The sequence below is a fragment of the Mustela nigripes genome, chromosome 15 (assembly GCF_022355385.1).
Source record: "Mustela nigripes isolate SB6536 chromosome 15, MUSNIG.SB6536, whole genome shotgun sequence".
In the NCBI taxonomy this organism is placed as follows: domain Eukaryota; kingdom Metazoa; phylum Chordata; class Mammalia; order Carnivora; family Mustelidae; genus Mustela; species Mustela nigripes.
The window spans coordinates 79,553,461-79,697,639 of record NC_081571.1 but is presented as its reverse complement, the minus strand read 5'-3'; the positions used below and the strand labels follow the sequence as shown (position 1 = coordinate 79,697,639).

At 44.5% G+C, this 144,179-nt stretch overlaps 2 protein-coding genes across 2 annotated transcripts; both read left to right on the top strand.

The window, feature by feature from the left end:
• The first annotated feature begins 23,678 nt into the window (after positions 1–23,678).
• On the top strand, positions 23,679–49,275 carry ARGLU1 (arginine and glutamate rich 1). The gene is made up of 4 exons (XM_059378177.1): positions 23,679–24,264; positions 32,179–32,404; positions 34,696–34,779; positions 48,409–49,275. The coding sequence occupies exons 1-4, from the start codon at positions 23,918–23,920 to the stop codon at positions 48,571–48,573; spliced, it is 822 nt and encodes a 273-aa protein (XP_059234160.1). The 5' UTR covers positions 23,679–23,917; the 3' UTR covers positions 48,574–49,275.
• Positions 49,276–56,634: 7,359 nt separating this feature from the next.
• Positions 56,635–98,782, top strand: EFNB2 (ephrin B2). Its single transcript, XM_059377555.1, has 5 exons — positions 56,635–56,956; positions 78,819–79,102; positions 94,311–94,403; positions 95,137–95,250; positions 96,663–98,782. The coding sequence occupies exons 1-5, from the start codon at positions 56,835–56,837 to the stop codon at positions 97,049–97,051; spliced, it is 1,002 nt and encodes a 333-aa protein (XP_059233538.1). The 5' UTR covers positions 56,635–56,834; the 3' UTR covers positions 97,052–98,782.
• Positions 98,783–144,179: the final 45,397 nt, after the last annotated feature.

Sequence of the window (144,179 nt, the reverse complement as noted above, 5' to 3'; positions counted from 1 at the left end):
TGACGTCCTGCCGGGCCTTCATGCAGTGCACTCTCTCTTCCCAGAGCTGCGGGAGCTGCTCCACACACGGATCTGATCCTGCCGCCCTCACTCGAAACCCTGCAGTGGTCCCCACCGCTCGTGGGTGGCAGACCCTCCACAGCCCGCCCGCCGTGTCTGCTTCATGTCACACCTGTCCCTTCACTCCGTGGGCATGCGAGCTTCCTCTCGGCTTTGCTCAAGAAACCACATACTCTTCCCTCCGAAACACCCTTACACCTGCGCACGTTGCTCCGGTGACGCCTGCCTCCATCTCTTGCAAAGGATGAAAGAGAAGTTAACGAGAAGCGGAAGTGACATTGGGACAAGTCATGTATGTCTAATTGGGCTCCAGAAGTCATGGGGAGAGAGAGAGTGAGGGACAAGAATATTTGGAGACATATTTCCTGAGAACTTTCCATGAAGACATCTCCTCCCCCGCCTCTACGCACATACACACACGTACCCAATACATACAAACCCCATAAATAAAAAGAAACCCATACCTGGACACGTTATAGAAAAAAAACGAAGAACAACAATAGCAAAGAGAAAAATATGTTAAAAAAAAAAAAAAAGAGGAACTGGAAGAAAAAAGACAGATTATCTTTAACAAAGTGGCAGTGGCAGTTTCAGAGGATTCCTCAAAAGCAACAAGGGAGGCCAGAGGACAGAAAGTGGCACCATCACCCCTACACACACAGAAGTCGTAGACCAGTGGAAGCATCTTGGAAGAACAAGGGAGACGGTGAAAACATTTTCGAGGACCGGGAAGCTGCCCCTGGCATCCTAAAGGCAGAAAAGGTGATCCGGATGGAAGGTTCAAGAGGAAAGAAAACATCAGGAGCAAAACGGTTAGCACAGAGCTGGCAATGTGGGGGACAGCAGTGGCGCCGCTGGAAAGAGATGGAATCCGCTGTGTCTTCTTGCTGTTGGGCTGTAGGAGGAAGCTGTTGATTAATGTTAGACTCTGACAATATAAGCATGTGACTGGACTTTTAAAATTCCAATCTTTGCATTTCAGCTGGACCACCTGCCTCCCCTACATTCGATTGCTAAATTAAAGCTTAGCTGGGAAACGCAAAATTGTGAAACACGAAAGGAACTGTGGAAGATATTTATGACCTGAAAATAAGCAACCTTTTTTTTTTAAACAAGACACAAAGACCGTTTATCGTAAAATACAAGATTGATAAATTGGACCATATTAAAATTGAAGACATTTGTTCATAAAAAGATGCCATAAAGAAAGTAAAAATGTAAAACATACAGTGGCTGAAGGTATATGTACAATACATATAATATCGTGGATATTACAGGATAAAAAGACTCCCACCATTCAACAGGAAAAGACAACCAAAAAAATGTAAACAAGGAATTTTACAAAAGAACAAACTCAATAATCATTTGAAATGTTTATAAATTTTATTGACATTTGAAATGTCAATAAACATTTGAAAAGACGAATAACCTTATTAGCAATATGGGAAGTGCAAATCAGGGCCGTAATGACCCAGCATTCCATATCCAACAGCTGGAGGAGGGAGAAGTCTGATGATACTAAGGTTGTCAAGAGCACAGAACAGGGGAAATTCTCCTGGAGTGTTTTGGGTAATGGACTCTGTAGTGTAAGGACCTATTTAGCCAGAGCGACTCCATCTTGGTTAAAAGCCATTTTGTTGTTTGTGCAGTAAAACTTAAACTGGCCCTGCCCCTCCCCACCCCGAGAAACTTACTTAGAAGCAAGTCTGGGAAACCACTAAAATATGGTCGGTCAGTTCCTGATAACAGAGCCCAGAATACAAGGACGAGTCAGGCCAGGTGGAGACATTCAATCAGTAAAAGTACACATACTGTCTCCCTAAACACCAAAGAATGTAAACTCCACCTTGTGGGCGCCAAACTTGAGCGCCAATTCTGACCAGAGTAATAGGTTAGTTCAAACAGCTACTATAGGGTAAATTGTAATTCAACTGGCCACCTGCATATGACCTAACATGACTATGCAACTTTCTCTGTGTATTACAATGTCATTGGTCACCTATGTGTGGCCAGGCTTTTGCTCTATAAAAGGTAATCTGTAGGATGGGGAGGGGTCACTCTCTTCAGAGGTGGCCCTGACCAATCAGTCTGACTTCTAATGCTTAGCATAGAATAGAGCTTTGCATAACTTTCACCTTGTCTCAGTGTTGTTCCCCTGGCCGACCAGTCTAACTTCTAATACTTACCATAAAATAAAGCTTTAAGTAACTTTCACTTTGTCTCAGTCTCGTTTCATTTAATAATGGACCTAACATGTAGAACTACCTTCAGGAAAAGCTGGCAGTATCTAGTTAGCCGAGGAATGGAGAAGCTTATTACCCACCACTTAAATTCCTAGAGAACCTCTTACAGTAAGTTACATACAATAATATTCACAGCAGCATGTTTTGTATTAACAATAAAATAGGGAAAAACTGGAAACAACACACATATCTTTCAACTGCACAAAAGATAAATCGCTTGACTATATTCATGTAATGCCGTACTAGACGTGGAACACAATTCAGCTACCCACATCAACACAATAGAAATTCAATAATGTTGAGAAAAAAAATTCTCCCCAAAAAACAAAAAAAGAAAACTAGTTTAAGATGTATACAATATATGTCCTATAAACCAGACGAAGTAGAAAATGGAGTGTAGGGGGACACACAACGTGGGGAAAACTGTAAAGAAAATGGTTATCACAAAGTCTAGAAAAAGTGGTTCTTTCCATGGGGGCAAGGATTATATGACTCAGGAACACAATACGGGGATCAGCTAAGTTGAATAGTTACAGAAGCACATGTAGAGTTTTTCAGAAAGTTTTGCTATGAGACAGTAGAGAAATGGTGTTGTAGCTAGACAAGTATGGTAGGTCCTTGAAGATTGTATTTAATTATCTGAGATTTTAAAGATTTTACTTATTTATTTAAGAGAGAGACAGAGCACATGCACAGAAGTAGGGCTGGAGGGGTCAGAGGGAGAAGGAGAAGCAGACTCCCCACTGAGCAGGGAGCCCGGCGTGAGACCCGATCTCGGGTCCCTGGGATCATAACCCGAGCTGAAGACAGAGGCTTAACCGACTGAGCTACCCTGGTGCTGAAGGTGGAAAGCAGACAGCCTGCTCAGGTGCCCGCGGGAATAAGCCCGCAGAGCAGAAGCTCTGGACGGTGCGTAGCAGAGGCGGACGAGCTCGGAAGTACAAGCCTCCAGCAGGTGGGTGGCCAGGCAGGGTGGCCGGGAAGGGGAGGAGCTTGCCCTTGAAGAAGGCGCTGCCGTCTTGCTCTTACAACAGGTGGGAGGGCCTGACAGGTGTGGGGCTTTGAAAGGAGAGAAAGAAAGGAAGGGAAGATGAGGCGCTGTCCATCGAACTTCTTGGAAGTCCAGGCTGGAGGCTAAAAGGGAAGCAAGCGGAGAGGAGAGGATATAAGATTTCGAGAAGAGCTGAGACAGTGGGAAACCTTTTTGAGAGCGTAGCAGAAGCACGAGGGAGTGTTGAGTGCCCACACAGGGCCTGGGGTCATGAATGTTCCCTGAAAACCCCTGGTGTGTGATTTTCCCAGTCACTGGTAACCTGTGGCAGGTGGAGCTGCAGAAGAGCTGGAGGGCTGGGTCTGTGGCGTAGGCAGGGTCAAGCTCAGGCTCTTCATTTTGTAGCGTTTCCCAAAGTCTCCGCTCATGCATTCGTCTGTTACTGTTCCTTGAGAGCCCAGCTACCAGGGAGCCCCAATCTCCCCAGTGCCCTTGAAGGTCCTTAGGATGCTTTCTACGCCTAGCATTGTGTCACTCACCAAGGTGTGAGGGTTTCACTTAACATCTCATATTAAGTTACTGAACATTAAGAAGAAAAAAAAAGCATTCGCTCTCACTCGTCACCAAAAACATACAGATCAATGGAAAAGGGAAAACAGTGTTTGGCAACCAATTAGAAAACATGCAACAGATAATGCCCGGTGTGGTTAGGAATCAAATGAAACAAACACCACTCACAGCAGACACATTACACACACTATACACACAACACACAATAGATACAACACACACACCATACACACACCACTCACAACAGACATGGTACACACAACACACACCACACACAGAACACATACTACACGACATACACACCACACACACAACACACAATAGACACAATACGCATACCACACATACCACACACAACATAACACACACAACCCACTCACCCCACACATAATACACACACACAAATATACCACAACACATATACCACATAAAACACACAGCAAACATAAGATATATCCTAAGTACACATAATAGACACAACACATGCAACATATACACAGCCTACATACACACAATACATATAACTGCACAGCACACACTCGCATACACCACACCCCATACCACACATACAAAACACACACACATCACACACAGCACAAATCATAGGCATAAAGTAAAAGTAAACACCTAATTCTCTGATCCAAAGTAAGTTATATTCCAGACAAATTACATTTGGTTGGAATATAACTTAATTTATTCATGTTTCTGTCATAAGATATTTGTCTTCATCTGTCACGTCCCCTCCCCCAAGTCTCTGCTGGGCTGGACGTCCTGCAGAGTCTGTGACAAGGGAAGAAACCAGCGGAGTGACTGAGCTCACTGTCAGCCCTTCCTGCCCGACCTGTCTCATCTGCTGTCACACCTGCCACCTCCATTGGTTCGCTTCTTCTGAGGTCCCCTTCTTGAAATACGAAGATTCCTGATTCTGCCTTTCTCCTAACTCATCCAGTTACCATTTGGCATGGATTGTCTCACTTCGAAAAATGCGTTTATCACTCACCTGATATTGTCCCTTCTCCTAGTCTTTTTTGTTTTTGTATTTATTCTTTATACCTTTGCATTAAAATGACTTTGTTGTCATTCTCTTGGCGTTTAGGTGGGTGGGGTTGGTAATGACCTACTCTGACTCCTCTGAACTTGAACAAAGTCTCTAAAATAAAGTTCAAATGTGGAAATGACAAAGGGGTCTAGGTAACAGTAATGAGGAAACCTATTCCTTCTCATCTGAATAAACTTTTGCCTTTATTCCAACCTCTAAGTTTTTCCCAATAAACGCACACAAAAGCATTGACTTGCGCTGCTGAGCTTCTGAGACCAACCAAGGAGAACCACATTTCAAATAAAATGATCTCAGACTCTTGGCAGTAGGAGTGCCCAGCATGATATACAGTCTGTTTAGGCAGAAATAATAATAACTTTCCACACAGATATAAATTGACTCTAAGCATGCATGACTTTGCATTTTAATCCCGTCACTATTGGGCGGAACCAACTTTTATTAGACAAACTTAAGCAGTGGAAAGAAAAGTCGGTTATTTAAAAATGAGCTGGAGTCCCTACTCCTCCAAACAAATAAGAAAATCATAGACTTAAATTTCTGATAGCATCTGGTTTTGCCGCAGCCGTCGGACACCGTGCAGGTGAATCTCTAAAGCAGTATTTCCTGCAGATGAATCTCGAAAGCGACACTTTCTGCCATATGCCAGGCTTTCCAAGGGTGAAGTGACTGTTGGCTTTCCCAAGCTGCTGAGGCTACCACTCCAACTCAGCAATTTCACGCCTTTCTCCCCGACCCACTACCCTCCGCTCCCTCTGCAAACACACACCCATTCAGCAATACCAGAAAGATGGTGTGGTGAGCCCATGTCATAGGTTTTAGTGGTGCTGCTGATAGGAAATGCAAAGGCCTTTTTAAAAAAGCAGAATTGGTGTGAGAAGGGGTAGAGAGTTTCCAGGAAGTTGGAGAGAACAACAACAACAACAACAAACCTTCAGTTTCTTGTTCTGTTTTCTTTGAAAGATGATGGACTTAGGGGCACCTGGGTGGCTCAGTCAGTTAAGTGTCTGCCTTCAGCTCAGGTCAGGATCCCAGGGATCTCATGATCCTGAGTCCCAGGTCTGCTCAGTGGGGAGTCTGCTTCTTCCTCTCCCTCTCCCCCTGCCTTCCCCCCACCGGCTTGTGCTCTCTCTCTCTCTCTCAAATAAATCAATAAAATCTTAAAAAAATAAAAAGATGATGGACTTAAATAAGGACTCTGGGCTTCTTCAGCTCTCTAGCCCCATCGTGGACTCTGTGAGCAGAATGACTGAGGTCAGGAGCCTTGTCCTTCTTGTCATTGCTTCGTCTGCAGAACCCAGGATGCGTTTTGGTTGGGTGAATAAATAGAACCAGTAAAGGGAAAATAGCTCAGTAATAAGCCTGTATATATACTCTGAAATATTATGTAACACTAAAAAAATGACTTAAATCTATATGCACTGACAGGCAGAAACTCTAAGACATATGGTTAAGGCAAAAAGTTGAAGAAAAAATATATTGGATAAATATAAGAAGAATTCTAGAGGCTTGTCTACCAGATGTAATAGATGTTATCTCTGGAAACAGAAAGGCCAAGGAGACCAAGTTTCAGCCATATTATTGGAATATTTTTAATAAGAGTGCCTTCACAAATTACTTGGGTAGATAAAAAAATAAAGCAAATGATCCAGTTGCCAACTGATATTTTTGGTTTAGTACTTGTGTAGTAAGCTTCCACATTTTTATTCATCTTTTTAATTTCCTCTTTGCTTTTCATTTTTCTTACTTTACACTTTAAAAATTAATTTTTAGTAATTCCCATTTGCCCTTGATAACATATTTTTACTGTAACATGTAACATGCCTATTTTTTTGCTTTGATCTCGTGTAATAAACACACGCTTAACAAAAATTGAACTATGCTATTTTCAATCTGCATACTTTTTAATTACATATTAGATTTTTCCATGTAAGTATCATAGTTTTATGTCAGGATTCATAATGACTTTATCCTATTCCTTTGCACAGATGTATTAAATTCCTACAGTGCCCTATTTTTAGATATTTATATTGTATTCTAATTTTAAAAATAGCAATTTTAAGAAATATAAGTTTGGATTTGATTAGTTTATGTTTTTTAAAAAGCTATAGTAGTGCCAGTTACTATCCAGAAAAGTTGCACTAATTTAAATTTGTAGTATCCAGGAATTCACGTTCCCCTTTCAATACGAGGAAATTAATTTAGGATTTAAACAAAAATCTTTGTTATATGGTAAGAGGGAAATAGAATCATGTTGTTTTAATGTATCATTCTTTAACTATAAGTAAAAAAAAATGTTAATATTTGTCTAATTCTTTAGAGAAGTACCTGTTCATGGGTATTCATTTTACCTACTGGGTTTTCATTTTTCCTATTGATTTATAAGCTCTCTTTATATACTAAGGTTATTAGGTCTTCGCAACATATACCTAAATCTTTTTTACCAAGTTATATAACGTTAAACACTATCTCCAATTTTTTTTGTCATAAGAAGCTTTAAGTTCTTATTTATTAAAATTAAGTAATATGTTCCCTTATTGGTTTTTCCTTAGGATTATGTTTAAACAATCACCCAGGATACACATGTAAGAAAATATAATTTCTCAAAGCACTGGCATAGTTTTGATTTTTAATCAAAATTTATACTTTAAATACTTAAAGTATAATTTTAAAAAATACACCAGGGTGCAAAAAACATAAAAACATAAATTTAAAACAAATTAAAAACTTTAAATCTCCTGGAATCACTTGCTTACTTACTTACTTACTTAATTTATATGCCTACCGGTAGGAAATGATATTTATTTTTTCCTATGTGGTTAATTATCCTGATACCAGTAAATAAATGTCATTTACTTGTCTACTGTTTTGTGATACCATTTTCAGTATATGCTAATTTTTTTTCATAAACCTGAGTTCATTTCTGAATGCTCCTTCCATCCTTCCTTTCTTCCTTTATTCACTCAACCAATTTTTATTGAAGAAATATTGTGTTCTAGGCACACGTGATTCAGCAGCACTGAATGAAATGGATGAGACCCCGGCCTTCTCTGATTTCTGTTCAACAAGCATCACAGGCAATGAACAAATGGGGATAAACAGGAAGAGGAGAAACAAAGCCAAGTAATGCAGTAGAGCAACGGTGTGGACAGGAAAACAGCTATTTTAGCAAAAGTGATCAGAACAGGCCTCTGTGAAGAATGATAACTGAGCAGACGCCTGAAAGAAGCAAAAGGAACATGAAAAATGCAAGGGAGTCCCCCATGTAGTAGAGAAAAAAAAAACCGTGAAAGTCTGGGGGCAGAGGAACGGCAAGTGCAAAGACACTGGGGCAGGATCAGGTTTGGTATGGGGGGGGGGCAGGAGCAAAAAGGCTAAAACTGCTAGATGGAAATCACTGAGCAGAAGTTCAGAGATTTACATGAGGGTCTTTGCAGGCTGTGGGATGAAGAGTCTGTTGCTATGGACTGTGGTTGGATTTCCATGGCTGAAAAGAGTACCCTCGTGGAGCACTCCCTGGAGGTCAGGCGTGCAGGAACAGGGCTGGGAGGCCAGTTAGGAAGCACCTGGGGTCATTCAAGAGGGACAGAGGCAGCAGTTCTGAGGACAGTTGGGAGTGATCAAACTCAAACGTAGTTACGTTCAAGCTTATGGGACTGGGGGATTTGCTAGATGTAAAAGAAGGGCATTTGGATACCGTAACTCAGGTGCTGAAGACGGAGCTACATCAAAGTTCCAGGGAGGAACATCCAGAGCTTTGTGTTACATATGCTAGGGTTGAAATTCTTTCTCCCTGTCAAGTGGTGGCGTAGAGCAGGTGGTAGGACCTCCCTCAGGAGGAACGTTCCAGCTGGAAATACAAGTCTGGGAGGGTCAGTAGCATTCCAGAGTCTGCAGGGATCCAGGGTCTCCTGAACACAAAGTGTAAACGTGAGGCTCAGAGGGCTGGGGAGGGAAGGAGAACACAGAGGAACAGCCAGTGCGGGAGGCCAGGGGATGGCTCCCTGAAGCCCAGAAAGGAAAGTGCTTTACGAAGGAGGGGAGATCTGCTCCTTGCAAGCTGCTGAGGAGTGAAATGGGCACTGCAAAAGGACGCTTGGGTTTGGTCATTGGCATGGCCAGAGTTGCTGCAGTGGAGGAACGGGGCTCCCAGCTGGAGAGAGCAGGCGTGAAGACACAGACAAAGGGAAGATAGAAACAGGCATCTGGAGGGGTGCATAGTCATGGAGCTTTGTTTTGTTTTGTTTTGCTTTTTTAATGGGAGCTAACTCATCATTTTTGTACATTCATGAACTAACTCAGGAGAAAGAAGAAGTTAGCCATGCAGATGAGAGGGGCAAAGGCAGGAACAAGGGAGGGTGGGAGGGGGGGGTCTGTACCCATCACGGGGTTGAGCTGTGTTCAGGGCAAGGACGTTCCTTTCCTTTCTGTTCTATCCCATTTATCTGTGGCTCAAACACTGGCCTAAACTCACTTAGTTCCATAAATCTGTGGAACATTTTAATGTCTGATAAAGCAGGAGAAATCTTGTTAACACTATTTTTAGTCCTCATTTAAAAAATTAACATATGTATTTCCAACTGACCTGTTTTTTCTTTTATTTTTACTTGTATCAAATTCTTTTCACATGAAGTGATCATACATTCATATGGTCCAAAATTCTGAAGTTACAAGAGGCATAGAAATGAAAAAACTCTCCCTTTTGTCAGTGTCTCCCTAATATGCATTTCCCCCCACCTGGAGGCCCACAATGTCACCATCTCTTGAATATTACATCAGAAATATTTTATGCCTGCACACACACTTATATTCCTTCTTTCTCTTTCCTTATTATATAATCAGTGACACAGAGGTCTGCCTGTTGCTTTCTTTACTTAATATAGACCAGAGATTATTTAATGCCAGTAACTAAGGAACATTCTCATTCTTAAAAAAAGAATTCTAAAGAAAAAGTCTTATGAGTAAATGGAGAAAGATTCCCTAAGAGAAACAAAGGACCATAAGTAAGAAATGGCATGATTAAATAAACAAACAAACAAATAAGTAAATGGGAAAATCAAACAGAAATGAACATCAATTAGAAGGTCAACAAACGGGACGCCTGGGTGGCTCAGTAGGTTAAAGCCTCTGCCTTCTGCTCAGGTCATGATTCCAGGGTTCTGGGATCGAGCCCCGCATCGGGCTCTCTGCTCAGCGGGGAGCCTGCTTCCTCCTCTCTCTCTGCCTGCCTCTCTGCATACTTGTGATCTCTGTCTGTCAAATAAATAAATAAAATCTTAAAAAAAAATAAAGGTGAACAAAGGATACGAGATACTCAATAAAAACGGAGAGGAACAGGAGGTAGAAATGAGGAAAGTGAAGAACGGACATTGGAAGTTTAGAAACATCAGAGAGAAGATAAAAGAGATGGAAGACTACAGCAGAAAACAACGTCTGCGTGGCTAGACTCTCCCTATTTGTAATGACAGTAATCATAGTCACAGTAAAATGGGACATATATTTAAATACATAATTTAAAAAATTTCCTGATGTAAAAGAATGTATGATTTTAAATACCAAAAGCCCACACTGTGTCTGAGAAACTGATGAGAATCTTCAAGGAACATGTGCATCCTAGTGAGGTTACTCAGCCGTGAAGATAAAGACAGACAGCTTTGGGAGGGTGGGCAAAAGGATCGTCTGGCTTCTGGTTATTTCACGACAATGACCGACTCTGAGGACAATGTGGCAGTAACTCTGAAGACAATGAAGCACGAAGGAGAAGATTAAAAACAGTAACAAGAACAAAAAAAGCGCAGGACACAAGGATTTTATTTCCAACCAGGCTGTCCTTCAAACACAGGCGACAGGCACCTTTGAAGTTGCCCACATTCAGAGACCGTGACTCCCAGGAGACATTCCCGAGGAACTCTCTGAGGAGGAATTTCAGTTCACCGGAAGCACTGCTTCGGGACTGGTTCTGAAGGGGGTGATAAAGGGTGAGGAGAGCAACGTGCAAGCCACACGTGCTGATGTGGAGGTCACTCGACCAAGGGCCACGTGGGGGATGAGAATGGGAGGGACAGGCAATGCCTTGGTGGTGCCTGGGGTCTGCAGGAGCAGAGTCTACTGCTCAAATGTAAATACCAAAAAATATGTAATGACTAACAAAATCAGGCTATAGACGAAAAGAGGGAGGGGGGGATTCAAATGTCATCGATGCCGTCTGAAAAATGGGAGGACCAAAAGTGTGGGTAATATTATATTTATACAAGGGTTAAGCGTCTGACTCTTGGTTTCGGCTGGGGTCATGATCTCAGGGTCCTGGGATGGAGCCCTGCATAGAGCCCCACCTCTGGGGACAGGGGTCAATACTCAGCAGGGAGTTCCCTTAAAGATTCTCTCTTTCTGCCCCTTCCCGCTCTCAAATAATAAATCTTTCAAAAAAATATATTTGTACAAGTAGCCAATAAAATGAGACTAGATACCTTAAATATAAAGACTCTATACCAAAAGCAAAGAAAACAAACCATATAGAGTCTTTTTTTTTTAAAAAAGCCCTAGAAACTGAAATATAACTTAAAATAATGGGACAGCACTAATACCAAATGTATGTGTTAATTGTTAATGAAAATAGGATTAAATCGCTTACTAAAAGCGAAAGATCTTCAGGTTTTATCACAAAGCAAAATCCGACTCAACACTGTGCATGAGAGACATACCCCATAAAGGTGATTCAGTTCAGTTAAAGAGATGAGCAAAGTACAGCCAAGTATATACACATAAAAAGAAAACTGTGCTCCTGATGGGAAGTCAGGCAGGTTGGAATTCTGCCCCCAAATCATCAGAAATGACAAGAAGAGCACTTTGTAATGAACTAAATACCCAGCAGCAACATTCACAGAGAAAAGGTAGGAGACCGAAGGGGAAACAGACACGATCCACCAGCAGAGAGAGATTTTAATTCAACTATAAATGTGTGTCAGATTCACAAGACAATAGGCACCAATAATCAAGACCCAATATATCAGTAAACTGGGGGGAAATATTTTCAGTTATGTCTGAAACAAAGGACTGAGCTTCCTGATATGAAAGAATTCTGAGAAATTGAGGGAAAAAACAAAAAATTTTAAAAGTGGGGGAAAAAAAAAAACATGCGAAGGATGTGGACTGCTCACAGCAACACCAGTGCCAATAACCCTTATGCATATGAAATGCCCAACCTCAGCCATGAGAAGAAAACTAGTTCTACAAATTACACTGAGATGCACAATTTCTCACCAAACAGGAAGTAGCTTCTCAACTTTCAAAATATACTGTGCGGGAAAGTGATTCTCTTACAGAGCTGGTGGGACAATCACAATGCTCCCGGTGGAGGCAGCCACGCTGGCAAATCCGGAAGCATTTCTGTCATGTCCGTGGAGTGTGATCAGGAGGCCCCCACATTCACGGGTGCAGCAGGAACTGCCTTGACAGAAAGAAAACCAGGAAGGATGTGCTGTTAGTGTGATGAAATTCAGCGAATAAAAATATAGGTCATCCCATTAAATCTGAATCTCAAATAAACAATGCATTATTTTAGTATACGGATGTCCCCTACAATAAGGAGGTCCCCTGCAGTAATTGTGACAGACTCCCAGTACCACTGGTTAGAAGTCTGTGGCAAGGCACTTGACACAGGACTTTGGTTAGTCAGGATAGGCCTGCCCTCCCACCCCTGTCCGCTTTTGGGGTTGATAACCACACCAACTGTACTTTGGGGTCTCTGGTGGAGTGGAGGTCCCCACGGTGAGGGGTGGGCCTGAGCAAAGCCACCCCTCAGGAAGCACTGAGGCTGGGCCTGCTGTGAGTACAGACAGCCAGTGAGACCAAGAAGTAGCCTCGGGCACTTGCGATACATGGTGGCCATGTCTGCTGGTAACCATCATAGGAAGGAGAGTTGAAGGACTGAGATCAGACACGTTTCTGCTTCGTGATAGCTTCCTCTCAGATAAACATCAGCCGCACAATTCAAACGAGAACCTCTAAGGTTTTGGCTGGTAAGATGACAAAATGAAAAAAATCAGAGCTCTGCGTGGAGCTCTGCAGTGGACCTCCTGTGGCCTCTTCTTCTGCGGTTAAGGAACATGAGTGCCAGGCAGGGTAGGTGTTTTGCTCAACTCAGACAGAAACTGCTGAATGCCCGTAGCTCAATGCCTCCCCATCGTGCTTGCATGCCGTGTGAAACATTTATTATTCGTAAAAGGTGTTGGGATGGTTTGTACACACACCTGCACACATCTCAGACTCTTGTCAAGAGGTGGAGTCTAGACTCCTCACCTTACTTACATCTGAGTTGACCTTAGTGACTCCCTTGTAAGCAATAGCATGGAGCAGAAGTGAGCAACATGGCTTCACCGGTGAGCAACACAGGTGAGAAAAGGCTGACTGGCTTCTGCTACCTTCATTCTTGGGTTGCTGACCTTGGAGCACTGAGCTACCACGAGGCCGCCATGTTGTGAGGAAGCCCAGACCACAGGAGGAGGCCACGTGTAGGTAAGACAGCTGACCACCTCCAAGGAGCACCAGCATTGATGTTTTCTTCCTACTGCTAACAATTATTAGATGGGAAGTGAAGAAGAAAAACTCATTCCTGGTCTCGCTTACTGTCACTTGAGGCCAATGAAAGCCAAAATACTGTTTTTGCTTTGGGAAGATAATGAAATAAAACCAGGTTTTGAATTTTAACTTTTGGTAGCATAGAGCCTTCGGGAAACAAATAGAAGGCAATTCCAGGAGGTTGGTCTTTTTTAAAGGCCAGGAGATTTTCAGATGATAAACACTTGATTAGCAACCCAATTCCCAAGCAAATACCCAGGCAATTAATCACAGGTAGACAAGATTTTTCCTGCAGAGAAAATTTTGTTGTTGTTGGAAAATACAGCTTTGCTTTGAAATGTCTTTGAAAAGAAAAACAAACCAGGGGCTTCTTTGCTCTAAAGTCCAATATGGCCGATTTAGTTTCATTATGTAAACACGCTTACTTTTTCCTGATTCTCACAAGCAAAATAAACAGTGAAGTGGGGCAAGGCCCTGAGTGGGTCTGAAGTTTTCTCAGCAGCCCCTGAACCTGCCTGATGACAATCCATCCAGAAACATGGAAAACCAAAGAACTGTATTCAATGTTTCTACCACTCTGGCAAACTACCTCAGCTTGGAAGCTTAAGATCACAGAATGTTATTTGCTCACAGTTTTGGAGACTAGCATCCCCAGTGGAGGTGTAGGCAGAGCCATATTCTCCTGGAAGTCTCAAGCAGAGAAGCCTCCCGTCTTTCTAGCTTCTGGTTGTGTCTGTCTGGCAATACTCTGCATCCCTTGAGACGTGGTAGCCTTACTTCTCTCTCTGCCTCTCTCTTCACATGGCTCCTTCTTTGTGCATGTGTCTGTGTTTCCTTCCCATTGCTTATTAGGACACTCATCAGATTGCATTTAGGGCCTCTACTCCATGATGACCCCGTCTTAACCTGATTGTATCTATAAAGATCCTATTTCCAAATAAGGTCACATTGGTGGGTCCCAGAGCTCAGGACTTGAACACATGTTTTTGGGAAACGCCGTTCAAATCATAGCAGTGTCCTAAACAAAGATCTAAATAGAGGGCTGCAGCTGTGGGAATGGCAGGATAATTAACTGCAAGACATTCCATGGCTAGAACTTGGATTCAAATCCTGACCAACCAAGAATCTGTGTGATAGCTATGTATCCCCACAGTCTCAGAGGACTTATATGCAAGTGGGGATTAACTGAGACAGCTGTGGTCCCAGACCAGCAACCTAGGCATCACCTCGTGAGAAATGCCAAAGTCAAATCCCAGCCTAGACCAACTGAGCTGGAGTTTGCATTTAAACCAAATCTCTAGGTGACTCAGAAGCACAGTGAAGTTTGAGGAGCACTTAACACAGTCCTTGGGATGTAATAGCTTGCCAATAAATGCTACCCCAACCCCAAAACACTATAAAAGCACTTCAATAAAACAGTTGAATTAAAAAACAAGAGGTGCATAGGGGAAGGAAGAGAAAAATGAAACAAGATGAAATCAGAGAGGGAGACAACTATAAGAGACTTTTAATCATAGGAATCAAACTGAGGGCTGCTGGAGGGGAGCGGTGAGGGGAGATGGGGTAACTGGGTGATGGACCTTAGGGAGGGCATGTGATATAATGGGCACTGGGTGTTGTGTAAGACTGATGCATCATTGAACTCTACCTCTGAAACTAATACTATAATATATGCAAATTAATTGAATTTAAATTAAAAATAACAAAAATATTAAAATTAATTGAATTAATATTTAATTTAGTAACTGTGGACTAAAATATTAAAAGAGAGAGAGAGAAAGGACAAGGGTAGGCCATTTTTAAACTGCCCAAAAAGAAATTGGTTGACTAGCAATAATAGGCTGGTAGTGAGATACTATTAGGACTCTGAAAATTTCAAAAAGTATATATTTTTTTAATTTAAGAAAATATTGGTCACACTAAATGGGAAAATGGAATCCAGAAAAGGGCGAGGGTTCACATTTTTCAGACTGTGTTATCTGAGGGGTGCCCAGGTGGCTCAGTCAGTTAAGCATCTGTGTTTAGCTCAAGTCATGATCCGAGAGTCCTGGGATCAAGCTCTGTGTTAGTCTTCCTGCTCAGTGGGGAGTCCACTTCCTTTCCCTCTACTCCTTCCCCTGCTTGCACATGCTCTTTCTCTTGTGTAAATAGAATCTTTAAAAAAACACTGTGTATCTGAATGAAATAGTTAATTTGGAGATTACTGGTGTATAATTTTTGTTAGAATTTTGAAAATTATTTAACTGTATAAACATCCACCTCCCCCCACCAAAGTTTGGAAGTCATGTCTCTCCCTCAGAACAACAAAGAAGCTGAACAAACAGAAAATCAATGACTTTTCTTATATTTACCAAAGAAATGAGGTCATGACATAAACCAGCACCCTGAAAACTGGAGAGACAGGTGAATGCAGAGACCACAGACCAGCTGATCTAAAGCAGAAGCTGCTGGAGTCAGAACAGGCAGGAACACATATGTGCTTCAGAAATTGCTGGAAACTGAGGGTGGACTAACTTACAAGTTAAAAGATCCTGGAGGGCCAGTTTAAGCAGGGATCCCCCACATTTTCACAGAGTTTTACTTCTGCACCCCCAAGTGGGTTCTAATGGTGAAGACAGGAGAAACCCCCCTTCATGTCTGGTTGTGTGTGGAGCAGGGGAGTAGCCATTCTGAAATAGCCCACAATAAATGCCTACCTATCAAGAGAAAAGACTTCCCTAGAGCATTCTTGGAGAAAGGAATGTTAGCCAATTCCAGCCAGCCCCCTCTAGCCTCCCCATCTCACCTCAGGGGAAGGAAAATTAGCTGAGAAACTCTTATGAAGGTCACAGACTCAGCAAAACAGTGAGACCTAATTATAGGATTATACAATGATTCCCCTCCCCACCCCCTTAGCACCAAATCAATAAGCTCCCCGTATAATAACAGGGTGTTACAGCTAAATGAACTCTAAGGCTGGCTCTACCTAAGGAGGAGGTCTTAGGGAAACCCAAATACAATGGAGAGACAAAAACCAGGACACTAGAGAAAACCGAAGTCTCTGATAACCTAGAGCCACAGTAAACACAGCCTGATTCCTAGCCAGATAAAAATAAACTTCACATCAAAGGCCTATCTATTCAATTCCTATTACCCAATACATCACATCTAGTTTTTAACAAAAAGTTACAAGTCCTTCCAAAAGGCAAGGAAAAACCAAAATCTGAAGAGACAAAGCAAACTTCAGAACCAGACCCAGATATGGCAGAGATCTGGCGATGATCAGATTGAGGATTTAAAATAATCATAAATGAAGAAGCTAAACACACTAAGAAGAGTAGATAACGTGCAGAAACTGACAGGTAATGTAAGCAGAGAGATGGAGACTCAAACTCAAAGGTAATCATAGAAATCAAAATTCTAACCAATGAAAAATGCTTTTAATAGGCCCATTAGTAGACTGGACACAGATGAATAAAGAATCAGTGAGCTTGAAGACATGTCAATAGAACTTCCCATTGAAATGCAAAGAGAAAAAAGAACGGAAAAAAAATTGAACAAAATATCCAAGAACTGTGGGACAATTACAAAAGGTATAACATAAGCTAATGAGAAATCCAGAAAAAAGAAGTGAGATAAAGAAACAGAAGAAATATTTGAAATAATATAGGCTGACAATTTTCCAATATTATTGACAGAAATTAAACCATGGATTCTAGAAGTTCAAAAAAAAAAAAAAAAAAAACCAACAACCCCAAAAAGAAGGATGATAAATACCAAATAGTCTATACCTAGGCATATTGTACTGAAACTGCAGAAAACCAAAGACAAAGACAAAATCTAGAAAGAAGCCCATTGGAGAAAAAGACATCTCATATATAGAGAAACAAGGACAAGCATTATATCAGACTTCTCATCAAATACCATATAAGAGAGTGGAAAGAAATACTCAGATTTTTAAAAGCAACAAAACAAAATGAAACAAAAACACCAACTCAGAATTTTGTTCCCAACAAAATTATCCTTCAAAGGTAAAGGAGAAATAAAGACTTTCTCAGATAAAACCTGAAGGTTTTTGTCATCGGTAGAACTGCACTGCAAGAAATGTGAACGTTTCTTCAAAGAGAAGGAAATAGATAAAGGAGTCAGAAATTCAGATCTATGTAAAGAAAGAAGGACTCCAAGAAGGAATAAAGGAAGACTCTGAGGAAGCTCTTACTGCCAATAGCCACTGAATTTGAACTGAACCCCATGCTCCTGGAAAACAGCAAAGAATAAGAGATATCCCACCCAGATTTTACCTCCTGGGAAATGGCATATTGCAAAAAAACAACAAACAAACAAAAATAACAACAAAAAACAAAACAAAAAACAACAAAAATAACGTCCTCCACATATGACTTAGAGAAGACTCACAACAACCCCTCTCCCCACCTTAATTATCTAGGACAAGACCAGACATAGACCCTCCAAATTCCCATTCTTTGCCTCATAAATGATCTGACCTGTTTTTTCTTCACTGATCAATGGGAGCAAAATGCTTGTTCATCATCCTTTGGTCCACCCTCAGCCTGAGCCAGATGGCAACCCCTTCTGAGACTAGGTTGACCTCAGACTAAAATATTTTCTAATGCACAATCCAATCAAGCTCCCGTTTAACCCACTCCCCACAAAACAACATCCTTCAATGCTTGTTTATCCCTCTTTATCAAAGAAACCCCTATTTGCCTAACTCTGGAGACACCTGCAGATGTTATGGTCATGACATTCTCCCCATCTCCATCTCCCCCTATTGCAATAGGCTTCATCCCCCACATGCCACACCCCACCCCTTGCAGTAATTATTTTGAGTAAAGTCTCTCCTTTTTAAGTTCAGACTTGTTTCTTTTATGACATGGAATTTGGTCTCTGCTCTGCTTTGGCTCCATGTTAGAGCTTGTCAATCTCACGCTCTCATCTCTCAGAGATGGGATCTAGTCACTATCCAGTCTGGGCAAATTTCTGGAGGGGCTTTCTTGGCCCTTCTGTGCTCACAACACCAAGAATTTTTATGGCGTTCCTCTTCAGGCATTTGAGCAGAAAGGCAATCTCTGCATCTGTTTCTGTCTGTATGCGTTCTCTTAGTCTGAAGGTTTTTTTTCTTTCTTTCTGAATAAAAAATTCCCTATCTGTTTCTTAGGCAAACATTGGTTTTTTTGTTGTTTTTTGTTTTTTTGTTTTTCATAGAGGTGCACTTACAATTTTACAATTAAGTTTGTCTAGCATAGGGCCTCCTGACAAGACTTTTAGGTGGAGAATTAGAGTAACATTTGTCTAAGGGAAAAAAAAAAAAAAGATGGTATGTTTTGTATAGAACAGAACATTTTTAATTGAATCAGAATAGTTGTTGGAAGTTACAGTTTTGCTGATTTTATTAACCGAACTGGGATTAAATCAGTTTACTCTATATTCAAAGTATGTAACATTCTGTAATTTTCAATTGTCAAAAGCAGTTTAAAAAGAAGCCATGTTTTAGGGCTGCTAGGAGAAATCAGACAATGCATCCCACGATTATTTACTCATTCAGATTAATTTGTTAAATGCCTCTCCTGTGAAAGTCCCATGGCATGATGGGAAAACAGCAGCAAACAAATCATACGTGGTCCTTCCACCTTGAGAAGCTTGCTAAACAACTCTTCTTCTTTTTTAATTACAAATATGTATAGTTCTGTTAAGAAGAACTAACCTGCTAAGGGGTAAACAGTTGAGGGGGGCAGGGAGGGAGGAGTATGGCTGGGGTGTCAGCTCACGGCAAAGTTAGGCAGAAGATCTTCTAAGAAACAACAACAAAAACTAATTGGTTGTTACGTGACCTATGGGGAGATTCGCACCTGGTGCCCGTGACTCTGCCTATACTTGGAAATGTAGGTATGACTCTATAAGCAATTCACACAGTATTTTGCACAAACTACATACTCAATATTCACGACCAGAATAAATGCGGCTTCATCAACATGTTACAGGACACACCTTAAGATTTTGAAAAGCTGGCAAAAGGAGTTGAGGATTACTAATCTAAGAATTAGGATGAAAGATATATGTAGGCAGCTCTTTGGCATTTTTTTTTTTATATTAGGAGACTGTGCTTCAGAATGATCTGCTTCTAAAGGATCTGTTATTTACATTTGGCTATCGTGATTACTCAAAAATGAAGAGAGGGAAGGATTGGAGGAGGCGGGAAATTTAAACAGAAGCTGCAAGCTAAACAAATAAAACCAAAATCACAAAGTAAAATGCACTCAAATCCTCATTATTCAACACGTTTTCAGTGTACATTACCAAGGTTAGCATACTAATCTAGGGGTGTCAGTGAACACAAAGCAGCAAAGGGCTCTAGAATTCAGATTCCAGTGGTAAAGGGAATCCATAAACAAGTAAATAAATAACGAAACAAGGTAGTTCAGGGAGTGTGAATGCTGAGACTTTAATGATCATATCATAAAGCAGGGGCATGAAATATGTATGCTCCTCCCCCATGCTTTCCCTGCACCCTCAGAGAAAACCCCTAGTAATTTGGCTGGGGGGCAGGGGGCTTGATGCACTTTTTTTTTTTTTTTTTTTTTGGTAGGTCCCCCCGGCCCAGGGGCAACAAAAAGACATCGTTTGAGTGAGATATATATCATCTTTTAAAGTTCCATAAATCAGTAGCATTGTCAACAATAGCCAAACTATTGAGAGAGACCAAAAGTCCATCAACTGATGAATGGATAAAGAAGATATGGTAATTACATATACTGTGAACTATTACTCAGCCATCAAAAAGAATGAATCTGACCCTTTGCAACAACATAGATGGAGCTAGTGTATTATGCTAAGTGAAATACGTCAGTCAGAGAAAGACAAATGCCATATGATCTCAATCATGGGCAATTCAAGAACACAGATGAACATATGGCAAGAGGGAAAAGAGAAAAAGGACGGAGAGAAACAAGCTATAACTGACTCTTAATTATAGAGAATAAACTGAGGGTTGATTAAGGGAGGTGGGAGGGGGATAGGCTGGATGGGTAATGGGGATGAGGGAGGGCACTTGCTATTATGAGCACTGGGTGTTGTCTACAAGTGATGAATCACTGAATTCTACTCCTGAAACCAATATTGCGCTGTATGTTAACTAACAAAAGTTGAGTTTAAAAAAGTTCTAAAAATGATCTTTAAGCCAACCCCAGAATACATGTCATCTAAATAGATAGTGTGCTTTGCAAGCAATCAGACTAAATCTCCAGACCACTCCTCCAATTCTACATCCTTTTATGTAAGATGGAGGTATCATTCACACATAGAAATATAAACACAGAGACCTATTTTGATAAACAAAAATGAGATTGCAACCTGCACATCCTTCTACAACTTTCCTTTTTCACCTACTGGCTGTAATTATACTATGAACACACTTGCAAATCAGTCCATATAAATCTGTACTGTACTACATTTGTGGATGTATGGCAGATTTCTCATCCTTCCACGTTTCTTTGCAATTGTCTGACATCCAAACAATGCCCCAATGAAAATACTTACCCAACAGTATGTCATACATATTGTGTTATTGTATCTGTGAGACAAATTCTTGGGAGTTGGGACTGCCAGCTTATGGGATGTAAAAGCTTAAAATGCTGATAGGCGTGGTTAAATCAACCCTTTGTCACACTACTTTATTAGTAATTTTTAAAAATAATTGCCAGTCTTAAAGAAAAACATACATACACATAAATAATTGTTATTTAAATTTGCATTCGCTTGGTTTTTAGTGAAGTTTAGATTCTTTTATCAGTTTTTTTTTTAATTGGTTGTATTTCCTTTGTGAATTTCAGGTATACATTCTTTGGTCATTTTTCTATTGAGTTGTCTTTCTCTTATTATTAGGAACTCTTTTTAAAAAACTCTTTATATAGTAGAGATATTAATGCTTTGCTTGGTAAATATTACAAATACATTCTCCTAAAGTCTCAAATTTTATTTATATGGACAAATACATTAACCTATTCATTTACACCAGTGTTTATCAAACTGTTGCTGGTAGAGTACCTACTGGAGAATCATGTGGCGGGCTTGTTAAAAATGGAGATTCGAGGGCCCAATCACTGTATGAGAAGTTTGGGGATAATACACAGAATTTTGTGTGTCTTATCAAATCTCCAAGTTGTATATCCACTGCTCCTTTGCCTTATTTTTATGTCTTTCATGTTTATTAAAAAAAGCATATGCTTTTGAACACATTTAGATTTGAATCCATCTTAAATTTACCTTTGCTCATGTTAGGATGCAAACTTTTTAAATTAACTGCATTTTATTTTTAATCTCTTTAATTATAACAACAGTATTTAATAAACCATTTTTTTTCCACTAAAGAATATTCTTTATCATTTAGAGTTTCTCACATTCCTGTAGCTTTCAAAAGAAACATGTCTCATTTCTTTTTAAAATATTGTATATTTATAAAGAATTCATAGCATGTAGAAAGACAGTAAAGAGTTTTGTTTTTTTTTTTTAAATCCAACCTGTAGTAGGTTGACTAGTGTCCCCCAAAATTCATGTCCACCTTGGACATGTGGTCTTATTTGGAAACAGGGTGTTTGCAGATAATTAAGTTAAGATGAGGTCCTATTGGGTTAGGTTGGGTCCTAATTCAATAATTAGTGTCCTTGTAGGAGAACAGACACACAGTCAATGCTCTGTGATGACCGTGACAGAGACTGGAGGCAACCACCGTTTGAGAAGCATGAACAGATCCGCCTTAAAAGACCTTAAAAGAACCAAGCTTGCCCACATCTGGATTCAGGACTTCTGGACCCCATAAGTGAGTAAGTTTTTCTTCTTTTATGCCACCAGTTCATGGCGCTCCAGGAAACCAATGTATCAACGAATCAGGAATAACTATCTCTAACATTAGATGGGCATCCCACAGGGTGTGTGTGTATAAATATCAGACTGACAAAAATGATTCACGTTGTCATGGGGACAGTGCTATACAATCTGCATAATTAAGTTTGTTTTTGTTTTTGTTTTTCCTTGAATGTACCCGAAGAAAACTGCTAGATCCGTCCTCCTGTTCCTCTGTTTTCCTACTGCCGTGTCAGCAGCTTGGTGCTCAGTTTTTGTAAGGCAAATGCTTACGACCCTTTTCTGAAGGATCTCCGGGTAACTCACGGCCATGCCATCTTCGCTACAAACTTTCAAATCACGGAGCTGGTTGCAACACACCCTCGAGAACCGGGGCTCCGGGGGCCGGCGCCGAGGCTGGGACTGAAGCGCAGATCCAAGCACGCGGGCGCAGTTCTCTTTCACTCAGCAACGGCCGCGGGTTGCCCCGCGAGGAGCCTGCGCGGTCAGCGCTCCCTCCGGTACCTCGCACTTTCGGCGGCCACCGTGGATAAAGCCCTCTTTACGCGTTCATTCTGCACGGGCTGTTCGTTCGGACGCGGCGCCGGTTTTCGGGGCTCCGCGTCCTCTCGGGCCGGCCAGGTCTCCTCGTCCGCGGCCCGGCGGTGCGGTCGGCGCAGCACGCAGGGCCCGGAGCCCGCGGCGAGGACCGCGCGGTCGCCCCGGCATGTGCCCCGCGCTGCCCCACAGACACGCAGCCCCGCGGCCACCTGCTAGCGGCGCGACGCGGGCCACTAGCTTCTTCCCCGGCGCGACCTCGGCGTCCCCACCCCTCAAACGAGAAGGGCGCAGCGCTCAGTAACCGCCAAGCCTTCAGGGCAAGCCCAGGCCCGCGGAGGCCGGGACGGAGCGTCGGCTTCCCCTCGGCGCCGACGTCATCTCGGCGACGTCATCTCGGCCTGCGGCGCGCTCGTCTTCACGGCGCTCGTGAGGAAGCCGAGCGCCCCGAAGCCAGGCAGCCGCTCAGGGTCAATCTGACGCCATCTGGGGCTGCGTGACACAAATCCACCCCCTAGAAAATAATGCAGTCAGCCATTTCCCGCTGAAGCACCATTTCATTCCCACCAAAACGGGACGGGCTCATTCTCACGGCGTCGGCATCTCACCGGAAAGCAGACGTGCTCTGAAGCTGAGGTGCGGGACTCCGGCTCCCGACCGCCCGGCTGGCGAGGGCTGGCGGAAGGAGCCGAGTGCGCTCGGAAGCGCTCGCTCGGCCTTCGGCGACCATCGTGAGGGGGCGGGGCTCGCGTAGCGGCGCGTTCCGCGCGGGGCATTGTGGGGAGGGCGGCCGGTGCTGCCGCGGCTGCCATCTTTGCAACTCCTGGCGTTGCGGCCTTGTCGTTGGAGGCGGCCTTGGTGGCGGCCGTCGACCTAAGCGAGCGGTATAAAGTGAGCTGGCTGACCGCTCTCCTTCCCCCGGTCTCGACAGCACGGCCAGCCGGCGTCCGGAGGCGGGAGCGAGGGCGGTGGGACGCGTGCGGGACCCGAGGCCAGCGGTTAGTCACAGCGTCGCCCGGAAGGATGGGCCGGTCTCGGAGCCGGAGCTCGTCCCGCTCCAAACACACCAAGAGCAGCAAACACAACAAGAAGCGGAGCCGCTCGCGGTCGCGGTCCCGGGACAAGGAGCGCGTGCGGAAGCGCTCCAAATCCCGGGAGAGCAAGCGAAACCGGCGGCGGGAGTCGCGGTCCCGCTCGCGCTCCACCAACACGGCCGTGTCCCGGCGCGAGCGGGACCGGGAGCGCGCCTCGTCCCCGCCCGACCGCATCGACATCTTCGGGCGCACGGTGAGCAAGCGCAGCAGCCTGGACGAGAAGCAGAAGCGGGAGGAGGAGGAGAAGAAAGCGGAGTTCGAGCGGCAGCGAAAAATGTGAGCGCCCGCGGGGGGAGGGGCGGGGCGGCCGGGGGGGGGGGCGGCGGGCGGCGGGGTCGCAGGAACCCGCCGGGAGGGTGCCCCGCGGCCGGGCGGGAGGCCGCGGGCAGCTCGGGCCCACGAGGCGGCCGGGGAGGAGCACCGTGGGGCTTGCGCAGGGCAGGCTCGGAGCGGGGAACGCGATTTTGGCGCGAGAGGAGCCGAGTGCCGGAAGCAGGGGTGGAGCCGGGAGTGCGGTGCGAGCGCGGCTCGGGCCGGGGAGGGCGGGGGTGCGCGCCTGGGGCGGCGTGCGGAGCCCCGCGGCCGGCCGGTGCGGCGCCGGCAGGAGTGCGCCCGCGGGAGCAGGTCGCCGCCGGCCCCGGCGGTCCCGCACCGAAGCCTCCGTTTGGGACCCGGCTTGCGCGGGAATAGGGCGCCAGGGCTCCCGCAGGACACCCCCAGATGCCTTTTCCGTTAGTGCGCTCCTTTTGTTAAAGGTGGTCGCGCCTGCGTTTCTTTTTTTTTCTTCGAACCTGCTGGGTGTTTGTCATTTTGTGAGCTGCAGAAACAAAATGCACACACTCGAGACACAAGTACCATGAGTTTCCGCACTTGAATGCACCTGCTTAACCACCGTCCCAATCGGAACTCACTCGCGTCCTTACACTTCTTATTTACGTTGCTTTATAATCCTCTGCGGCAGACTTCAGTGCAATCCTGCTGTTCGTTTTCCTTCTTAGTATACTTTTATTTAAAAGGCACTTGCGTATTTGCTTTTACTTTCACATTGCTCACATATAGAACTTAATTTAGGGAAGATCAGCGTCACGGTAAGGTTCCCAGCTTGAAATATAGTTTGGGTAAAAGTATTTTTGAAAGAGTCCTCTCGGGTATTTTTAGACCCCAGAGTAGGTGCAAATAATTCCAAACTGATCTTTTGGTTTTAAAATGCGGCGTTTTGTTTTGGCTTAAGACCATGGTCCTTTGATTCTCTGGGTATTCATTTCCCAAAGTTAGTTTGCAGACTTTCCCTCTTTAACCAACCGTCTTCTTCAGTTCTTGAATTCATGTGTAGAAAAGTGCACATGAAGCAGGAAAGTTAACTGAATTTAGGATTTTCCTGGGACAGATACATGTGTACTGAGTTGTCTAGGGATTTTAAATATTAAAAAAAAAATTTTTTTTAAGATTTTATTTATTTATTTGACAGGCAGGGATCCCAAGTAGACGGAGAGGCAGGCAGAGAGAGAGGGAAGCAGGCTCCCCGCTGAACAGAGAGCCCTATGCGGGGCTCGATCCCAGGACCCTGGGATCAAGACCTGAGCCTAAGGCAGAGGCTTTAACCCACTGAGCCACCCAGGCGCCCCTAGGGATTTTAAAATTTTATATGTTTGGGTTTGTATTATGTAAATTTTCCAGCAGTGTTTCTTTCTTTTCTTTTTCTTTTTCTTTTCTTTTTTTTTTTTTTTTTTTTTTAAGATTTTATTTATTTGTCAGAAAGAGAGAAAGCACACAGGCAGGCAGAGAGGCAGGCTCCCCACAGAGCAAGGAGCCCAATTTGCGACTCATTCCCAGGACCCCGGGATCATGACCTGAGCTGAAGGCAGCGGTTTAACCCACTGAGCCACCCAGGCGTCCCCAGCAGAGGGTTTCTGAGAAGCAAAGTTAAGAGGCATAGGACTGGAACACTAATAATACTACAGAGGAAGCAGTACCAGGAGAGTTATTTTGCTGCATACCTTTTTCTCTTTACGTAGAACTGTTGATATATGTATCTGTATATGAAAACCAAATACAAGTAATTGTTTCACAACCTTGATTGTATAGAATCCAGGTTTTTTGGTCTGGAACAAGATCCTTCGCTGTAAAAATGCAGCTCTCAAATGTCAGCAGATGAACATCTGAAAGATTACTGAAGACATCTCTGAGATAATTTTTCCATTTGAAAACAGATGTCCAAAGAGAAATGATTTGCCATTCACTAGAAAGCTAAGACTTGTGGGAAAAATGAAAGAAACCTGGTATGCAAAGAATAATTAGAAGTGTTTAGCAAGCTATACATGAATAGTAGAGACAAAATACAGGGATTACATGAGAAAATTGGGCAGCTGTATAGTTCCAAGTTGACAGAAGGAACGAACTGCCATTAGCATTTATGAAGGGAGGAGAGCTAGCAGACATCTATACTCTGAATTCCTCTGCGCCATGCAGCAGGTACTCCTTAATTTGGTGTAATGTCTTGGAAATAACAGAGGGAACAATGGGAAGACCTAGGTTTTGGAGCCATGAAAATGGGCATAAGTAGTTGTAGGTCTACAAGTCTCTGTAGATTAGCTCATGATTCAGCTAACAATTTATTGAGTATTTAATAAGTGCCAGATACTATCCTAGGTGTTGTTAATATAAAGATAATTGATCCCTGTCCAAAAAGCTTTAATGATTTAGAAGTAGCTACATTATAATACAGTGTGGTAAATTCAGTGATCATCATGTGATCATAAAAAGAGAGATGATGGATAGGTAGGCACCTTCTAAGCATGGTGGGTGGTAGATGAAGAGAAAATAAGAGAGACTGTCAGGCGAGGCACAGGAAGGTTCCTGTGGGCCAAAGTGGAGTCCCCTCCACTCATGGTTGAGTGAAGGAGGGGAGAGAGGGGAATGGCCCTAAAGAGCGGTTGAACAGTGAACGTTGAGTGGAGCAAGGTGTGTAAGGACTAAAATCATGGAGTGACTGGGGAGGTACATAGTGGCTGGGAATTACGAGAAGTGTCTTGTGTGCCTAATATTAAGGAGCTTGGATTTCATCCTAGAAACCTGAAAAGTTTTCAGGAGGTGAACAGTGTGGGCTTTTTTTTCTCCCCCAAAAACCTGCACGAAATGCTGTAGGATTGATAACTAGTTGCAGTAAAGCCACATAGATGTAGTGAGGTGGTGGTTATTGGAATGGAAAAGAGGGACAGAGTTAAGAAACACTTAGTGCAAATAAAACTGGATTGGAACATACGGGAAATAAAACATGAATGTTGGCTCTCATGTTTCTATTGTGGCTGTTGCACCTCAGCTACCAAATGTCTAAGTAACTGTGTGGCAGACAGTTAAAATGTCAGAAACCTGGTGGATGGAAGACAAGGAAAAATCAAGGGGAGCTTCCATTTGTCACTTGCACCGTGGGCTCTTACATCTGGATATGGTGAGGTTATCTCTGGTTGATACGGGAGACTGAGGCCTGGGAGAAATGTTGGGGAGGAGATGAAATGACCCAGGAAGAGCATGGAGGCAAAAGAGCAGCTGGTTCAGAGGACTGAAAGAACCTTAGGGAATGTTTGTTGGAGGAAGACAAGTGCTTCCTGGAAGCAGAGAAGGGATGTCAGGAGAATGCACCGTGTCCGTGTGCTTGAAGCGATGCAGTGTTAGATGAGAGACCGCCAGACAGCAAAATTAGATTATTCTGTTGGGCTTAACCAATTAGAAAGTTTGGTAATACTGGAAACCAAATTGCTTTGCTCTTTATAGTCGTGAGACCTTGAATAAATCATCTGTGAACTTGATTTCTTTTTCCTGAAACAGAGATACAGGTCTTGCTTATTATGAAGATCAGAAAAATACTGCATTTGCAGTATTGACGTACTTGGCGTACAGTGGGTATCAGTAAATAATGTTGGGTCATAAAATTTATGTACATGGAACCAAATCGAGCCTGGTAAATTTAGGAAGTTATGAGTTACATTAATACTGTAAAAGGTAGACCTTAAGCATTAAACCTTTTTTTCCTCATTTTTGAATAGCTAATTCACATGTTTCAAAATTGAGTTCAAAAGTTCTACCTCTCTCCTGTGTACCAGCCATTTCTTATGTATTCTTTTGAGATGCTTTATGAGTGTTGTATTAACTGTGCATGTTGAAAAACACGGGTGGCTGTAAATGACTTGGAGCAAATCAGTAAATGTTAATGGTATAATAATTTACTGTAGCCTGTGCTAATCTATGTTTGATTATGCTTAATGTTCAACTGCATGACAGATTAAGAGCCTTCTAAATTAAAGTATCTAAACTGAACTGGGATCTATACGAGTGATTCTCAGAATACTTGAAGAGCTCATCTTGAGAGCAAAGAGCAGCTTTTATGTGCAAATTCAGTATGTGGAACTGTGCCTTTTGGGGAAGTTAGGGCTCTAAGACAAAGTATTAGGGCATAAGATCTAGTTGATGTTGATAAAAAAAATTTTAAACAACCAATTTGGTAGTTACATCTTCCCGTATGCTTTTGCCTTTCACTTTTGTCCTGGAGAAACAGTGTAGGGTAGTGTGGTGCTTGAGATGATGAGCTTTAGAGTCCACCTAGGTTGGGAGTCATCTCAGCAAAATGCTGTGAGCTGGAGCCCAGCTAAGAAATTGTTCTTTGCCTGAGGAACCATCAGAGATGTAATCGATGACATGGTGTATAAAGCTGTTGGCACAGTATTTGGTCCCATGTCAATACCGAATTACTGCTGTTTGCTGATGTTATGAGCACTTCCTAGAAGTAAGCTCCTAGGGTTGAGTCTGTGTTGAAAAATATTTCTATGTATATTATATTTAAAATAATAATATGGCCAGTTGCTGTATACAAAGTCATACTCCGTACTGTATTGCCTGGCCCTTGCTGTTTTAATAGTTGACATTTTAAATTGGTTGTGACTGGTGTGTTTAAATTTCTGAAAGCATGGAGAAAATGGGTGCCTAATGTTTTATATACTAGTTCCATTGAAAACGGAAGCTTCATCAGTGGTACAAATTCTTAGTCGGGGAATGTATTCAGCAGAGGAGCCTGAGGAAAAGCTTAGGGACCCTAACCATCAAGAGAGTGACAGACAGTTCCTGTGAGGAAGGTTCGCAGCAGCGGGTGGGCAGTGACACTAAATGATACTCTGTGAAGTACTTATGAACAAGTGTTTTTTTCCAAGAAAGCTTCAGGATCTCTTATGAGAATGAGTCTCAGAGCTACTTTATCATTGATTATGATAATACATTTTTCATCAGTAATGACAGGCTCATTTTTAATTCAGTTATACATTTTTTGTTTGTTTGTTTTTTTACTTAAGGGAGGGGAGAGGGGAATTGAAGCAATACTTTTCAGGGCAGAAACTGAAAAATTTCTGTAAAAAAATTTTTTTCTGATTACTGAAATGGTAATTTTAACTATACTGAGAATAACAGCAACAACAGAAAATCCCATTCTTGATAAACTTGCAGGGGAGCAGTTTTGCTGTGGCGCCCTGACCTTGCCTGTCTCCACGTGGAACCCAGCAGAAGGGCTTAATTACAGTCATGGTGGTATGTCCTGTGGTTCCTCTAGGAAGAAAGGGAGATAAGCAGCCTGGTGAGAAACTCCACTGGGCCATTTCTCATCCTCCCCGTCTCCTTGGAGGTTGGGACTTTCCCCTTGCCCTCCCTCAGGCTATAAAACTCCTGCGCTGTCCTTAGATGGACTCCTTAGCAGCAGAGCTCCCCACTGCTCCCCACTTTTGTGGTCATCTGGCCCCTCGGGTTTGGTGTCCATGAGTGGGACCAGAGAGCGAGCTCACACCGTGCTGATCTGACTTTTGCAGTAAGTAATAAACTGAATTAATTTATTTAGTCTTTTTTCTCCTTACTGACCAACTCTGGAAATGTGGCCCCATTAGCCGTTGTGCTACTGCTGTTACCTAGGGACTGCTTGAAAAACGCTGAATATGTATCAAGTGTCTTCCATCTTTACCAAATTCCTAAGTTGTTTGGCAGTTTTTCTGATGATAATCTAACCTAAAGCCTTCTCCGCTCTTCGCTCTCCTTTTACCTTATATTGAAAGTTTTAGTTGAAACTGTTTGACATTGTCCTTAAGAGTTGAATTGTACCATTTTTGACATTTTAAAATAAAATTTCTTCTTAGGCTTCTTTACATTTACTAATACCATAAGAACCGACTAGCAAAGAAAGTATGTTTGTGGGAGTCCTATATACATCTAAAACTTTGTATTATGTGAACTTAGAGATATATACAAAAGTAGAGAGAATATTATAACCCCAATGTGCCCATCATTCCTGTTCAGCAATTATCAGGTTTACTTATTTCAGCTCATATTTCTCTCTTTGGATGAAGTAGAGAAGCCAGAATCTTTATATTTGAAATGTAGTTTAATTTCTTCTGAAATCACTGCCTCATTTCCTTTAGATATTTCTAGCAATTCATTTTAGTGTTGGGAGTAGCTAGCTTTCTCTTTTATTGAGCTGCTATAAATAAAGGCTCCTTGAAACTACCTTAAACTGTATTTTTTTGGAAGTTCAAAAGGAAAAGGAGCATAGTTACATATTAGGCTTTCGTATCTTTTTAGATAAAAATCAGTAATTTAGTGTTGGGAGGAAATATTTAAGAAACAAGCAACAGAGTCTTCAGAATGGGTATTGCATATATCTACAACCTAAAATTGTATTCTTTCAAGTAGCTACTATCTCCTTGACAGAAAAACAGATTATAAATGCAGGAACTGAAATGAATTACAATGTTAGAGATAACACTGGTATTAATATGGTATCACTGAGAATAAGTTAACAGAAGTTGAGAATGAAAGCACTTGAATCAAATTGGCATCAACCCCCCAAAATAGAGTTTAGTTGAAGTGGATTTGGGTGTTTAAAGGTCACTTAGATGCTATAAAGTCTTTACTAAACACGTAAATTGAATGACTGGCTCATACATATTTATGAGTCATCAAAAGATACAAAGGTTACAGTTGTATTTAATTTTGTGGGTTGTGAGAAAGTTGAAAGCATTACTAATAACAAATTGTCTTCTTGGGATTTAGATATACTTCCAGAGCCTCTGAATTTATTAATTTAACACAAATTATTGTCTCATCTAGTGCAGTTTAATAGAAAATACAATGTGAGCTACATCTGTAATTTAAGAATTTCCAGTAGCCACATTAAAAAGAAACCAGTGAAATTAATTTTAATATATTCTCAGTTTTTAAGATGTTGTTATTTTAACATGTAACCAAATACAAATAGCTATTAGATTTCTTATACATTTTCTTCATACTGATCTTCAGTTCAGACTAAGCACATGTGACCAAGGAGCTATCATATTGGGTATCAGTGGTATAAAATGTGCATGGTTTACACTGTAGTGCCTTGGTAAATGTCAGTATTTTCAGTGCAGAATTTCGTTTTGAGTAATTAAGTTGTTTTCATAATCTCTAAATGTGATTAAAATAATTAAAACAGTATCATGCTTCATTGAACTTTTTATTAGAACTGACAATGTATTTTCACCCACTTTCCCATCTCTTGAAGAGCTTTTAATTGAAAAATCAATTAACCAAAGAAAGAAAAGGTACAGTAAAAGGTGTTTAGGTTCAGGACCTGAATTAAGTTGGCCTGTATTTTCAGTAAAAGTTAACACTACATTGCCTTAGCAGTCCGAATCTTTTTTAGTCTGTATTTATTTTGATTTTGCTAGTGGAAGTGGGGGAGAGGGGTGAACTTTGTCTGAATAGCTTGCTACATAGTACTTTCTTTTGATTTCTGTAGCTTAACCCTTAGACTGAGTGCATTGGCAAATGAGCAAGTCTGTACACTTAACAACAGCTTGTCTTTTCATTATGAAGTTGATACCAAAAAAGTAGATTCTTGTTTCAGATTTACTGTAAGTTTCTAAATGAAAACTAATGAACTAAGCTCCTTTTATATACATACCAGTCATTTTGTACTTAGAAAGTGATAGAAAACAGAAATACTTCATACTTACTTGAATTTCTATATCCCTTAATTTGGGTATCTTCTATTTCCTTGAATGTTGCATGAAAATGAATTATAAAATTTTAAAATTAGGCTTTGTGTTTGACAGATTTATATCTTGTTTTGTTAGGTTTACTTATATTATCTGAGTCATTGTTTTTTCCTTTGTTTGCCAGTCGGCAGCAGGAAATAGAAGAAAAACTCATCGAGGAAGAAACAGCACGAAGAGTGGAAGAATTAGTGGCAAAAAGGGTAGAGGAAGAATTGGAGAAAAGGAAGGATGAAATTGAGCGAGAAGTGCTCCGAAGGGTGGAGGAAGCCAAGCGCATCATGGAAAAGCAGTTGCTCGAAGAACTCGAGCGACAGAGACAAGCTGAGCTTGCAGCCCAAAAAGCCAGAGAGGTAACGCTCGGTCGTTTGGAAAGTAGAGACAGTCCATGGCAAAACTTTCAGTGTTGGGTGTGCCTCCTGCTCAGTTCAGAAAGAGATGGAATACAGACTAATTCCTTTCTCATCTAAACTTAACATTGCTGCGAAAGTTAATTTTTTAGCCTTATTCAGAAGTGCTGACTGATATTTAAAAGTTATTTTCATAAAACATATTCAAGGATACTTTTTGATTTAATGAAACTGACTTACATATTTGAGAAGTGTTTGAAACTTTTGCCATGGCTGCAGGACTTACATTCTTTTTTGGGAGGGCGGAGGGAGACAGGGAGCGGTAAAGGGAAAAGGTGAAAATCCGCCTGTGGATGTGTATTCTTCTTCTCTGTGTATCATTCTTACTGCCTAGACTGTGAGAGGCGGTTTGCCTTCAGTCAGATTACAGAGAGCAGGGCCCGACATTGAGTGACAGCACCTGCTTTTGATGCATAGGTTTTCTTGCTCTTCTTTTTGTCCTTTTACCCCTCACCCCCTACCCTAAATCCTGCTTCAACACAATGGACTAATTCTAGCACTCTGATCATAAGGCCCTCCATTTTCCTAATGTGTTTCAAAGAATCTTTTTAGGAAAAATGTCCAGATTATTCATCCACTTTTTTAGTATCTACTAACAACTCCTTTTTTTCTCTAGAGAGTTATGAAGGAACAGGTTGTCCTTGTCTGGAGTCAAGCTAAACACACGATTTGTTTTATCAGCAGCTGGAGCAGAAGTTGAAAATGTCTTTCTGTGAGACAGTAATTTGCTACTGAAGCTTTATGGCTTATTTGCACTTATTACTCCAGGTTCCTAAAACTTGTTGAAAGTCACTGAAACACTTAAGGCAAATTACTTCACGGCCCTGAGTGTCCCTTGACGTAGTTTGCATAATGAATATGAATTCCATTGGTGTATGCCATAGAAAATCCTGTAGTTCTCTTTTCTTGAACTTAAATGTTCGACTCAGAATATGTGTCTCCTATCATTGTTAATCTTGGCCTTATGGTGGACAAGTTGGCATCGTATTAAATCTCTCTTATTTTCCAGTAAGCTTAGCTTTTCAAATGCATTTTCCCTTGTGCTGTCTTTAAGTAGATACATGTGTCTGTATTTGGTAGCTATCACAGACTGCAATTGAATGTATGAAATTTTATTTATATCAGTGCTTTTGATAATGAAGATAATTTTGGAGTAATGGTGCTATCTTGTAGCGAGTTATTAATCATAGGAAGATTTTTTTCTCTTCGTTTGCTTTTTGTTTCATATTAACAATTTTTTTTTTAACACGGACACAACCCTCTGACAGTCTTTCCAAATATTAAAATCATTTGAATATGTATGCTGTGATCTGAGCACTGCCCAAACCATCAAGCAATCTTCATATAGTTTGCATTATAAAATCTCATTAAATTCTCCAATAAAAAATAAATTACAGAATTTTATTTCCGGACCATGCACCCCCTGGATTCCTGAATCTCAGTTCAGACTGTAGATGACAAGATAAGCTGCCTTTAGAAATTGTCAACATCTGAATGTTAAGTCCATTTTCCCCATGGAAGAGCCCTTAGTTCCATGAAGTATGGATTACCATTTGTATTTTTCACTAACAGTAAATGTATTTTTCTTATTAATTGTTTGCCTTAGGAATGATGAATTACATTTTTTGTTCCTTCTTACCATAAACATCTGCATTCCTCAGCTCAGCCTTCCTTGTATGTTGTTTCTTTATAAATGGTTGAGCTGCTGATGCAGGTATTGCCAAGCTAACAGTACAAATCATTTTAAAGAGGAAGCTGGCGCGTATGGCAGCCGAGGAGCACACTCTGCAGGACACTGGACAAGACAGTAAATATTCAACTTTTAATGCTGATTAAAGGAGTATAGGTAAAGAATACGTAGGTATACATAATTGGTGAGACAAATATTCACTTTATTTATATTTTATATATTATTTTTTTAATTTGGTAAATACTATCCAGTTTTGTAGTTGTCCTTGTTGATTTGTGTGATATTAAAGTATTAGTAATAATTGCCAGGAAACTGTCATTAGGGAGGGTTTAGTCGGTTGCTGTTTGGACTGGGAGGGATGATTTAAATTTCGTGCTAGCAACAAATTTTAGTGGCTGCACAGTTTATCATTTGTCAGACAGAAGGTAGCTATATAGCTACCCTCTAAGTCAGATCAAAAAAGTTCAGAGGAAGATTAGTAAATATTTATCAGTAAAAATAAACATTTTGTTTTTCTAACATCTTAACATGTCCTCCCCTTTAGGAGGAAGAACGTGCAAAACGTGAGGAGCTAGAGCGAATACTGGAAGAGAATAATCGAAAAATTGCAGAAGCACAAGCCAAACTGGTATGTATGAAGCATACGTGAAAAGTATTTTATATTTGCTTTATTTTTTCAGATTTTATGGGATGATTTGTGCTCTATGACTGACATATTTCTTGGAGTTTTCAGGGCCCTTTTCAGGGATTTGAGGCAAGAGCCGGAATGGTTGACTAGATTTTATTAAGTGTCTTCCAGAGGAATCTTAACTGCGGCTATCCAGAAATTCTATATATGGAGAAAATTCTAAGATTTGCAGTGGTTTAAGACCGGTTTTCTGGGAGATTTGGACTAACCCCACTCCAAAGTTTTTCTTTTACATTTACGCCTAAACAATAACAGCAAAGGTTTTGGAAGTATTTAAACTAAAATGCAGCATTTCACTTCACATTAGTTACCCTGTTTACTAGGTAAAGTAGGTAGCATATGTTTGGTAGTAAGTGTATCAGACTAATAAGCTCTTTTCCTATTCCAAGTTACAACCTAGCAAGGAATATGGAGACTGAAGTAATTATAACCTGGGAATATAAAAGGTGATTCAGAGCAATTTAAACATTTTAATAAAGAAGCCAATATAAGAATATTGAGGTAGTTTTTTAAAAAATAGAAAAAGAACTAATCTGTTTTTTTCCTCTCAGTTCTGTTTTTTAGTGCTTTCTGAGTTTTTGGTTTGTTTCTTTGTTTTTAGCACAGACTAGTATTTGAAGTGGAGTGAAAAAGTAGAACAAAAATTTTGATGTCCTAGGTTTTTCCATTTAAGAGTATATACTTTGAAGCAGTCTCTGTATGATAAAGTAAGCTAGAATTAAAGGACTGTGGATATAAGGAAGCCAAAAAACAAAAGGAGAATGGGCTTTGGAAGGAAAAATTTCTTTTTCCCTTGAAGGTAGCATATAGGAATTCTCTTTCACAGTAAGAATGTAAGTCAGAGATGGAAGGAATCTTAGGGTGAATAGGGGATGAGTGCTGTCGAGTGCCCAGGACTAGAGACATGGCCCAGGAGGTAGTCTTGGTTCTAGACATCTTCAGAAGTTTTGTCTAGTTAGAAATGTGTTGAGACTAGTACAGTTGTAAGAGACACTTGCTGCCAAGTCATACTGTTGACTTGGAGGGTGGGGAGCAAGTTGTAAGCACCAGGTGGATGATTTAGAGAAAAAGAAATTCTAGGGACTGTTGATAAAGGCACTGAAAAGGATCGGAGTTGGGCTAAGTCATTAATTGACACTGAATCCCAAGGAGAGTAGGGGTGAAGGAGAAGGACCATAAGTAATGTGTCCTATAGTTGATACGGTAACTTTTTACATAACCTTAAAACTATGGAGCAATTAATTCTAAAGCATGAGGTTTTAAAAGATAGCATACCCCAGAGAAAAGCCAGTACTGGAAATACCCGAAGCAACTTAGCATGATGACACTATGGATTCTTCGCTAATACTGCTGTCCTGGCTGTTAAAAAGGCTGGCATGAAAATACCTTAAAACCTCTTAAGGTAGCAAAAGCCCTGTGAATGGTGATGCACTGTGAATGGATGAGGAGTAATTATAAGATATATCACTACATGATCATCAGTTAGTCTGTGATCATACCTTTTTTAGTAATGCTGTATGAGAAGAAAAGCTCAGTGTCGGTAGGAAGGAAGGAAGGTGGAAAGAAGGAACCTTAATTTGAGTTTGGAAGGTTGAACTTGAAAGGTAAATACAGAGTGGTTTTTAAGGCACGGATATTTCCAGAAAGGAGGAACAGTATAGTTGGTATTTAACATGGTGAATCAGAATTGCCAAGCAGGTGGAACAGAATTCCCGTTAAGAGTGTGATAAAAAATTCGTTAGCCTGGTGAGTTCAGTTTTTGGGTCTCCTGGAATGCCAGTGACCTACAGAGCAGAGCTCCTCAACTTGTTAGGTCCTGCCGAGAGATCCCTTCTGATCTGGGCTGTGTGGTGCCTAGGGGAACTTGGTTGGGCTCTTTATGTTCCTTTTGGCAGCTTTCTTTGTTTACCGACATGGATCTTAAAATTAAAAATATGACTTCTGTATGTCATTACTGGGAAAAGATTAGCAAGCTTACTCTAGAGCAGTGCTTCTTCGCAAGTGGTAGTAATTGGCCAATTTTTGTTCTTGTCTTTTAATCCTAATTTGTCTCAGACCTCTACTTTGCAAAATATAATTAAGATAAGTTACTAGAAAAATGAGGTCAAGTGGCTATAAAAGCTTCTTAAACACTTCTGGTTTCTACATATCTTGTTATAGATCCATTATAGTTTGCAGACTGTTGCTGATTCATGAGCTGTACTTAGACTAGTGGTTTTTCTAGAACATTTGAGCTTGATAGAATAGGTTATATAGTGACATTATTTTGACTGCATGTTATCCGTAGACTTTAGTGAAAAGATATCTTGGAGAAACGAAGTTTGAATTTGAGAATATTTGGTAAGGATTTGGACAGAACTCATATATTTCCTATATATTATAAAGTTGAAGTTTAAGAAATTATTGTCCACGTTGGACAAAATTAATTTTTACTTGGTTCTGTTGGCAGTGAGTCATAGGCTTGCAGGGAAAGTGGAGCATCCTTTGTGTTGGAGAAGACCAGGAAATGTTGCTGCATAAAGATGCCAGGCACATATGGAGATTTCTTTAGTTTTTGTTCATTCCTTATCCTCTCGATTTTGAGCAAGTTTGTTTTTATCTTTTTACCAATTTATTAGGAAATATCACATGGTCTATATTGAATGTTCCATTAGAAGAGTAGGTATTTAAGAAAGGAAGGAGAGTGTGCTAGTGTTGTAGGTAGCATGGGACTTGTCCTGGTTATGTCAGTAGTGCTCGTTTATCTTGTCGCACCAGCAGTTCCGTTTGCTTTGTGACGTCATAAATATGCTAGAAATGTGGACCGCTGCATTGTATGAGGAGAAGAAAGTGATGCATTCTTACTTCTAGAGGGCGAGGGAGAAAGAGGCAGTGGTCAAGCTTAACTATTCACATAATCTGTACTGAGAAGTTACTGTGTCTGAAAAGCGATTTGGAAATAAAAATGGACAAGAACTTAAGTTCTCTTGAAGTATTTACTGTATTAATGGTGGAGTCAGGGACAGTCCCAGGAAAAGTTAAAAGTAATAGGAAAGTATTTGGTAGTGGGATGTGTGGTAATTGGCGTAACTGCCTCAGGGTGGCCTGGGAACCTCCTGGAAAAAACCCCATGAGCCCAACCTCAGTGGCCTGTGAGGAATTGAATTTACAGTGGGTGCAGGAGTGTGAGGAAATGAAGCCTGGCAGAGGCCTTTTGGGGATTTTGTGGAATTAAAGGCAAGAGTGTGTGGGCTCTCCGAGGATGGTGGGCTAGGCGCAGTAATAGCTATGGTGGTAAACCAAATTTCTGTGTAGTAAGAAGTTTGTGGGATAAGTAATGGTAGACGCTGTCTGAAAGTAGATTAAAGACAGGTTGGAAAAGATAGTACCCTGGGGGAGATTTCTTAAACAACATAACCATGAAAGAATAATGCAACAATTTCTTACACGTCAGTAAAGAAGACTGACTCCCGCATGGAAAAAGTGAAAGATATACATGAGAATTTACACAAGTAGAATGAAGAGTGCTATAATCAATTCTTGAAAATACATCCCAGTATCCCAGCTTCTGTAGGAAAACTAAGAAGTGACTCCCCCCGCCACACACACACACGCTTTTCTTTTTCTGTATAAGTAAATACCAATAGAAAAGACTTTTTTTTTTCCTCATTAGCACCAAGTTTTGGCAAGAATAAGGTATAGAGAGACCTTTTCTATGGTAATGGAGGGAGTGTGTAATGGCCCATAGCCATTTTAGAAAATAGGACTGAATCAGTAAATATCAGCAACCTTAAATCTGTTTCTGAGAATTTATCTTGTGAAAACTGCATCAGATGCAAATAAGGTAATACAGAAAAAAATTCTCACCATGTTATTTAGAATAGTGAAAATTTTGCAGGTTTATAGATGAAGTATAACCTGTGCTTATAGTTGGCTTTTCAGTAGTCTAAAAGTATTTGGTAATACAGGGCAAAAGGCTAAAAACAAAATTATGTATACATGATCTTGCTAATTTGAAAAGTATACTTGCACAGTTTAGTAGATGGAAAAATATGCCAAAATGCTTAGTAGTCTCTATTGTGAGACTTATATGTAACTGTATACTTTTATCCAGTTCCTATATTTTATACAACTAACATACATCACTTTCATGATCACATAAAAATAATTACGAAAGTAAATATAAACCACTCTTCAATGGACTTATAAGTAGGTCCTTGTGACAAATGTTCACATTGATTGCAGTGATGACGGTAGTGAGGACTGCGTTAGCTTAGCCACATGGGCTCTCTTGTATGTGAAATTCTTTTCTTTTTTATTTTTTTTATTTATTTATTTTTTTAATTTTATTTATTTGAGAAAGAGTGTGGGCGGGGAGGAGATAGAGAAGCAGGATCCTTGTGAGCAGGGAGCCCAATGTAGAACTGCATCCCAGGACCTGAGATCATGACCTGAGCCGAAGGCTGACGTTTAACCCGACTGAGCCACCCAGGTGCCCCCCCGTATGTAAAATTTTTATGAGGTGTTCCAGACCGAGGGTAGTTTTTGTGCACATTCCAAATTGTTTGTCAGGATGCTTGATTTTATTGGTTCAGTAGGAGGCAAAAGAACATTACTCAACACGTTTTATTCATAACATCAAACAAGAATTAATTCACACGTGGTTTGGCTTGACTGGATTTGGCCTTTTGGCAGATTGGTTTCTAGTTCTGGCTTAGTATTGGCAGTACATAACTATCTTCAAATATTTGAGAGGCCCTTGTTAATACAAGGGAGAATTTAAACTTTTTGAAGAAATGTTAAAAATGATACCTAAAAATTTTTTTGCTCCTCTTTTCCATACACATTTTTTGTGACGTGTCTGGGAAAAGCCCAGGTATTATTTTGAAATGTGTAAGAATCTTACTTACCCAGAAAGGGAAACAGACTAAGAAAAGTGATAGGAGTTGCTTGGAATTAAATGTCATTTCCGGAGGCTGTATCAGTAGAAAATGGCCTTCAGGTTATTCACTGGTGAAGGAAGATGGTAGTAAAATGGAACCTGGTTACTTTGCTTGTGAATACTTGAACTATAATAAGAGACTGACAATTTCTAATACAGTTATAAAAATTACTACGTTATGATGATATAAAATTAATTTTAACTGGGAACTTTTGATTTTTATTTTTTTAAGATTTATTTATTTGAGGGAGAGAGAGTATGAGTGCACAGGCTGGAGGGACAGGGAGAGAGAATCCCCAGCAGACTCCATGCTGAGCACAAGAGCCTAATGGGGGCTCGATTTGGTGACCTTGAGAGCATGACTTGAGCTGAAACCAAGAGTTGGACACTTAACTGACTGAGCCATCCACATGCCCTCGAAGTTTTAAAATATATGCAAATCATAAGTCTACAGTGTATTTTTGCTCCTTAATAATGAAAATAGTTTTCTCCTTACCCACTTGCAAAATAGGGGATTTACCATGTTCATCATTGCTTTGAGAAATGAAAAAAAATAGGACCATCTGTAGAAGTTGATTATATGTGAAAAGTGTTCCACCAACTTAAGGTAGATCTCACTTTGCAATTTAGAAATTTCTCTGGAAAATAACCCCCCCACCAACAAAAAACCCATGTGTTATTATGTCCTGATCTCTGAAATCTCTGAATGTTACCTAATGTGTCCCCAAAAAAGGGTCTTTGCAATTATGATCAAGTTAAAGATCTTGAGTTAATCCCACATCATCCACCGTGCTCTTAATGCCATCATATGTATCGTTACAAGAAGAAGGCAGAAGGAGATTTTTTTACCACACTGTGCATACAAAGGAGAAGGCTAAAGACAGAGCAGAGAGAGATTTGAAGATTCTGGCCTTGAGGATTGGAGTGATGTGGTCAGAAGACAAGGAATCCAGGCAGCAACCAGGAGCTGGAAGAAGCAAGCAATAGGCTTTCCCCTCAAGCCTCCTGAGGGAGCATAGCCCTGTTGACACTTCAGATTTTGGACCAGTGATCCAGATTTTGAATTTCTAGCCTCCAGAATAATTTTACATTGTTTTGAGCTACATAGTTTGTGGAAATTGGTTGCCTAAAAATCTGGAAGTGGTTTCGAAGTTGGACAGAGGTTGGAAGAGTTCTGAGGCATATGATAGAAAATACCTAGACTGCTTTAAAAAATACTGTCGGTAGAAATACGGACTTCAAAGGTGCTTCTGGTAAGGGCTTAGACAACAAATGAAGATGTTACTGGACGCTGGAAGGGAAGGGAGGTCCTCATTGTCTACTGGTGGAAAACCCGGCTGGACTGTGCCCTACAGCTGTGTGGAAGGTGGAGCTTGTAAGGGTTGAAATTGGTTATTTAACTGAAGGTATTTCTAAGTAAATATATATATATATATACTTACATATATACTCTAAGTATAAAGTGTTGCGTACAGCCTGCTTTCCTCTGGTAGTTGATAGTAAAACTCAAGGAGATAAATAGATAAATAAACTGATAAATTAAAAAGGAAAGAGCACTTGATGTTTGGAGGAAATTTCAACCTATCTAGATTACAAAAGATGCTAAAGTTGGTTATTACTGTTAGAAAAACTCTGGAAAGAAGACCAAGATTATGACTGGACAGCCATTTGCAAGGGCTGAAGAGATTATGCATGTGACTCATAGGTTCCCTCAGCCACTTTAGCAAATGCCACGAGTAAATGAGATTTATCCAGGAAAGATCGTTGAGGAGTCTCTTGTCTAATGGCCTGCCAGATGTGGGAGATCCACAGTGTTTTCAGGGTTGCTGTATCAGCAGAAACCCTGCCAGCTTGGACTGAAAGGGACAGGAGGACACAGTGATGAAAAGACTGTTAAGATTCCCAGTAGACTTCCATACAGGAAAAGTGACATGAGCACAGAACAGAGAGAGATGTGAAGATGCTGGTCTTGAAGATTGGAGCAATACATGTGGCAAGCCAGGAAGTCCTGGCAGCCGTTAGAAGTTCAGAGAGGCAAGGAGCACATTCCCTCTGAGAACCTGCAGGAGGAAGGTGGCCCTGTCAACACCCTGATTTTGTTCCAGTAATAATGATTCGGGACTTATTTGCCTCTGGAATAAATTTCTGTTCTCTTAAGGTATCCAGTTTGTGCAGCTTTGTTACAGTGGCTACAGGAAACTAATACAATCGGAAAGAGAACGGACCTTCTTTACTACAGTGAGCATAGAAAAGTTAAAAGCACAGTATTTAGGACAGTTAATATTGATGTATTTACACATTGTAAGAAACAGGCAAATATGGCATGGCATCAAATGTAAATGTCAATCAGATATTTTAATTTGGGCGCCAGGGTGGTTCAGTGGGTTAAGCCTCTGCCTCAGGTCATGATCTCAGGATCCTGGGATGGAGCCCCACATCGGGCTCTCTGCTCAGCAGGGAGCCTGCTTCCCCTTTTCTCTCTGCCTGCTTGTGATTTCTGACTGTCAAATAAATAAATAAAATCTTTTTTAAAAAGTATAAATATTTTAATGTGAGGGTGGTGGCTCAAGTCAGTTAAGCTTCTGCCTCTAACTCAGATTAGGATTCTGGGTTCATGGAACCGAACCCTGTGTCAGGCTTCCTGCTCAGTGGGGAGTCTGCTTCTCCCTCTACCCCTGCTGCTCCCCCTGCTTGTGTGCCTGTGCTCTCTCTCTCTCTCTTTCTCTCCTCAAATAAAATCTTTTAAAAACTATTTTAATTTGAAATGAAATGGGGGAGTTATGGAAGGATGTGTAGTCAGTGAGAGGCATGTTTCTAGTTGATACGATGAAAAGTTCATTTAAGGTATTTTCAGCAACAATTTTTTTAAAACTTTTGGATGTTAGTGTATTAGCATCGTATAGGGTGGCTTGAAGGACATTGTCAACCAGAAACCCACTGAAAAACCCATCCGAAGATGGGGCTTGATTGGTAAGGTGGCTGTAGGAACCAAAGAGAGAATGAACTTGGTGAGTGATACAGTGAGAGGAGGAGGAAGGAGGAAGTGGAGGAAAAAGGAAGGGGAGAAAATCTGATATAGGAACCAGAGAAGATGCCATCTTGCTGACAGCCATGTGTCAGCAAGCACTTCAGAAACTTCCACAAAAGCGAAAGAACGACCAAGACAAACGGAAGAACTGAGTTGAAAGAGAATTGGGGGTATAGAAGATTAAAAGAGCTGCATCTGGATGAGATCATTTTTTGTGAAATTTTAGGACATAAATGATAAAATGCTGAAGGTTTGAGATTGCTCTTCTGGCAGTTTTCCAGAGCTGTCTCCAGACCTCTGGAGGACAGGGATTCTTGTACCGAGGATCCCGTGTCAATCTCAGTTGTCCATTCCTTGTCCTTTCCTTCTTGAAGCCGTTGTCTCCGCATCAGGTAATACTCAGTCTCAGGAGATGTCACACTGGGTTGAAGTTCCAAAAATATATTTAAGATTATAAACATATTTAATAACTGGGCAATTAAATTGAGAAGGAAAGGGGCTGGGAAGAGTGGCTGGTGCTGGCATTCTTTTTAGATGGTAGCTACTATCTTATAATGACAGTATGTACTGTAAGAGTTAATTGTCAGAATAACCAAGTTGCCATGGGTAGGGATTGCTTTTTTTAATCCTTTTGTGTGTTACTTTTTTAACCTTGTATATTAATAAGTTTAGAACATTCTACTGACCTGTAGTTTGCTAAGGGTCAGAATTAATTATATCAAATTTCTTTTTAATATTTTTTCATTGCTTAGCTGAAGTGGGATATACATTACTCTTGTTATAGAGGGGAGGATGAATCATAGAATTATAAACGGCGGAGTGGAATAGGTATGTGTCTGGGAAGGTTAAAATGTAGAAACCCACTACTATTTCCGTGTAGCGGCAGGATTTCCTAATTGGAATACTTTTCATTCTTTCCTATCGTTTTTGTAATTCCTTCTGATACCAAATACTTCTCTTTGTATTTTTAAAACTTTATAAAATTTCATATGTATTTTGAATAGAGGGTAGATTTCCACATCAGGATCACCTTGATGCACAGTATTCTAGAACATGTGAGAAGGAAAAGGCTTAGGAAAGAATAATTTTTTTAAAGATTTAATTTATTTTTTTGAGAGAGACAGATGGTGAGAGAGAGAGCACAAGTGGGGAGGAAAGGGAGAAGCAGGCTCCTCTCTGAGCGGGGACCCTAATGCAGGCTTAATGCCAGGACCCTGGAATCATGACCCCTGAGTCAGGCAAACAGACACTTGACCAACTGAGACACCCAGGTGCCCCAGAAATGAGTAATTTTAATAAAGGCACTGGGCCCTCTGGGTAAAGGGGGAGTGGGGCAAAAGGTACTGGGAGAGTGAATAGGTCCTCCTGCTAGAACGGCCTATCTTGCGCTCAGGTATTTCATCTCACCAGTCACTCTTCGGAATGGCGGTGCAAGGTTGAAGGCCACCTTTGTGAGGGCTCTGGACTCATGGTGTAGGAAGGCCTACCCTAATTTCGTGGCTCTGGTATGGTGGGTGTTAGCTTTTTCTTGGGCCTCTGTGATGTCCATCATGGAATCCATGTAACAGAGCTTAGTATTGTCCGTCTGTATGCGTACCCATACACATTACCCCACCCCTGGCATAGTGCTTGCTTTTGCATACGTTCGAAACAACAGAAGGCTAGAGGAGGAGGAGTGCATGTTTCGCAAGTGGGGTCATCAGGAAGGAAATGGCATGTCAGATTACAGAGGGAGGCTCAGGTTTAGAAGAATACTTAGCAGAGAAGGTGTAGGTTCAGACCTCACAGACGGATTTTCATCATTTGAGAAAGCACTATATTAAAATAGGCTTTGGGTTTTGCTTAGCTAGTCTGTCTTTGCTGTGGTGTAATTGAATAGCATTTATGCTTCGTTTAAAGCTGTAATGGAACAGAATACAAATATTTATACATAAAGACAGGATATATTCACCTGCTCTCTTCATTTTTAAAAATCATTTCATTATCAGGTACTTACAATAGGCACTATATGTTTAACACTAAGGGAGAACCAGAGAAATTCTGGCATCCCTTACACACACACACACACACACACACACACACTCACACTCTTTTATCTCCTGTATTTGTAGACGTCACTGAAATTGAAACTTGTTTTTTCTTTACCCAACCTAAAGTTAATTTCAGTATAGAATTAGTATTTCCTATCGATGAAGGAAATGACTTTGCTTTAAAAATCTTGCTTGTTTTTAATTTAGGTCATGGGATCACATCATTCAAATTAATTTTTCAGAAAAATAAGTGGTTATATCTTTTTCCCCCATCCACCTACTTTTCATTACCATGTCTAAAGGGTATATTCAGTTATGTTTTTTGTCTTTTTTAGAGTTTAAAATGCATATTTTAGCATTTATAAATACACGTATTTTTATTCTCCCCTTTTTGCAGAGAAATAGTATACTATATATAGACTGTTTGGGACTTTGTTTTTCTTAACAGTGTAACTTGGGGATTTTTCCATTTCAGTATGTAGTGATTCCTATTTTTTGTTGTGTTTGTTTTAACTACACGGTATTCTATTGTATAGATTTTTCCATAGTTTAGAAGTCCCATGTTGGGGAATATTTGGGTGTTTCCAGTCTTTTGAAAGCTACATTGCTTTAAAAAAAGTTGTTCAATTTTGCATGTATGCAAGTGTTATTTATAGGATCTATTCCGGGAAATTCATTTACTGGGTAAAAGCATTATGAAGATAGAGCTTTGGTAAGTAGTGCCGAAGTACTCTTCATGAGATAGCAGTGTGTATCTCTGGAATTTGTCAGTGTGATAGTAATTTTAGATTTCTCTTAAGGGTTAGGTGTGATGTTCAGATCCTTCTCAAGGTTCTAACCTGCTTTTCTAAGGGCTGAGTTGGAAGAGTAGGGAAGAGTGAGTCTCAATGTTAATAGTCATAAGGGTTTCTCAGGCACACGGACACACAGTGAAGATTCTTTACCTTGATTTAATCGCACTTTGCCAAACTCTTACCCAAATGTCTGATGATTTGTTACAAGTGGATAAAGGAATTGGCATATGAATTCCTAAAGATGATCAAAGGCAGTTAATTCTTTTCTCTTGTAATAATCAGTGGAAGTCTAAGCGCCAGAGTGGTGGTTTGAAGTGGGTGTACAGGTAAGGCTTCGGTAGGGGGGAGGAACGCACGAGCAGAGGAGAGGGGAGGCAAGATAGAAACCGAGCATGATTTGAGAAAGAACAGTGTGTAGTGTATATACAGTGAGAGCCAGATTATAGAAAGTCTTAAATAGTTTGCTCGTTTGGGAAGTTAGTCCATATATTGCACATGGTGGAAGTCACTGGAAGCTTGAGGGCATGGAGGAACAAAATGATGTTCCAAAACGGTGAGACTTGGTAGCATATTCTGTGGGGTGGATGAGGAGACTGGGAACACAGAAATCCCGTGAAGTGTCTGAAGGAGGTGGGGCCCCGCGCTGGTGCGGTGGCGGTGCACATGGAGCTGCAGGTGAGCCGTCGCCGCGGAAGAGAGAGCATGAAGGAGGTGATAACCGACGGGTTGGCTGTTTGCCCCTGTCCGGGTGGAGGGAGGAGACAGAAGACAGCTGCAGAATATGCGTGGTGGTAGGGAAGGTCATAGAAAGGGCTAATTTATTCTGTGGTTAGGTTTGGGGGATTTGAATCTTGGACATGTTGAACTTTGAAGGTTCCCAGAGGTCTCCCTGATGTGTGTCCAGTAGCTACGCCTATTAGCCAGCTGTAGCTTAGGGACAAGATCTGAGAGATGGAAGATCTATTTCATCTGTCTGTTGGGTTTTCCATCTTGCCAGCTGACCACATTCTCAGTTTTTTAAAAACTTGGATCTTGGGGCGCCTGGGTGGCTCAGTGGGTTAAAGCCTCTGCCTTCCGCTCAGGTCATGATCCCAGGGTCCTGGGATCGAGCCCCGCATCGGGCTCTCTTCTCCTTGGAGAGCCTGCTTCCTCCTGTCTCTCTGCCTGTTTCTCTGCCTACTTGTGATCTCTGTCTATCAAATAAATAAATAAAATCTTTAAAAAAAAACAAAACTTGGATCTTTATCTTTGACCTTTACTTGGTTACAGTGGATTTTTGCCTTACTGTCTCTCTATCTTTTTGTCTACATCCTCACCATCTTAAAGTAAAACAGACCTCTTTGTGTCACGTTGGTATATAAAAGTCAGGTGTTTGGTTTGTTTTTTGTAAACATTTTATGTTGCATACCAGAGTCCGTCACCTTTCCTGTCCTCTGCCATAAAGCCTGTAATGCAGTCACATTGAATGTTACTATTTCTGAACAAAAAGCCTATCAGTGCAGATAAACATGAGTGAACAGGTGGAGAGCCTTAATGTTTTGAGTCACCAGTGTTTCGTGTTAACGTGGGAGGGGAGAAAATTTTTGAAAGACCTAAGTTCAAATGAACAGAAGAATGAATAAAGAGGTCATTAAGCATTGTAGTTCTGACCATCTAGAAAACCATTTTAGTAGAATAGTGGAGATGGAAGCAATGACTTTAAAATCGGACTTTGGGAATAGGAAAGCATTCAGAGGATGCAGTGAATGTTTTTAAATTGAAGGTCAGATAGTGATTTTCCTGAGGTTTAAAACCCCAAATTAGAGCAGGTTTTCTCAACCTTAGGCCTGTTAACATTGAGGGTTAGATAATTCCTTGTTGTTGGCGGCGGCGGGTGGGGGGGGGTGGTGGTGACTTGTGCATTGTCAGATATTTAATAGCATGCCTGTCCTCTGCCCACTAGAAGCAGGAGCCACCCCGCCCCCCTCCTCACACATACCCCCCCACACCGTTTCTGACATCGAGATCACCAGCACATGTTGCCTTAATGTTCCTTGAGATGGGAGGGGTGAGAAATAAGGCTGTGGGTGTGGGGGTTGGTGGGGGCAGCAGGGAGAGACTTGATGAGGAGGGAGAAGGAGAACTGCCTGAACTTTTTTTTTTGGTGACGACGGGAAATGTATATACAATACAGCACAGGAAGAGAGTTGGTTGTGGAAGACTGAAGGAGTTGAAGCCCTGCAGAAGTTAATTATGCCAGTGTCCACTTGAAAGGGAAAAAAAGCATTTTGTAGTCACCTAGGTGAAAAGGGTCTTGAAGTTTTTTCTCTCCAGAGAAAGGGGTCCTTAGTATTTCTTGGTTGTATATTGATAATGTTTTGTAGCCCCAGTAGAGATTTTTCTCTTTAAACTCTTTTATGTCTTTCTAATGATAAATCTGTAGTAATTGATAGATGACCTGCTCTTTGGGTAAATCTATGCCTTTATTCATGATTGAAAATCTCTTCATCTGATGCACTGAAAGTGTCAGTAGGACAAAATCTATGCTGATCTTAAAACATGATTTTGAAATTGCCATTTTCAAAATAGGTAAGTGCTTTTTTTTCTGATTTTTCATAACAAAATCGGAAAATGTAGGCAGAATTAATAAGAAGTTCTTTTCTAATTCCTCGTTGTTTTTTCCTTGATCACTTTGTGTGTGACCGTAGGAGGGTTTTATTCAATATACTGTTGTTTGTAAGCGGTCACATGGTCTCCCAGTATTACTATTAGAAGACAAATTCACAGAAGGTTCTGATGTTTACTTCTTACTTTCAGGCTGAAGAGCAGTTGAGAATTGTTGAAGAACAAAGAAAGATTCATGAGGAAAGGATGAAACTAGAACAAGAGCGACAACGTCAGCAAAAAGAAGAACAAAAAATTATCCTGGGCAAGGGGAAGTCCAGGCCCAAACTGTCCTTCTCACTAAAAACCCAGGATTAAATCGCAAACTGAACTTTTTACAAAGAAAAATGGAAAAACTTTGTATGGTAGCTTCATGTTGAAGTGGTTTTTTTGTTTTGTTTTTGTTTTTTTTTTTTTTTTGTTTTGTTTTGTTTTGTTTTTTGTTTTTGTTTTTTGTTTTTTTTTTTAAATTCGGAAAATCTGGAAAAGTTCGCTGTGCTCTGCATTCCTTTTTATCCCCCCTTAAACTTCCATTAAGTCAGATCCTTATCAGATCATTGTTGTCTTCTAGAAAGTGATCTATTTTTCATCTGTTTGGATTCTGTATTAGTGGTCTGAAGAAGAGCAGATCACTTTGTAAACTGGATGGTCTGATAAGGTTTTTACTGACCCATTGACTTCAGAGTTATACTCTGTCTATTACATCATAATGCTGGTTTTGCTGACTTTTTGTTTTTTTATATATTTATAAAAAAAGAAAAAGTTGGAAATTGCATTGGACGCTCCCAGGGTGTTACTGGACCTCTGTGGTGTATTGTTAAACCAGTGTCCTTGTGAGACTGTTGCTCTTGATGTTCCTGATACAGGTAAGGAAACAGTTGGTCAGCTCTGGTACAAAATATATATACAGTTCAGTATTGTCTCTGTTCAGTTTGTTTTTATTTCATTGACAAAATCAAACCAGCATTCCCCATTGTGTAAATAAATGATTTTGCTGAATAAAGTAAAGTCTTAAATTCATATGTTGAAGCAATTTTTTTTAAAGTTCTGTTAAGTCTTAAAGAGGGTGGTTTACTTTTTGATGGTCAACAGTTTAGAAATCCTAGAACTATACTCTATTTCCTCATTTATACTTTTAACGTAGGATTTATATGTACATTAAATATACTCCTGGACTAGTATTTAATGGCTATTTTTACAAATACCTAATTTATGCTGCTATGGCAATTAAGACTTCAGTATTACCTGTAAGAAAGACTAAGCACCCAGAAGATTTAAATTCTCAATCCTGTGCCTCTGTTTTAGGATATAAGTATTACTACCACAAATTATTACTTAATAAAAGACTAGAAAAATGCTTCTAAAAATTTATAGAATCTTAGATTATTTTCCACGTGGGCCATCAGAAAGAACTTAGCTTTGTACTCTCACAAAAGGCTAAGGTAGTCAAATCCTCTTCATTGTAGGGTGCCTGCACGTTTATTTTCAGGACAAACACATTTAAACTTCTTACCAGTTTTTGTTTTGTTTCTGCATGTGATACCTTATGGATGACTCTTATACACTAGACTCTGCCTCATTTATCTTTACGTATGTTTGTTTTAAGTCTACTGGTATTAAAACATTTATTGAAGAGAGAGATATACCTGAGATGCATAAACATGTCATCAAAGTAGAGAGAATGTTCTCCAGTATTTTTAAGACCATTTGATCACTCTTTCCAAGTGAAACAAAAGCTAATGAGATGACTAACGGTAGATTATTTTGTGTGTGCATGCTAAGAAAAATGCTATTGCTTTAGTTTGAGCTCTTCAGTGAGTCTAATTGTGGTAAGGAACAATACTATCAGCTTAAATATCTTTAAAGGTAGAATTTGAAGTAGGCATGAACTGTAGTGAGAACTGCCTTATAAACACAATACCTATTACTCTAAAACAATCACTTTATTTACCTAAAGAATATAGGTTGCTAATGAATCTTTTTTTTAACCTTTAAATAGAGGTTAGCTCTATTTCATGATTTTTTTTTTCCCCTAATGTACCTTTTTTTTTTTTTTTTTGGGTGCAGATCCATTGTTCTTAGGCTGTGTATTCAAGTTTTGGGAAATGTTTATTTAAAAAATGTTTTGCTCTACAAGTGTTATAAACATTGTATCTAAGAGAGTAGCCTGGACTTAATATCTGAAATCAGCTTATGCGTGCCTTTTAATTTTTAAAGAATCTCTTAACTGCCACATATGGTGTGAAATCGCAGTAAGTTGCTTAGTGACATCGCAGTATCTGCTGTTGGAGACTCGCATCAGATAATGAAATTGTTCCTGTGCCAGGCTACAGGAAAGAGGATGTAATTGTTAATAAAATACACCCGATCTTTTCTGTGCTGCAACAATGTGTAGTAATTTGTTTTCTTCATTTGTTTCCACTGCCTTTGTGTACATATTATAAAAGTTCAAATTCTCTCCCAGTTTATTAGCAGTTCAGATGTTCCCTAATTTATTAAATATGCTTTATTCACAAATTGTTTTTTAGGTTATTCTTAATGCATTATAGAATTAACTAATGGCTTTTGTTTATTTTTATTACAGTATTTAAAATATGTAGTTACTGGAATTTTATTGTGGAGTTTGCAGAATTATCAATTGTATAAACAAAACCTTTAAATTAGCTTGGTGTGAGGACTCTTTAATGCTTGCAAAGAGGGGAAGGGGTAAAGATTTACTCTCCAGTTTCCCTTATGAAGATGTAGCAAAGTAGGCTCTGTCTTCAGTTAACTACCCAGTCTTGTAGTTGTGCGTAGGCTATGTCTACAGCTATTTTGTATGGCCACCAGTATTTTAAAATATTTTTAAATACTGGTATTTAATATTTTAAAATACTGGTGGCCATACAAAATCTTTTTAATTTTCCAGAGTAAAATAAGCATAGAGTGCTGGCTTGTTGAACTCCCATGTATCATTTCGAATACCTCATCTTCTATCACGTACCCTCCATTTGTCACTTAACTAAAATTTCTCCAAAGCTTTTACTGTTCACTAGAGCTGCTGATTTCAGGTATCTTAACTTTCTGCTCTTTTACACCCAGAACCATCCCGTCTGTTTCGGATTACTAGCCATGAGAATTTCTGAAAACAGGATATCTTAATGTTGGAGACTTAACCATTGTCTCCAGGAGTCTTAGGAACACTCAAATGTTATTAATTAGTGAAAGGAGCACTAAAGAGAGAAGGGCCTCGATCTAAGAGTCTTGGATGGGTGTTGAAGCCCAGGCAGGAGGTCTGCTTTCTCATTGGTTGAATTGGCCACTTAGCCTAGATGCCTTCATCATCTTTGTTATTCCTGCTTTTTTGTTTACTCCTGGTTCTGTTTGTTTTGTTTCGTTCTTAAACGTTCAGTTGTCTGTAATTACAGAGTTGCTACTGGTTCAGTAATCTGGGAGATCTGCAAGTGCTAATGCACTGCACGGTACATTATGAAGCAGATTTGTCGATGGTTTTCAGATGGTGGGATCACATTGTCTGATCTATGATATATTGTATATCTGTAGTTACTAGAGTAACCGATAAGCAGAAGATTGTTCTTTTCCAAAGCATGCAGTGGTTGGATCAGAGGATGTGTGAATAGTTGTATTTTACATATATCTTTGGGCCTATTACTATGAAGCCAGTAAGTTAAAGAGTAAAATTTTTAATGGTCCAGCAGTTTCACTCTCACTCAGGAAATTCCTAATGGGGGTGGGGGGCACACAGTGTGTGTTGTGTTTTGAAGAGTGTCAGTACAGCTGGTGATTTCTAAACCTGGCTTACAGGCATTAGAATAAAATAGGCTTATTATGTTGTATATGTTTGGGTGATTGTTTTCTTCCTCATATTCCAGGCTTATGGAAATGTATGGGTTGAAAAACAACAAGTAGCAAGGAGTTTAAACAGGAGTACACAATTGCAGCCTCTTCTGAGTGCTGTGGAATATCTTACTGTATGTATCTTATGATTGCTGTCAGTGATACCCTTATGATATCCCTTATATGTTTGAAGCAGAATTTAACTTCTTATAATACTGTGTCTATATTGTCAGTCCAGAAAGTGGGAATCTTACACAGAGAGGTTATAGAGTACTAGTAGTAATGAATGGTAAAACCAAAACTGCACAGCTGTTAACCTGTTTATCTCTAAACTACCTAGACCAATTTGGAAGGGTGACAGGAGTTTGGTCCGTTCTCTAAAACCTGTTAGTTTGTAAATAAGGAAATGAGATTTCATGCCAAGTGCTCAAGTTAGCTGGAGCCATAACTGTACTCTTTACACATATGCCGTTTTTGCATTAATAATATAAAAGCAACGATCGATTATAACGTAGAGATTGAAATGACTGCTGTAGTGGAAAATGGTGGTATTTTAGTTCCATAAGGACTATATTATTACATCGATAAGGTCAGTTGGCACCGAACTTCCCAAAGGGAAAAATGTTCTTTTGACCGAGTGTTCAGTGTAGTAATTAATACTGTCCCTACCAAACTTACAAATACAAGTAGATGCTAATTTAAGATGTTTCAGTGTGGAAGCTAAATTGTAGAAGTAGGTGGTGCCAGAGTGTACGGCATGGTTTACTGAGAGAAGGTTTACTTTACTTCCGTTTTAAAAGGTCTTCCCTTTGAGGAATTTGAGCAGTGTGTTTGCAGAAGAGTTCTAGAAATTTCAGTGACTTATGAAATAAAGTGCATGCAGTGCCAGGAAACATTAGCTACATAGAAAGTTCATGGCTTGGACAACATTTACTCAACATGAAACCAAATTCCAGTAATTTTTCTGTAATGCTACATTTAGATAAGGCTTCTGTTCTTTGTTTTTACAGAAGTTATGTTAAAGATGTCTTTTGAAGTACATCTAAGAATTAATGGATTACTGTACAAGAAACAACCATAAAGACCAAAGCATGCATAGGAATTCAAAGGGTGACAGGAATGACTTTAGTAAGGTGCACTTAGAGCAAAATTGGTTGCCATCTTAATTTTTTCAACTGAAATTACCTAGCTTTACATTTGCTACTTCACTATATATTCAAACATTTTAATCAACTTTTATTGACTATATGGAATTCCCCCAATTTTTACTTTCAGAAATTTCCTTAACTTGAGAAACAGTTGAAGTGATTAGCTGAGATAAAACTTCATTTTTTTTCTTAATGTGTGCGTGAAGCTGTGCTGGTAAAATTACAGATTTTCAGAAATTAGCACGTTTCTCCTGACTATTCAGTCATAAAATGAAGTCCAAATACAAATATGTATTAAACCAATGTAATAGGTTCTTTCTGATTTGGCATGCATTAAAATTTCAATTTTGTTTTGTACATGCTGATGTAACAGTTTTTGCCTGGCCTGTGTACAGTAGTAGAATGGCTTGAAGAGATGCTTTTAATTACAGTTGCTCCTTGAACAACCTGGGTTTGAACTGTGGTTCCATTTACACACAGATTATTTTTTCAATAAATATAATACAGTACTGCAAGTGTATTGCTTTAGATTTTCTTAACATTTTCTTGAGCTTTAAGAATACAGAATATACATATAACAATAAAATATGTGTTGATTGATTTTGTGTTATTGGACAGAGTTCTGTAACAGGCTAGTTAAGTTTTGGGGGAGTCCAAAGTTAAACCGGCATTTTTGACTGGGGTGGTGGCAGTTCTTACTCTTTCCTTAGCTCATTAATGGGTTGACAGAACTGAACTTGACCATCTCAACAGTAATGGGATATTTATCATCTTGAAGTTGTTACTGTTGATTTTTTACCTGGTCTTTACAGATAAATGAATCCTTATTTGCTGAAAGAAAATTCATGAATATTCACACTCAAGTTATACAGGAGGAATCTTGGTGTGGGATTTTATTTTTTGGTCAGGTACACAGTTTGTTTAAAAGGCCGTTTTTACATGTACATTTACATTTTCCACAAGGCAAAATGCTTTTTGGGTGTGTGAATATCTGATTTACTAAAAATGGAAGCCAGGGTTATTTTCAGACAATGCAAATTTCCTTTATTTCCTCTAGTTTACTTGGAGAGAGGATGTAGGAGCTAAGAGGTCACAACTTAAACTTCACAAAATAAGTTCACCAACTATGAAATGTAGTACTGAGATACTCCGTTTTAGTTCTTGTAGGACATTATTAAGCTACCTTTACATTTCAAATGAATTCCTTAAATGTTTAGGCTTACTAAAACCCACTCCTTTTTACCCTTGTGAGAAAGTTATAAATACTACTACCTGCCCCTTCCTGGTGTTTTCGTCCTCATGAGAATCTGGCCATGACTTCAAATCGGTTTTCAATCTTTGAGCCTTTCTTAAAAATTTTCTCAAGTTGGAGGCTTTTTAAAATAGCAATTCGGGAAAATTAAGTTGTTTTCTTCTCAAAGATTTACCTGGAATAATACGAATAATGTATTCAGTACTCCCATGCCTTAGTATTTTCCAGCGTGCTAGCAAACTAGTCCTAACAAAATGTCAACACTCCAGTTGAAATGTACATTAGCTTATGTTTAATATTTCGAAAAAGGAATACGTAATAAGTTGTAAAAATCTGGAAACGTTATAAAGAAGAGTGAGAGAAACACTGGTATCTAAATGAGATGTTTTACAATGTATATTCTTTAATTTAGCTTAGTAGATAATATAGCTAAAGAAATACAATTTGTAGGAATACCGTCTGCTTCGTTGGGTTGGAAACATTAAATCCTGCAGTAGACAGGACTTTTTTAAGCATGTTGTGGGTATACGGTATTTTTTTTTTTCTTCCCCGCAAAACCGTGAATTGTGCATGACTACTCCGCCTTACTGCCGCCGAATTCTCCGTGCTGCTGGGGAGTTTGGGAGCTTCTGCTATGGACGTTCTGTGCGGTTGTGTTCCTGGGGTTCTGGTTGCCGGTGGGCGGGCCTTGGCGCGCGCGCGCAGCGAGGTCGAGCCGGCCGCTAGTGGGCGCTGTGGGTCCGTGGAAGCCGTCGAAGCGGTGGCGCGCGTCCAAGGCGTTCTTTTGGGCAAGCACTTGCGGAGAACCAGAGTGAGGAATTCCTGCCACCTCTCCACTTGGGCGCTATTTGTCACCGTCACCCCTAAACTCCCGGTCACCTTGGGATGGCGTGAGTGTGGCCCCAGAGACCAGTTAAGGAGAAGGTCCCGCGGCGGGCCCGGGTGTGCCGGCGACACTCGCGGGGAGCGCCTGGAGGCGCCGCCTTCCCGGGGAGCGGGGAGCGGAGGGTGCGGGGCCGGGACGGCTGCGCCCCGTTGTAGGCGGCCACGTCGCCGGGAGTCGTCTCGCCTCTTTCGGCCCCGTTGACTTTTTGGTCAGGCCCCAGCTGAGGTTAGGCACCGAAATCAGGTGTGGAACTCATCGCCCCGAGGCCTACGAGGGGCAGCGAAGGGATGCGCGTGCGGGGGTGTGAGCCCGGCTTGCGACGGAGACGCTCGGCCGAGCGGAGAAGGACCCGCGGGAAGGACCCCACGGCCTTCCGCTCCGCAGGGAAAGTTTCGCCCTCGACGTCCCTCTGCCGAAGTTAGAGCACTTGCCGGGCCATGCCGGCGCGTGCTGGGCGCGGGGACAGGTGGCCCCGGCTGCTCCCGCTCCCCTCCCGGACGTCCCTAACGGTGTCCCCGCCCCGCCGCTGGAGGGGCGCGGTGCACGCGCTGGCCGCCCCCTCCCCTCTTTGGCTGTCCAGGCTGCGCTCCCTTTGCGCCACCGCCCGGGGCCGGGGGCGGGGCTCACCTGTCAGCCGGCGCCCCGCCTCGCGGCGCCCAATGCCGGGCGGGGGCGGATGACGGACGGGCCGGCCGCCCAACCGGAGCGCGGCTGCTGGGCGGCGGGCCAATAGGCTGCGCGGTGCGGGGCGGGGCCCCGCGTTTATAGTGCTCTGACAGCGGGCCGGTCGCGCTGACTCTCCTCGGCGGGGACGGCGACGCCGGCCGGAGCTCGGAGCTGCGCGCAGAGAGGGTCCCGGCGCCCTCCCCGCACACAAAGGCCCGTGCGCGTCCGGCGCCCGTGGCGGGGACCGAGCCCCTCCTGCCTGCTCCGCGGGCCGGGAGCTGCGAGGATAGAGGAGGGTCCCGCGCGCCTGGAGGCGCCCCTCGCCGCTCCGCGCCCCGCGCCCCGGGACATGGAACCGCGCCGACGCGGCGCCCGCGCGCTCGGGCCGCTGCCCGCCCCCCTGGATCTATAGTGCGAGGCGGTCCGCTCGGAGCGCAGCGTCCGCCGCCCGCGCGAGTCGTCTTTCTGCCTTTGTGTCCCGGCCGCGCGCCCTCCCTGCAGCCCGCGCCCGGCACCCTGGAGCCGCACGGGAGCCTGCCGTCAGAGCTGCGTCCGGCGCGGCGCCCCGGAGCCCCGAGCCCGCCGCGCCGCCGCGCCCTGCGCGTGCGCTCCCGCCCCGCGCCCTGAGGGCTCCGAGTGGAGCGCCCCCGACTTCGGCGACGGCTGGAGCCGCTCGGCGCGCCCCGGAGCTGCCTGCGGTCTCCCCCTTGTCTGCCCGGAGGATTGGGGCTCCGGCCCGCGCCCAGTGCCTCCGTCGTCCGGAGTGTGCGGCGCTGGGAGCGGCTTGGCCATGGCCGCCAGGAGGGACTCCGTGTGGAAGTACTGCTGGGGAGTTTTGATGGTTTTATGCAGAACTGCGATTTCCAGGTCGATAGTTTTAGAGCCCATCTATTGGAATTCCTCGAACTCCAAGTAAGTGGCGTCCGCGATCCCTCTCGGTCCCCGCCTGGGGTCCGCCGCGTCGCGCCGTCCGGGCGGGAGGAAGGGCTGGGCCGCGGCGCCTCGGATTCTGTTTCTGGAACCCCGGTTCCCCCCACCCCAAGCTCCCTGTCCCCAACCCTCGCCACATTTTACTTGATGGAACTCTTCCCTCGGCTTTCCAGCCGGAGCGCCGGTTCTAAGGGGCGCTCTCCCCCGCTTTCCTTCCCCCACGAGCTCCCGGGCGCTAAAAAAAAAAAAAAGAAAAGAAAGAAAAAAACCCTGACGGCTCGGGTGTCACGTTCGGGAAAGTGTCCGATGGCGATACCTGACCCCTACTTCTTCTCGAGGACGGAGAACATGGCCACAAACAGGGCTGGCCGGCGCGCAGGCGCTGGCGGGCCGCGGAGGGAGGCAGGGATGCTGCGCTCTCGAGGAGCGCCGGAGCGCGGTCGATCCCTGCCGGCCGGCCGGGGCTGTGAGCCCGGGACAGAGGAGCGCACCCCGGGGAAGGGAGCCTGCGGTCCCCGGCCGCCCGCAGCGCCCCGGAGCCCGCGCGCCTCCGCGCCGCCTGCCCGAGTGTGCGCGGGGAGCTCGCCAGCTTCGCCAGAGAACTCGGGCGGCGAGCCCTCTCCTCCCAGCCGGGGTGACTGACCGGCCTTCGGTCCCTCCCGGAGAGACCTTTGCACGTCGTCTCCCCCTTTCGTTTCTAAACCTGTGGCCCCGAACTCTGTGGTCCTGATAGCTGACTTGATTTTAAGGACGCTTTCGTCAAAAGCTTAAGTCCCTGCCCAGTCAGTACAGCTCCTGGAGCCTGGGCGAGAATGGGATCCTTGAATCTGAATTGGTTTTACCAAACAGTGTAGCCAGGAGAAAGCCAGGCCTTGTGGAGATTAACTTTCAGCGTGAGCTACCAAAATAGAATGCACTGAGAATTTAGAAAAGGCGACTCATCCCTAAGCACGTATGGCCATGACGCCTCAGTGCTTACCTATGCATTCAGTTTTGCATCTTAGCTCCTTCTTGGAACACATTTCTAGTCAGATCCAAAAATATTTTACAGAATCATGGAATTTTTGCCTTGGGAAACTTGGAAAAAGTGTGGAGACCTTGGCTGGCTCCTGGAGTAAGCGTTTGAGAGGAGAAGGAAAACCAGTGGCCTAACTGAAGGCAAGCAAGTTGGCCATGGATTTAGGAGTACAGAGATGGGGAAGTGATTTACAGATCACATTTCAATTAAAGAATTATATCCATTCTTTTAAAAGTGGCAAATCTCAAGTTCACCAACATGTTTTACTAAGAATTTCTCAGGATAAGGGCGAGAAACGTCACAGCCGTAAATCGTATTAAACACATTCTTGCATGATGCCGGATGGCACTTTCCAACACGGGCTCGCATTTAAAAGTTGCTTAATGCAGCCTTCTTCCGTGCAGCCTGGTCTTGTATGGGCCACTCTTTCCTCGATGTTAGATTTGTGTTTGCCGAGACAGCAGTTGCAGTGACCGCCTTACACGGTGGGTCGGGAATGGTGGGGCACCAGACGGTGCGGGAAAGCGCCGGGCTTGGACCTGCGTGCGGCCGCGGCTGGATGGGCTAGGCGGGCCGGGAGCCCCGGCTGGGCGGGCCGGGAAAAGGCCAGCCAGTGCTCGCTTTGCGCCTACAGAGGTCACTCTTCCACGCGCAATGCTCGCGGCGCCAGCCCTCACCTCCCCCCCCCCCCCCCCCCCGGGGCTGTCGGCTCCTCTCCACTTCACACTTTCGCCGACGGATTGTTTGGGGAGGCTGATTCCCGCCGCCCCCTCGCCAACCCCCCCACCCCCGGCCCCGGTTTAATATTTACGTTTGAATTTTGTTTGAAGACATTCCCATTAATCCATCCATTGGCCAACTCAGCATGTGCAACTCCGTGTTAACCGCTTATGACTTGGTGTGTGATCAGGAGGAAGGTTAGAAACACCTACTCGAAAGAAAAGGTACAGCAGTAACTGTTCCCGCCACCGACACCAGTATCCTCTTTTCCTGATGTATTTGCGGTGGGGGGAGGTGACTGCTGTTTTACTCACGGTCCTGATGAGGAGGGTTCCTCGGTTTTTCTCTGCTGCCGCCGCAGACTTGGAGACCTGCTGGAGGCCTGCGTTTTGGAGAAGCCTGCCTGCACAGATGAGGTTTCTGTTGCCATGATTGCTCCCGTCTTTAAGAGTAGAATTTCTTTTAAAATTCTCATGATAATGGCGTGCCTGGAGGACTGGATAATTTGCCCCTGGAAAAGGTCTACTTAAAAAAGTATGCAGCTGAACGCTAGCTTGAGACATCAGAAAGATTTCTTCCTGGAGGAGTGATATGAAAGAGCCTTTTCTAAGTTGGAGAATGAATAAAAACCCCTAGTGCCAAGGGCTTGTTTTCTTGGGGGAAGTTGCATATTTATTTCCAGTGAAAAGTTTCAGTCCACGAATATGATGTGGCAGGAAGGTGATCAGAGCAACTGAGGTTTCACACCAGTTCATCCGAACTGTGGAACAATTCATCTGTAATGAAGCTGCCATCAGTAATTAGATTTGTTTCATTCGGAGGTCAGCTTTTTTAGCAGGTGGTCGTCGTAGGGAGCAGGAGCAGCTGTTTGGACGCAGGGTCCAGAAAATCCTTTGTAAATTCTCCGTCTCCGTAACTCCTTTAATCACACTGTCTGATGCCCCCATCCCTGAGACTCTATGCAGCCATCCGAAGAAGTTCTGGGTCTGAAACGTTAGCAACTACCCTGCCAGGTGGATTACTCCCACGGCAGCCACGGGCTCCGGCAGTGTGGCCTCAGTTGTGGTCCCTTCGGTTGTTGAGCCCCCCTCCCTTTTTTCCCTCTCCCCTTTCAACTCGGCAGAGAATAGCAAAGCCTGGCTTTCATTTCCAATTAACTGATGTAGAATGATTTTTCCAGGCACAATGAATAGTTGCCTCTTCTAAAAAAAATACCCACTTTCGAGTGAACAAGGCTGTGTTGGTAGATGGTGCTCTGTAATGAATTACACGGACTTTGTCGGAAATTTCAGCCGAGCAGTAATTCCTTCTGTCTAGGGGTACTGTTCCCTTTGCACCGTATACTAGTTAGTTAACAAAGCATTTTGCTTTTCCCAGGTCATTTTTTCCCCTGCCTAATACTGAATTCCTGATATTGATTGACTTGATACAAAAGAATGGCTGGATAAAATCCAGATAACCTATAATACGTGGGCCCCACCACAGTCAGGCTCTGAATAAATACGGACCTGTCAGAGATTGATAAAATAAACTACAATGGATAGTGCTGTTTGAACAGTCCATTCAATACCATATATAAGCCAGCCTGCCTTCCATTGTGTCTGAAATTCTTATTTTTGTAGGTAAACAAATGCACATTCAACACTGATTGAATAGCCCCTTGAACTATGCTCCACAGTTTGCGTTTGGGTTAATCTTGTCGGTTTTAATATAGAGAGAAAAAAGCACAAAGCACCAGGGGTGGGATTGTTCGTCCGTTCCCAACCACATTCCTCACATTTTGTCAGGATGATAAACTAGAGGTAATGGACTGTCGTTCCACAGGACAACCCAGCCAGGGAGAACACAAAGACGGAGCCGAAGTGATAGCTCACAACATGCTTGGTCGCCTTCTTTTCAGGCGAGAAGAGAATTTATTTGGGAATCGTGTGTCTAGGGACTGCACTTTTTAACCTCGGCAATTATAGCTTCAAGCCTCAGAAACGGGAGCTGGAGGTTAAGATGATTTGTTAAGCACTTGGTTCTAAATCTTTCACAAAGCGTAGCTGTTGACACTTGTCCTACGGATGTAAAGAAATGCAAATGACTGCAAATTTCCTGAACGTTTCTGACTCTCCCAGGCCAAAGTAGAAGGACAGGTGAATTAACCATCATCCCCGGGCCAGCTAAAAACTGCAGACTGGAATGGCCTCTCCAGATGGAGTGAGCCGCGGCACAGTCAGTATATTTGGATTACTTATTGTAAAACCTCTTGTCTGTAAATTTACTGAGGGAAATCCTTTGGTAGGTGGATCAGTGCGATAATTATCCTCGGAGGGACTTTGCAGTTGGAGCAACTAAACCCGTGGTACCTTGCCTTCCTCTGAAGTGCTCTGGACTCCCAAGAGGTTGAGTGTGACATCTACCTTAGCGTGATGTTTCCCAGAGTGCTTGCCTAATGGGAGACGGTCTGAGAGCCCAGCATGACTGCAGTGATGCGTCAGAGGAATGGGAGTGGCAGGGAAAGGAAATACGGACAAGACCCTCAGCAAAAAGGACATTTTTTCTTTCTTTCTTTCTTTTTTTTTTTAGAAAGGTGATTTTACGAAAACTTTATTCTTAAACTGTTCCATCCCAAAGTAGACAAAAAGCAGCACTCTTGTAAGGAAAATAATGATGAAAATGGTACTCCAGTCTGCCTAGCCTCTGCTTTCCTTAGCTGCTGACATAAAGAGCCTGTTTTTCAGGTCACTTATCATTCATCTACATAGATTTGCTTATGAGCTCAGCCTTTGTGTAGCGGAGTAGAGCTTTAAATAGGAGTGTTCAACTGTTTAAAATATTTTGATTAAAATATGCAGAACCCATAGAAGTATAAGCTTCTCGTCAGGAATTAGCTCTTTCAGGGAAGAGCTCCCTCCACCACCACTTTTTTTTTTTTTTTTAAGGGGTGGGATTAGAGTGGGGCTGGGAGAAGGGTGGAAGAGAAGCAAAGAAGGAAGGATGGCGAATAGGACAGTGTTCGAACAGCTTGGAAAAACTCCTGTGGCTTCATTGTCTCTGTAAAGCCAAAGAATACAAAGACATAAGCAACTCAGCCCTTCTCCCATGATGGAAAATGTAAACCGTTGACATGGCCCCCTGTTTAACTTGTTTAATTCTTGTTTTAAATTCAGTGCTACGCTAGCCGTGTGAACTCTGAAGATTTCTTTAGTAATCCATTTTGTAGTTCCGAATCAAAAACAAAGTGAAAGGGTCTGACACAATTTGCTTTTATTTTTAGGCAAATCAACCCTGGTCATAGTTAATAAGGGGATTACAACCCAGACTAGGTCTTTACAGATGTAATGTAAATCAAGGGCAGAGTATAAAGAAACTGATCCCTTTTGATTGAAGTACGGTAAAAAGGCATAGAGAAACTAGCAGCAGTAATCTGATTGTATGGCAATAAAACCACCATTTTCTGTCTTTCAGATAAAAATAATGTGGTAAATCCATGCAGTTCATAAGATGGAAAGGCAGATAAAGGGGGAAGCCATGGCAACATATAGATTAGCTTGATGTTGGAAATGACACGTCTCTGAAAAGGGTATAGAAGCGAGGCCCTTGCTCTAGGCTGTTGGCTATTATGTGAGAACCACACAGACTTGGAAACTCGGATTAGAAAGTATGAAAGCCCTACTTGTGGCCCGGGATGGTGAAAGCAGGAAAGAAAAGCTGCTCAGTTCTTGCTCATTGGTGGCGGATAATATGGTGAAGGTAGATTTCATTGGCTGCCTTTTTTAGAGGTTGAGATATGGGGCTGATTAAAACTTTAGATCACTGCAGTTGTTAAGGCCTGCAAGATTTTCCTTTTTAACTCCTGGCCTGACAGGGGTAACCATTCTGTAGGATTAGCTGCACTTGGCGGTCCTGGCCTTAATCTGTTTGGGCTTCAGGCAGGGCCATGCTGGGCAGGAACAGAGACCAGAGGGGAAGGTAGGGCTGCAGGTCCCTGCAAAGAAAGAGAGACCTTTGGACTTCAGCCCTGTTTCAGACCCAGCGCCTCTCACACCGTGTGGGAGAGAAGCAAAGGTAACAGTACCCATTGTCCGCCCCCCTCTGCCAGAGAGCCTTTCTCGGAGTTTTGCCCTTCCTGCCCTGGAAAAGAATATATAATAAAATAAATAAAAGGGAGGAGTATTTTGTTTTCATTCCGATCAACAGTAATCCAATATGACCAAACCAGTGGGCTCTATCGAGATGATATTTTCCTCGTTAACGTGAGTCTTAACCTTGGAGTTGAGTGGGATGGGCGCCCTTCGTGTAAAGTCAGGATTAGAAAATGTTAGCACTGCTCGCTTCCAAGTAAAAAACAAAACAAAAAAAGCATCGCCATGCCTTGGAATCTTACTGCTTTCTGTCTTGAACAAGCTTGTGAATCAACCGGACTTTTGTCTTTGCCTTCCGCACTCTCCCTTTTAGTCATGACACAAAACGAGCCATTGAAACCATGATTGGGTTCCACGCAGAGTGACATCCGCAACTGGGTCAAGCCAGAAAGGAAATATTTGCTTTCCTGCCTCCTATTTGGCGTTTTAGAAAAGTCTCAGCATTTCTTTGGGAAAGTCTGAAAACTCTTAAGACGCGGACAATACTGAAAGCCACAAACACCCCCAGTGTCTTTCTTGATGGAGTGGATCGGGGAGCTCCCCAGGCTGCTCTCTGAACAGCAACATGGGGCCTCTCTTGACTGACTCGTTCTGTGTCTGAGATCTTCATCGAATCCCCCTTATTCGCTGTCAGACCCGTTGCTTTGCTTTGGTTCCTCATTCGCAGCTCATTTGACCCTCTGTTTGGGGTGGGCCTTTATCACCTTTGTCGCCTACTTTTCTGGTCATTACTATGTAGCTTTCATAGATCCAAAACATTTAAAAACGATTGCCATACCCCGTGCCTGCGACTGTACCCCTAATTCAGTAATCTCTATGGAAAGACCCGTTGCACTTGTCTAGATCCACCAAGGAGACGGGACACCCCCTAATTGACAAGCTGGTCACATCCAAGCACCTTGCATTCTACATTTGACAATGATTGCTAATGGCCCATTCAGCTAAAGTATTTGCTTGTTAACAGGGAACAGAGCATGATAAATGTCCAGCAAGCTTGCGGCCTCCTTCAGCTTTTGAAATGCAGACTGGTGCATATTTATGGCAGGCAAATGACAAAAGAAGAAGCTGAATTGCCCTGGCCTCCAGCTTTCTCCTAGGAACAGGGTTAAAGTGATTAGAGAGAGACGCAGGGGAGCCCAGCCTCCAGTTTACTGACCATCCGGCAGCCTTCAGCTTCCCTGTCTACCGGCAGAGAAAGAGTGCGGAGGTACGGGAGACAAGGATGGTTGGATCGGGTGCACGGGGGAAACCAGGGGATCAGAGATGAAGTGTTTTCCATGCACCCTGGATGCCAGGTGAGCCTGTTTCTCGTGCTCCCACAGAGAATCAGCAGTGGCTCTTAATGTCCTTTTTCCTGTATAAACTCAAACGTGTAATTCTAGTTGAAAGCACTTTGGGAGTGGGACTGGTGAGAGCATACTTGCTAAAACAAAACAAAACAAAACAAAGAAACAAAAAACCTGAAAACAAAACATAGTAGGAGAACACTCCATTAAAGAAAAACAAGCTGTTTCTGCCTTTAGTAATTCCCTACGCAGAATATGAGGAAGAAAAAAAGGGCTGTAGTGAAGTATTTATAGTCTGCTGTTTTGTTCCTCTAAACGCATGGGTAGGTGAAGGTTCTAACCACGCAGTGGCGGGCTGACATGCGGGATGCTCGGAAGGAAGAACTGGTGATCAACTTTGCTTTGGAAACTTTTTTTTTCCCTCAGTCCCATAGATTCTTCATGTTCCTTGTATAACACAATTACATGATCCAGTGTGTTTTCTCAGTTTAAGTTCAGCTGTCTCCTTTAATTACAGACCTTGTATATGGGTCTCCCAGTACTTGCTGGGCACGTCCCTCCGGCCCCCAAGGCATTCCGTGTACTTTTCATGTACTGATTCCGTCCAGGTCACACCAGGGTAATGACGAGTGCTGCTCTCGGCTTTGGAACCAATAGAGTCAATGTGTTTGCATTGGAGGAACCGGACTGTGGTTGTTCCTAAGGCTTTGGCTAGTTTGGAGCAGGTGAAGGGTGTGTGTGTGTGTGTGTGTGTGTGTGTGTGTGTGTGTGTGTGTGAAGCCCAACACCTACTTTTGGCTCTAAAGATCCCTAACCTCTGCCCTATCAGAGGGTCTCAAATGCACCTTCCCTTTGCAGCATCTTTTCGGCCTCCCAGGTTCCCGCCGAGGACCGGAGGCCCAGCATGGGCCTAGTCTTGTTCCCTAGTCTTGTTCCTTGCTCTTCCTGGCTCACCGTGGCCTGAAAACATTTGTCCTACACCAGAACTGCCACGCGAGCGGGGCCAGGCCAGTCATGTTCAGAGCCGGGCTCAGAATGGGCCAAAGAAGTTAGAAAAGGCCAATTTTCACGTAACTACTGGAACTCACTTCAGGGTACATTTTAGATGCAAATAAGCTCCTGGAAGCCCTGAGTCCCCCATTGTCTATGGGAAAATGGATCTTCATTATAATGGACTGTCTAATAAAGTTTACAAATTACCTTAGATGAGTGCCTTCTTGATGACATAGATCCAACATAATTTCTTTAAATCTTTTCTCTGTAATCCCACAGCACTTTAGTTAAATACCTAGGGTGTAGAAAGAACATTATACGCTGCACCATCGTGGTTCATATGCAAGCCTTAATCCGCATCATTGCCCTCCCTGTCCCTAAGAGGCAGGGACAAGAGCTGTTGCATTTTGGCAACCTCTGCCTACTAGCTAGTGATGGCCTACAGTAAGAATCAGTGCAGTGAACACAGTCTAGATGTGGATTCATGGCTGCCTCTGGTGTATTAACATGTCAGCTCTTACTAGAGATCCCCCACCCCTTGCCAGAGCAGTGGCTCTAGAATTTGAGGGCCCAGAATCACCTGGAGGGCTTGTTAAAACAGGGTTTTGCAGGGCCCCACCCCCGAGTTCCAGATTCTTGAGGTCTGGATGGGACTTGAAATTGACATTGCTGAGGAGCTCTCAGCTGATGCTCTGCCACACAGAGACACACCTTGAGAACCATTGCTCTAAATTAACCCCCGCCCCCCACCGCCTTGGAAACCGCTCAACATTAGCTCATCACCCACTGAGGCTGTTTTGGAATCTCTGAAGGAATCTGTGGTCCTTGCCTTGCTGCGTTCTGCCCCGTTCGTTCTTGCCCTGTTGGAGGCCACAGGAGATCCTCTAGGTCACTGAGAGCTGATAAAGCATTGATTTGTTCATCCAGCATTTGTTAACTGTGAGGCCCGCTACTAGGCTCAGATAATAGAAAGACGAGCCTCCACCCTCAAGTGACTTAAGTCCTAGGGTGGGGACAGGGAAGGCCCAGGCCTGGTGGAAGTGTGGTCACCTGAAAAACACAGTAAATAAGCCAGTAGTAACATTTCAGCTAAGAGCATGTGTGTACGAAGTGTGCATCTGTAGGCATCTGCATTATTTCATGCATCTGAGCATAGCGCAGACCCCGCAAATGAGGCGGATAGACCCTGTGGGATAGCTAACCCAGTGATCTCAGCCACTTTTCTGATTATGAGAATTAGCAGTACCAAGGGGTTTTTAAGATGCACACGATGATCATGGAAAGGTCAGACAATTCGGTTTAGCAAAGACAACCAAGTTTAGCAAAGAGTACCTGCTTTGGAATCTAGCTGTTTGAGCCTGATCCCAGTGTAGCTGGTTTTTTTCCCACTGTGTAACCAGGGGGAGTACCCTCTCTGTCTCAGCTACCCCATCTCTAAAATGGAGGCAGTAGTCTAACAGCGCTGAATAAAAGAGTAATAAAATTGTGGTCAGGATGAAAAGAGCTTGGCTCTGTGCTTGACACAATGAAGCAATAAATGTCACCTATTGTTAATAAAATTAATTGAATATTTGTGTGCCTCGCTATGGTTCATTTTGCCTACCATGTACAAAGGCAGAATAAATAAAAATGACATGTTAATGAAGATTACAACGTAGCAGATTCACCTTCTAGAGTTTGTCGCATTGTACTTTGTCCACCTGCCACGCTTCTACTCCTCTTCAAGGCTCCTCTGCTTTTATTTTCCACTCTACTGCAAATTCCATGCTCTCTCCTCTGCTCCCTACCCTTGATGCTACCCGTGATGTCACATTTATAACATCAGAGAAAACAGCTTATCCCCCATGGACTGAGGAGAGCCTGGGCTGAGTCCACTTTGTGTGGCCTAGTACTGGGTACAGGAGGAGACCGTGTTATTGAACAGAAACATGACCGCAGTGTGCGGGGGATGGGCAGAGTAGCATCACTTGTGTTAATGTTACATGTTATTTCTTATTTAGAAACTAACTCACCTGCTGGACACAGTTTATTTAACAACACTTAGGGAGCATTTACTGAATGCCAGATGCTACTCTAACAGTTCAAGAAATACTGACTCATTCAGTCTTCATAGTAACCATCTGAGAGGGGTACTTTTATGATTCCTGTAATATCAGTGGGGAGACGAACGCACATTAATTAACTTGCCCGAAGTCCTATAGTGAATAAGTGGTATGGTCCGCATTTGAACCTGATTACTCTGGTTCTGGAACCCGTCCTGTTAATGCTCTGCCTCTCTCTCTTATGCTATGGCATGGAGTAACTGGAAATCGAATAACTAAATTAAGCATACATACATTCACGGAAAACCATGCATACAAGGTGGGTTAAAAAGAAAAAAGTTTGAGGCATAATTTGTTCCTTGTCAGTCATTATTTATAACCTTTCTAATGATGGATATGCTATTCTCGATGGGTTCTTTGAATCTTTGATAACAAGGTTCTACCCAACGGGAACTAGATAGTTATAAAAGTATATAATATTCATGCATTTAGTGAGAATTATTCCTTTGACCATTCACATTTTCCTTTTAAGTGTTTAAATATTTGATGGTTTCTCTGGGAGAGAAAGAGGTCAGATTTTAGAAGAGAGTTGCATTTGGTTAGGTGCTGAGCGTGTGTCAAGCTAAGGAGATAGTATGACATCTTTTTTAGAGTCTAGTCACAATTAAATGCCATTTTATTTTGGATTTTGGGATCCGTGCCAGCTTCCAGCTTGTCAGAGCTGAGAAGACTCAAATCAAGTCCAGGCCTATTTCTACAGCAAACTGGGCTTCTGGCTTCTTGCCTGTGGATTCATTCAGTATATCCCATCTGGCTTTTGATGTTCTGCAAGTTTGGAGCAGTTTGTTTGAGGAAGCCGGGCAGCCTGAGGTCCTCTGGCCTCCAGAATGTGCCTCTCCGCTTGCCTCTTCCTGGGACTGAGTGTCCGCTTCCCTGTTGACCAAGCAGCGAGCTGGAGGTCTCAGCCAGGTCTTCCTTCCATTTAATTTAGTAGCTGCCTGTTTGAATAACTAAGGAGTATTTCATTTCTGCACATGTTTGTGTCCTGGTGAGCCTCTATCCAGACTGCTTGTGGTGACCGAGCGGGAACTATATGTAACTGTCCTCAGGTACAGGGCACCCCACGCACTTTTCTTAGACACTTTGGGGGATCTGTGTGTAAGTCTCCAGCAAGTCAGGCTTGAGTCTTTGTGATGTCAGCAGGGCAGACCTGATTTCTTTCCCTCTCCTCTCTCCTACTCCCTGGGCTGCCCCAAAGCCACAAGAGGTGCAGGAAAATGTTTCTTGTTACAGGCCCAGAGCAGACTTGTCCCTGACCCTGCTCCCAAGCCTGGGAAGAAGGAAGTGTGCAGGAGGCAGGCATTTAGGTGGTGGTTGTAAAATGATTGCACAGCCTTGTAACTTATGTTGGCAGGCTTGTGCTCCGTTGGCAGGGAGAGTCTGTTCTTACATCAAGAGGAGAACTAAAAGTTCTGCCTCTTCTTCAACTGTCCTTATCAAAGTGTTCATTCTGTAATGACACCGACACCCAGGGAGCACCGGTTCTGTGCAAGGCAGGGGATGGAGGGCTTGGAGTCCAGCAGGGAATACAGCAGGCTCTGTCCCAGGGTCCCAGGCCCACTTGAGGAGCAGGAACTGGACCCCTTTAGTGTGCCTCTTTCTCTTGGTGTTGCTTTCCTCACCAAAGGGGAGAGGTTTTGTTCACCCATAAAACACGGGTGGATTGTTTTTCTAAATGGGCGAGATTCTTTGGCATTAAAAAAAAAAGGGTGATGATAGGAACGAAAGGAATGGGAAGGCTCAGTAGAAGAAGAGACGCCCAAACTAGATTGTGACATGGCTGTGCATGGAGAGCTCCGCTCCATTGCTTTGCAGCCAGCCCCCTCCCTTGGTGAGTTACATGCACCTTTCAGCTCTGTGACGTCCCACTCAGGCACGTGAGCAAGTGGATCTGCAGGCGTCTACCTGGGACGGCGAGGGGACAGCCTGCTGGAAGTGCCCCTTCAGTTTCTTCCTATATGAAAGCCACTTTTCTCTCCGTGCCTCACCTGTAAATAACAAGAGTTCCACCTTCCTTTACAGACTCTTGCTAAAAGCACGGTTTGGACAAGACCGTACAGGTGCAAACAAATCACAGTTGGGAAAGAAGCTTGCAGCGTCTCTTGCCTCCGCGGGTTATGAAATCCCTGTTTCGATAATGGGGCTGGCGTGGATGAGCCGGCAGGACAGACGGAGCTGGCCGGAGTGACTCACTCCCCTCTTGTTTCCCACTGGGCCTCCCGGTGCCCCTGCCTTACGCTTTCAGCTCCCCAGTTCGGCCTTATCTGGCTACAAACTTCACTTTTTGGGAAAGTTTTGAGGGGGGGAAGCGGGTGTTTAGATCAGTTTCAAATAAAAACCTCTGTGCTTTGTTTTGAGGTGGGTGGCTGCTTTTCGTTTTTAATTCCACAGCCGAGATGGACTAGACTCTTGGAACCCACGCAAAGAAAATGGTGCTGTCTCTGCGTCACACACCATAAGTCTCTGACTTGTGAATGTGCAGATCGCTTCTCTTTTTTAATTAAGTTTTTTATTTTAATTCTAGTGTAGTTAACTTAGTGGCGTCATTGGTTTCGGGTGTACGACATAGCGACTCAGCGGTTCTGTACCAGGCTCGGTGCTCATCGTGACCCGGGTATGGACACACTTGTTGCAACCTCAGCTTGGCTCTAGGCTCTCCTGTGAACTGGAAGTTTGTATTTCAGTGGAACAGATAAAACTTAAATAACTTGTGTTATTTTCCTCAATGAAAATTTAAACTACAGGATATTACCTTTGAGTGTTTTAAAATAAAACTTTCTTCAGCCACCACTGTTTGAGGATTATGTCACAAATAAAACACAAGATTAACATCAAAAGGAGTCCGTTTTCATTCAATTGTGCATCATCACAGGCTGTGAAACTTAATATTATTTTGACTCATACAGTAATTGCAGAATAACACGGAAATGGATTAAGTTTAAATACGAGTGTGCTCCCCAGCTACACCCAGACTGTCAGATGCAAGTCGAGGTCATCGGCCAGAGTGCGGCTTCTGGCTCTGCAGATTAGAATTCTACTAATAAAACTATCCTCTAGACTGAAGTTTACAACGTTTTCCAAGTGTGTGCACAGACGAAGAGTCACAAACATGGTCGCACCTCACCTTGAAAAGTTGCTGAACTGGTTTGCGCACCCATCGGCTTACAGTGCATTTTGCGTTTCTGTGCTTCTCATCTTTCTGGAAAAGATTTTGCTTGTCATTGGCGTGAAGCTTGAAACGTACCGCCCCCGCCCACCCCCTAGCTCTCAGATTTATAACACTTTAATGGTCCCGGATTGTATAGCCTGCTTTTATGCCCCTTTTCTTTTCCTTGAATAAATCAGGTTCATGTTGCTGATGTTATTTGTTTGAGGAAAGTGTGGAAAAAAGGGGCACCTGTGAAAATCAGCGATTGTTCCAGCACCCATACACCTTTGAATTAAAGCAGAAAATGTCAATTAAAGCCTCCAATTACTACCTTATTTCTTGGAGGTTTAAAGCCACTGAGTAGGTAGTGGTACACTGGCTTCAAGTTCTAAGGTAATTACTTGCTACTCCAAGCAGTGGTATCTGGTGACCTAATTCTGTACGAAGCTGACACCCTGTAGCTTTGCCCCATTCTCTCTCTGGTTTCAGAGAAGGTTTGTGCAGAATCTTGTTCTGATGGGGAAGTGCAAAAGAGGGCAGTAAAGTGCTATCCACAAGAAGGAAACTTTCTCCAAATATTGCTCAGGGTTGATATTGCCTATGTCTATTGTGGGCCCTGCTTTTTATTTATTCCCTTTGGAACAAACTCTTCTGTTTGGGCTGCTGAGAGACGGACGATCTTATTAAGCTGTGGCAGCAACATAGCATTCCACGGAAGTGATACAAGCGGAGATTCCTGCTTAGTTATGAAATTCACATAAGTCCTGCTGAAGTCCAGCTTCTGGACTTATTTCTATTCCTTGGGGCACAGGGTGTTTCTGAAAGGAATCTTGGGGCTTCTGTGTTAATGCTCTTCTTGCCCCGTAGAGACGTGGAAGGCCCCCCCAGTGCACAGTGTGGTTCTGGGTCACGGGTCTGGGCTTACCCAGAGCAACCTGTGTCTTTTGTCAGGAGGTGACCAGAAAGCCCAATTAGCTGCCACGTGCTCCTCCTTCAGAATTTTGGACTAATTTACAAACGGACTGCTCCTTTTCTCTGTAGCCCTTGAGATTTAATTAAAATGAAATAGAAGCATTTTGTGGGAAGAGTACATGTTTTCCAAAATATAGTAAACTCCAAGTGTACTTAGTGTAGAGCTCTGGCTTGCAAAGAAACCTATCCTGTGAAAGGACAATGATTTTTGGTGCCAACTGCTAGGGTTGGCATTCAGGTCCCCTAAAACGTTAGCCAACTTCCAGAATTTTCCAGTTCAGTGATTAAGCCTAAACTGTATCCATCTCGTAGTTTTCATTTATTTGGATCAACTGGTCGTACGTTAATTACTAGGGTTTGGTGGACTCGACTGCTGATTTGTTACATAGGCTACAGTTCCAACCACAATAACTGTATTTAGTTACTTTCTAAGGAAATACATAAAAAAAAGTTTAAATGTCTACAAGTTTTAAATGCTGATTTTAAAATCAGAATTAGGAAAGATGGCTCAAGAACATGATAACGTTTGTTGTTTGAAGCCGTACACTGAAAAGAATGTTCCGTGTGATCACAAAAGCATTTAATGTTTATGGTACAAAATTCTGAAAAACACAGAAAGCTAGAAATCGCCCTGGGTCCGTCACCATCCAGTATCTGAACGCAGTCGCAGGTAACGGCTCCACGTTTGATCATCTGTGTATGTTTTCTGTGTCGTCAGCCAAACCAGTAGAATCCTACCACACATTGTGTCTCTGTGCTTGTTTTCAGTTGAAATTAGCCACGTACTTGCAATAATCATTTACTCCAATGGAACTTTGAGAAGAACGGAAAGATTAAAATCCCCATGAAAAAAGTAGCATCTGTGTTGTTTACAAATCTTATTTTGCTCAGCAGGGTTCTCCAGAAGTGCAATATCCCGTGGGGGTCCCCGGTCCCCCAAGGTTACATAGCGGCTGGGTTTGCGGTGGTCCTGGCCCTGTTACAGAGCCCCGGGGCCTGTTCTCAGGTGGAAATACCAGACACTGAAAGAGGGTTTACGGAACTAGTAAATGGGAATGGCTCCGGACCTCAACTGACACTTTTCACGTGGGAGCGCTGCCATGGCGTCTGGTTAGAGGGGGTTTACCTGCCCCGGCTGTTTGTTTAGACAGACATGGGCCATTCCTGTCTGTGTCTTCTTCTCATCTCTGTTATTCTCTGTGCGCGTGGTACTTCGCGCTCGGTGCTGCTTACCGAGTCGCTGTGGTGTAGCCGGTGGTCTCGGTGCCGCTTACCGAGTCGCTGTGGTGTAGCCGGTGGTCTGGCATGTCTTTCCGTCTTTACCCCCGTATGGTCCTTCCCTCAGGGGAACCAGGCCGCCTGTTTTTCGTATGTATTTTCACAGACTCTGTCAGCATCAAGGGAGCCCCTCAGCGAGTTGCCCTTTCTTCTAGATTCATTTTGGACAACTTTGAAGAAAAGCATAAGAAGTCATTGAATGTTTGTCCTGAGGGGTAGGTGTCCCAATCAGGGACAAAGGCAAGAGCCGGTAGGGGAGAAGATGGGCCATTTGTGGCGGGGTCGGGAGTGCAGCTGTGAGTTCCGCCTGCACAGTGATCCCTAGGCTGATCATCTGGCCCAGGTGAGAAGTGGACAGGACACCCGCTGCCCCCATCTGATTTCACAAGCACCCGCCAGACCTGGTAACACGGTGCTGGTCAACAAAGGAACCCAGACCTCAGGTCGCATGCATGACATTCTGGTCTGCTGTAGAAAATTGTGTGCTGTGACCTGAGCTCCCAAGTAGCTGGTTTGTACTTTAAATGCATCATGCAGGGGTTTTTATTTTTATTTATTTTTGTTTTTTAAAGCATGGATTCCTAGTGTGGATTAAAACATTACAGAGTATCATGTCGCATAAGGACTGTATTATAAATAGTTTCTACAATAATGAATATGAAGCTGGAATGTCTAATTTAGATTCTTAGAGATCTAATTTAGATTACTAAATATTAATGTCTAATTTAGGTTATTAGATTGATTCAGAGCATTCCCTGTGGGAAGGGTTAGAGTCTGGTGTGGTGAATAACTTTAAAAAAACAAAAAAAAAACTTGGATTACATTTGATAGGTAATCAGAAGATAAAAACATTCTGGTATCACATCATTTCATTTCAGGCGGGTTAACTGTTTTATTCCAGATTGTTTCTGTATTTGATCCAGAGCACTCACACCCATTGTCCTGCTTGAAAGTGACTCATTGGGGAAAACAGAGGAGTTGCCTGTTTGTATTCAGCAGGCCCCCTCTACTACCATTCTGGGGGGCGCTGCAGTGAGCGGCACGGACCCAGCACCGGCTTCCAGGAAGCAGCCCTCAGCCAAGGTCTCCTGATGGAGAGGAGGGTTTGGCTTCTCTCCCAGGACGGCCACAGGGTGACTGCTCTGCCCCTTGGTAGTCCGGCTCAGAAAGGAAAGTGGCCTGGCTCTGTTTTCTGTCCTCTATAGGACATGAAGCACTGCAGGCCTTCTTTGGGCTTTGTTTGGGATTCCACACCAGCAGACTTTATGAAATGATGCCCATCACTACTCTTTGTTTGGGTAGAGTTTCACAAAAACAACCTCACCTGTGTGGCATGTAATGTAATTCTATGCTCCTTTTGGTTAGAAGACCAATGTTATTTCATCACATAGAAAGAAATCTGTATTTGACCTCCGCCGTGGAGAGACAGGTTAGAAATCTGAAATTAGCCAGTGGTCACCACCGTAATTCTCCCCTGGTGTTGTTTTGTGTCATCTTGTTTTGAATACTTCCTAGGTTGAACAGGATTAAGTGAATTACTAACAATTACAAAATATTCAGGGCATAGTTACACTGTGTAGTCTGACTTACTAAGATCTCTCGGCAATCTTGAGGTAATAAAATCCCAATAGAAAGGACCCAGTTTCAAAAACAGGGTTTTGTCTATGTTTTAAGCCTATGGTTACTGACTTGCTTTTAACATATGGGACACAATCGTTTTCCACTCGAAAGTGGTGTTATTAAGAAATTCACCCCGTTTCATTGTCACTTACATTCCAAAATGTTGTCAGAAGACCATCCGTAGCACTATAATTAAAACACAGATCTTACATGGTTGGCTGGTTTCTTCCCCACCTATGGGTTCTCAGCCTCCTGGGGCAAGGTTGGGTTACCAGATGGCTGCCTTTGTGAGCCGTGGTCTCAAGGGACTACTTGTGGAGCAGCCTCCACAGCAGGCACCTGCTTGGCATGGAGTTAGACTCCATGGGATGACTGCAAGCCTGCATGGCCATTCACTTTCTCTTCGTTTTCCTTAACTTCGTGGCTTATCTATGCAAAGCTCAATTTAGAAAAAAAATTGCATTTCACAAAACCAGATTTATGCTCTAATGTGATGCAGTGAGAACTGAAAAGTGTGCAAAGAAAGGGGGCTTTTCCTGTCGTGTCTCCTGTTTGGCACAGCAGGGCTTCATCTGTTTTGCATGTTACGTACGTGTGCAGTGATTAAATCAAGATAATGTGGTGGAAGGGGCCTCTGTCGGTGCTTCGTGGAGAATAAGTTCTCAAAAGCAGCTGTGTGTCCGTTATTAGTGATTCTGGAGGGGCTGACTGCACTGCATTTTGAATGGGAAGGCACCGTAGAAGACTGCCACACTCCCACATCCTTCCAGAGAGAACGGGTCGGAGGCTCTGTCTGCACTGCTCCTTGCTCTTCAGAAATACCCATCGTGCCTGGAATGACGTCCTAGAAATTCCGTCTCTGCCCTCAGCGCACCCCTGTCCTCCCAACATTAGCTGGGCCCGTCTGCAGAATTCTTCCTTGCCTAAATCTGCAAAATCTATGGCGCATAATTTGACTTAAATTTGTGTATATCTTCCCTTCCATTTGTTCTTTCATATTTTTTCAATGAATGCATTATTTATGAGCATTTACTATCTGTCAGCCCTTAGACATTCAACATTGAACCAGACACATGGGCTCTGCCTGCCCTCAGGGAGCTGGACTACACGCTCCTGACCACGAGCACCTTACGCCTCTGTCACTCGGGGCATCGAGCACAAAACAGATGCTTTCATCATTACGCTTGCTTGACTCTCTTTTTGCTCTCATGTTGCCTTAGAAACAGGGTTCTTGAGGAGCAAAGGGGTTTTGGGGGGCTTGACTGTGCGCAGTAGTAATGTAGGCAAGAAATTCTTGATTCAGACTCTCAACTCAGCTACACTCTGTGCTGAAAACTGTAATTTCATCAATCGAACGACTGGTGCGCTAACCAGTTTAAATATGTGTTTGCATATTTTTATATACAGTATGTTCTGTGTAAATCGTATGTAAACCAGGTTATATGTAGATATGCATATCTACATTTCTATATATGTATCTTGTGTATCTGTGTATACATATGCTTAAGTAAACCTTTAAAGCACTCAAGTGCTGGGTCTTTTTTTAAGGAATTCTTGAAACAATTATTTTTTCAGGGAAAAGGATCAAACCCTTGCCATGCTCTTTGCCAAAATGTATTCTGAAAAGTAAACAGACACTTTATGGAGCATTTGGAATAGTGGGTTTCATCAAGATTTACTTCTTATGAGCATATCAAATATGCTTATTGAAATTCGAGATTTCTCCTCCCCCCTTTCATTTTGCCAAGCCATCGGATGACTTACCCTCCGCATCCGTCACTCCCCCATCACTGACAGCTGCCACTCTTTACATGATTTGTGCCTTCTGAAAATACAGTCTAAAACATGGTGGTCCTCCTAGCCAGACTGGCCCAGGGGCCGGAGGTTCTTGACCTCAGCCCCATCAGCAGAAGCTGTAACTCAGATTTGGTGAGTGAAGAGACAGCCATAAGCAGTAACTTACATGGCTGGCTGGAAATTCCCATGATCTTTTGGTTAAGCATGAAGGAAAAAAAAAAAAAAAAAGAACCAACCCTCTCATGAAGGGAACAGGTTCGAGCGAGCATTCTGAATGAAGAAAGAGCTTGGTGAGCCAGACGTCAGACGCACGGGGTGTGATGTGGGAGAGTTCTGAGATGCGCAGCCATCGCATGCGGCTGGCAGGTCTGATACATTTGATGCATTTCCTTAAGGAAACTGACTGGATGCACAAGAAAATGGGTCCTTCTGGCTGCCAAGGATCCTGATCTCTAAAGCCTGGGCAAGCCCCTAGAGAAGTGGCCCGGGGGTAAAAGTGGATGGGTGTGAAGGCCAGAGCTTTGAGAGGAGGCAGACACAGGCCCACAGACCTCGGCTGGGGCCTGGGGACACTTCTGACACAGTCTACTGCACGCTGCTCGCTCTGTGCCGGCTCCCAAAGGAGCAGACTGAGAATCAAAAATGTGCGGTGTGGGGAGGGCCCCTGGCGGGGATCGGCCTCTGGTTCTTGGATGCAGTGAAGATTTCCTGATAATGTCAAGGAATAAGACACGAGGAAAACATTGTGTTCGGAAGGTGAGCTGCGTAATGGTCACCATGCTTCCTTCATACCCTCCTCCGGGCAACCTGCCCCCACTTCCTAACCCAAAGGACACGTAGAATCACTGAGGGGCAGAAGTAAAGACAACAGAAATTCATCCATGAACATTCTGGTTCAGCCCTCAGATCCTCTCCTAGAACCCAGAGTTGTGTTTTACCTGCAAGAAAGACAGAATGGCCTACGGAGATGACATGGGCAGTCAGGAGGTGGGGGCTGGGAGTTGACTTTTCAAAGCATCTCCCCAGAAAACTGTATGAATGGCCAAGACAGTCACGGAGAGGCTCTCATGAATGGCGGTCCTCATTTGTCAAAAGTTTTAGAAATAGCCTTCAAGGGTGCACACTTGGTTGTTTGGAATGTGTCATTCTTATTTAAAAGATGTTCATTTTGAGAAAGGCTTTGTTAAATGTGTCTTGTTCACTTTTCTTTCCTTCCCTTCTTTCTGTCTGTCAATGAAATGTCTTATGCCCTTGCTAAAGGAGCTTGGGGGAAAAAAGGCGGGGGGGACCACACTTTCTTTGGGATTATAAATGACACATTCCCAAAGAAGGTGACAAACTACCATGCGGCATGAATTTTTCCTGCCCTAAAGAGTATTGGTTTTTAATATAAATCTATACTATAATTTGTTATGTTCTGTGATGGTTCATAACAACCTCCTGCACTTTTCAGAAAATTAATACCATTCATTAGCATAAATCATAACCCATTTCCTCAGTCTGGGCTTGAAATTGGAGGTGCCCTATCCTCCAGGAGCTCCCATGCTCTCTCTCTTCGTGAATGATGACCCGTTAATTGTCATGGCTGGTGGGCTTCCCTGATGAAATAAGGGACTGGATTGGAAGGATTCAGATGTGATGCTTTGTTCTTGGGCTTTAATATTTTAATGAGCCTGCAGGCTTGGCTGCTGACCGAGGGAGGGACTAGATGGGGTTTCTGAGTGTGTTGTTAGTGTTCGCACTTGTGGATGGATGTTCATTAGAAAGCTCTTGTTCCAGTTACTCAGAGAAACTCCCCATTAGGAAAGATCTTTCAGCAGCATGGCAAGCAACCAGGAGAAAGGAGAGGAGGGAAGCTTTTAGCTGTAAGCATTAAGGGGGTATTGTATCCGTCATCTTAGTTCTAAAGATTTGTTTCTAAGAATTAATTGGAGCAAATACATCTCAAGGCAGGAAAAAAAAGGTTTGTGGAGCAGGGACAGTGGATGCTCTCCTCGCCCTGGGAGGACTTCTCATCTTGCAGCTGAATCAATAGGACAGGGAGTTATTTCTGGTTATCTTTTATGGGTTTGTAAGACATTTCTTTTGTTCGGTGTAATAAAAAACCCATTGTCTGATCAGTGACTGACTAATTACGATAAGTAATTTGAAACATTCTTGATGAAACTTGTCTGTTAATTAACATCAACAGCAAATGGAAACTAACAGGACAACAAAGTGTTAGCGCACCCACTCTTCTTCGGAATTGACGCCATCTTTCTATGGTGCGTCCAATAAACCAAAGCTGCCGAGGGCTAGAAAAATAACAAACAGGTGTGAAGGTGTGACTCACCACCTAGGAAAAGTTATTGTGAAGTTATACAAAGGAGCACTGAAATATTACAAGCGAGGGGGTGGTAGAAAGGAATGTCAGGAGGTTGACTGATCCTGTTGCATAGAGTAAGGAGAGAGTGGGTTTTTTTCTTTTTTCTTTTCTCTTCTCTTCTCTTCTTTTCCATTCCTTTCCTTTCTTTTCTTTCCTCTTTTTTTCTCTTTCTTTCTTTCTTTTTCAGAGGCTAATTCCTAAATACATTTATCCCCTGCTGATCTGAACTAAGATACTTTTGGCAAATACAAAAATGGATTGTATAAAATTGGATTGTAATCCAATCCAAAAATGGATTGTATAAATGGATTTATAAAATTGTACTTTGGAATTATTGACACTGGCTAAATTGTAATTATCGTTAAAAATTGTTAATTTTATCAACTCAATGGCTTTTTTTTTTATGCTTTTTTAGATTTCTACCTGGACAAGGACTGGTACTATATCCACAGATAGGAGACAAATTGGATATTATTTGCCCCAAAGTGGACTCTAAAACTGTTGGCCAGTATGAATATTATAAAGTTTATATGGTTGATAAAGACCAGGCAGACCGATGCACTATTAAGAAGGAAAATACCCCTCTTCTCAACTGTGCCAGACCAGACCAAGATGTAAAATTCACTATCAAGTTTCAAGAGTTCAGCCCTAACCTCTGGGGTCTAGAATTTCAGAAGAACAGAGATTATTACATTATATGTAAGTATAATTTTATTCATTTATCTTATAGAAATTAAAATAAGCTAAATAAGTCTGTATCAATTTTTTAAATTATTTCTGTGGCGAATAATTTGGTGAGAATCTTTGCTGAAAATTGTCCATTTTTTTTTAAGAAACCTTAATTGAATGAGGACCCTGTACCAATATTATTCGATAATATAAATACCCAAAGAGGAGAAAACCTCCTAGAGTTTTTATAGTATTGAAATAAATGGATATTTATGAATATACTCAGCATCTCTACTGACAAAACATTTTTAAGGACCACTGGTGAGATCTCATAGGTAAATCTTATGCGATGACTTTTCTCTTCACCCATCCATCTGTCCATCCGTCCATCTGTTCACTCACGCATTTAGTAATTTAGTATTTACTCTATGACAGAAGCTGTGTGTAAGTGCTAGGGATTGAACGGTGAACAAGGTGGTGTAGTGGTGCCCTTTCCATGTGGAGCCCATAGAGTCAAAGGATAGGGGGTTAGAGGCAAAACAGAGTTACACACTGATGTGTTAAAACCAGATTTAGAAGTATAAGACTTGGGTTTGTTCAGTGAATTACCTTCTCCTTCCATCTGCGCAATAATATGACACATTGTTGCAGGAAACAGGTACTACATACCCTTAGGATCATATCTGAGCTGTTGCTCCTCCCTTCATGATACGGAGGGCAGAGGGTTCAGGCATCCAAGCACATGCCTGCTAGGAGCCCGCAATGTGTGGGCACAAAGAGAGGGTTGTTCCAGGCCCAGGGTTTTGTCCGAGCACAGTCTGTGCGATTATTCTCACTCAAGCCATGAAATAGGTTTTCTTTTTCTTTGGTGTAAAACTATGCCCATAACCGGACAGGAGTGCGCACGTGATGAACCCCGGCATCGGTTCTTCGGGGGTGCAGAGCTCTGTCCTGGGATCCCAAACCATCTCTTGGTGATCCGGTGGAAATGGCTTTCTCAGCCTTCTGGCTACTCTTGAGAAGGCAAAGTCAGTAATTCACTGGATACTTACTTAGTGCTCAAGAATACCCTGTTTTTTACTACATGAGTTATTAAGACAAAGATGGTCATAGCTGTCTAATCATCTCATCATTGTGGCAAACCTGAAACACCAGGGCCTCAGAACCTATTTGGAAGCCAACTTGACACAGAGAGAGTGGCTTAGCAAGAATCAGTGCCACAGAGAAAGGGGAAGTGGGAAATTATAGATTGAAAAGAATAATTATCATAAAATGAAAATAAAAGCATTCTTAGGGATGAAACAAGGAGGCGGGATGGTAAAGTGTACAAAATAGTAGGGAAATCTTTGAAAATTGAAGATAGCTATTGGGTAAAACCCAGGAAGATACCGGAAGCCTAGTGGCTTGCTTATTTGTTTATTTTAAAGACCTTTTAAGCAAGACTATCTGCCAAGGACACTGATAGGTAGTGCAGGGACCTGATGAATTCCCAAGGAAGGCTGTGCCCCCCTGGGCAGGTGGGAGAGAGCTCCCATGGTGCCTTGGGGCGGGTGGTGCTCTAGAGCCCCCAGACGCCTGCGGTTCCCAGCATCTATCCCAAGAACTGTGTGTCCCGCCCAGGTGTGCGAGCCAGCTCTTCCCTGCAGATAAGCCCCAGACTCAGATTCCATCTTCTTATTTTCATTTATGACTTCATGAAGATGGCTTCATACAGTGTGCATCCCCCCGAGTGCAGGTGGGGTGTTGGGACGCTTCTGAGGTGGGGTGCATCACCTTTGTGTGTAACAGAGCAAGCACTGCGTAACTACGAGGCATCATTATGTGACAGGTGTGTATGTAGAGGCAGGACTTAATTTACGGTTCCAATATTAATCGATACAGTAGCAGCATTTCTTCCTTGTCTTTCTGTAAAAACTCATCATGAGTTTAAGTGGCAGGTAGCCGAACTCCCCTGACCTCGAGAACTTGCCTCAGAGGGACGATTTACTAGGTAAAACCTCACGGTAGCTGGGATAAGAGAATCTTTCTTAAAATAGAGTGCGAAACAGTGAGAGGCTGTTGGAAGGCTGCCGGCCAGGTGAGTGTCCAGGGCTGAAGGCTGGCCAACAACCAGGGGAGACACTTCCCAGACCCTTGAGCGATCCCACCGTGCCACAGACATAGGCAGACACTATAGGTACCTGGGAAAAGCCAGCAGCTCATTTCTCATGCCCGGCCCCGGCCAGCAGAGCTCACTCACTGATAGACAGCTTTCCCCGGAAAGGAGATGACAGACGAGCAGGACATGTTTTACAATTGCTTAAAAAGTTAATGCTGACTTTCCATTGCTTCTGCGAGAATTCCAAGATTTTTAGAAGTCTCTGATTTCCACATCGCACAATCACTCACCATACACCCCGGAGTCACACTCGACTTAAAAGAAGACGATTCAAGACGGCATAATGGAGAGCACTCAGACTCACAAATGTATCTCGAACACCTCAGGCCCTCAGCTCACTTGGAGACCGTTAATAATGTGGGTTTGGGAGATGCGACTAGACACCCTGTATCCCAACTCCGAATCTTCGTTGTCTAAGCACCTTCATCACTAAGAGTATGCGTATTAACATCATCATCCCCATGCGCTGGCTCCTTGCCGCGGGCAGGAACCAGAGAAGTGACGGTGTGGGGTCATGCTAGCCCCCAATGGGAACAGTCCAGTTTGCCAGTAGTCAGCCCGGGTGCTGGGTAACATCCCAGGGAAACTGATCCCAGAAACAATGGGCCAGCCGCCTGGGGACCTGGGGTCGAGTCCCTTGCCTGCACTTAAGGAGAAAGTCACCTTAGCTCTTGAATTTTGATTTCTTTTCTAGAAAGCTCTCGTCGTTTTTCTTATGGCCAGTGATGGAGGCCTGTAGTTCCAAACCATTCTATGGTTGGATAAATATATCCTGTGTAGGATCTCTTGTTAGTATGTCTCTTCTCCAGTTGAAATGGATGGAATCTGCTGTGAATTCTAAGACCTTTAATTTGATTTACAGTGTTACCAGATTTTTAGAATATAGTCATCAGGCTTTGGAGTTTGGGAAGTAAATATTAATTTTTAATTGCAAGTATATTTTTAAACCTACCAAGTATCCACTAAATTCCCTTAGGAAATGGCATGACAAAATGATACACTTCCTCATTAGCTCTTCTCATAGATGATTATTTGCTTTGACATGTGGCAAAATGATATATGTGGGTTTTCTTAATATTTAGAATTGACTTTTTCAAGTGACCTATTTCAGTAATTAGCCTTAGGCCTGATTTGCATCATCAAACTCCTAATCTTAAATGATCCAGAAATAGGGATGTTAGTGCCATTTAGTCTGAAAAAGCCCCCCTCCCCCTTTCTTTATGACCTTCACATTCTTAATTGCCTTAAAAGCATAGTAAGCATTTATATAACCTACAGGTGTGTTTGTCTTTAAGATTTCAACAAGTTTATGAAATAACTATCTGTTCTTAAGGGCCCGTTTTCAAGGGAAGCTCGGTAAACACTCCAGTTCACGGAGGGGAGCACTCCAACTGTGTTCTCAGCCTTCGTCCATGTTTGTGTCAGTGACTTTGCTGGTAGACACTTCCTGTGTGTGGCTTACAGTTTCTTTTCGAGATGAGAACACCTGGCCGAGTGAGTCAGCAGTTTTGGTCTGTCCGCCCTTTGTGACATCCGACCTTATGAAGGGTCGCTTGTGCGACTTCAGCATGGAACCTTGCAAAATACCAACAAAGACATTGCCTTCACTCTACCGAGATTGTGTGAGTCAGAGATGGATGAAAATGGGTGCTGTTGTGTCAGTCCTTTCTAAGTGAACAGTGGCCACAGCTGAGCTCTGTGACAGAGGCAGCCACGAGCACCAGGCCCCTCCCAGTTTAGCCATCTGTAAGTTCTGTGGTATTTTACCTCAAACCCATAGCTGAGTCTTGGACTTATGGAATAAGTCTGAACGCTATTTCTAACAGTTGTTGGATTAAAGATTGTTTTTTAATGTATGCCTGCCGTACGACAGTGGGCCTTCCCAAGCTGCCCCTCCCTTTCTTTGCCGTGAGAAGGCTGAACTAGCTTGACTGAGTTATGATTTCCTAGGTCATTGGTTTAGTTCCCCAAAGCAATTTTCTAAAAATCAGAGCATATGAAATTGGAAGCCTCCACAGTCAGCTTCGCTTTGCTGTTTCTTAGGCATTAAAAAGTTCACTTCTGAGCAAAATTGCAAAATAAATTAAAATGCTTACATACAAATATACAGATATACAAATATAACAAAACGCTATTCTTCAAGAATCAAAACAGAGGAACAGCAGATTTCATTTCCTGCATTTTCGTTAACTATATATGTGTATATGTATATTTTTTAAAACATATTCATTTACTTGGGTTTGTTTTCCTTTCATGTTTCCAATTTGCTTATTTCAGGAAGTAGGTCTGACAACTGACAGAAAACATATGGGATGTACTGTAACCTCTCTCCCCAGCAACACAGTTGTGGGAGCTTTCGAATAACCTTTCACGTGTAGATTTCTCTTCAGATATATAAGAACATGTCGCCTGTGTAATGATTATGGGTTTTCTGTCATGAGTTAATTTATATGATAAACGTAGCAAAAGCTTCATTTCCATTAAATTTAATGATAGGACAGTATCAACCTGTTACTTATGTCCCTGACTTTGGGGTGAGGATTTATGTTTTAGACCTTGTATAGAATTGCCAAATTCTGGCATTTAAACACCTTTCTATTTCTAACCTACAACTGTCCTCTTTGTAATGGAGTTTCCGTCAGACTCTTGGGTGTCTGGACCCTTGTCTACACACACCACTTTGGGTGACAGACAAGCACGGTGGGTGAGAGTCCGGAGTCCGACAGATGGGTTCTTGAGAGTCTTCAAAAAGGAACTTCTCCAGCCTCGGCCTCGAGCTCTTCATCTGTGAACTGGACAAGCTGTCGGGACCTGCCTCAGCAGATCGACATGAGCTTAAGTGGGTGTTACGTGTCAAGTGCTCATTTCCAAGGTTGGCTCCTAATGAGTACAACCACGGGGTCCCCTTGGAGCAGAGCGTGTGAGGTCAGAAGACCAAGGGCAAAGCCATGCCTTCCTGCAAGCTAGCGGGCGGCGAAGATGTACCCACAAAGTGTAATTTATTTGCAAACCATCCGTAAAATGAAACTCCAGAAGTTTACAAGTTTCAGTAAGGCTGCATGACTTAATTATAAGATCTCTGCTCTTTGTCTTAGAGTGTTATAAAAGTTCCTTTGTCCCTGGGCTTCCTCGACCAAGAAACCTGCATTTATATATCTTTTTGTTGGTGGAATTGCCCAAGCTTGTTAGCAGATCCTCCGTAAGACCCGAAAGAGACAGACCGGGAGGAGTGTTCTGTGCATATAATCATTTCCCTGCTTGTCCTGTCACCAGCCCTGCCAGAGCTTTTTCATAGTTTCCCAGCACACAAAGGAAACACTGTATTTTTATTGATAATTTCGGCAGCCTCCTAATGTAGTGTATTTTCCCAGAGAAAAAAAAATTATGTCAGGGTCACCTTGTCACTGAGGCTAGCTGGGGAAGAGCATTTCATTAGTCTGATAATTAGAAGTGTTTTTTCTATTATTATTATTATTATTTTTTAATATTTTATTTATTTGACGGTGAGAGATCACAGGTAGACGGAGAGGCAGGCAGAGAGAGAGAGAGGGAAGCAGGCTCCCTGCTGAGCAGAGAGCCCGATGCGGGACTCGATCCCAGGACCCTGAGATCATGACCTGAGCCGAAGGCAGCGGCTTAACCCACTGAGCCACCCAGGAGCCTGTTTCTATTATTTTTTAACATAACATGAAGTCCTCCTCTGACGCTACTGTGGGCTCTTTCTGAGTGTAACAGTAAGTCTCCTGGTTGATTTTCCTACGAATAAAGCTTACATTCTTTCCATGGAAGTTACAGTCTCAGTTTCTGCCTAACTGCTTTGGACTGAGAAGCTTCTGACTGACTCTGTTCACACCCAACGGTGTCACCTGGGCAGTAGTGAGAGGCCTGCGGCGCTCTTCTTTATTCCCAAAAGTCACCAAGGAAAGAAGAAGAATGATTTCGTGAAGCGAAGAGAAGACAGGAGGGAAAGACTGAAAACCCTAGGAAATGAGGATTACTTGGAAAAAAAGGAATTCTTTATGAATTGCCCAGAGTAAAACTGCCTTTACAGTTTCATAAGATTCATGCTAATATCTCCAGTGCCTGTATTGATAGCTTTTTTAAAGTTCACTTAGCCTTATAAATAATGGAATAATACTAGAGAATGAGCGAGAAATAGTTTCTTTCTTAATAGCCTTTAATATTCACCTTGAAGATGAAAACTAAAAGCAAAATAAAGCACTTTAAAAAAAATAGCCAAGAGGCACAGACAGACATGAAAGGATCACTTTGAGAAAACTTATTTGTGTAGTTCTTAAGAGTCACACATTTGTTCCTAAAATTCTGAGATGCCAGGCTAGGTGTTTGATGACTTCAAAAGGGAAGTGTTATGGCCTCACACACTCTGTGTCCCCTGGCAGTCTCAGAAACAGGTGGTAGAGAAATTTTTATCACTGTGAGAAAACAAGAACGTAGAAAGTCTGAGAGTTCCTAAATGGCGCGTACGGTTCACCCTGCCATGAAATGCAAAGGTCGAGGCTCCAGCCAGGACTGTGGGAACCCTTAGAGCAGCATCTTCAGCCTGTGTCGGTGCCCCCGGGTCACCGAGTGTGCACATGCATCCCTCGTGACATGAAACGTCACGTAGATACGTGTTCCGTCCCGTGCGTGGTTTAGTAGAGGGAGTGTGCATAGCGCTCACGCACACACGTGGTGACGTAAAGACTCTCGTGGGTACACACAGCACATACGGAGCAGCACGAAGACGTTCACATGGTTCAGACACTGGTGATCGCTGTGCTTGTCCGAACGCGTCGGGCCTGCACGCTGGTTTGTAGCGTGTGGCCTGGAGCTGACTTAGGGCGTAGTCCCTGGAGCTGAACCAGGAGATCTGGGTCAGGATCAGGAAGGGAGGGGAGGTCCGCGGGGAAAGGGGGTTGTAATCGCAGCGTGTCAGGTCTTCCGCATTTCCTTTCCGCATTTCTCTGCTTTTCGATCTTTTCACCAAGGCCGTGTCTTCCTCAGACTCTGTTACTGTGTGTTCTTAAAGTTATCAAGTCCTTCAGGCACCTCAGTGGAACGTGGCTAAATAGCAAAATTGTAAGAATTGTAAATTTCTCAAATACACAAACTGAGGTGATGAGGCTTCCGATTTTCTTAGTCAAATACAAGTGCTACGTTTGGGATGGATGGCTGGACGGACGGACATATGCACGGATGGGCAGCACTTCGGGCACAAGCGTATTTGATGATGTTACAGGGGAATCAGGCGGTGTGTTACTAACAAGGGTTCTGCTTCGAAAAGGGCTTTTTGCACGAGTGAAGTAGCCCAGTTCCATTGCTCCTGATGTTCAACCAGGAGATGAAGGTATTCTTTTATTGAAGCAAACATGTGGAAAATTGCTCTGGATTCCTAGAATATAGAATGTGTCCCCTGAATGGAATCGGGTTCATGTGTAGGGCACATTCAGACCAGGCATTTATTGGGGTTACCCCTGGTCTCTGGATGGTCAAAGCCAATAACATCACGTCCATCTAAACTCTCACGCATGGAGAGCGGCGCATTTTCTCCTCTGCAGTGTTACATTGGAAACTGTCAGCAAACATTAATTCAGTCACTAGTGAAGTCTTACCACCCAGAGATGAACCCTGCCTCAGATGGGTATTTTCCACGTCAGTGCTGCGGACGCCCAATTACTGGGCCGTTAATATCATTGCAGCGATTAGTGGCCATAGAATGAGCAAGAAGTTGTGGGACGGGACGGGTACCCTCCCCGCCAGGCACTTTCTACTCCGACCCCCTTTGCTATCTAGACCTTTCCGTATCTCCACACAGATATTTTCATGATGAAGACTGTTAAAAAGCCAGGAGTGGGCAGTGGATTGTGGGCTAGAAACCATTCACGCAAACGCTTGCCTCTTCATGATTCAGGATGTCTCAGTGACATATTGTCACAGCCTGTTGACCGGGAAGTCTCCGTTTTATAAATCTGAGCACTTAAGTAAGGTTAATGTAGACAATAGGGGATGACGTTTTATCTTTAGGACTCTTACATAGTTCTTGCCAAATTTCTTTTCTTTCTTTTTGGCACGAGTTTGGTCATTCCATCGAAGTGGTCATCTGGCCACCTGTTTTTTAAAATGTAATTCTTTTCAGTAGATTTTGGCCCGTATTAAGGTCGACTCTCATGCACTGTTGACCATCACATAGTCAGGATGTTAATTTTGTCTGAATTGCTATAACAATAAGATGAATTCCCTTAAAGCATACTAGATGAAAACTTTTTTTAAAATGAGATTTTACTGAATTTTTTTTTTTTTTTTTTTTTTTTACCTAATGAAAGATTCCACCTGCATAAATCATCCTCACTTTTAACCATAAAATCCTAGAAAGGGATGTTTTCCCTCAGCAGAATTCCTTAAAAATTGAGACTCTAAGGCATTGCAAGCAATATTTTCAGGGGAAATAGAGTGAACCACTCTGTAATCAGTGTCCTGCCGTTCGCGTGCCTCTAGGGAAAGAAAAGAGGGACTGGTCACTTATTGCTAGGACTATTTGATCTTTCTCAGAAAAATGTCACTGCACTGCTGGAGCTTGGTCTTTTGCTGCCCCATATCCCCGTGTGTCCACGCGCACACTCCCTGCTTCCCACCCCCTCCTTTGCAGTCTGGTTGTACGTCATCAGTGACTCCTCAGGACTACGTTATCAAAGGTAACTGTGTCTCTGAGCATCTTTAATGATGGTCACGACCTGCATCTTTGTATACAGTTCCTGATGGCTCAAAGATTTTTATGAGTAAGCAGTGATAGAATTTTTTATGCTCTAGATGTGGTGACTGTCACTTTATATTGTTACTATTCTCGCAATAGGTTGGCCTCCCTCAATGTCCCAAGTCTTACGTGATCCACGAAACAGGAGATACAGTGAATATACTGGGCGTTCCATAGAGTAGCCGGTTGTCTCCTCCTTCCCCCAAAATTAATACAAAGAGGCGAAGTAATATATGTCATTAAATCTTTCAGTAAACGCACAAAGACAGTTGACTAAACTGTTTCAAGGTTGTTACTCTTATTTCCAAGCTGTAAGCAGAATATCCTATCATTGTTGACAATGAAACTTTGAAAATGAGGAAATGAAATTACACTATCTCACTCCAGAGCATCCATTTATATTTGATACCCGGTATCTTTACTCACGTTTTAATGCTAGAATGCTACAGGGAAGGGCTGAATTGTGATTCCACTTTTAAATTCATTTTTCCAAATCATTCTGTCTAGCAGAGAAACTAATTAATTGTGTTCTGTAGAAGTCACTGGGGCTAAGCCAGTTATTAATTCTTAATGCATGATTTACTGCTTTAAAATTTCAAAACACAACCATAGTGATGTGGTTTTAATTCAAGTGATTCTTCTTATCATACTGGAACAATGTTTCCTTGGCTAAGAAACCCACACATCCTACCTCACTAGTCCCTTATACAGTGTTTAAACTGTGACCTGTTCCTCACACACGAAAATCAGTTAATCCAATGCCAGCAAGGGCCATCTCATCAAGGAGAGATTAAAACAAAACAAAAAACCTTTTTGTGGATCTCTATTTCACTTTGAAAATACCTTCCTTTGTATTTTTTCTTTTCCAAATTGAGGCCATTTTCAGAAGCATTTCTACAGCAAAGATAAGGCAAATTTGATATTATGGAATGAAATGCCATGTGCTTTGAAATAATGCTGATTTTTTTTTTTTTTAACATCCTCCCAAACAAAAATAATGGAGCCCTGGGAAACTTATGACACATTCCTCATCTCTTACACTATAAATCCACAAAGAAAAACACAAAAAAAGGAGTTAGAAGAAGTGAATTTTTCCTCCTTTTGGCACATGATACAGCAGTTTCTGTCTCAGAAGTTTTTATTAATTACAGAAAAAGGTATTTATTTTTGGCATTCAGTGAACCTTATGATCTCCATGTTTGGAATCTTTCTCCTCAGTCAGTATCTGAAAGGATACTCATACTCGAGGCGTGAAGATCTGCCCTGAGATCTAGAGACTGAGTCCCTGTTTTCGTAGTCCCCACTGGGATATGAGTTGGTGTCCAGGGGTTAAGGACCTAGGTCTTGTATTTCCTGGGTTGTACGTTCACAGTAACTGATTGCATTTTTATCAGGCTCCCTGTTTCCCTACTTGCAGATCTCATTCTATCTTTTTTGTTTTTTTTCTTCCTTTAGACACTCTGGGTTCCTAGCCCTGGTGCAAGGCAAGAACCGAGTTTGTGCGCTATGTTTATTTGAGTCTCATGGCTTCCCTTAGCATGTCTCTTGATTCTGCTTCTTTCAGTTCTCAGTTTGTCAGGTGACAGGCTTCTGGTTCTTCTAAGTCGGGGCTGAGCTGATGGAGAGACCGATGTGCATGGGAAGACCGGCCCAAAGAAATCAAAATTAGGAGGGCCGGCGTATCATGACGTGGTAGAAGAGAGTAGTGTAGGGAAAGTGACACTGATATAGAGTTGTCAGCAAATGCTGTTTGTTTCATAATCAAAAAAGAGTAAATATGTCCCATGTAGCTCTAGATAATTTTGGTTTTTATTCTTAACAGTCAACTGAACTCTGGCTTTACTGACCCGATATGCTTATTACCTGTCTCTCTTGGGTTGAGTGCTTTGATGAACTGGATAAAAATATTTGCCTTTGAGTGTCTGTCTGTCACCTGTGCCATCCCCCCCCCCCCGCCCCCTCCACCCCCCGCTGTGCCCCATTCCAACAAGCTACATTTTAAAATAGTTTGAAATACCTTCCAGAGTAGGAGTGTAGGAGTGTGTTTTTCATCCTCTCCAGCATAACCAAGAATTTTTCTTCATAGCTTCAGAGTGAAGCTGTGTATTATCCTGGAGAATTTTTTTGTGCTGCCCTCATTCCTGACCTCTTGGCGAATGAGGCCCGTGTATCCGCACAAACCCAGCAGCGAATTCTCCATCTGATTAGCACAGCGTCCCGATGTGATAGACTGAAAACAGCCCCCCGGGGTGCAGGGCAGTAACAATCAGACGAAGCCATGTTCAAATGCACTATTACTTCCTCTCCGTGGGCACAGTCTAGAAAACACAGCCAGGAAGATTCTTGCCCCTTTAGTCCATTTTATCCACCGGTTCTCTTTTCCATACTCTGATAACCAGCGTAGGATTGCCCGTGAGTCAGAACTGCAGCAAAGTGGAAGTCCGTGTGCACATTCACGGAAAACCACAGATGGTGGCCGGCGCAGTTTTCAGATGTGAAGAACGTCTCAGGCAGTGTGAACTCAGGGTACTTTTTTGCTGAGCAATGATCTCCACCCACTGAAAATCAGGCCTGAGGGGAGCAATCTAGTGATTTTAGTATACTTACGGCATTGCAATTAGATCCCCAAAGCTGAGGCTTTTAAAAGCAGGCCATAAAATGCCCATGTATCTTTATTAAACCTATTTTCTAACTGGATGGAGAAACTTTTCTAGTAATTTTTAATTTTATAAAGTGTCTCTCTCTCTCTTTTTTTTTTTTTTTTTTTTCCTCTAGGCCATGGGGGATAAATGTCTGGGCACTAAAAGCTTAGGTATATCAGTGTTTTGGGGGTTTTTTTTCGTTTGTTTTTTCTGTCTCTAAATGATTAAATGCAATTTCATCCATTTAGTCATACTGTAATTGTGGTGGCATTAGCTAACACCGGCAGAGAGACCCAAAGAAAAACTAAGTATGATGAGGTAACAATTTATTTTTACTTTCTCTAAGTTAAGAATTCCTAATACATTCAAATCAACAGTAAAAATGTTGCAACATTGTCTCATGAAATACAAGTAGATTTTTCTCCCCAAGCATGAGCAATTTCTCGTTTTTCAAGCAGGCTGCCACTGTGCCTGTTTGTAAAGCTTCTGGTAACTGGATGTTATGGAAGAAATCATAAAATTGTGGCTTTATTTCAGAGCTCATTGACCCAAGGAGGTGCAGTCAGGATGAGACATCTGTCAGGGTCCTTGGTCAAGGCAGCGACAGGGTGGCCTCAACACTGAGAACCACACTCCTCACACTCCCTGAGGAGGCAGTAGGGGAGGAAGAGTGAGGTTAATTTTCACTGTGGTATCGAAAATAAAATAAGGTCAAGTGCCTCTAAGTGATTTTAAATATGCTCAGAAGTTTACTTTCTGAAGTTTCAGTTAGGTGCTGACGTCTGAAAACCGGGCTTTCTGTGACCACTGGGGTCATTCCTAGCAGAGGGCAGGGAAAAGTCCTTCCATGGCAGAACATCTCACTCTGTTACGGAGTTTACCCCTTCTTAAACAACCAGGTCTTGGGGATGGTATGTTAACACTAGTAATGAATTGGTCAGTATCTCCCAGTAAACTTTGCTGCTCCCAAGTTGACTCAAAGGGGAATGAAGCAGAGTCTGGAATGCGTTTACCTCCTGGGCAACCCCCCCCCTTCACCCCCACCCCTCCCAACCCGCAGCGGCCTCTGGTGTCCTGAAACCCCAAGAACCATGCAAAGGCACAAGCTTCCATTTCCCTCTATGCAACTCAGGCCAGAAGGCTTTCTTCCCAGCCCCTTCCCCACCCCTGCCCCCAAAGAATAAAAAAGTTTCAACTGTTAAAGATGCAAAGCAGTTCATTCTCCTGCTGCACAATTTCTCTCCTCCCGTCTTAGAGTCTGTAGATGCTAAGTTATAGATTGCAATTTAATTTGAATACTTGAGTTCCTTATGTGGGGGGTTATTTGGACAACATTTAGGGTAAACCAAAAGGAGCTCCGTGTGAAAGAACTGATATTCAGAAAGGGCGTTGACTACAAATTAAAATCAAAAGAAAAAAAGAATCACCCAGTGATGCGCTCCTCTGTGCTTGCTTCCAAACTAACAAAGGAGAAGCAGTCAGCACTTTTGAATTCTGTTCCCAGGTGAAGCTTCTTTGCCTTGTCTTATCCTTTTTGGTTCTGGTATTCATTCCTTTATTTATTTATTTTTTCCTTTTATATCTGAATCTCTGACCTTATTACTTCAAGGTTAAAATAAACAAACCTCCACAGCCTCCCCCTTTTCTGAGCACGACCCTTCAGATCTTATTTTTAACATATTTGTTAAGCCGTTAGCTGGAAAAAGTTAGTCATTTCACTGCATTTGGGTGCACTTTTGCATGTGGGTACATTTATGTGCATATGACTTAGAAAACATGGAGATTCCATTTGAATTAAGTAAACTAAACTTTTGAAGCCATCGGCCAAATAAAGACTTCAGCTTTCTGCATTTTTCTACATGAGAACATTTCCTCATTTTTGAGAAAGATCAACTGAGAACTTGAACTAAGTGAAGATTCTAGCACTTCTCAAAAGGGTGCTTGGTCACAGATAATCACACTGTTTTATGCCTTTAGGAGGCAAAGACGCTTCAAAATTTAGGAACCTGCCTAGAGGAGGGAAAAGGGAAAGCGGATGGAGAAATGGGGAGAAAAAAAGATTTTATTAGATTCACAGAGGCATATAAAGTCTCGTTATAGGTACTTGTTTTAAGTCTTCTTTTCTCAACAATCTACAAGAAGACATTGTCTATTTTTTACCCCCCAAATTATGATGGCAGTGTTGCCCATTTTCCCAGGAGGAACTCAGTGCCAGCATCAGCAGATGAGGGAGGTATGATTGTAAGACTGTAAACTTTAAGGAAACACTCAGATAAGCAAAGAGATATTTATACACACAAGAAGCAGCCATTGTTTTTAAGGGAAACAGTGAAAGTAAAAGTCGGTAACTCAAGAGCACAAAGACAAGTAAGTAGGTCTCATTTTGCAGCCGGTACCGTTATCTGTAGCGCGTATTTCTTCGTGCAGGTAGCCCTTCTTTGCCATTTGGAAAACAACCCGTTAAAAGAATGTCTTCGGATTTATTTTGACCAGAAATGCCGTCCCTGTTTCCATGCCTTGAGAAGTACAGTGTTCGTAGACAAGCCTTGGATAGTCCAAGTAGAGAATGACTTACAGTGCAGAAATGTATATGAAACACTTCTGTTCCTTGTCCCTTGAACTTTGGAGGAATGAAAATGTCTAGCACTCTCCACCTTCTTTTCTCTTCTGGAACTTGACCTGTAACTTAAATCCTCTTCCTCAGCAAAGTCCCTGGCAGGCTGTCTTTTCACAGCTTTAGTTACAATGCTAATCAGAGGACACACCATCCTAAGAAGACCGAACAGCAGTGCTTTTCAGTAGACCATAGGCTCTTTTTTTTAAAGTACTGAAAATGGCCAAATGCTCCATCCTTTCTCCTCCCCCTCCCTCTTGAAGTGGGAAGCAAATCAAGCTGGTCAGCAGGAGGCCAGTGGCTGCAGGACGCCCTTCTCACACCCCCCAGGGTTGTTGCCCCAGGGCCCTGACCCAGCAGAGGACATGTGTGGTCCCCTCTGTCAGTCAAGTTGTCCTCTAGCAAGTAGCTGGGTTGAAGGGTTTCCTCAAGGTCCTTCTCGGTAATAAGAACAGACTTAGCTATTACTGGTCCAGTACAGAATGATAGAGAGAAACTTCAGAATTTGAAAGGCCTGAGTCTCAGCCTCCTTCTTCATCTCGAATAAGGCTGGGAAAGAAGGAAAGCGGGTGTGGGAGTCGCCTCTTTTAGTGTTTACCGAACTCGGATGCTTGGCACACAGGAGCATCAAGCTAATTGTTCTTGAAGCAGGAAATCTGTAGTCGAGGAAGCAGGTGTTGTGGGATGATTACCACATTTTAAAGTGACTGTATTAACTCTCGTGCTCTTTTGACTTTGACCCTGAAATAGTAGCTTTTTGGATGATGCTGTCCCTTTTATGTACGGACTACCACTAAATCAGTTGGTTCTGAAGGAAGGAGGAAGCGCTTAAGTAAACTTGAAACCAGATAGCATGTGTGCCCAGTGTTGACAGTCTCCATTTTTCTTTCTTTTCTTTTCTTTTTTTTTTATGTTTGGCTTTCAGCATTCCATACTTTCAGAAAACTTGTGACTAAGAGTGAATTCTTATTTTTCAAATTGTTTTCAGACATTTCATGTTCATGTAAACTTGGCTTATTGATTTCCTGATTTTTTCTTTATTTTTTTGTTTTGTCCATTTTATTTTTAATCAGCTACATCAAATGGGTCTTTGGAGGGCCTGGATAACCAGGAGGGAGGGGTGTGCCAGACAAGAGCCATGAAGATCCTCATGAAAGTTGGACAAGGTAAAGACCATCTGCTGCTTCATGAAGCCACTGTAATCTGGTTCGGCCCCCAGCAAGTGTGGCGCCAATGCCGTTACTACCCGCCTTCACTCCCTCGTAGCTTAGTTTTGAAAACAAACATTTCTCTGTACCTTGAGCCACTGACAGATTGCCTCAAGTCAATGTAACGCACTTCTTTTATTGGAGATTCCTCTAAAAGTTAAGGTCGGCCAGCTACGATGTCCATTGCCATCTAACGTATATACTTATATATACACTCTTTTTTCTTCTTAAAAGCAAAACACCTCTTTGATCCAAAAATTAATACCCAGAGCGAAAACTAAGTTTCTGCCATTTTGCCCATTTCTGCCTCTTGACTACAGAAGACTTGAGCTCCTGAGCCTTTTCACATACAGATAACCTATGGTGCAGAATTATTCTTCTAATTAGAAATTGGTATAGTAGTCAATCAACTTGCTCGTTTAAATTGAAATGTCATCTGCAATGCTCTGCCTGCCAAATGCAAGAATCCCTATAGTTTGCACAGATGGCCTCAGAATCCAAACCTCTGAAATAACTAGTATAACCGTTTTGTTTTAAAAGGAAAATTATATTCTTGTATGTCACAGCACTTTGCATAAAGAATCTTAACGTTCGTTACTATTTATGCCTCTTGAGATATATATCCAGAAGCTCCTAGAGCTAGATCGCATTAGACGCCTGGGCTGTAAGTAATCTATTCTTTCTCATATAGATGCGAGTTCCGCTGGGTCCACCAGGCATAATGATCCAACACGACGCCCAGAACTAGAAGCCGGTACAAATGGAAGAAGTTCAACGACAAGTCCTTTTGTCAAACCAAATCCAGGTATAGCAGCATGAGGGGGTGTGGGTAGGTCTGTGCGTCCCGGGTACCTCTGGGCCCAAGAGGTAGAACAGAGTCTGAGCACTTGGACACCACTGGGGTGAACTTGGAGTTCCCAGAGTCGGTAATCTTTGCTCTCGGTTGGTTGTTATTCATTACACAGTCAGAACAAAAGAACTCTTTCCCACGAAAGGTTCACATTCAGAAGAGCAGAATTCATCAGATGTAGGGACCAATTATGAGTGCCGCTCATTCAGACCAAAGTTATTTTTATTGGTCACACTTAATTGTGCCGGTTGCAACACTAGCTTAGAGCCAATCTTAATGTATATGTAATTAATGTACTAATCCCTCATCTAATTATATATAATCCACAAAGAGCCCGATTGATCTGCTTCTACATTTTAGGTGGCAGCATCTTAAAATATTGAATAATGCCGTGTTTTTCAGGTGGTTATATGGCTAGAATTTTTTTTCGCGTTTTCGGTGTAAAATAAAATACCAAAGGGATCCCTGGCCACAGTGTAGAATACCAGGGAAAGCTGGCTGTCATTGAACTTCATTTTCTTCGCAGTCCTTGGACAGCTGGCTGCGTGTTTGTCTGCACAGGGATGACATTTGTGTGTAGCGGTAGCTGGACAGACGTCAGCCATGCCGCATCCGGGGTGCGTGTGCCTGGTTGGTAGTTGTGTGAATCCGGCATCTGTGGCCATGTCCCCCCTCTTTCTGAGCCTCAAGGAGGGAAGTTGTTATTTCTAACTTTCAATGACAAGATGTGTCAAATTCTTGTGACAAACTGATAAATGGATCATATAATGATGCCAGGCGATTTTTTTTCGTGCTTAACATTTGGGTTGGCAGCCTGTTCCGTGTGAGAGTTTCTGCCGCCTTCCAAATATATTTTAGGTGTAAATCAAATAATACAAACGAGTTAGGAGTTGAACGTCTTCCCAGGCCCCAGCAGTCCCCGGGCGCTCCCCGGCCGCGGTGCCAGTGGGCAGGGCTCGTCTCCAGAACGCGGGCAGCGTGAGGTTCCCACGAGGCCGGTGCCCAGGAGCGAGGCGAAGAGCAGGGCGTGCGGGGGCAGGAATCACTTGCCCGGACTAGGGGCCTCCTCCTGCGCGGGTCCCCGCCGTAGCTCGCCCCTGGCGCGGGTGGCTGGGAGCAGCCGGCACAGCCGGACCTGGGTCGCCCATGCGGATGCTGGAGCCGCGTGGCTGTGGCCGCTGGGGCGGGGCTCTGCGACCGCGAGGGGCGCGAGGGGCGCGAGGGGCGAGGTCGGGGGGGGGGGGGGGGGGGGCCGGGGGGGGGGCTGGCGGCCCCCCCCCACGGCTGGTGTGGCTTCGCAACCCGCCGGCCGCGCTCGGCCCGGCAGTAACCCCTCTGCTCCGTGTCCCTCTGTCCCCACCGGTCAGGTTCTAGCACAGACGGCAGCAGCGCCGGACATTCCGGGAACAATATCCTCGGTTCCGAAGTGGCCTTATTCGCGGGGATTGCTTCAGGATGCATCATCTTCATCGTCATCATCATCACGCTGGTGGTCCTCCTGCTCAAGTACCGGCGGAGACACCGGAAACACTCGCCGCAGCACACGGCCACGCTGTCGCTCAGCACGCTGGCCACCCCGAAGCGCGGCGGCGGCACCAACGGCTCGGAGCCCAGTGACATTATCATCCCGCTGCGGACTGCGGACAGTGTGTTCTGCCCCCACTACGAGAAGGTCAGCGGCGACTACGGGCACCCCGTGTACATAGTCCAGGAGATGCCCCCCCAGAGCCCTGCGAACATTTACTACAAGGTCTGAGACTCGGCGGTGCCTTGGCTTTCCCGGAGGAAACGTCCTGGCCCGCGGCCGCCCGGGGAGGGTTTGATGACCCCCTGCGCGTCGCCTGGACTGGAGCGCAGCGGGGGAGAGGGAACGCCGCTTCTCGGGAGAGCCCTGTTGAGTTGGACAGCTTCTCTAGTGTGAGCGCCCCGGCCGCGGCGGAGACAGATGCTCGCCGGCCGCGGGGAGCCGGGGGCGCAGAGGGGGCCCCGCTGGGACTGCGGCGCTCGCCTCCCACCCCTCCACCTCCAAGCCATGCGCTGCCGGCACTCGGGCCTGCGGGGAGCCGGGGGAGACCGAGCCTCCCGGGCAGGGCAGGAGTCCCGGGCCGCCGCGCCCGGACATGCAGTCCTCTGCCCCGGGCGCTCCTGCTGCGGAGCGTCCGGACTTGACACACAGACCTCGGGCTGGGGGAGGCTTCCGAGAGGTCCAGCTTCCAGTCCTCACCATGGCACCCCGTCCCCCCAGCGCCCCTGCCCGATCTCCGGGGCTCTGCCGTGCTTCCCGGGAGAGCCCCTCTCCCTCTGCACTCTGCATCACTGCTGGAACACTCACGTCTGGGGGTCTCCTGCTCCGCGCACCTGCAGCCACGGCTACCACGGAATGGGTAATACACTTCTAGAAATGGTGTTTGCTAATAAGGCGCCCCAGGCGGGGCCGTGGGCGGAGGAGTTCGCGGAAGGGGGCGGGCTGGGGAAAAGGGCTGTCTGCAGATGCAGTTCCAGGCTGCCGCCTCCGAAGCGGAGTCCGGAGTCCGGTCGGGGGGAGCCCCGTGAGTAGCACAGCACTTTGGTTTGGCTGAGATTTTAAGAGGCAAGTAGGAGACACAACACCACTCACAGTGGAGGAGGGTGCCTTTGAAGGAATCCGCCCTGATCGCATGGCAACGTGCAGGAAAACCAGAGTCCTCTTCGCTGGGGAGAACAAAGGGGCATTGTTGGGGGAGGAACAGGCCAGGAGGGAAGGGAACCGTGGGCGCTGATGACGGATTCGGGCAGGACTGTTGTGGTGCCGGCAGTAAGATGTACAGCTTGGAAGCTGTAGGAGAGTCGGTCTGCTTTGGATGAGGTCTAGAGCGGACTCAGCTGCTATCCTGATCACATTTTATTAAACACAGGGAAAGCATTTAGGAGAATAGCAGAGAGCCAAATCTGACCTAGACGTTGAAAAGCCAAAGGTCAAACAGGCTGTAATTCCATCATCATTGATGTTATTGAGGAGTTCTGTTATGTAAAAGGTAGGTCGGAATCCCCGCCCCTCCCCCCAGTGCCCCTCCGCCACGGAGCCTCCCCACAGGTTGGTTTTTGGCGGTGCTGTCCTGTCTGCCGCGTGGGCCGGGGGAGGGTACCGAGCGAGGCCACAGCCAGGCTGCTCTGTGTCTGGGCGAAGCACACGGGGAAGCCCTTGGGGTCCTTAAGCGGGAAATCGGTGATGACGTCGAGGGGGAGAAGGAAGATAGCACGTATTTATAATAGGGATATAGAACACAAGGGGTAGAAAATGAAAGATTTTTACTAATATATATTTAAGATTGCACACAAATCACGCTAGAGGATGTGAAATTCACTCGTGGCAATTGCGTGGTCCCAACGCCCAGTGCTTAAAAAAGAAAAATCGGACAGCTACTTCTGGGAAGAAGCAGCAACACTCCCCAAACAACAATAACAAGAGTAAATACAAAAATAACCCAGTCCTCTGAAGGCATCTCACGGAACCTAGACTAGGAAATGCAGGCCCCAAACACCAGGAAATGGATGTGACCGAACCATATTTTGAACAGTGGCAAGATGTCCGGGCATTTCTTCCCTGCGTCGTGTTTCCCCTTGCCTTGGGGCTCAAGCTCGAGTGTTCTCTGAAACCCACCGGGTCACGTGGGGGGGCTGCAGCGGCAAGTTCAGCTCCAGGCCCCGCCCCCCACCCTCCTCCCCAGTCCCCTGGCCCCCTCCCTTCTGGGAAACAAAACGAGTAAACAGGAAACCTACTTTTTATGTGCTATGCAAAATAGACATCTTTAACATAGTCCCGTTACCATGGTAACACTTTGCTTTCTGAATTGGGAGAAAAAAAAATGTAGCAACAGCATTTTAAGGTTCTCAAACCTCCAGTGAATACCGCAAAAACGAGTTGTCACAGAAATTATTCCTTCTCTATTTCCTGAACCTGAAAATGATGTTGGTCCAAAGTGCGTGTGTGTATGTTTGAGTGGGTGAGTGGTGTACGTGTGTACATATATGTATAATATATATCTGCAATATATATTATATATATCTCTATCAGAGGTCTGTGCAGGGTTGCCATGGCGACCAGCCACAGTCCATATGTGATTCCTTCCATCACCCTACCCTCTCCTTTTCGTGCATCCGTACAAGAGTTTCTTGTAAGCCATCAAAAATTCACCTTGAGGATGGGGGAGAGGGGCAAGAAGGGGAAAAATGGGAAATAGTCTGATTTTAATGAAATCAAATGTGTGTCTCATCAGTTGGCTACATTTTGGTTAATCGCTAAACTGTGAAATCAGAGAATTGATGAAGAGTTACCTGCAACCAGTTGAAAAGTGTTCTGTGCGTCTGTTTTGTGTCTGGTGCAGAATATGACAATCTACCAACTGTCCCTTTATTTGAAGTTGGTTCAGCTTTGGAAAAGTTACTGTAAATGCCTTGCTTGTATTATCATCCCTAGTCACCTGACTTTGGAATTTGCACCATAATGTTTAAGTGAAGATGCTGTAAATAGGTTCAGATTTTGCTGTATATGGATTTGGGGTGTTACAGTAGCCTTATTCACCTTTTTAATAAAAATACACATGAAAACAAAACAGAAATGGCTTTTCTTACCCAGATTGTGTACATAGAGCAATGTTGGTTTTTTATAAAGTCTAAGCAAGATGTTTTGTATAAAATCTGAATTTTGCAATGTATTTAGCTACAGCTTGTTAAACGGCAGTGTCATTCTCCCCTTTGCACTGTAATGAGGAAAAAATGGTATCAAAGGTTGCCAAATTGCTGCATATTTGTGCCGTAATTATGTACCATGGATATTTATTTAAAATTTCGTTGTCCAATTTGTAAGTAACACAGTATTATGCTTGAGTTATAAATATTTTTTTCTTTCTTCGTTTTATTTTACTAGCCTGTCCTAGGTTCTCAGTCTGCTTTACTTCCACATTGCAGTCAGCCCCCAGAAATGAAACCCGTGAGGTCACATTCCACGTCTGTTTCAAACTGAATTTGTTCTTAAAAAAATAAAATATTTTTTTCCTATGGAAAAAGTGCCTTCAAAGTCTTTTCCTTTCCCTCTTTTTTCTTTTTTTTTCTTTGTTTTTCACTTGTTATTTTAATTTGCTTTTCTACTCCGTTTTCTTTATAATTACAGTTACCCCGGGCCTTCCGCCCATGGGCATTTGTGCGCCCGTTTTTCAAATCAGGACATGCACGTAGTGCAATTATTAATCTCACAAAGGGCCACGAGCCCGTTGGTTTTCCCATAAAACTCAAACTCGCATTTCACAAATAATATTTTATCGTAAGTTTTCATCAAGTTCGGAGCATCCCCACGAGAAACTGTCCCTAGTTTCACCTGGATCACAGCAACTGAGCCGTGATCTCATTCAGGTGAGAGAGCAAAGGGAGGGAGATGCACTTTGTTATCTCAGTGCCGAATTCCAGATTGATCTAGCTCCACTCAAGCAGAGCAGTTTGCCATAGACAGCTTCGTTGGTCTTCATGGAGAAGTCCCAGGAGGAAGGAAAACAAGTCAGATGTTCTCGGTCAAACTTTAACACCGGTGAAATCATGTTTTGTGATAACTTGGTGCAAGCAAGCAAGAGAGTGGTAACTGGAACCACATTTTCAATGCTGGTCTGTCTGCGCTGGGAAGGTGCCCTGGGCAGGTGAGGACTTGCTCCTGCTCTAAGACCATCTTCAGACCCGGGCCCCCCCGCGCCCCATCCCCGAAGAGATCTTCCTCACCCGCAGGTGCCTGAAGGGGTAGAACCACAGTCCAAGTGGAAACAGCTGTTTGTTACTAAAAGGTGCTCAGATCTCTGGCTGCATTACCTTGGGCTAGTCCTTACTTTAGGAGGGGGGTACTAAAGGTATTTGGGGGGAGGGGATGAGAAAGGCCCCCATCCCTGGAGCCAGATACTCCAGGCCAGACTGATTTGCTGCCAATCACAGCCCCAGCCCAGTGAAGAATTTGTAGGTTTCAAAAGCCTCCCCAAGTCCCAGGAGGTTCCCATGAAAGGCTGGTTTTGGAAGCAGCGATCTGGGTGGCACCTTCCTGGCAGACTTGTCCTAAAGAAAAGTTTGTGGAATAAATGCTTTTCTTCAAAAAAAAAAAAAAAAAAAAAAAAAGAAAGAAAGAAGAAAGTCTCCCAAAGCCCACAGTTTCAGGTGATGCTATCTACTCCATCTTTTCATTCCATGGCACCTAACCGCCCTGTCGCGGCAAATCCAAGCTCCTGGGCCCAGTTTACAGCCGAGTGACTAAGCGGGAGGCTCCACCCTCCAGACCCAGGCCACTAATGGGCGGTCTGGACGGAAACAAAAGAAGAGCCAAGTGTTTCATTTTTCAGCTGACACTGTGGCCTTTATTGCAAAATAATGACCAAAGACACCATGTCATTGTTCCCACCTAGTGTTTGAAACTAACTTCTCCAAATTGGGTCGGCCAGACTCCATGAAGAAATAAAACACACCCCAGCCATTACCCTTTTCTAATGGGTGAGAAGGAAACACGGAAACTTCTCGCAGAGGAGGTCACACTCAGATGCTTCTTATTTCTCTGTCTGAAGGGTCAGCCTGCTCCTGCAGGGAGAGTCTCTGCCTGGGTCGTGAGCTCTCCCCACCGTCTGCGGTCCGCTCCCCTGTAATGTCACTTTCCTTGTTGGTATAAGAGTTGCCCTTTCAAACACTGGGAGAAAGAGTCCCAGTAGAAAGGAGAAAAAAATACATATACGTATCAGTACTGGCTGTCATGCACCTTGCTGTCGGTCTCGGGACCCGACCCAGAGAAGGATCAATCAAAGGCAAAAACCATCCAGAGGAGGAAAAGTCACTTCCCTAATGGGTGTACCAAAGGGTGATTGGCTTGGGTAGTAAATGGGTCTTAGGAGAATCAAAGGACACACAGTGGGTACTGTCCAAAAGACTCCAACCTGCGTGTTCTGCTGCTTTTGTGTTTCCAGTCAATCTGGGATGACAGTTGCGGTCTTTACACTCTAGATGTGCTTGAAGGCAACTTTTCCATGTTGTAATGAAAGAGTCTTGCCTATTCTCAGTTTTCTAGGTAAAGTCTTGCCTGTTCTTGGTTTCATTTATCAGCGACGGGGGAGAGGTTAAAATAATGTATTTATCTGTAATAAAACATAGCATACCAGGTTGGATCAATATTTTAGTTATTAAACTCTGCCCCAGAAGCTAGAGAGGCATTCATCTCAAGATGTTTATGCTGTGATACGATCATTAACGAAGTCTCTTCCAACCAGTTCTCCACATGAAGTTAACTATGTTTTTAAAAACAACCAACACCCTCATTTAAAAAAAAAAAAAAAATGCCCCTATGTATAAGGACACAGCACAAGAGAAATCATGCCAGCCCAGCTTATGGCCAGTCGCAGACGCCGCTGAATGTGTTCATTGCAGGGAAGATGAGCCCTCGCTCGCAGCTCTTTCTGCTGCCCACGGCTCCGCGGTCTTTCCGCACATCCCATCACGTTCTGTACAGCCTCGCCTGTAGAGGGAGAGGGCGGACTCCGACACACTGAAGGTCACTTTTAGCTTTAGCTGGATTTGAAGTGAAGATGCCAGCTGAAAGGCTGTACAGAAGTGCCTTGATGTAAGCTCTTCATCCCGGGGTCCCCTGGGGTCGAGCTCTGAAGGGTTACGGGAGTGCACACTCACACCCCGCCGCCTTTGGGCTGCACTTGACCATCTCCCCTCCGCCTGCAACAAGTTCACATGTGGGGGCTCTGGGCCCTGCTGACCCCCCCACCCCTTCCTGGCATGAAAAGAAAATTCAAGAAGGTCCGATAACTAGCAATGTATACATACTGGTGGAACGGGGAGCCGTGCTCTTGTGGCTTCAGCCTTTTATTCATAATCGCAGAGCAGATCTTTTTTCTTCCTTTACAGATAGTTTCGGACCACTGCAAGCTGGGCCCAGCTTCTACCGAAATACTTCGGGGGAAGCCACCACGGGCCAGGCAGTGGGTGAGGCGGGGGCGGTGGTCTCTGCACCGGCTAGGGAAGCCCACCTTCCCTTCATCTTCCTCCCAGGCTTGAGACTCACTTGCTTGGTATTTGATTCTTTTCACGCTGGTACCTGGAACACATCCTTGTTATGTGTTCCTCCTTCAGAGTTTATACTTCTGCTTCTGTTGTTGCGGGCAAGGAATTGTGTGACTGGAGAAATGTCCTTTAGTTGATAATAGAGCTATTATTCCCCAAGTGCCATTCATACCTAAGAAAATGACTAGAAATGTGTGTGTGTGTGTGTGTGTGTGTGTGTGTGTGTGTGTGTGTTTTGTTTTTAAAGCCATGGTGACTCTATCTTAAAAAGTCCAAGAACAGTAGGGGAGATTAATGTCATCAAAGAAAATTGCTTAAAATCAACTGAGATCTGAAGCCAGACCCAACAAGACCATCCTTCAGGTGTAGCATTTGTGTTTGGTGGCTTCGTTAACACAACCTACAACAAGACCCAAAAAAGTGGTAGGCATTCATGTCCACTTCGAAGCTCCAGGAAGCGGAGAACTTACAACGAAGTGTAACAAAACAAACGCTACAGGAGGAGGTCCTGGCTTCTTCCATCTGTCACTTGGGTCCCTACGTACCTGGTTTCTCCGTTCTTTATCACCTGGCGACTCCGCAGGTCACTTAAGATGCTGAGCGCGACATGAGAGTCTCCCTGACCATTACTCCCAGGCTCTATGTTGTACACGTGTAAAGTAGTGCAGTTCGTATTCCTCTGCATCCTTGTGATGATGTGGAGAAAGCCTACAGCCCGAGGCAGCAGGGACACCTCTGTCTGGACTCCTGGCTCCTGGCAGGTCCCCAGGCCAACCACCACTGCCCCTGCACCAAGGCCAACCATCGGAATGTGGGGACTTCCTAGGCTTTGACTCAATGACACGTGCCCGGTTCTGAAGTGCAGCTAATAAAAACACAAGTCAAAAAGTACTATCTGGCTCTTCATCAGGGAGCGCGCACAGGTTAGCACAGGGTGAGGACGGCGGAGGGGCCGGAAGAGCATGGCGTCCAGCAGCCTCAGCAGGGCACCTTCGCTCAGACTGGACCAAGGATTCCAACCAGGAGCTCACGTGGGCAGACTCGCGCTTATCTCCAAGCCTCGAAGCTTCTGCCCAGGGAGTACACACACGGTTGTATCCCACGTGCATCTAGTTAGCACGGCGTGTGTGACGGGCTATGCACTGAGAATGGGGCTTGGCGACGTGGAAGACAAAATCCCTCCTTATGGAGAGTCTCCAAGTCGGGTCAGCAGCGCTGCTCCTGCGCGGAGAACAGAGACACGTCTCGCATGTGCGTAGCAGAGGAAGGAAGAGCGATTCTAGCGACTGTAAGTTTTATTCCGTATAAATAAAACTGTAAGTTTTATTCTGCCTAAAAACGTGGAGTCTGTTAGTAGATTTCTTTCCATCCACCTGCGTCTTCTGTTCCTGCGGGTTAAATTTCTTTCCTTTTAAATCTTTCCTTGCATATATGCCAACGGGTTGCTTAGGAAGCTAAATTTAGTATAACTGCTCTTCCAAACATCCTAGGAGTTTGCCTGAAGTGCCTGCCTCTGGCCTTAAAGGGCAAATCCAAACACTTCCCATTGGTTTCTAGCCCACATTACAATGTGTATGTGTATTTGAAAGGCCGTTTCTTGGCTATAATTGGTAGGTTTCTTGTAGCCAGTTCTGAGGAGAGAATTGCAGAGAGCTTTATGTCTGCTAACAGCAGTTAGCACTGAGCTCAAAAACAGCCAGAAAAAAAAAAAAATGCAGTCTGACCATCTGGGCTGGTTGCCAGAGTGACCCACAAGTTACGTGCAACGTAAGCGCTTCAGACGACCAGACACAGGATTGCTCCTGCAGAAACCCGGGTGTCTGCCTTTCAAGTGTCCTGCTCATGAAGGGGAGAGGAAAGATAAGAAGCTCCTCCTGCCAACCCCCTTAAATATTTTAGATAAAAATAATGACTGTGTTAATCTCACTCCAACGTCACCGAATTTATTCCTCCCTTCCTTCTGGCCAAGGGTCAAGAAAAGACTAGAACACACCATTTTCCAGGAGCGTATGTGTCCGTGGTTCATAGCGTATATAGCAGGCACGGGTAGGTCTGTTCGGAATGTCTTCCAGACGAGGTCGAAACACTGGTCCCCATTGCCAAAGAGGAAGCGACGATTCCCTGTGGCAGACAATGGCAGTGGCAAGCACGCCTTGGTGGCTCCTTCTCTACCGCTCCCTCGCCGCACCGAGGGCTCTGGGATTTGGTTTGCAGGGCATTCCGAGTGTGGGAAACCAATCATAGACTGTGCAAAAAGCAGCGAGCAGGGCTCGTAAAGCTTTGTGTGTGGTGAGCACTCACCGGAATGGCAGCGGACCTCACCTCCCGAAGAACGACGCGCAGGGACATACCTCCTCCCTGAGTCACCGCCACCTCCAGGACTCAAAAGAGAAGGACTTCGAGTCCGAGGGCTTTCATCCCCCTGTGCATTGTTTTTTAAGAGTCTCGTTGTTGCCGACTTTAATAGCAGATTTTGGAAAAGCGCTTTAAATAAGGCAACAGAATTTTTAAGCAACATCACCAGCCAAGCAGGTACTGTGATTATTGGTCATTAAGCAGTTTAAAGAGTCTGGTTCTGCTTAATAAGGTCGCCCGGCTTTTTATGGGCCTGCATAGAAATTCTTTTAGAGAACTCGTTCCACAGCAGACCATCATCACCACTGTTTTCTGTGATGTGTCTTGATTTCAGATTTTGATGTCTGATTTCTGACATTTTAATATGGCTACTTCTGGATTCCATCTACAGGAACCCTAAGGTGGAAAGACCGGAGATCTGTGAGCCTCTCTGCTCTTAAGTGGTATGCTTTTTGTCACTTTGTTTCACTTTACTTTCCTTAGCTTTTGACTAGGGGAATTTAGAGATAGAGCGCAAGCTGAAAGACCAGAACAACAAGCTGGCATACATCTACCATGTAAATGCGACGGTTAGCCTTTTGTACCTATGTCTGTGCTCTGTGTACACACGGCACACACATACACACTCCCTCACACACACAATTCTTTTTTTTTTAATATTTTATTTATTTATTGGACAGACAGAGATCACAAGTAGGCGGAGAGGCAGACAGAGAGAGAGGAAGGGAAGCAGGCTCCCCGCTGAGCAGAGAGCCCGATGCGGGACTCGATCCCAGCACCCTGGGATCATGACCTGAGCCGAAGGCAGAGGCTTTAACCCACTGAGCCACCCAGGTGCCCCCCCCCACACACAATTCTTTAGCTAAGCATTGGAAAGTAGTCACAGACTTCCTGACCCACATCTTAGCATCTAAGAAAAAAGAATCCCCTTCATGTAACCATAATACCATGATCAAGCTTGATGAAAAAAAAACAAGAATTTCATGATATAATCAGTTAGTCTGTTAAATTTATCTCTTTAGCTTTCTTATTTTGGACAAAAATAGTACTATACCTACATCTGGTAAAAATGATGTTTCCTTAAAATAACAAAATAAAAATTAAAAAAAATATATATATATATGTGTGTGTGCATATATACATATATATTTCCATACATATATTTCTATGTTTCCATATATAGAGATATATATGGTATATATAGATATATAAATATAATTCCATATTTTAACATATATATATGTTTCCTTTCCCAGCCCCTCCTTCATCCCTCAAAATAACCATCATAAACAGGTTCTATTTTATCCGTTCAGAAAAATAATTCTTGCATATAAATTTTTAAAAATTTATACATTTATAAAATTTATACATTTATACAAAAATAAATATACATTAAAAAAATCTCTATAGAGATTACAAGGTACACATTATTTTACAGGATCCTTTTTAAATAAATAATGCGTCTTGGAGATCTTCCTTCATTGGTACATTCAGAGCCCCCCCCTTTTTAACAACTATATAGTACGCCACAGTTCTTTTAAATCGTCGCCCACTAACAAAATTTGGTTTTTAAGCTCCTACACACAATACATCTCGAGGCAGAGACAGCAGAACTCATCAGATAATTTGCATACTCTCTTATTCTTCTCAGCCTCACTTGCAATTAGGTCCAGAGGGTGCAGCTCAAAGACGGTGGGAGCTTGATCGGCCGGGGTCCCAAGTGGAAGTGGAGCAGAGCCCCCTGCTGATCTGTGCTGCTTTCCATGCTCTGCAGGAGAGCTCGAATTTCCTTGTTGAGACAGAAGATGGGGAGGATGGTCTGCTATCACAGCATGTGCCTACCCACCGTGATTTATACGTGCTTAACATCTTATGGTATTTTCCCAAGTGTATCCTTCTATAAGCTGAATTCCTAGCGGTGGTGTCGCTGTATAAAAGGGAATGCACATCTGGAGTTCTGATAGATACTGCTCGATTACCTTTGATTTTCTCTTAACTTTTTTTTTCTAGTTTAAATTATAACTTCCACTCCACTCCACTGCCTCTTTTCTCCAGTTTGTTTGCATTTTTACTCTGTGATGTCCTTTAAAACCTGCACGAAGGAAATGGGATGAGGAAGATGGAGAGCAGAAGGGTGTGTTGTCTACACATCAGTGTTCCTTAGTGTATTTGAAATTAACACGGGGCCAGTGTGTGCGGGACCCAGTGTGTGCGGGACCCAGTGTGTGCGGGCTCATCCAGACTGTGGTCTTGAGCTGAGATCATGATGCAGGCTTCTCTTTCGCTTCCTGCAGAGCAGATGCCTTGCTCTAAAGCAAACTTGTGTTACTAAGTATCCAGGACATAATGTAACTTTCAACTAGTAAGATTTAGGCAAGTCATTCCCTCATGAATTGCTTTGTTACAGCTTTGTTTTTGCTATGTGCATGTGGACAGGGATCCAGAACCAGTCAGAGGTTGTGTTGATGGTTCTAGGAAGCATTGCAAGACATGGGCGTTATATACTGAGCAACTCCCTCAAATGACTCCTCATTTGCCTAAAATATGCTGGGAGCTTAGAAGGAGAAATGGAAAGCACCAAAGATAAAGCTTCTGTTGAAGCAGCCTAGTACTTAAACCTTGGTTTTCAAGAGGAACATCTTCTTTTTTAGAAAAAAAGTTGTTTATTAAGAGAAATAAAATTTGGGGAAAACTAAGAGTTGTTTTAAGCATTACGACTCTCAACTAAAGCAGTTCCAGAAACATTGATTTTCCATTTTAAAACAGCACTTCCCGTACCCCAAGCCAGAGGTCCAGATTCCATGACGACTCTTGAGTGAGCCCAAGAATCCTTTTTTTCCCAACAGGCATGCAGGATCGCTGATGAATACACGGCTGATAACAGCTTGAGGTTTGCTCTGTCGCGGGCTCCGTGTGTTCAGTGAGGAGGCTTAGACGCTCTACCGTAATTCCAGCCGCCAGATACGGAGGAGCAATGGATATGAGGAGATATGCATGTAGTATAGTTTTTTCTTGGTCAATCATTAAAAACTCCTTAGAGCGAGAACTCAAATTTAGAGCTGGAACCCTAGGTCAGGCTGTGTGTGTGTGTGTGGTTGTCCACTGTTCTTGCATGAGGCTCCAAGGTCCGCATCCCTGGTTAGACACCTGCTCTCTCAGCCTCCTCAAGGCCCGTCGGGGCCTCACTTGTCTGCGCATAGGAAGGATAGGTCAGAAACAGAGACGCGGCCAACACACCAGGGACTTTATGCCGAGGCGCTAGCAAAGGAGAAGGGTTTGGTTGTTTTGGTTGGATTTCAGGCCCCTTGGCTTCATCCTCCCTCCCACCATCTAGACCTCGAGCCCTGGGGTCTCCCCCAGGAACTGGGCTTGCATTCCTCCCGGCTGGGTCCCTTTCTCCCAGCGCCACACTGCAGAGTCGGCTTTGGCTTGAACCACACCCACTGGGGTCTACCTGGTTAGTATCTCAGCTTCTCTCTGCCACGTTTCAACCGTCCACTCTGATGAACAGGTTCTAGAGGCTGGAAGGCTTTGCTCAGGAAACACATGGTTTATTTAAACTCGTGCCTTCTGAAGACTATGCTCATTTTTCTTGTTTTTCCCAATAAAATGTCAGCTTGGAGCAAGTCAATAGAGAACTATTTTTTTGGCAATAAAAACTTCTCTGTAACATTCAACCTGTGCCTTCCCTGTCCAGATAAGGCTGGCTTGGGCCTCAGCTCCCGGGACCAGTGAGCACAAGACAAGCAGGATCTGTTTTTCTTTTCTTCGTTCCTCTTTTTCACACCCTGCACACTTCCATTTTTTTCTTATACGCATTGAAGAACTGGGCGAGGCTGTTAGTCAGTTCAGCACACACACCATCCGTAGCCAACGGTGAGACCCAAGAGGAGAGAAAATGGAGTCTGTCTCTCCTCTCTCAGGCTCCTCCCCTTTCTCTTTTGCCAATTTCCACAGGCAGGGAAATAGCTCCCAGGGCTCGTGTTCTGAGGACGTGAGCCACGGGAGGCTTACACTGAGCATTATCAAAACACATTAGAAAAAGATCAAATTGCAAGGAAGAGCAGGCTTGGCCCCGCCGGGGCCGTCCCCCCCTGAGCTGAGAATCCGGTGGAATGCAGCTCCAAGCAACATCGCTCATCAGATCTTTGCTACTTCCTGGGCAAAATCCGCCAGCCGCGGCCCTCCTGCTCGATCCAAACCGTGCAGGGTTTGAAATGTGAAGAAGGTCTTGCAAAAAAATGCCACGCCACCACACCATGGCTGGCTTTCTTTCTTTCTTTCTTTTAAAATGTGATTTTATTTATCTTTTTTTTTTTCAGTGCTCCAAAATTCATTGTACACCACCGCTTTTTTGAAAGAGCGGAACCCCGCGAGTTTGCATTGGAAAGGGACGGCAGTGGGAATCTGCCCCTGCCGCTTCTTCCCGAAGGTTCTTGAGAAGACCACTTAACCTCCCGAGACCTCGGTTTCTTCATCAATGAAAAGAGGTCTATTAACACCCACCTTGAAGAGCTGTTGTGAAGATTAGTGGAAGTAGCACGCGCAAACAGTCCTGGAAGATAATAGGCACTCGGTAATGATCTGTGCGCAGTGCTTCCGTATTTCACATGGCTTGGCTTTGCGATAGATTTTGCTTTGACCACACGTGATCCTTGTTGCTGATTTGTTTCAGCCCATACCTCTTAATGGACATTATGCAGCATATGCACACATACAACATCTTTAGATGTGTCTCAACGAAAGGGAGAACCATTAGCAGTTTTTTTCCCAGAATAATGAAAGAACAAATTCTGTTTGCCCCTCATGGTTATGCCTCTATTATTTAAGCCAACATATGCTTTATATTAAAGTGCTACTGATTCAGACCCGAAGGGAGACCTTGTCTTCCTTGGTTTGTACCCTGAGTCGACCTCTCACAATGAAAAGGTGCACATCGGGCATCGAGCGTCTCAGTGCTAACGTTCCAGCTCCCCCACCAGCATGCCACGCTGGGGGCTGCGGCCGGAGCACAGAATGTTTCTGCACACAAGGCGGAGAGAGGTGTTGACAAACAGCCACTGAGTTCCGCCATCAGCGGCTTTGTGGTAGGTTTGCTTCCGGACGCAACCAGAGGAGTGGAACCCTCCCAGGTTCCAGAGGACCCAGCCATCTTCACAGCGCATGTAGTGAGGGTGCAAATTCTGCTCCAGCTAAATGCTGTCAGCTGGCCTGTGTCCTGTTCCAAATTCCTATTTTGAGTCCTAATCCCCAGCACCTCCAGGTGCACCGTACTTGGAAACAGGGTCCTTAAAGAGGTGATCGAGTTAAAGGGAAGCCACTGGGTGGGGGGTGCCTGAGCAGATAGGACTGGTCCTCCTAAGAAGAGGGAATTTGGACACAGACATGCACAAAGGGAAGACGATGTGAAGACGCAGGGAGAAGACGGGCATCTGCAGGTCAGGGACAGAGGCCAGGAACAGAACCTTCCCTCCTAGCGCTTGAAAACGAACCAACCCTGCCAACACCTTGACCTCAGACTTGAGCCTCCGGAGCTGTGAGAAAACACGGATCTCTTGCTTAGCCACCCTGTGTCTGGTATTTCGTTACATCAGCTCCAGCCAGCAAGTACACCAAAAATCTGCTGTAATTAGTTATTGGTCTGAAGGAAATTCCTGGACGCCTCGTCACCTGCTTTCTACAACATACGAAGCTGTGAACTTTCGCCGGTATGAGGAAGAAAGATGCTTCAGTAGGAAACCAGACAAGGTCTCGGGCAGGGGCCGGCACATGTTTTCTGTAAAAGGCCAGATAGTAAACCTTCCAGCTTGCTGGCCGTGAGCTCTCCGCGATCCTGCTGTCGTCGTGGGAAGGCGGCTGTGGACCAGTCAGGGAACAAAGAGGGAGAGGCTGGGTCCCAATAAACTTTCTAGAAGCAGGTGGGAGCCTGCATTTGCGGCCTCCTGGAGTAGAACACGGCATTCAGCGGAACCCATTCATGCCTTTCTGTGCCTTTGACTGGCTTCCGACTCTGTAAGCCTTAGATGACTGACGGCAATGCAGTGTCGTCCGAAGGAGTTCAGTGGACTTTCCTCCTCCGTTGTGGAAGAGGCTGGTTTTGCCTTCCTCGGCACATTCAGTCATTCCACATTCCTGACATAAGATTGTGTCTGTCCTTTGTTTTCTCTTGAAAGCCGTTTGTTGCCTCTTACCAGTTCCCTTATTAACGTGTAATCTTTAACGGGTGCCCATTTTCATATTGGTTTCAGAGTGAGGATTCGGCCCATTTTTAGACAACGATTGCTTTAACCCTGGTGAAGGGATTATGTCATCCAGGCAGATAAAAACTCTGGCTCTTTTGTCCTATAAAAATGCAGGGAAGCCCAAGTGTATGAAGCAGTGAGTAAGAAGTTTTTTTTTTTTTTTTTTTTTTTTTTTTTTTTTTGTGTTTGTTTAAGGGGGGCGAGAGGGAGGAAGGAGAAGCAGAGGGAGACGGGAGACGGAGAGAGAGAATCTTAAGCAGGCTCCACGCTCAGCACAGAGCCCGACTGGGCTCAGGATCTCAGGAACCTGAGATCACCACCTGAGCTAAAATCAAGAGTCAAGAAGCTTAAGTGACGGTGCCCCCCAGGTGCCCCAATAATCAAGTTTTGATGTAGTGGGCTGTTTCTTTGTCCTGCTTTGATGGGTGCCAGAGGGACACGGGCAGTCAAACAAAGTGACAAGAGACTGGAACTCAATGATCTTGGCCCACATTGCAGATGAAACCTTTTTTTTTTTTTTTTTTTTTTTTTTTTTTTGGTGATCTTGGCAGCTCCCGCTATCTCTGCTGTCCTGAGTTTTCTCACCGTAAGGTGGGCGTGACGGTAGTTCCTACCTCAGGAAGTGTTCCAGAAATCATACGAGCCATTCACATGAAAGATTCGATACAGATGCAGCACTTTCTAAGAGCAGGAGAAACCAAGTGCTGGCTAAGTAAATGCAGGCTGGTATTATTATAAAGACAAGAATGAAGACACAGAGAGTTTGAGGGTGTGTGCAACAAAGCCGGAAAAAGCTTTGCCCTACTCTAAATCTGTCTGGGTGGCAGCATCTCGTCCCTGGAGAGGACAGTGAGCAGGAAAGTGGCGTCCTGGCCAAAAGCCTCACATTTTCATACCTCCCAACCTGATAAGAGCCGGGAATTTCCTTGCAAATTTTCTGCCAATGATTCATACTTGCAATTTTTATGATAACTTGGAAACAAAAACACACAGTCACAAAGCCGTTCCCACCAAGGGCTGGGGATGGGGACAGGCCATGCTTCTGCCGCACCCAGCACACCAGGAGGAACTGCTGAGTCCAGAAGGCGTGTGAGGGTCGGATTTCGACAGCGGCCTGAAGCGAACTCAGAAGTTTTGTCTTCTTCAGGGTTGCTTTCGATCTCTTAGCTCAGATCTCTGCTGATTATGAATGCACCCAGTCTGAAAGCACGCTAGTTAGGCCTTAGGTACTTTGTATGCCTGTCTTTGCAGCGATTATTAATTTTGTTTTTTTATTTTTTAAAGATTGAATTTATTTATTTGAAAGAGTCAGTGAGAGAAAGAGCACCAGCAGGGGGGGAGGAGCTGAGGCAGAAGGAGAAGCCGACTCTCCGCTGCGCAGGGAGTCCCAAGTGGGGCTTGATCCTGGGTCTCAGCGGTCATGACCTGAGGCACCCAGAGGCTCCTAATTTTATTTTTTAAATGGTTCTGTTCAAATTCTGCCTCAAAATGTCTGCACATACCAAAAGCAAGCTCCACAAATTGCACAATGACCTGCAAGTCTGCGGACATCTAAGCCAGAAGCCTGAGGGATACAGGATGAAGATGGCTCAGCCCATCCCACGACTTCTGGGTCGGTGTCCTTGGGTGCCCAAGGGAGGGTGCAGTCAGGCCTCCGTGAGGGCTGCTGTTCCTGTGACATCCCCCCGGAAGTCACCCCTACAGAGGCTCCCACACAGCTGCCATCCCCACCCCCCCCAGGTTAGCAAAGGTGATGGTGGACACAGTGCGATCAGGAGGAGCCAGCCATCGAGGGAGGAGGGAGATAGGATGCCCTGTTGCCACGGCTGCCTCGCGATTGCCAGCGGAAGCGACTCACAGGTGTGTGCAGCTTCATCTCTCGGGGGCTGTGTCTAACTCATGCCATGAAGATAATATGCTTCTTTTGCTCTCACCATAAAAGAAGCAGACAGAGAGCTGTTGCTGTGCTCCAGAGGCAGGGGGACGTGATACCTTCTCCCAGACCGGGATCGGGAAGCAGATGGGCATTTCCAGACAAGCTCCAGTTAACTCAGCAAGAGTGCCAGCCCTGGAGATGCTGTCAAGGTCTTTTGATGGTAGCCCAGTTCCACACTATGCCATCACCTAGCACGACCCCACGGCCCTCCCACACCGTACAACCGAATTGAAAGTTTCATGGAACAACAGTTACCATTATTGTACGCTTAAAAAAAAAAAATCTAACTCATTACATTATTTCACGATTTCCTCCAACTTCCTGTGGGTCAAAGCCCACAATTTTGAAAATCACTGATAGAGGAGTTGTAGGACTCCCCAGGGGAGCTGAGGGTAATATGGGCGTTACGTTAAGGTCCTGAAGGAATTAATGAAGTGAGCACTATTCTTGCATCTGCATGGCTACCCTTCTTTAAATCTTGCCTCAGGATGAGTGCGGCTTTCTAACAGTCCGTGCCTCAGTGTTCTTATCTGTAAATGAGGGAAGTAAGAGGGCCTGTCTTGCAGGGTCACTGTGATGGTTAGATGGACTAATGACACACATAAAACAATACCATCTACGGTAAGACAGCTTCTATCGCTGTTGCTGCTGTTGTGTTTATGTAAAGCAGATGTAGTGACCAGGGAAAGATACAGTTTCTATTTATTTACTTTTATTGGGACATAACTGACAGGTAACATTGTATTAGTTTTGGCTATGTAAGGTAATGACTCTGTATTTGCATATACAGCAAAACCTACAGTATTCAAAATAATTATTTAATTTCTTAAAAACCATAGCTGAGAATGAAAGTTTTTGCTTCCTTTGACTTCCCGTTTTAGGGCAGGCATGAAAAACTGCAATTATAAGGCATAAGAGAAAATGAGCAGTCCCCACAGGGTTTGTCTTAATAATCTTTGCCGATTACTTGCCATTGGCACCATTTCCAAATAATCTATTATTAGGACAACATGCCCAGGGAAGGAATATTGACAAGCCTTTCTTTATTTTAGAGAAACCACCATCTCTGTTATGAAGATCCCCCCCAAAGTCTCAATCAACGCTTTTGTTGGGACAGCTAGAGGCTCAATTCTGAGATTGTACTTTGTTAATCACACATGGGGTGGGATCTAGGCCGGTGCCTGAACTCCTTCCAAGACAGGTTTACATCCTAGGTGCATTTCACCACCCCCCCAACTGAAGGTCTTTTGTTGGTCTTGCTCATGAGTGGCCATGACAGGGGGAGAGGAGAGGGGAACCAGCTCGTGAGAGGAGGGACCCTCTGCATGATAGACAGCAGACAGTACCATCTGCTGGCAACATGGGAAGATGGGGAAACAGAGGGACCCGGACACTGGCCTGCCCGATGCTTGTGTCTATGAGGAGCCGAGGAGTTCCTTGGGAAAAGATCTCTGGAGAACCAGAAGGAGACTGGGCTCCTCAGTTTGATTCAGGCTCCGCTTGCCAAGATGCCAAGGGAGGCATGACTCAGAACATAACACTGCTCCAGAGAGCCCCCAGCCCATCTCTCCCATGATCTCATCAGAGTCCTTCCTGGCCAAGGGACTACAATCAAAGCAATGTACAAAGTAGAAGAATTTTACCAACATCTCTGCTGTCTGGTAAGAGCACAAGATCTCACTCCAGTTCAGAAAAGATCCAAGTAAGCCAACCACCCGCCAGGTACCATGTCTGGCTTGCCTCCAAAGGCCCAGCTTTGCCAATGCCGGGCCAGCCACCAGACACCAGCAGCGGAGCCATCCATGCTGGGGACCCTCTCAGGCAGTGGCCACAGTGGTCCCACCATGGGCAAGGCTGTCACAAGGTGGGGACCTTGGTGGATACTGGGTCACTTAGCAACAGGAGAACGTGTCTTACAGTTGGTCAGAGCAGAAGAAGGAAAATGGTGATGGTGTCCTGGTCATCCAGAGGAATTTGTTCAGTGCAAATCAGACCCTCCTGGAGAACTCCTACACTCACTAAGGGGCATTTAAAGAAGTTTGAAAGGAAGGTAGCCTTGTTAGAGAAACCCTGAGTCACGAGCATACCCGGGAGCCCTTTCACCCTCCATGAGCGATCCCAGCAACACGAGCTCTCTTTCCTGTCACCTACAGCTGGAGTTTGACACCCAGGCTGGTTTTATAGACATTATTTAGGGATCTGTGAACTTAAACAGAAAGCAAAACCAAAAAAAAACTATACTTTTATACCATCTAATCCCTCTTACATGTGAATAAAACAAACACAAAACAAGCTCATAGAGGATAGCTTGGTGGTTGCCAGAGGCCAGGGTTGGGGCAGGAGAAATGGGGGAAAAGGATCAATAAAAAACAAAAAACAAAACAAAGAATAACTCCCAGTGTGAACAGAAGCATTTTCTTTTCCTTTCTTTCCTTTTTTTTTTCTTTTTAAAGGATTTTTGTTTATTTGGCAGAGAGAGAGAGAGAGCGCTCAAGTAGGAAGAACAGCAGGCAGAGGGAGAGGGAGAAGCAGGCTCCCCACTGAGCAGGGAGCCCGATGCGGGGCTCAATCCCAGGACCCTGAGATCATGACCTGAGTCGAAGGCAGAGGCTTAACCCCCTGAGCCACCCAGGTGCCCCCAAACAGAAGCATTTTCATCGACTGCACATCTCCCTTCCCAGGATGACTCTAATCCAGCACCACTCTCTACCGAGTTGGCTCAGCTTGGTCAGCAGGTAATTTCTAGAGAGATGGCTAAGTCAGGGAGCAGGGAACAGGAGCTGTGGTGGCCAGGAGTCAGGCCCCAGAAGATGAGTCAAAGCAGAGAAGGAAACTCGAGGATAAGAAGTGGGGACAAGGGGCAGGAATCCATTAGAGTCTGGGGAACCAGACGTCAGGATGAGACCTGGAGCAGAGCACCAGGAGCCTGTAAAGAGAAGCGAGTGTCCCCACCTGGTTAGTTCCCGGGGCTCTGGGCTCAGTGACTCAGCCCAGGCAGGGCCGCCCTCCCAGGGGACACCCGCCTGATTGCAGACTGCTGGTCCCACCCCTGCGGCCCAAAGCCAAACCTCACCTCTGTGATAGTCACTCAGCTTTGTGAGGGAGAAGCCAGGTGTGTGTTCTCAAGAAGGCTGCCTCACAGCCGGGGGCACGAGTTCTGTGCCCAGGAGAGGCAGTGAAAGAGGGGTTATTTATTTATGTATGTATGTATGTATGTATGTATATGAGAGAGAGAGATTGAGAGAGAGACAGAGAACACGAGCTGGAGAAAAGGGTAGGGGGAGGGAGAAGCAAAGGCCCCTCCAAGCAGGGGAGCCCCAAACAGCACTTGATCCCAGGACCCCAGGATCATGACCCCAGCCGAAGGCAGATGCTGAACCAACTGGGCCACCCAGGCATCCTGAAAGAGGGGTTCTCGACCAATTTTTGAGCCGAGGACTCCTTCAGCAATCTGGTGAGGCCCAAGGGCCCTGACAAGGAGCGGAATTGGAAAGCCTATAACACAAAATACAGAGAGCCCCAAAATATCAAGTCACGGGGATGCACACCTGCAAATGACAGATGCTGTAGAAATTCATAGGGAGTAAATATCTTGCATTTGGAAAATAAAATAAAATACATAGGACACCCAAGAAACCAATTATAGTGAAATTAAGTTATCAGAGGAAACCAAATATCCTGAAATCTGGTTCTGAAAATACTAGAACCAGCATGAGGTAGAAGCATGAGTGCCTTCCCATTAGCAGCACGTCGTACGCTGCGCGTTCTTGTGGAGAGAGGATGGGGAGCTCCCCTGCTTCCCCGAGAGCCGCACGAAGCTCCCGGCGAGACTCCCCTGACTTAGAGTCAAACATCCCAGCTCCCAAATGAAAAACTTTGAGGAGGGAAGTTACAACGTGGCAATATTAAAAATGGCTCGAACTGATGGTTTTCGGCACGAGGAGGGGCTTTGCCGTCAGACCTGCTGCTGGAATCCTAGCTCCGTCACCCACTCGGTGCCCGGAGAGGGAAACTCCCCCACCTGCCCTGGCCTCCATTCCTGCTGCTGTCATAAGAGACCCCCGAGGGGCTTCCGAGGAGAGCCCCGAGACCTCCTGCGAGGTGCCGGACATGTGGCTGAGCACTTGCTCTGGACCCCCTCTGTCTTGCTCCTTTCTTGTCTGCAGTTCAGGGAACTGAGTCCACTGGCTCCAGGGAACAAGAAGGTAAGGGAGTTAGAATTCGTTTAGGAACTCCTAGGTGGCTTCTCTGCAGAAGTGGCCTTAGCCGAACTGTGTTAGAGTGTTCACGGTGAGGACATCAGCGAGGGTTGGTGGCCTTTAAGAAGCAGAGAGAGAGAGAGCATTTGAGGAAGGGACCGGGCCCCAACTGGGGAAGAACCCCCAGTAACTACCGGGGAAGGGTAGGGGCGGGCAGGACCCCAAATCCTGGGAGGGCGCTGAAATATGTGGGGACAGAGCACCAGAGAGCAGGGCAGAGGAGAAGCTGCGGGGGTCACCGGCTGGAAGGAAGAGGAATTGGATTCTTCAACGAACCTATTTCCTCCGGAAAGAGGGAAAGGGACGCTTGCAAAGAAAACACACTGACCATTTATTTCTTCTTCAATTTCCTTTAACATATTCAAAGCAAAAGTGTTTGCATTTGACTTTCTTCAAAACAATTCATAAAATGTTAAAAAGTTGGGCACAAACAGAGGAAATGAATCGGAGAGGGGCTCCCTGCTCCACAGAGCTTTTTGCTTTCTGAAACGGGCACGGCTGAGCCGTCTGCGCTCACCAGCGGCGCGGACAGAGGGCGGGGGTTCTTAGCCCGTCCTGTGTTTTCTTTGCTGTTGAAATCAGGAAGATTTTCTTTGGATCTGCAGGCACCATCTAGTAACTCTGGAGGTTGGGTCTACAAGGCTCTTTTCAAAGCCTCACTTCTATGGCACAGAGACAGTACAGTAGAGGAAAGACCGGCTTCCCATAAAGAGCGGGAAGCACAGGACATCCTCATCCTGGAGCAGGAAACTAGACACATGCCTTATGCCTCTTAAAACATTAACTTGGAATGGATCAGAGACGTCGTGGAAAAGGCAAAAGTATAAACTGCTCGGACATAACAGGTGGGTGGCTTTGGGTTTGTCAGGGCTGTTTTAGATACAAAACCAAAGGCATGATTCATAAAAGGAATAATTGACAAGCTGGACATCATTTAAAAAAAAAGAAAAGTTCTGGTTTGTGTAAGACACCGGCAAGAGCACGAAAAGACAAGGCACAGGCTGGGGGACACAGTCCGGGGGACACATTTGCAAAAGGCACATCTCACACCAGCCCCTTATCCACTACAGGGGAAATCCCTCCACCTTCCCCTCAAATTTGTTCTGAAGCCACAACTACCTTCATAAAAAATAAAGTTTCGGGGCACATGGGTGGCTCAGTCAGTTCAACGTCTGCCTTTGGCTCGGGTTGTGATCCCAGAGTCCCGCATCAGGCTCCCTGCTCAGCAGAGACCCTGCCACTCCCTCTGCCTTCCCCACACTCCCCTGCTCATGCTCACTCTCACGCTCTCTCTCTCTCTCAAACAAATAAATAACATCTTTAAAACTAAGTACAGTTATATAAAGAACAAACAATGAAACAGAAGTTACGGTTTGTCCTATAATATTCTCCTTGAAATTTCCTTTATTTCTGGCAGCGTATTTAAAATTCTCAAAATCATCTAGGCTCAAAGCTGTAACCAAAAAAACAGCACAAGGAAGCAATCACAGATCCAAAATATGGGACTTTTAAAGGCAAAAGAATGGGAATTTCACATAAGTCAAGAATTTGAAGAAAGCAAGCAAACAAAGAAACGGGGCAGATACCCCAGATGGCATGTGATTTACCAGTCACCGCAGCCAAATATAAGGCATTGGCCTTATTTGGAGCTTGATCTGAACAACCCAACTGTAAAAGGACATTTTTGGGACAGCTGGCGGAAGTTGTTTGTGGATGGGGTGGCGGTAGATGGGGCAAGAGGCATGGGCACTCTGGCGGTCCTCAGGGCATTGTCGTCCCGTAAAGGCATCAGTGTGTTTGTCAGACCCAAAGTGCGGTGATGTGTGCTTCTGGATTTCCTATAAAATACTTGAGCAAAGAAAAAAATGAAAAAAAAAAAAAAAAAAGGTACAGAGGAGGCGAAAAGGACGGAACCTTGATCATTCTGGAGTTTCCGTGATGAGTTGGTGGTTCACGGCCCAGTTCTATTTGCGAAAGTGTGTGAAAAGTTACATAACACAAATTTTAAAAATTCTTCTTTGATTTTTCCTTTTGTTCCAGTATTTCCTATGTCCTATGAACTCTGACGCCCTAAAACTTGGCCAATAGTCCTCACCGTTCCACCGTTCCTCCACAGTTCTGGCTTCCTGACCTGTCTGGGCTCCCCTGCCCCGCACCTGTCCGGCTCTCTGCCGGACACGCGCTGGCCTCTCTCCTCTTCAAAAGAAGAAAAACGAACCTAAAAGCCAGTCAATCCGAGACTTGTTTTCTGCATGTTGAGGGTTTCTGAAAGAAAAAAAGGACGAAAAAAAAATAAGAAAGAAAGAAAAAGAACAAAAGAAGGAGGTATTTGTACGTAGAATCTGGAGGGAAAATCTGACCCTCACACGTGGAGTGCTCGCATGAACTTCAGAAACACTCGAGTCTTGAACTTTCTGGCTTTTTCCTTTCCGCTCCTCAGTCTGTCCGCAGGAGGAGGAGCGAAGTACTTGTGCGCAGCTGCGATCAGGGCAGCCTCCATCCATCCCAGCTTCTCCTTCACCCCGTCACGGGGGGGGGGGGGGGGGGGGCCCCCCCCCCCCGGGGGGGGGGGGGGGGGGGGGGGCTGCACTCCCCTCAGGGCTGTGTCTGCGGGGCAGCCCGCAAAACGTGTCTCCTTGAGAGGTGAAGGCTGGGTTTCAAAAGCCCCGTTTGTGCCGAGTCAGAAGCACGAGTCTCTCCGCATACCGAGCTGGGACCGGCTTCTGTGCTGCTGCGGGATCCGGGATCACCATCAGCGTGGTCTCTCCGCAGGCAAACCCCCCCGTGTTTTGGCTCTTCCCTAGCCATGGCCGGTGCCAAGGGCTGGACTGTCGCTGGCAGGTGGCTTTAAGTGAAGGGCCCTGTGCCTTTCATGTGCCGGCGCCGAGAAGGCCCTGGGCCCAGATTAGGTTTCCAGAAGCACCCGTGGATTCTGCCCGCACACCTGCAAGGGAAAGGTGTTTTCTGTGTGGGATGAGTGAGGATGACTTGCAACCTCCGCTGTGCGTGGATGACGAGTGACAAGAGTCCTTCCCGGTTTCCTAAAGAAAGGGGAGCTTTAAGTGTATCTTGTCAGGTCTCCCAGGCAACATGGAAAAAGAAAATTGAGGAGAATCATGTTGGCATTGTTAGGATCATTATTCTTTTTGATAATGCATACGTATTTCTTCGCCTAAAATATATTTGGCCTCGGATCCCAAACGATCTAGGTGTCTACATGATCCTTCCAGAAACAGACATCCAGGGCAAGCGCAGCCAGACCACATCTAGGATCAAGATCGGGACACAGGAGGAAGAGTTTGCAACTTTCCTAGAAAAGTCAGATCTGAACTTGCTTCTCACACTCTCGCCACATCCCATCTGTCCCCGAGGCAGGAGTCTGGGGGAGGGTTGGCCTCGTCGGAGCCCCCCCGCCCCTGCTCCCCAGTCCCCTGCTCTCATTCACGTATGCTAACTTCTCCCGTTAACTGCTGTGTCTCTTCACAGATCTGGCTGGGTCGCCCCTTGGAGGTGGCTGACGGGTGGCCTCGGTGCCAACCGACAGGCTGGCCAGAGCCGAGTGATCATTGAATGCCCGCAGCGTCACCCGGGACTCGGAGCTGCCTTCTCTGGTTGGCTGATACTTCTGAGGATATCAGCCGGATCGGAGCATCGCGGCCACGCGAACCCCCAGCTTCACGTCGGCAAGGGGGGCTGGCGCCTGAGGTTGGCATGTGCCCGAGGCCACTGAAAATCCGCCTTTTCTCCCGTACTCCAGTTCTGACGGGTTCCCGGGTGGAGGAAGGCTTGGATGGTAACCTGGCTCTTTCTGCTGACTTCTTCCCGGGGGAAGCTGGTTTGTCTACTTGGACAATTTAGGGAAAGTTAAAAGAAGATGTTCTCTGTACATCACTCGTTGGCTCCCAACGCTTGTTTGGCTTCTAAAAGAACAGATTTGAAAGGCTCCAAAAGGGAAAGGTTTAAGGTAGCCCCCACACCCGCAGAGGGGAGATGCCAGCCCCGGCAAAGGGCAGGTCAGAGGGGTCACTGGTGATAATGGAATTTCAAAACCATTGTGAAGGAGCTGTCAGGCCTGGACACGCTGAGAGGGGGTTGAGCGCAAGCTCCCAGCAATCTGAGGTCCAGAAGTAATGAAATGATGGGTCTATTTCACACAATGGACCTGTCAAGAAAAATAGTGTCGCTTCAGAGGAAGACTTGGAAGCTCTCCTTAGTGGCCTTCAAAGTATCAATTTTCAGGTGCTAAGTGGTAATTAAAGTTAGCAAGTTATAGTAGCATTCAGTGAAATTAGATCACGTCAAAGCCCACAGAAGGGGTCAGGATGAGTATCTATTCCCAGGGATAGAACATTTCAGCCTAGTTGATATTTACAACACTAGAGGACACTTTTAGGTTGAAAGGGGGAATTCGCCTTTTTAGTTCATCCAAATGCTCTGTTCTTGTGGGTTGAAATTTTCCTTAGAGGGAAGGGTCTGCTTTGTTTAATGCTCAGAGAAGTGGTTCATTGTTTCAAAAAAATAATTTCTTCTTTCATTATTTCTTAGCAGTTGCAGAAAAATTCTTCTCCAAATGGACTAATAGGCTTCTTTCATTTGATGATTAAGGCACATAACTTGCATTAATTTGTAGCTTTTTTTTTTGTTGTTGTTCTTTGTTTTTGCCAAGGTTTCCACAAAGCTCAGAACTATTAGAAGTGTCTTCGGGATAACTACAGGTCAGCCTTAGTTTTTTGGATACAATAATCCCCGAGCCTCTTCATTTGTTAATTTTTATTCTATTTTTCTTGTTTTGATTGTTTTATGATGTCTGCATTTCTTCTGAATATTTGTTTCAAGAAATAACTGAAAATCGGTGAGCCAAAATAATAAATTAAGTAAATCAGTGAAGTAGTCATAGAGTAATACAAATTGAACTGTGGCAGCAGAGTGGGTGCGACCTCCTGCCCGTGAGCCCCTGTTGATGGGAGCTGGGTCCCAGGGGCCAGGCTGGGGTGGGTGTTGACGGGAAGTTGTTTGTTTTATCAAAGAGTCGGAGGAGAGAGATGAAAGCCAGAGACACAGGAGAGCTGAGGTCACCACAGAGGAGAAGGCGGATCATGCATCAAATGGGAATGACAAGGGAAGGATAAACAGAGATTAGAGGCTGAGGGTGAGGAGGGAGAGCTGTAGCAGAGCGGGTCGGAGACACGGACCCAGCATCCAGGTGCCGGCCGAGGGACACTGGATGGTTTGGGAACTAAATAGCATTAGGCATCCAATTGGGTGTTTCTTTCATGCAGACGGGGAGCAGATGGCATCTGTGTGGGATCCCTACGCTGGCCGGTCAGAAAGGGGCCCCCAGGACTGACGGGAAGAGCAGCGAGGACATGCAGCGACTGCCTGTCTGTCCTCACATCTGTGAGTTTGGCTGGCGAGTGCGGCGGGACAGACTCCGTCTCCTGCAGCTGTTGGCTCCCCCCACCCCAGCCCTGGGACCCCGGGAATGCCATGCTCAGAGTCGCCCGATAGAGGAATTTTCATAGAAACCCTCTGAGTTTCTATGTTTCTATGAGGCATGTTGCCTCATATTTATGAAATAAAAAAGGGAAGAAAAACACTGAAAATGTGTCTGTGGGTTGCACATAGCCCCCAGGCCACCTGTTTGCATCTGGAAATTCCAAGCTGTGTTGGAGAGCTAGAAGAACACAGGCCCCATCCTGGTCTCTGCCACTTGCCCTCTGACCTTGTGCAAGGACCATGGGCTCCCATGGCCACCTGGAAATCCTCTCCATCTGTACCTGTCCCCTGATTTTTATCAGAGCCACCACATGCTTTTCCACGTGTGTGTACCCACTTTGCCCGTGTGTATTTGAGGTCCGGGAAGACGGGCACCGTGGTTTACCTTCCTTCGTGTCTCCCTTCACTCTCACTGGAACTAATCCGCAGCTGGACTGTAGCAAGCACCTGTTGCTTAGCGGATGCGTGTTTGAATTCCCAGAGTGCTCCGAAAACCACTGACGTGTTTGGTTGGGCAGCTAGATGACTCAGTACTTTCAGAGAGAAACTGGTGACTGCCGTTGAAGTTTCAGGTACTGATATTCGGCTGTGACGTGTCTGTCCCAGACCCATTCAGGCTGATGCTCAGAACGAGACGGGAGCAAGGGGGTTCCCCACAGCACTGCGGACGGACGGCACACCTGCCACGTATTCGTCTCATGGAATTAAGAGGCATGTGCGATGGTTGAAATGACAGAACTCGATTTGGTCCATTCATGCAATGAGATTGAAACGGGTAAACAGTCACTGAAATGAATAGGATGGCTGTGTATTTCCGTGCGTGGATCTCAAACCCCTACCGCTGAACCCCGGTCAGCAAGGTGTAGAATTCTACAGCACAGAGCAATAGTATCCATATGTACACTGGGAAAGCAACACCGTCTAATTCGTGCTCTCCTGTGTGTGTGCATGTGAGTGTGTATAACACGTGAGGGAAGTACACACACCAGATCCCCATAGCGACCACCTTTGAGGGCGTTGTGGACGGCACTCAGGATGCAGGAGGGAAGGAACAGTTCTCATTATCCAAATGTTTTATTATGTGCTCTAAAAAAAAACTAAAACCAGCAAATGTTGGCTTTTATTGAATCTGGGTAGTAATGGTACTGGTGTTTGCTTTGTTCTTTTGTGGACCTTCCTGAGGGTTTTTTTTTTTTTTTTTTTTTTTTTTAATGTAAAAGACAAGTGAGTATAGTTGCAGAAATTCCACGTTTTTGTAATAGTGTCTTTCCTTTGTGTTGCCTCTTCCACCTGTAGTTCTTTCAAAGTAGACTGTTAGGTTTTCTTCCCGAATTTCAGCTTTTCATCTTGGTGTCATCAGAGAGTTTGCTCATATTGGTTCACTGGAACCTATGATTTGCCTTTTTCCCCTTGCTGGAAACCTTAGGACTTGAGCCCACGGTCAGGGCCAGCTCACGGTCAGGGCCGGCCAACGCTCAGCGTTCCCTCACCTTGACCCTCAGGGTTACCCGAACTTTATTCCCAAATCACACGGTGTTTACCCCCAAACCCACAGCCACTTTTTAGAGACGGGAGTGAAAGATGTCAAGAGTTGTTAGTTATATTTATCCAGGGCCCAAGTGAAGAAATGATTTCACTCCTGTTCTACCCATCATTCTTCCAACCGTGTAAATTAAGCCACATTCCCAACCTCCCCACCAAGCACACTGTGCAGGAAGATTCTGGGATCCGTGCCAAGAGAGCACCCCCTTGCTTTAGACACTGGCGCCTTCTCAGCAAGCTTTCCCAGGCAGCCCCAGGGATGCAGCAGGCTAAGAACCAAGGCTTAAGAGCAACTCACCAGTTTAATAAAAATCTTCATTTTTTTCCCCTCGGTTGAGGTTAGGGAACAACACGCCGTCTGATAAATCTCTGGGTTTTTCTTTCAACTCTTGGCTGCTCTTAGTTTGGCAACACAAAATGAGCATGTCAATGGATGACCCACTTTCTGTAGCTAGTAGGTGACTTTCAGCAACGCCCCACCCATTAAAGTCGGCTGCTAACCGTCTTGGCTTCGAGGTCTCTATCGAAACTGCGGCAGGTTACTAGTCACTTAAGACTCACAGCAAGGAGGCCGGAAAGAAAAAGGAGCCTAAGAAAGATGCTTCCTTCACATACTGGTTAGCTCTGGGGGACCAAGAGTTAGAAATGCGAGCTGTTGGCTGATGCGGAATCATTTTCTGCTCTGGGTTCCTTTCCCATCAACCGGCAAAGCTGCCTCCATCAGCTGGATCTCACGCAGCCCTGTCTGCGTCAGAGAATCAGAAACTCCCCACGAGCGACCGAGGCTCTCGAAGTAGCCAAGGCTGTGCCCTTACCAGTCAGGATTGCATCATTGACCCCGTGGTACCATGGGTCCTGTTCAGGCACGTGGCTTGAGCTGAGATGTCCCCCAGAATCTCAGGGTTCGATATCCAACTGTGAAACCGTCTTCGTCTGACCACACACTATCGTTTTAGCTCGGAAAGAGGGTTTCCATCCCTGTGTCCTTCAGGCCAATGCGGTGCATCTCTGCCTACTTTGGAAACAGGCTTGGTTACCTCACCCCCAGCCCACCGCCCATGGTCCCCACTTCCCTGGTCACCCTAGCAAGTCAGTGAAAACCCCAACCTGTCCACAGCGAGCATTCTTCCCCAGGTCCCCACTGCCCAGGGGCTAAGGTGTGTGATCATGAACGTGTTATGAAAATCTCTCTGGGCTTCTCCTTCCCATAATACGCTCCTTCCTTGTTTCCCTTCAAACAAATCCCCATTCTGAGTCCTCCATGGCGCTAAGGCAATGGTTCGTGCCATTTCCCATTTTAGGGGACATTCATAGCACCGTTTAACAAGGTGGCCCAACCCCCTTCTTCTCAAAACACTTTCTACTTCAATTTTCACAAAATCCCACTTTCTTGCTTTTCTTTGTTTCCACTTTAGTTCGACCGCATCCCCTGGTTCACGGTTCTTGCCTCCAACATCGAATGTGGGAGGGCTCATCTTACGTTCGTTTCCCTATTTGTACTCCCTGTCTCTAGAAGGTCTAATGCTCTTCTCTTGCTTTAAGAGAGGTTAGATATCTTCACGGAAGCTCTGCCTGTGAGCTAGCTCCTGGCGCATCCAGCCCTCTATCTGACCTCTCTACTCAAGGGACAGTCTTACACATCAATGTGGCTGGACTATATATAGTATCTAGTTATTTAATCAAATATTTATATAGGCAGCACTGTAAAAGATTTTGCAGATGTGTTACAATCAGTTGACTTTAAGTCAAGCCTATATTGTGGGTGGGCCTTGTCTAATCAGTTGAGGTCCAGAAGAAAAGAAATTGAGGATTCCAGGAGAGCAAGAATTCTGCTCAAGATAGTACCATAGAAATTCTACCTGAGTTTTTAGCCCGCCAACCCGCCCTATGGATTGAATTCCTTGAAAGAAATGTACCTGTCTATGTATCTCTCATTCCTTCATGTAGCCATCTACCTCCTTCTGTTCTGTTCTCCGGAGAATCCTGACTGACAAAAGGCTACGTCAGAGTCAGCCTAGCTAGACCCTCACAGCCTGGCTGACCCCCTGCCCTGGGTCCAGTGCCATTGCCCCTCCCCTAGCAGGAGCTGTTCTTTTACCCCCATCCCCCCCCAACCTCTGCCCTATCCCAGTTTGCCTGGGACAGTCACATAGGTGTGCTCGTCCTCCACCCTCAAAACTGTTGCTGTTTGGGTGATAAATTACACACTCTACTCCACCAGCAAGTTCTGTGATTTACCCCTAAATTAAGTCCCAAATCCATCTACCTCTCCTCACCTTCTCTCTACTCTAGTCTGTGGAATTATCATCTCCTGCCAGGCTCCTAAGAGAGGCTCCTAATCGCTTTCCCTTCCTCCGTCTTGCTCCCTGACAATCCGATCCACTCAGCAGCTTGCCAAGATGACCTCCACAGACTCAGAGCCGATCAGCTTACCCCTCCTTAAAATCTTCCAGCTGTCTCCCATTATACTCAGAAAAACAAAATCCAGAATCTTAACCCAAAAGCCCTTCCTGATCGTCATCTGACCACCTGTCAGACCTCGGCTCCTGCCGCTCTTCCTGCGCTCACTAAGCCCAGCCGCCCTGTGTTTCTCCATCCAGCCAAGCTCAGTCCCAGGCCAGGGCTGTGTCCTTGCTTTGACCTCTGCCTAGAACTCTCTTCATCCCCATCTTCCGTGGGTGCTTCCTTCTGGCCTTCCGGGGCTGTTTGAGGCACCTCCCCCTTAGAAGTGCCCCTTTCGCTGATGCCCGACGCCTGCTTCCTGCCTCAGCTGTAGGAGCAGAAGCCTCGGCTCTCTCCAGGCCCTGCTGCATCTGGGGACGGTCCCATGATGCGGCCGTGGTCATGAGACATGAGGAAGGCTTGGAGAGGTCCCCTGGAAGGTGGACACCACCTGCACTGCTCCTGTGGCCTTCCTCTGCCTGGGGCCTTGGCAGCCTGTCATCTGTCAGTCCATCCTGAAATGGGCATCAACCGCATGAATGAATGAATTGAATTGGTGACAAAACGTTATTCTCTCATGTATTAATTGGCTTGCACTCTCCCTGCACAGAGAAAACCGGTAAAAACCAAACAAGATAAACCCCCAATTTAAAAACCTACAGGTGCTTGTGGTCGCTCCTTCAAAAGCAGTAAGTTGTTTCAACTCAGAAATGGTGACATGCTGTCTCCACCCCGCATCCCTGTGCCATAGACAGATCCCGTATGCACGTGTCTTCAGCGCCAGCCTGGCCACGATCCCCCACTCGGCTCGGTAGTGCGGCGACCGCCGGGGGATTCCTGCTCCTGACCCTCATTGGGCTGGCTTAGGCCCTGCTTTCCCCAGAAGGGGGTCCAGGCTGCGTCTCTACAGACCATTGTAATGCTCACAATCTTTTAGACTCGTCTCTCTTTTTAAAAAAGTGCAAACTTCTGTTTAGAATTTTTGTAAAGGGAGAGAAAATGTTTTCTTCTTAAATTTTCCTGTTAATTATGGGTGAAAAGCCAGATAACATGGAAAGTTCCCCCGTCCGGGACCCTCCAGGAGAGCCAGGACAAGGTCGTGTATGACTGGGATGGAAGAGTTCTATGTGATTGTCAGATGAAGCCGAGAGGGAGGTGGGGTCAGACACATCCACTCACTTATTCCTTCTGGGTTCTCAACTTCTAAAAGCAATGCCATCGAACACATTTACAATGAATACCTCTTCACGAGAGCCTATGGACCCCAGGCCTATAGAATGAGCCTACCTAAAGCCATCTTACCTCCCCACCTGAGCTTGCTGGGGAACCTGGAACTGGTGAGTCTCACAAGAGAGGAATCAGAATTTGGCTCTGCTCCGACTCTAGCCACCGGGAGGGAAGAACTGCAAAAGCAGACGCCGGCCACGGGCAGATTGGACAGTGGACCCCCTCCTGGCATCACGTGCAGAACACCAGGTGGGTTGCTGTGAAGTGTGTAAACCTGGCGATTCACAGACCTGTACCCCTGGGGATAAAAATATATTATATGTTTATTAAAAAAAAAGAATCCCAGGTGGGTGCTGGAAACACCCGTCCAGCCCCCTGCTGCCTAACCTAGCATTTTACCGCAAGGTTTCCCATCATTGGATGAAAACACCAATTCCCTGAAATTTCTGTCTGAATGAATATTAGATTATATCCTCTGCAGCAAGTAGCTGCATTACATAAGACATATTTGTTAACTTTAATAACCTTAATAAAATCAAGATGCAGAGATCTGTTCCCGGTTCCACTCTTGGCGACAAACTTGTTCAGCGTGAGCACCTCTGGAATAAAGTGACATCAGGCTGCTCAAGGAGCTGCTGTTGGTCTCATTCTGCTGGTGGTCGTGGCTGCCGCTGTCCTAGTGATGACCGTCAGGGCTGCTCAGGAAGCAATGGAAGCACGGGGTGCTTCCAGGAGGGGAAGGCCCATGTGATGGTTTGAATCGTGTCCTCCAGTAAGATATTCTCAGAGTCTTAACCCTGGCCCTGGTGCATGTGTGGCCTTATTGGGAAATAGGATGTTTGTAGGTACAAACACATCAAGAAGAGGTTGTCAGATGGGCCTTCCTCCAAGACGACAGGTGTCCTGACAAGAAGAGAGAATGTCGTGTGAAGCAAGGTCACACGGGGAGAGTGCCACGTGACAGGAGAGGCCGAGAAGGGACACGGTGGCTGCCCATCTGGGAGCACCAAGGACAGGCAGCAACCTCAGATGCTGGAAGAGGCACGGAAGGTTGGAATTCTATCCAGCGTTTAGAGGACCATGGCCCTGCGGACACCTTGACGTTTGGTTTTGGCCCCCAGAACTGTGAGACGATAGATTTCTGCTCTTTTAAGCTGAGCCCTGTGTGGTGCTTTGCAGCCCTGGGAGACTGACCTTGCATGGTGGGGACAGGAGCACAGCAGAGTGGCCGTGCCCGTAGCCTTGAACATGGGGAGAGAAGAGGGAACGGCTGGAGGTGAGTGCGCCGTGATGCTCACTTTGCCTTATTCCGCAGCCTTGCCCAAGATGAGCGGAGCAGGGAAGCCTCACGGGGAAGTCCGGGACCGGACACGAACAGGGAAGAAATTAGTTCATTCGTTCATCCATTCATTCATCTCCACGAGAGCCAAGCACAGAGCAGGCGTGTTGTCCGTTCTTGTTTCTTGTTTCTCTCTGCTTGACTCTCCCTTGGAAACGCAGGCTGGCGCTGGATGGGAACAGGGAGGAGGAAGCCACGGAAGAAAGTGGCTTCCCAGATCGCTTGTCTATCAAGTGTGAAGGGAGCAAAGGCTTCCGCAGTGTTGGGAAGTCCACCAAGGAGGGGAGTCAGCCCACGGGAACCCAGGACTCGGAAAAGTCAGTATTTCAAGGTCCGTGGCTTCAGAGAAAGAGCTTTATGAAATGCTCAGTAGAGAAAAACAGGAGGAAAAGCAAATTGTCAGCTGTTCTCAGTCAGATGGTTATTTGCACTTAGGTCCTTAATATAGAAGTTTGAAATATAAAGATTTTAATTTTCCCAGTGCGCTTATCCTAGACAAACATTTTATCGGACTTGATTTGGTAGTTGTAGGTTCACAGCAAAATTGAGCAAAGGTAGAGCTTTCCCAGACTGGTCCCACATCCCCACGCGGGTAGCCTAGGCCCCTCCGTAAGAATGTCCCCTCCAAGGGTGCATTTGTTACAGTCCGTGAACCGACTTGGACGGTCATCCTCGCCCAGAGTCCATACTTCACATGACTGGCCACTCTTGGTGTCAGGCACTCTTTTTTTTTTTTTTTTTTAAATGGTTTATTTATTAGAGAGAGAGAGAGAGACAGACAGACAAACAGACAGACAGCATAGGGGGAGGGGCAGAGGGAGAGGGAGAAAGAGACTCTTCCAGCAGACGCCCCGCTGAGATCAGGGCCCAATGTGGGGCTCGATTCCATGACCCTGAGATCAGGATCTGAGCCGAAATCAAGAGTCAGACGCTCAACAGACTAAACCATCCAGGTGCCCGATGTTGGGCATTCCATGTTTTGGACAGATGTACAGGGACAGGTTTCTAATACTATGGAGTCAGAAAGAATACTTTCATTTTCCTAAAAACCTGTGCTCTACGTATTCATTCCTCCTTCTCCCCTGACCCCTGGCAACCACCTGATCTGTTTACTGCCTCCATTGTTTTGCCTTTGCCAGTATTAGATGTTTTAATAGTTTGAACAAGGTAGCAAGCAAGCAATGCCGATCCCCAAAGCAAAGGGAAACTTTTATGTAACAGTTGGTATCATATGAAACAATATTTATTTAAGCTCTGCTCACAAAAAATTTTCATAGTGCAAGATAATGATTTCACAATACCACATGAGAAAGAGATTGTGGCTAAATTTTTAAAATGTGTGTGTGTGTATTTATGTGTATGGCTAATGAAGATCCGTTTCCTTTTCTAATTATTTTAAATAAACTCGTTTAGAAAGAAGATGTCTGGGATAAAGAAATGCAAAGCTTTCTAAAAGCATCCAAATACCTAGTCTCAAGTTTTTGTGACTTTAATTTGAGACATTTGTACTTGTGGTTAATTTAGACCCATTATGTAAATATTACTTAATCTTATTGTTTTCTGCGTTTCTGCTCAATATTGATTTTCAGATACCAGCACAGATGTTGATTGCTTCCGTAGCTACTTTGTAAAAATTAAACATAAAACTTGAGTACCACAGTAGTTTCACCTACTAGAAGAATGTGTAGAAGGAAATACAAATTCACAAAATAAGTCCCACTGACTCTGGTAAAGTCTAAATAGAAGCATTCCTGTTAAAGAGGACTTAGTGTGACTATCTTCATAGTAAGATCTCCTTACCTGGGGAAAGATCACTTGCAAAGATTTATTTTGAATTTCTCTTTCTTCTTTATTGAAATCTTTGCCATCAAAAAAGATGCTAGTCTAAATTCTAACATTATTATTCCCTTTCTTGGAAGAACAACTATTATATCTTATACTTAATGAGAGCCAGTCTGATTATTAGCTATCTCCTAAAAATTATATCTGAAATGGCATGTGCCATTAGTTTGATTTGCACATAAAAATGTGTTTAAAACCCAAGATCTAACCAAGCACTTATTTGGAAGCTTTTTTGGGGGCACCTTTTGCTGTCCTGAGTTCCACATGATGACCTCACTGTAACATGGTAACATTATTTCCACTATGCATTTTATGAAGAAGTGAAGGCAAGATCAATGATTTGCTGAGTATAACAAAGAGTGTTAGAGCAGGCATTTAAGTTTTCAATTTTCATAATACCAACCCAGAACACTGTCCATATGATACTTATACTTTTCAAAACCTGTGCGTAGTTGTACTCACAGCTTGTTACTATAAATCTTTTATCACGGATTTACTAAAGCCCCAAAATGGTTATGTTTTTATGTTAGAGAATACATTTTTAAATGCATTTAAATATGATTTTTTTTTTTTTAGGCCAGAGGATGCATTTTACCAAAAATTACTGAAGTATTCCTTAATTGTTCTGTTTTTCCCTCTCTGATTAATGTGTTTAATGGAACATTATCAAATTAAAATGTTATCATAGGGTTTGGCTAAAAAAAATAAGTAAAATAATAAACAGCAAAGTATTTAGTCATAAGGATATTTTCCAGCTTTTCAGCTGATAAAATAAGTAAGCCTGGAAAGTAGATTAAGAAAATAATCAAAAGTATAAAAATAACAATACACAGAGGAGAAGAATTCAGCATTCCTAGGCCAGCATCGACTCTCTTCTTAGCAAACATCCAGCACAAAAGACAGAGCATTGAGCTGATGTGGGAGGCATCACCGTAGAGTTCACGGCCGGAGTCTGTTGCAACAAACCATTACACCTTGAAAAACAAGTCGGTCTTTTTCCAAAGTGAACCAGCACATCAGGTGAACCCTGCTCAGTGTGCATCCAACACGGGTGCCCCGGTGCCCAGGGCAAGACTCTTTCATTCTTCTTTAATTATCCCAAGTTCAGAATTTGGGTAGACCACTACTTCCTACGCGACTTTGAAATACTGCTAATGACCATGGAAATTATTAGATGCTACAAAACACTCTTGCACTTGGAAGGGTTTTATAGTCTCGTATCCTGTCTCCTCGAAGCCCCCTGGCATTGGGAGAAACTTCCATTTTTGTGGCACCATTGAGAAGACGGAGCAGGAGGGAATTCAATCCCAGGCTCGAGGTCCGTGGTGAGGAGGTACACGGCAGATCGGTGTCTTGTGGACACGGAGGAGGCCACCAAGCTATCCGGGGAGACATCCCCTCTGCAGCTGTTGTGGGAGCCCCCCACTCCCCCTCCCCACTCCTGCCCCACAGGGGCGGGGTCTTCTGAATCTTCCCACCACACCTGATGGCAGTGAGGGCGTGGTGCTGCCAGGTGGAGGGTTAGTCACAGAAGGGTGACGAAATGGCCATAGAGAGAATCTCAGAATTCCTCAGGAAACAGGGAGGGGCTCGTGCCCCTCCTTGGTTTCACTGGCAGTTTTGGACAAGAACCTTCCTGTCCATGTCCGCCGTCGTGCTGACTCTCTTCCAGAACCATCTCTCTGTGTAGCTGGAGGATCCGTCACAGAAACATTCAGCAATGCAGGTGAGCCCCGTCTTCTGTTCTGGCTTTGGAAAGCAGAGCACCACGTAGAGTTTTAAAGGGGGAAAATGCCTCCCCCCTGCCTTCTAGCGGAGCAGACATCGTGGCTTTTGTCCAGTTGGGAGAGCCTCCGCAGGCCAAGCCGGCAGCCCGGGCAGGGGGCTGCCGGCCGTGTCACAGACCACTCCTGGGAGAAAGCATCTGTCCTTCCCCTTCCCTGGGCTGCGCACGGCCCTGTGATGCTTGCTGGGGAATAGATGAGCAACTCCGTGTGTGAACACTTCCCTCGGCAGAACCGTGAAGGCCACGTTCAAACCTGCTGATGAGCGGACACCAACAACTCCCAAGAAACTTAGCTATCAGGATTCCAGCTCTCATTCTAGTTATTTATTTATTTGAGAGACAGCGTGAGCGGGGTGGGGTAGCGGAGGGAGAGGGAGACTCGGTGATGAGCGGGGAGCCAGACCCCGGGCTGCATCCCAGCCATGGCCTGAGCCACAATCAAGAGTCAGACCCTTGACTGACTGAGCCGGGCAGGCCCCCGTCCCAGCTCCCTGGACAGATTTTTATGGAGAGACTATGAAGTGGAGCGTTTTTCTAGGTCTTGCAAGGGATAAGTGTTAAAAAGAAGGAATCGAGTCTTAAAAAGTTATGTTCAAGTGAGGAAGAGAGGACACGCACAAAACCATGAGGAGCAGAATCGCGCATAGAGTGAGACCTGGCGCGGAGAGGTGAGGTTGCGGGCGCACCCCCCGCCCGGCCCGGCAGCCGGCGCAGGCCCTTTCCCCGCTCCGCGGCTTGCCCCATCACAGACCCTCACGGCCACCTGCTGCGGCAGGCGCTGCGGGTCCCCTTTGCTCCGCCTCCCAGAAAGACGCGTTTTCCAAAGACAAAGAAGGCGAACGCAGGCCTTAGCTCAGGTGCGAGGCGTGAAGAGAGGCAGTGCGCTCCTCGAATCGCCTCCAAATCCTTCCCGGGTTGAGATTCTGTTTGCTGAGACCTGCACGGGGGATTGGGCTCCTCTGTGTTCCTTCAGCCGGCGTGCGGGACACGTCAACCTCACGCGGGGGTCTAGAAGACCCCTCAGGTTCCACATGTCCACAACACCTCAGGGTCTCCCGGGTCCTTCGTCTCAGGAGGGAGCCTGAAGGGTCAGCCTGTCCGCCGGCTCCTTCCCCGAACCCAGCTCAGCCCCACGCCCTGTCGGTTTGGGCTTCAAGCAATGTCACTTACCTGTTTCCTTCTTTCCTCCCCGTCACCACAGCCATGGCCCACGCTGTCACCCTCTGTTGCTGGACACCTGAAATCGTCTCCCTGCACCCAGCTGTCTTCTTTGCTTCTTCACACAGTGGCGGGAGGTGGTCGCAAGAGTCATCTGATGGTGACATCCCTGTGCCCAAACCCCTCTGGCTTCCCCGCCCGCTTGTAATGGCCCAGCAGGCCCCGAGTCACCTGCCCCTGCTTTCTGCTCAGCACCCACCTCCCTCCCTTCGTCTTTGGCACGTTATGGGTGTTCCAGACATGTTTGCAAAGTGAGACCCTCATACACGGGGGCGGGGGAGCGTTATCGTAGCTCTCCGGTCATTTCACGTAGCTTGGCTGAAAAGGCCACAGAAAGATGCTTTGGAAACAATTTCCCCCCATTTTCCTTCCATCCCTATTTCCCTTTTCCTGAGTTCCCAGCAAGATACTAGTAGGGTTGAGGGGGTTTGGGTGAGCGAGGGTTAGAGACCCCGTGGGTTAAATGTTTTCCCGTTTTCTTAAGCAATGACTTCACGGATTGGCGTTTTAACCAGCACATGTAACCCTTTGCGGCGTGGTGTGCTAGATGACTAGACGCTGTGCCTGTCCGTGAGGGACCCATCCTTGAGTCAGAGAGAGAAAAAACGAGTAAAAATGTTTGCAGTGTGCAAAGTCCACAAAAGAGAGGCATGTGCCAGGCGTTGTGGGACCTCAGTGGGGAAGGGGCTTAGTGTTTGGGGGAAGAACAGAGAAAGCGTCCCAGAGAAGGTGAAGGTTGATCCGGATCAGAAAGGAGGGAAGTGGGAAGGGGCCGTCCAGGCGGAGGGAACCACGAGGGGCACAGACGCAGGAGTCCCGAGTTCCTCGTGCCCGGAGCACGGCGGCCAGGGAGGGGGAGACCCGGCAGCTTGCTGGGGGCTTGTGCTTGGACATTCCCAAGTGCAGTCTGGGGGCAAAGCACCAGGAGATCCTGCTGCATTTTGTAAAACTGCATAAGATATTCACGCACCAAGCTTAAAACAAACGTATAATTTAGTCTTCAAGCAGATACCATTTTTATAAAAAATTCGAGGAAGGGCAAGTGGTAGCAGGTTCCAGAGGTTTAAGAACTGTTGTGAGAGAAAAGCTTAAAACACATTTTTTTCCCCAGGTGGGGAAAGACCATCAGTGTTTTGGATTTCAACAGCCAAACCTGGGGATCTGGCCCTGGGGCCCCAGATTCCTTCCCCGGGCCGGAGTGAGAGTTTCTGCTCAGGCAGAGACGCTTCCAGGCTGATCTCAGGACGCAGAGTTTCTGCCAGGCCGTCCTCCAGAAGGACCCTCTGGCTTGGGTTTCCCTTTGCATTGTTTCTTCAAAGTTCACCAGGATGGGTGGAAGGTAGCCACGTCCCCGTCCAGCGTGAAAGTCAGCCCCGGGGGGAATCTCTCGCCTGAGCAGGAGGGAAACATTCTGGAACCCAGTGCCTCAAAGGGCCCCTTTCCAGTATAGACACAACTTGAAATGATGCTTGAGTGATCTCCCCTGTTCCCAAAGGACTAGAAAGGATGCACGCTGCATAGGAGTTTGGTAGACAGTGTAAATGGTGTCTTCTCTACTGATTTTTCCGATGGTTAAAAAACACATTGTCATTATTAAAACAAATAAAAAAGTAGAGAAATTTGCAATATAAAAAAGTGTGATTTTTCTCAGACCCTCCTCCCCAGAGATGACCACTGCTATAATTAGATATGTTTTCTTCAGATTTAAAAAAATAATAATAAATTAAAAAAAAATTAAACACATACAAGTTATAACAATTGTTTTTTGTTTTTGTTTTTGTTTTTTTCTTAACCAAAAGGGAATCCTTCAACTGGGTTTTGGACTTTTTAAATCATTTATTTATTTATTTATTTATTTTACCTGCTTAAGGAAATCATTCAGAGACCTCTCCGGGTTAGTACATAAGTCACGTTAAGTTCTTTTAGAAACATCTTTAATCTTGTCTAAGTCTTTTGACCTTCATCTGATTTTTTTGTAATGTAGTCAATCAGTAACTGGGGACACCACTAAATCTAATTTTATCCTTCAGATTTTTTTTTACATTAAATCAATATCACATTACATTAAATCCTTTTTAAAAGGAGAAATCACTTACAATGTTCTACATTGCAGAATGACCCCCAAATAGAAGGGTGTCTGGTGATACACCAGTCTATATTTATTTTTCAGGGAAAAGATACGTTTTGCTGAGAAATGATTTTTATATTTAAATCTTTTTTTTCTTTTTAGATTTTTATATTTGATGGGTCTGTTCTTTTTCCTTAGATAGTCTCCTTTAAAAAAAATAAATAAATAAACGAGTTTGCTGTCCTGGGATGGTCTCTGATGAGCCCTCCTCTCCTGTCCCTGTGGGAGGAATTGTGAGAGGATTACAAGAAGGTGGTGGAGCGAAGACCAGAGAGTGCCTCTCAGTACGGGAACATATTCTAGTCCTGGAAAGTGTCTTTTCTGAGGACAATTAAATTTCTGTGCCCTAGAGCCTGCATGAGATAGCCATTCTGGGGGACCTCAATGTGTAGGTCTACTAGCAAGAGTTTTTTAAATATAAAAACTAAACGAAAAGACATAACAGTAAATAATCAAATGAAAGGCAAACCCAGAAATTTGTATGTTGCCCTGGGACAAGTAGAAGGGAGTTGTGGTGAGCTGAGCGGAGAGAAGCCAGTGTCGGATCTTGTCCCTCGTGAGTGCCCCCCAGGGGCCCCTGGCTCCCCTCCTCTGTGCTTTAGCATATACTGTTCCCGCTCCCTGACTTCCTTTCCACCTGCCCACCGTTCAGGGTCTAGTGTAGATTTTGTCTCCTTTTGTCCACCTTTTCTGAGAGCCCAGGAAGAATGACCACTATCACGTCTGTGTTCTTGCCGTGTTTTGGGACAACACCTTTTCTTCCATGTGACAGCTTTGTCTCCTCTAGCAGATGGCGGGGGCCTCAAAGACAGCACTATCCCCGGTGCCCCGCCCCATCTGCCTGGTGACAGAGCGCCCCGCCGGGACACTGGGAAGGGTTAGCTCCCTCATGTAACACCAGGATAATAACACCCAGCTCCTACTCCCTCTTGGGCATGGAATCATTTCACAAGGTACTTTGTGTTCTTTGGAATAAATATAAATAAAAGCTGTTATTATAGAACATATTTAAACATGTTTCCTCTTTGAACCATGCAATCAGACGGAGGCGGTGTCTCTCTGCTTCTTTGCTAAGTGCCTTCATCACTACTTAACCTTATTTTTTAAAAACCGCTTTTTATAGCTCATTCCCAGCGATGTTTTTTTCTGGAGACTCTACATATTCCCATGTATGTTCACTGTGGCTGTCACTTGGATTTATATGTGGTGTCTTGAATGAAATTTCTGTGTATTCATTGTCAGTCTTCTTCCCAGAAAGTTGGCAGGGATACACACGCAACTGGTTTTTCCAAGGGGGACACTCTGCAGGCTCCGCGGCACTGCCTGGACCAGGGAAGGTGGCAAGATGGTGCTCTCCCTCCAGAAGGGATCACGTGTGATGGGCTCAGTACTGCGGGTCTGAGGTTTGGCTCGAGCATGGGCAACTTTGTGTACTCTTCAGCCATGATAAAAACCATCAGCTCTGTCCAACCTCATCTTGAGGGCAGGGAACCACTGTCGTAAGGTCTTGTTTGACTTGTTTCTCTGTGACATTTTGATATCTTCTGTGGAGCGTCATGAATGATAGACCGTGTTCTGCAGGGCTGGGGGGAGCACAAGCCCGGAGCAGAGAGGTACTGGGGCTGCGAGGACAATGGTTGAACAAGTGGGTTAGAGACCGAGACAGACGTAGGACAGTCTGGACCTCAATTATAGTCATGATCTTAATGTTTGAAGGCTGTCTTTCTTTGGGTAAATGAATCACCCTTTTCTCAACTGTAAAATGGAGATGATACTTCTTCCCACACTTCCCACTCTTATTCTAAGAGTTAGAGAACAGTGAGTCGAATACCGTGCCTGGGTTCTAGTAAATGCACAAAAGATGGTGGTGATATCCTGAGTGTGACCTCTGCCTGCTGGGTGTTTGCACCCCTGGAACACTCTTCCCAAGACGGTGGGCTGGATCTAGTGACTCACTTCTCACAAAGAGAAGGTGGCAAAAGTAATGGGATGTCACCTGTGTGGTCAGGTTGCACCAAGGAGGCTTTGGCTTGGGTTATCTTCCATCTTGGGTGTGTGGCCCGCTCTCCCTTGAGCGACCTGCCCAGAGGAAGAAACTCCACTCATGGAGTGAGCTTGTGGGCACATCCTCCAGTCCCTTCCTGTCATCGTCCCAACCACACTGCAGCCTGGAGCCATCTGTAAGCAGCGGAGCCACGTACACTGTGACGTAGTTGCACGGCGGTTGTTTCAGGAGATGCAGAGTCTCTGGGGTGATCTGTTACATAGCAATGGCAGACCAACACGACCCCAGAGCTGGGGCTACAGAGGGTGGTGTGGGGGCCTGTACGGCATGCCATAGAGGTGGCAGATGGAGAGTACTCTAGTAGGCTCCCTGGTTTTCTGAGGAGATGAAGACCTAATTCCTCAGTGCAGCTCTTCATAGCAGCCCACACGTCCCTCTACTGGGACCCAGAGTCCCAGTCACGCTGCCCCCTTTCCCTGCCCCTGGAACCCTGCGCAGCCTTCTGCCGTGTTTGCTGCCCTGCGTCCTCTCAGATGGGAACTCGGACCTCCACTCTCAGAGGCCTTCTCTCTTCTTCTCCTCTGACGTGCGGTCGGTGGCCTGCTCTCGCTCTCTTGGCACGCTGTGCTATCTTAATTATAGTTCTGATCACTGCTGCTCAGTTGGCATGTCCGGGACTTGATTCTCTCCACAAACTGTGGGTGTGCTTGAGGGTGGTGCGGAGGTGGGAGCAGCCTCGTCACGCCAACAACACAAAGTGCAGTGGCTACAACTACCTACATTTAATCTGCACACAAGCATAGAGAGACAGTCATGCATCGTCATGTACGTGGAGCAATTTTGTTCCTTCTTATTTCCCAAAGCTCTTGGTGTTTCCTTTGGTCGAGGTTACAAATGGAAGGGCTGGCTATGAACTCTGACTCCAGGGTTACAAAATTGAGGCTGGGTATGAGTCTTGAGCTCAAGACAGATTGGATCAGAGCCAATGGTAGAGTTAGGGCCACACGTTATCGTGAGTGTGGCTGCTCAAATCTCAGATTTATCTGAAAAGCCCTTAATGGAGTCCTAACACAAAGGTCAATGCTAGGGTCCATGTTTTGTCCTAAGCATACCATGGAAAATGTGCTTTTTTGAGTCTCATTGTACAAATCCAGTAACCTGAGCCCAGCATTCGTTCTCTTTCTCACTTTTTTGTCCAAATGTGTGTTAATGACAAAGGGCTAGGGCTGCTTGAATGAAGTTCCCCACAACTCTTTTAAGAACCCCAACTCCGACAGAATTAATTGGGAGCCGTATTTTCTAGAATGGGATCTGAGACTGCTCAAGTCAGTTTTCCAAGGTTGAAAAGGGAAACGGAGAGCAGATTCTGTTATAGAAGGGGACTTAGAACTAGGGCAAGTGTCTGGAAAATTTGTAATGAGATCTGGTTATGAAGTTGATGCTGACCAAGTCAACAGAAGCATTCCAAAATCACTCAGTTAATGTTTGGCAACAAAGCCTTGAAGAGAGGTAGTGACCTAGGTTTGAGCTTCTGGTTGCGGTGGGTGCGGACAAGGAGGTACTAAGTCGGGGACTAAGTCTTGTTCATCCTTGTATGCTCCCCATAGTAGGTGGTCAATAAACGTTGTTGAATGTTGGAACGCAAGATCCTCACTTCTGGGTCCCAGTGAAATCTCCATAGTCACTTCCAACTAATTTATAATGTAGATCACACACTTACCGAATCTACTTTAGAATATCATTTGCAATTTATATCCTGTGAAAGTATGACATCAGATTTCACGGTCTTCTCCTGTTCTTGTGTGTTCCTTCGTTGCTGTAGTAACTGAGTTGCCATGGATTACGCTGCAGGAGTTGTAGGGGTCAGCGAAGACCAGAGCCCTGTCATTCTTCATTCAAAGGCAATTGTCCCTGAAAAATGTGACTTGCTTCAATATTTAAGACCCGGGCACTGATATTAAACTGGAATGATCCTCCGGTTAAAAACCAATAATTAACCTTGTCTTCAACTCCAGATCGCACTTTAATGGCAATTTCATAAAGTGGACATTCCTCTGTCTTTCATTCTTGAAATCCTGGGTAGGTTTTAAATAATGCATCTCCTGGAAAAGTACACGGATAATCGTTGTGACATACTTTATGTCATTATCTAAACCCTTGAGACCTCGCTACCCAGCTCTTCTCTCTGAGGTAATTGCACACATCTTGGGAATATATGAGATGATGTTAACATTCAGGGCACCGTCCCTTTGAAAGGATTCACAACCTACCGTGAAACACTGTCTTGATGCCTTTCTGCAAAATTTCTTCTTAGACAAGTATAGTGTATTCCATTTCTAAAGAACAACCCCCCCCCCCAATCACAATCCCCAATGTCACGGATTTATAATATATATCCTGATAGCTCTTGTAATTTCAAAATGGGGATGGGAATTTCACAACTTGATTATATTATAATAAAACCTATCAGATGATAAATGAAGACCATCTTTGAGTCACACGAGAAACCAGTTCAGTCTTACTACTTCTCACCCTTTCCCTCACCCAGAGCTTCACGGACTGTGGGGTAAAACATCCTTAGGCAGTTGCTTCTGTTTTTTCAATGCCACTAGTGTCAGATTCGGTACTCACATGAGAAACGTGTAAAATGCTGTTCTCTTTTAACACAGGGATTTGACGTTTCTCAAAATTTCAGGTTCTTTGGACAGGCCACCTCAGAACGTGGTCAAATAATGTGACCCATTTTTTAGAAGCAAAATCAACAAGGGAATATATATGTGTGTCTCATTCATATATGAACAGGCCAGTAAGATTATTTCTGTAGGCATATTTAGAACTTCAGTCACGTTAAAAGTGAATTGATTACACAATTTCCGATGATTTAAAAGAAGACTCCAGTTGTTGCTAATAACCAACAAGTTTTACAAAAGCTCTAAAAAGTTGTGTTCCAAGTCTTCCTACATCTATTTTTTAGAGGGGTACAAGGATTTCTCTGTCTTTTTAGGTTCGAGCGTAGGTGATGTCACACTCAGTAGAATGGGACACATGTTATTGACGTCAGGAAAGGAAATGATTTCAGGTTTCTCAGTTATTAAATACATTGGTTGCATGACAGAAAATTAGTTTCTTTAGGAAAAAAGAAATTTCATTCTTTCTATGGAACACAGAGAAACTCCAGGTAAGACACTTGATTTATGCGAGCGTCTAATTATAACCATGATCGAGAGCGTTCCAAGTGAGTTTTGCCACCATTTTTCTAGCTTGGAGCCTGCTTCCGTATTTTAGCGAGAGTGCAGAACCCAGAAAGACACTGGAAAACAGAGCTCAGATTCCCTATAAAAAGCTGATTCCCTCCTCCCCCTGACCTCTGCTCTCCACTCTGCCACAGTTTTCACGAAGCCAAGCAGATGGGCCGTGTTCTGTTTAATAACCCAAAGAGCTGACTCATTATTCTGAATTGTCAGAATTGTTTTTGCTTTGCATTCACATGGTTTCAGAGGATGAAAACAATTGGCAGTTTTAAATGCCTCTGTGGATATCTCTTCCCCCACTCTTGAGATACCTCGCTTTGATAGATCTAGTTCTTAGAAATGGGGGACAGAGAGGTTGTCCTGTTTCTCCTGGATCATTGCATACTTACATGAAACATATATTCATACTGTGTGTGCATTCTTTAAAAATTAGCTCCAACAAATGTGGTCCTCACAACCCCAACCCTCCTTCTCCTCTGTTGTCCTGCTGGTGTCTCCTGCTGTATACAAGACCTACCCTTTGATGTCTACGGGAGATCTGGGGCAGCAGAAAGAGGTTATTTAGAGGCATAAAAAGGAATAAGAAAATCAAATTGAAGGTTCGCCTCAATTAGTTGAGAACAAAATCATAGAGGGCACCCACGGTTGCTTCGTTATGGACACATACTCACCAAATGCACGTCTGTACTTATTGTAATTATGGACATTATTATTTTATAATTGTCTTTTTTTCCCCCTTCAGGGACAAATCAGCCCTCTGTTCGGCACAATCTTGTTTTTAATATGTTAGTGAAGAAGAAGGAAAAAAATCAAACATGTAGTTATACGAAATTAGCAATTCCTTAAAATCTCACTTTGTTTATAGGAAATCATTTGACTCTAATCCACGTCCAAGTGTTTAGGTTTGAGCAAGCACTTAGTAAGAGGCTCCTAATGAAATATTACTCTTTAAAACATGCATGCTTTTATCTTTCAACTGCCTCTCATTCCCTAACTAGCCTTTCTTTTTTTTTTTTCTTTCTTCTTTTTTTTCTACTAGGCTGCCGCCCGAGTGGCACTTCCTGAATGACATTTCAATAGAACTTTCCAAATACAGTGTAACAAAGAGATCAAGGCCCGCTGGGAAGATAGAGCAGATTTTTTTTTTTTTTTTAAAGAAATGAATAGTTTTAATTATGTCTTTTCTGCCTACCCGGTAGAACCTCCCAGCCTCCACCCCCACATCAAATCCCAAGTCAGCAAACAGGAAAACATTCAGACCCACTTCTTCCCACCTTTTCACCGACAAGTTTTAAAATGATTTAGGCCTCCAAGCAGGTGCATCGTGGCCTGCGTGGACAGTCTGGGTCCCCTGTCCTCTGCCAGCTCTTTGCCGAGAGAGAAAGAGAGAGAGAGAGAGAGAGAGATAAGCAGACCTCCTACTGTTCAATTATGATCTTGTTTTCAGTCATGCCCCCAGGATCCATAGCAATCTCGACAACAGCTTGAAAAATGGACTCGTTTTAAAAAAAGAGCCGGCTTTTACAGCTCCAGATGACTGTAAACCTTCGATTATTCAGGCTGCGCAAAGGGTCAAGTCTTCATTTGAGTTCGTCTTTTCAGTACCTCGCAAGTATCCAGAAGCAGTTATGAGCCTCAATTACACTTCTTTCAACTGTGAGCATAATTGCAAGAGGAAGTCAATTGCCTCGTAGGTACACACCGCTTTCATGTCGCCGAGGAGACAACGGGAAAAATCTGAAATCGAGGCAT

Bases quoted from the DNA above. Each gene is read 5' to 3' on its own strand.
- ARGLU1 (XM_059378177.1), top strand. From the start codon at position 23,918: ATGGGCCGGTCTCGGAGCCGGAGCTCGTCCCGCTCCAAACACACCAAG. The intron at 24,265-32,178 runs GTGAGCGCCCGC...TTTGTTTGCCAG, and splicing joins TTCGAGCGGCAGCGAAAAAT to TCGGCAGCAGGAAATAGAAG. The intron at 34,780-48,408 runs GTATGTATGAAG...TCTTACTTTCAG, and splicing joins CAGAAGCACAAGCCAAACTG to GCTGAAGAGCAGTTGAGAAT.
- EFNB2 (XM_059377555.1), top strand. From the start codon at position 56,835: ATGGCCGCCAGGAGGGACTCCGTGTGGAAGTACTGCTGGGGAGTTTTG. The intron at 79,103-94,310 runs GTAAGTATAATT...ATTTTTAATCAG, and splicing joins CAGAGATTATTACATTATAT to CTACATCAAATGGGTCTTTG. The intron at 94,404-95,136 runs GTAAAGACCATC...TTTCTCATATAG, and splicing joins CCTCATGAAAGTTGGACAAG to ATGCGAGTTCCGCTGGGTCC.